This window comes from Bubalus bubalis, chromosome 4 (assembly GCF_019923935.1).
Source record: "Bubalus bubalis isolate 160015118507 breed Murrah chromosome 4, NDDB_SH_1, whole genome shotgun sequence".
Taxonomy (NCBI): Eukaryota; Metazoa; Chordata; class Mammalia; order Artiodactyla; family Bovidae; genus Bubalus; species Bubalus bubalis.
In genome coordinates, this window is record NC_059160.1 from 161,820,098 (window position 1) to 161,944,324 (window position 124,227).

At 39.3% G+C, this 124,227-nt stretch overlaps 1 protein-coding gene across 7 annotated transcripts; it reads left to right on the top strand.

Moving 5' to 3' along the window:
* The first annotated feature begins 21,611 nt into the window (after positions 1 to 21,611).
* MAPK8 (mitogen-activated protein kinase 8) lies at positions 21,612 to 121,405 on the top strand. Of its 7 annotated transcripts, none has more exons than XM_044942405.2 (13): positions 21,620 to 21,757; positions 84,982 to 85,084; positions 87,046 to 87,216; positions 93,612 to 93,741; positions 96,782 to 96,840; positions 96,930 to 97,068; positions 101,509 to 101,674; positions 105,402 to 105,473; positions 106,795 to 106,977; positions 107,281 to 107,405; positions 107,957 to 108,020; positions 110,201 to 110,278; positions 116,886 to 121,405. In XM_044942405.2, exons 3-13 carry the CDS (start codon positions 87,095 to 87,097, stop codon positions 117,029 to 117,031), a joined length of 1,284 nt encoding a protein of 427 aa, XP_044798340.1. In that variant the 5' UTR covers positions 21,620 to 21,757; positions 84,982 to 85,084; positions 87,046 to 87,094; the 3' UTR covers positions 117,032 to 121,405. The 7 variants fall into 7 exon arrangements, with proteins under 7 accessions (XP_025140689.1, XP_025140687.1, XP_025140691.1 ...); XM_025284903.3 differs by lacking the exon at positions 84,982 to 85,084 and adding an exon at positions 38,754 to 38,854 and having other exon boundaries at positions 21,622 to 21,757; XM_025284904.3 differs by lacking the exons at positions 84,982 to 85,084; positions 105,402 to 105,473 and adding an exon at positions 104,982 to 105,053 and having other exon boundaries at positions 21,612 to 21,757.
* Positions 121,406 to 124,227: the final 2,822 nt, after the last annotated feature.

The following is a 124,227-nucleotide window of genomic DNA, read 5'->3' on the forward strand; positions in this document are numbered from 1 at the left end:
ATCTTTAAAAATTCAATTGTTTCACTTTTAAGAACCATGTTAATCCATATTTATCTACCGTTCTTCAGAGCAAGGTATACAATCAAGTAGAATTCAATACTAAAACCGATCCCCAGTTATGCTTTTTATGCTTTTTATCAAGGCTATGTCCAAAGTTTAAATTAATTAAATATAAAATAATAAAGTTGTATTATTCTGAACAGAATCCAGGACCTCACATACATTGCTACTGAGAATATAAAAATGGCACGGCCACCCAGAAAAACAGTTTGGCAGTTTCTTTTTTTGAAAAAAAAAAAAAAAAACAAAAAACTAAACATATCTTTGCCAGTAACTAAACTGTTAGGCATTTATCCTAGAGAAATTATAACTTCTATCCACATAGAAACATGCAAATGATTGTCAGCTTTATTTACAACAGTCAGAAACTGTTAACAGCCGAAATGTCCTACAGTACGTGAACAGTTAACAAACTGTGGTCCACGGAGTCCCGTGTGCCCGGCAGTCATGTCCCATTCTGCAGCCCCGTGGACTGTATGCAGCCCGCCAGGCTCCTATGTCCATGAACTTTTCCAGGCAAGAATACTGAAGTGGCTGCGCCGTGGAATCTTACTCAGCAGTAAAAATGAATGAATCACTGGTAGGAGCAACATGCAAATGAATCTCAAAGGCATTATGCTGAGTGGGAAAAGCCAATTTCAAACAGTCACATACAGTATGATTCTACATATATGACATTCCTGAAATGACAGAATTATAGAGGTGGCAGTCAAGTTAGTGGTGGCTAAAGGTCAGGGATAGGGTGAGAGGTTATAAAGGGATGGCATGAGGGAGATCTTTGTAGTGATGGACTAGTTCTGCATCTTGCTTAAGGCAGTGGTTCTGCAAAGGATGTGCAGCTCTGCTCATCCTGAACCCCTAGCTGGGATCTATCTCTGTAGCCTTGACTCACCCGACTGCCTCCAAAGGGTCCAGGAGGCATCTTGCTTGCTTCTCCAACCACTTGTCTTAGCTCTTCCTTCCAAAACCTGAGTATCTTTGAGATACATGGCAAAATGTCCTGTCACCCTTCCTGCCACCATCTATCTACTCCTAAGAAGTCTCCCACTCAGACTTAGACAAGAAGACCCACTCCACCCTTCTCTGAAGACACCTCTCCCCAGTAAGTGAGAAGTTCATGGGCCAAGGGTTCATATGGATCAGCCCCTGAGATGAAGGAAAAAAGGAGTATGTGTCTCTTGGGTGAAAACCGAAGAATTTCTGCCACAATGCTGCACCTCCAGCACCCAGATCAAGACTGTGTCTCATAACAGATGGTCACTAAATACATACTGATTGGATGAATATTTGGAATATTTGTGCCCTTAAAGACTAACGTGACAGACACAGGACCCAGACAGTACTCATGATGACACCGTAGAGATATGCTCTCCTTGGTTTAGTTTCACTACCCTGTGAGGTCAATGCTTTTTTGCTGTTTTTCCAAAAGATGATTAAATCTCAGAGAGACTAAATGAATTGGGTAAGGTCACCTAGCCGGGAAACGGATAAAGTGATCAAATGCGTGGAGAATTCCTAAAGTGGCAGAAGCTGCATTCAAAGGCATGGGAATGACTGATGACGAGAGGTCTTACAGAGGCGCAGGACCAGAAACCACTTGCTTTAACGAAAGTCAGCTGTGTGTCAAGGCTTTTTATCACATACACATCCTGTATGATTCCATATGCACACACGTTAGGATGTGAGGAGTGTTCTCTCCATTTCACAGATTAGGAAACTGAGGCTCTGAGAATTAAAATAGTTTGCCCAAGGACACATAACTATAAATGATGAATTAGAATTTGAACCCAAAATAGACTTCAAAACCTGTGTACCTCCCACTGGAAGCACCCACACAAGGGAAAGCCTTGGAGAGGTGGAGAGGTCGTTGTTTCTTTAAGGAAGAAGAGATGAGTAGATGAGATGAGGGGAGAGATGAGAGGAAGAAGAGATGAGATGAGAAAGGATGAGTGAAAGGGCATAGAAATGTTGAGGCCAACGGGGAGAATTTGAAAAATCTCGTGTCAGATGGCCTCAGTCCTTCCAGGAAAGCACCTTCCATGTTCTTTCTCCTCATGGCAACGCATTCCAGTTGTTGACAAAGTGCCAGGAAGAGACAAATAAGCCCTTGAGAGCCCAAGTGGAAAAGGAAATACCAAATCAGAAAAGGGCCCATTCTTTGGTAGTCTCTCTGCACTCAGTAGGTGAGGAGCAGAAGTTCCCCTAGGTTCGTTCATCAAGAAAGGGGCCAGGCACACTCTTCCCACCATTTCTTGCTTGAATATTTTCGTTGATAGATGAGACAGCTGTAATCCATAAATGGCCCGCCCACTCAAATATGGGGAGGAGGCCATAAAGAAAAAAAGAGTAGGGGATATTTTCTGAGGTGCTTTTCTTTGTCTCTGTCAAGTTGCTAAAAAGAAAGTTTTTCCAAGAGTAGTGACAAGGCAGTCCCACATTGAACAAGACAGACCCAGCAGGCAGTATCCCACCTGTGACCACGACACCTACTGGTCATCACTGGAACTACAACTGCCTCAGTCATGAAATGCCAGCTGACCTTAATGACACACTCTAATTAATGCAATTATATTTTAGAATTAAAGAACCTCCCTCCATCTGCCCAAGGACTGATAATGAATTTGATAGGGCCAGGGACTGGAAAGGTCACGGTGGTCAGAGAGATGGCAATGAGGTAGCAGATGTGAGGGGTGCTGGAGAGGAGAGGAATCTCCTTTGTGAAAAGGAGGTGGTACTTTAAAGGTATTTAAGATGCTTTGTTTGAAAACAGTGTTGGAGAGAGAGTAACAGAAGAATGGAAGGATTCTTTCCAAGGCCAAGTCAAAATATGGGGCTCTAGAGAAGGCAATGGCACCCCACTCCAGTACTTTTGCCTGGAAAATCCCATGGACGGAGGAGCCTGGTAGGCTGCAGTCCATGGGGTCGCTAGAGTCGGACACGACTGAGCGACTTCACTTTCACTTTTCACTTTCATGCACTGGAGAAGGAAATGGCAACCCACTCCAGTGTTCTTGCCTGGAGAATCCCAGGGACGGGGGAGCCTGGTGGGCTGCCCTCTCTGGGGTCACACAGAGTCGGACATGACTGAAGCGACTCAGCAGCAGCAGCAGTCCTATTTAAGAATTTGATAATGACTGCATTAAATCTTTAGGTATATCTAGGGAGAATTGGGAGAAGGCAGTGGCAACCCACTCCAGTACTCTTGCCTGGAGAATCCCATGGACCGAGGAGCCTGGTAGGCTGCAGTCCATGAGGTCACTAAGAGTCAGACACGACTGAACAACTTCACTTTCACTTTTCACTTTCATGCATTGGAGAAGGAAATGGCAACCCACTCCAGTGTTCTTGCCTGGAGAATCCCAGGGACAGAGGAGCCTGGTGGGCTGCTGTCTATGGGGTTGCACAGAGTCGGACATGACTGAAGCAATGCAGCAGCAGCAGCAGGGAGAATTGGCAACTTTGCAACAGAGTCTTCCAATTCACAAACACAGTGTATCTCTCCACATATTTATAGGTCTTTTTTAATGCCTTTAGTTAAGTTTTATAATTTTTTTATAGAGGTCTTGCATAATTTGTTAGATTTATATCTGTGTACTCCATATTTTTTATACAAATTTAAAGTATCTTTTAACTCATTTAGTATTTATTTTATTATGTTTGTTGTTGGCATGTAGAAAAACATAATTAATTTTTAAATGTTGATTACTTTGCCAAACTTGTCTATTAATCATAATAATTAATCTGTAGAGTCTCTTGAATTATCTATATATATATATTATACTTCCTTAACAATAACAGTTTGAATTATTCATTACCAATTCTTTTACCTTTTACTTCTTATCTTGCTTTATTATATTAGAACATACATTCCAAATAGGAAAAGGAGTATGTCAAGGCTGTATATTGTCACTCTGTTTATTTAACTTATATGCAGAGTACATCATGAGAAATGGTAGGCTGGAAGAAGCACAAGCTGGAATCAAGATTGCCGGGAGAAATATCAATAACCTCAGCTGCAGATGACACCACCCTTCTGGGAGAAAGTGAAGAAGAACTAAAGAGTCTCTTGATGAAAGTCAAAGAGTGCCGGGATCCAGCCGCGGTGGATCCAGGGAATTCGAAGCGGGGACGGCGTCGGCAAGGATCGGGAAACAACTGCTTAATTAAACGTTAATTAAGGATATAAAGAGTGGTGAAATAAGAATAGCTCAGCGAAGAAATTCAGTGAAGAAAAGAGGCTGAATAAAATTCCAAAGCAGGGAATTTACATCACCTACGAAGGCCGCAGGTGTCCTCCCGTTCTCCCGAAGGAGAGGAGACACTAAGGCCTCCCTGGTCAGATCTTAGAAGCCCAGGCAAAATTAGTAGGCTTGACAAGCTTCCCCGCCTCAGAGGAAAAAATCCAGCCAGAAGGAGAAAGAAAGAACGACATGGGGAGACTAAGTTTCGATGAACAAGGCCCGCACTTTATTTTCCAAAGTAGTTTTTATACCTTAAGTTATGCATAGAGGATAATGGGGGAAGGGGTAGAGTCATGCAGCAAGCCAGGCTTTCTTCCTGCAAACTTATCATATGCAAAAGTTTAGGTGATTTGCATCATCTTCTGGCCCGGAGGCCTGTTAACATTTTAAGACCCTTTCTTCAGAAAACTTATTTTTCTCTAAAGGTGATTAGTCAAGCGCCACCCTCCAAAAGCATTACATAAAGTTGCATTCCTACAGAGCAAAGGTGTGGTGGGCTATAACAAGAAAAAGAATTAACTCAAGGGTCCAAGGTTACAAACATTAAAGCTACTACTTACACCAATTATATTAATCAATACACTGCCAGGGACACAGCAGGTAAGGGATATGGAGACTTAGCAGCAAACATTGGCCCAACAAGTGAAAAACCCCTCACCAATACAATTTCTAATCAATCTTTTAACTGCTCAAAGGAATCTGTATTCAGACAGTTTAGAACATCTCCTGCCTCTCACAGTTGGGAGGCTCTGAGCAATCACAAGTGGCCGGAAAAACCTATTCAGGCAGGCTAGAGGACTTCCAAAGGAGTTTGTAGGTTGAAACACTATCACACCCAGGAACTTTATTAACTGGAGCTGTAAGCCAACTCTTTTTTCAGAGAGAGGTAGTGGGGGACAGCCCCCCGTAAAGTCAGAGGTGTAGGTGAAAGCACAAAGCAGAAAGTAGGCAGACTCTGGTTTTGGGGGTAGTTGCTCGAGAATTTCCAGGGGGACTCCTGAGGCTCGATCCCACCTTTGCGCATGCCGAGCCTCCTTCCTCATGACCTTTGCCACAGGCGGAGCTTGCTCCCGGCAAAAGAGGAGAGTGAAAAAGTTGGCTTAAAGCTCAACATTCGGAAAACTAAAATCATGGCATCCGGTCCAATCACTTCATGGGAAATAGATGGGGAAACAGTGGCTGACTTTAATTTTCTGGGCTCCAAAATCACTACAGGTGGTGACTGCAGCCATGAAATTAAAAGACGCTTACTCCTTGGAAGGAAAGTTATGACCAACCTAGACAGCATATTCAAAAGCAGAGACATTACTTTGCCAACAAAGGTCCATCTAGTCAAGGCTATGGTTTTTCCAGTGGTCATGTATGGATGTGAGAGCTGGATTATAAAGAAAGCTGAACGCCAAAGAATTGATGCTTTTGAACTGTGGTGTTGGAGAAGACTCTTGAGAGTCCCCTGGACTGCAATGAGATCCAACCAGTCCATCCTAAAGGAGATCAGTCCTGGATGTTTATTGGAAGGACTGATGTTGAAGCTGAAACTCTAATACTTTGGCCACTTGATGTGAAGAGCTGACTCATTTGAAAAGATCCTGATGCTGGGAAAGATTGAGGGCAGGAGGAGAAGGGGACAACAGAGGATGAGATGGTTGGATGGCATCACCAACTCGATGGACATGGGTTTGGGTGGACTCCGGGAGTTGGTGATGGACAGGAAGGCCTGGTGTGCTGCGGTTCATGGGTTTGCAAAGAGTTGGACACAACTGAGCGACTGAACTGAACTGAATGGTACAATATTGATTAAAAATGGAACAGTGCTTCATCATTTGATCTCTGAATTCAGAGGGAAAGTTTTCAGCATTTTGCCATTAAGGATGATGTTTGTTGTTTTGAGTAAACACACACAATAATAACTAAGGAAATTATTTTCTGTTTAGTTTGCTTACAATTTTTACTATGAATGGGTTTTGAAAAACCAGCACTTTTTAAGAATCCATTAGGATGATCATATGATATTTTCCCTTTCTTCTGCTACTGTCATCAATTATTTTAATTGATTTTCTAAGGTTAAATCAGTATTCCTGAAATAAGCTGAACTTGGTCATGATAGTTATCCTTTTTATGTATCACTGGATTCAGATTGTTAATATTTTGCTTAGAAACTCTACATTTACATTTGTGTGATTTTTAGCTTATAATTTTCTTTTCTTTATTGACCTTCTAAATTATAAAGCTTATGCTAAATAAAATGAGTATAGCTCATTTATTTAAAATTATAAATAAAATTTTATAGCTCCATAAAATGAGTAATATAATAAGAGGATTATCTGTTCCTTGAATTTTAGATAGGACTTGCTGATAAAGCTTGTACGGTCAAAAGTGGGGTGGGTAGCCCACTGCACAAGCCTCCACTTCTTCTTGGAGCTATGAAAACTAGAAAACAACTTGACTTTGTATTATCTTTTTTTTTTAACGTGTCTTGGTCATCCAGTGCAACCATCACCGGGAAATTCTTCTTTAAGTGTGCCATGAATTCCATTGTTTTACTTGTCCTGGTTTTGGAAGATCACCCCTCCATATATCCCTCTACTATTCCACTCAGTGTTCTGTAAGACCCTATTTTTGCAATTCTAAGTAGCCTGCATTCTCTAGAAGATAGGCAACAAATGCTCATTACAATGAAGTTTTCGTTACCAATGGAAAATTCCTAAAACGCAAGGATACTTGCACACAAGCACACTCATTTTGGAGGTCTTCAAAATTTGTGTTTAATTGGGAGCTAGTTGTTCTCCATGTGCCATCAGGGTGGAGAAGAGACTGCAGCATGGCTGCCTGGAGGCCATTCCCAGTGTGATCTGGCCCATCTCTATACTTGTACGTGTATCACATTTGGGGCAGGCACTGACAAAAACCCTTTGCAGAGCAATCCTGTGTCTCTTGGATTCTAGTGAGCATAAATTTGGATTGGATGTTTCCATTTTCTCACCCTTCCAACTCTAACGTAGAAGAACTAGTAAGTTCAACGAGGGTAAGTGCTCTGTGATCTCCAAGGCCCGCCATCCTTGGCAAGCGTTGGGGGAAATGATGGACTGCAGAGTTCAGCAACTCATAAGCAGGCCAAAGAGATATTCTGGGATCCCCGGAGGCTGGAGGAATTTGACCAAATACTAAGGTCTTGGGCCTCAGTATTTTCTTGATGTGAACTTTCTCCTGGTACATCCAGTGAGTTCTAACGGAGGAACTCTGTTTAGAAATACTGGAAAATTTCCTTTTAAAGATTCATCTCTTAAAACCAGAGTGTCTTGGGGCAGGACACAGGAATGACAAGATCTGTCTGTGACTGACATCAGAGCCCCCTTAGGAGTCTTCAGTTGGTTTGGGGGAGCAGAGAAAAGAAAGACGAGGTAGAAGATTTGAAGGGCACAGGGTGTGGAGGGAAGATGAGATTCCTGGCATTTTATATGTGGGGGGAGAGAATCAGGTTGAAGAGAATGACTAGGAGCTGGAGAATGAATGGTTTCCTGACAAATCCAACCAAAGACATCAAGACCCTGGAACAACGGAAGTGTCCTATTTCAACCTCAGGCTACGCAGTTTCTAGACGTTTTCTTTGCTGCTATCTGCACTGCACCACCACCCTACTTTAGTCCTTGCAGGGGGCAGGTGGACTGGTCCACACCTTTTATACCTGGCTCTAGGCCAGTGAGGATCGTGTTCAAACATGGATACATTTAAACAGAGCAAGAAGGAAATTACACTATCAGCCTCCACCCTAAAGACCTGGTATCTGACCCAGGTCTCTGCCCTGTACCTCCACCCTAAACAAACACACACACACACACACACACTTACACACACAACCAGAAGCTGCCTCCTCTTCTCCATGGAACTCAGGTCCTTGGTTGCTCCTGCCTGCCCCAGGGGAAGTGTAGCCAAGAAAATTAGAAAGCACTCTTCTTTCTGGCTAGCTTTATATTCATAGAGTTTTGAAAGAATCAGAAATATGTGAGCAATTATTAGCAAGTGATAAATTTTTGTTATAATTTTTCTATACTTCCCAAGTTCTAATTTGGCTATGTTTCTTCTATAATATGTATGTATTGACAGGTAATTAATTATGTATATATATTGGAGAAAGTCATGACAACCCATTTCAGTATTCTTGCCTGGAGAATTCCATGGACAGAGGAGCCTGGCAGGCTACAGTCCATGGGGTTGCAAAGAGTCAGACACGACTGAGTGACTAACACATATTGTGTGTGTGTGTGTGTGTGTGTGTGTGTGTGTATGTTGATCTCTAGTTCCCTCTATCCTTGACAAGATTATAATATATAAAATATGATGTGATAGTATATAGATGATAGATATCATATGTAATACATATGGAATATATATAATGGATGGGCTTCCATGGTGGTTCAGTGGTAAAGAATCCACCTGCCAATTCAGGAGACGTGAGTTCAATCCCTGGGTCAGGAAGATCCCCTGGAGAAGGAAATGGCAACCCACTCCAGTATTCTTGCCTGGGAGATCCCATGGACAGAGGAGCCTGGCAGACTCCATGGGGTTGCAAAAGAGTTGGACATGACTTAGCGACTAAACAACAATGACAAATACATATACCATGTACACATATCCCGTGCAGGATATCTTGTCCCTGCAGCTCTAGTCTCCACCCTCTCACCTGCTCTATGCTTTGAGCGGGGCGGGAGGGGCTCCTCTGTATAGACTGTTCAGTGGGCTCCCTGGCCTTCTGCCTGTGGCTCTGTTTGGCCGATGGGAGGCAACGCGCAATGGCAGGAGATAGAAGACGAGAAGTCAGGGTACTCATTCCCTCTCTACTCGTGTGTTGAGGGTTGTCTATATCCTTCTACCACAGACCACAGCTCCTGGCAAGTGGCTCTTTCTCTCACTGCCCCGGCGTGGTGCTGAAACCACTGCTTCTCCTCGCCCCTCGAGACCAGGTGTGTTTCAGGCTCCCAGGTTGTTGGCAGCCCCGAGACGCTGCATCGCCCCGTGGTGGTTGCCTTTAACCCTTCCCACACCTCTGGAGATGGCCCGTATAAAACTCTCCTTAATTACCCGACTTGAGTGAGGCTATTTCCTGTGGGGATATCGACTGGCACAAGCAAACAATGCAAATACTTTGTGCGAATCTTAACAGAATTAAAAGTTAACCTCCTTGAAGGGTAACCCAGCCCCCACTTACAACCTCATCCGTGAGAAGAATTCCTTGCCCCTGACTCTACCTTCTCTTGAACCTTGCTGAGGGGAAACACACCAATCAACAACTGCCCCCGCCCCCACCAAGGGATTCCATAGAGACATTGCTTTAACCTCCTTACCTTGAGTGCCCCTGACCTCCCTGAAGACACTGCTGCCTTTTCAGTCCTCATGGCAAGTGCAAGCTCTTATTCCTCATGGCCCAAGCCCTCCTGTTTTGAGAGGTCTACTATTTCTTTGCCAAGCCTTCCTTCTGCTCTTTCCATATTTCCTGACATTCACGAGGTATTTGGAAATGTTTCTATGCCATATAATACAATCAGTCTGGGTAAATTCAATGCCCAAGTCAGGGCCAACTATATAATTGCCAGTACAAAATGAGAACAGGAGGCCCCTTTTTCAAAAAGCAGGAAAAAAATACATCATTAAAGGTGGTGGTGATAGTTTAGCTGCTAAGTCGTGTCCGACGCTTGTGACCCCATGGACTGTAGCCCACCCGGTCTACTGCACTGCAGGCAGAATCTCTATGGACTGAGCCACCAGGGAAGCCCATCATTAAAGGTGCTGCTGCTGCTGCTGCTAAGTTGCTTCAGTCGAGTCCGACTCTGTGCGACCCCGTAGACGGCAGCCCACCACGCTCCGCCGTCCCTGGGATTCTCCAGGCAAGAACATTGAAGTGGGTTGCCATTTCCTTCTCCAGTGCACGAAAGTGAAAAGTGAAAGTGAAGTCGCTCAGTCATGGCCGACTCTAGCGACCCCATGGACTGCAGCCCATCAGGCTCCTCGGTCCATGGGGTTTCCCAGGCAAGAGTACTGGAGTGGGGTGCCATCGCCTTCTCTGATTAAAGGTACTAAAATACAAAATTTTTCCCTTTAAAGTATTTTACTACTTACCAAATTGTGATGCCGTAGAAGACTCTTGAGAGTCCCTTGGACTTCAAGGACATCAAGGTAGTCGATCCTAAAGGAAATCAATCCTGAATATTCACTTGGAGGACTGTTGTTGAAGTTGAAGTTCCAATACTTTGGCCACCTGTTGGGAAGAGCAGACTCCTTGGAAAAGATCCTGATGCTGGGAAAGACTGAAGGTGAGAGGAGAAGGGTGTGGCAGAGGGTGAGATGATTACATAGCATCACCAACTCAATGGACATGAATTTGAGCAAACTCCAAGAGTTAATGGAGGATAGAGGAGCCTGGCATGCTGCAGTCCACAGGGTCTCAAAGAGTTGGACACCACTTAGTGACTGCCCCACCACAACAATAATGATTCATGAGTAACAGCATAAACCTATAAATTACAAAAATGATTGCATTTTTGCTGTTGTATTTTGATATTATTTCATATTAATTACCTTTGGTGTCACAATTTTTATAATGAATATCAGATCAGATCAGATCAGTCGCTCAGTCGTGTCCGACTCTTTGCGACCCCATAAATCGCAGCACGCCAGGCCTCCCTGTCCATCACCAACTCCCGGAGTTCACCCAGACTCACATCCATCTAGTCAGTGATGCCATCCAGCCATCTCATCCTCTGTTGTCCCCTTCTCCTCCTGCCCCCAATCCCTCCCAGCATCAGGGTCTTTTCCAATGAGTCAACTCTACCCATGAGGTGGCCAAAGTACTGGAGTTTCAGTTTTAGCATCATTCCTTCCAAAGAAATCCCAGGGCTGATCTCCTTCAGAATGGACTGGTTGGATCTCCTTGCAGTCCAAGGGACTCTCAAGAGTCTTCTCTAACACCACAGTTCAAAAGCATCACTTCTTCGGCGCTCAGCCTTCTTCACAGTCCAACTCTCACATCCATACATGACCACAGGAAAAACCATAGCCTTGACTAGACGAAACTTTGTTGGCAAAGTAATGTCTCTGCTTTTGAATATGCTATCTAGGTTGGTCATAACTTTCCTTCCAAGGAGTAAGCATCTTTTAATTTCATGGCTGCAGTCACCATCTGTAGTGATTTTGGAGCCCAGAAAAATAAAGTCTGACCCTGTTTCCACTGTTTCCCCATCTATTTCCCATGAAGTGGTAGGACCGGATGCCATGATCTTCGTTTTCTGAATGTTGAGCTTTAAGCCAACTTTTTCACTCTCCACTTTCACTTTCATCAAGAGGCTTTTGAGTTCCTCTTCACTTTCTGCCATAAGGGTGGTGTCATCTGCATATCTGAGGTTATTGATATTTCTCCTGGCAATCTTGATTCCAGCTTGTGTTTCTTCCAGTCCAGCATTTCTCATGATGTACTCTGCATATGAGTTAAATAAACAGGGTGACAATATACAGCCTTGATGAACTCCTTTTCCTATTTAGAACCAGTCTGTTGTTCCATATCCAGTTCTAACTGTTGCTTCCTGACCTGCATACAAATTTCTCAAGAGGCAGATCAGGTGGTCTGGTATTCCCATCTCTTTCAGAATTTTCCACAGTTGATTGTGATCCACACAGTCAAAGGCTTTGGCATAGTCAATAAAGCAGAACTAGATGTTTTTCTGGAACTCTCTTGCTTTTTCCATGATCCAGCGGATGTTGGCAATTTGATCTCTGGTTCCTCTGCCTTTTCTAAAACCAGCTTGAACATCAGGAAGTTCATGGTTCACATATTGCTGAAGCCTGGCTTGGAGAATTTTGAGCATTACTTTACTAGCGTGTGAGATGAAAGCAATTGTGTGGTAGTTTGAGCATTCTTTGGCATTGCCTTTCTTTGGGATTGGAATGAAAACTGACCTTTTCCAGTCCTGTGGCCACTGCTGAGTTTTCCAAATTTGCTGGCATATTGAGTGCAGCACTTTCACAGCATCATCTTTCAGGATTTGGAAGAGCTCAACTGGAATTCCATCACCTCCACTAGCTTTGTTCGTAGTGATGCTTTCTAAGGCCCACTTGACTTCACATTCCAGGATGTCTGGCTCTAGGTCAGTGATCACACCATCATGATTATCTGGGTCGTGAAGATCTTTTTTGTACAGTTCTTCTGTGTATTCTTGCCATCTCTTCTTAATATCTTCTGCTTCTGTTAGGTCCATACCATTTCTGTCCTTTATCGAGCTCATCTTTGCATGAAATGTCCCCTTGGTATCTCTAATTTTCTTGAAGAGATCCCTAGTCTTTCCCATTCTGTTGTTTTCCTCTATTTCTTTGCATTGATTGCTGATGAAGGCTTTCTTATCTCTTCTTGCTATTCGTTGGAACTCTGAATTCAGATATTTATATCTTTCCTTTTCTCCTTTGCTTTCGCTTCTCTTCTTTTCACACTATTTGTAAGGCCTCCCCAGACAGCCATTTTGCTTTTTTGCATCTCTTTTCCAAGGGGATGGTCTTGATCCCTGTCTCCTGTACAATGTCATGAACCTCATTCCATAGCTCATCAGGCACTCTATCTATCAGATCTAGGCCCTTAAATCTATTTCTCACTTCCACTGTATAATCATAAGGGATGAGATTTAGGTCACACCTGAATGGTCTAGTGGTTTTCCCTACTTTCTTCAATTTAAGTCTGAATTTGGCAATAAGGAGTTCATGGTCTGAGCCACAGTCAGCTCCTGGTCTTGTTTTTGCTGACTGTATAGAGCTTCTCCATCTTTGGCTGCAAAGAATATAATCAATCTGATTTCAGTGTTGACCATCTGGTGATGTCCATGTATAGAGTCTTCTCTTGTGTTGTTGGAAGAGGGTGTTTGTTATGACCAGTGCATTTTCTTGGCAAAACTGTATCAGTCTTTGCCCTGCTTCATTCTGTATACCAAGGCCAAATTTGCCTGTCACTCCAGGTGTTTCTTGACTTCCTACTTTTGCATTCCAGTCCCCTAGAATGAAAAGGACATCTTTTTTGGATGTTAGTTCTAAAAGGTCTTGTAGGTCTTCATAGAACCGTTCAACTTCAGCTTCTTCAGCGTTACTGGTTGGGGTATAGACTTGGATTACTGTGATATTGAATGGTTTGCCTTGGAAACGAACAGAGATCATTCTGTCGTTTTTGAGATTGCATCCGAGTACTGCATTTCGCACTCTTTTGTTGACCATCATGGCCACTCCATTTCTTCTGAGGGATTCCTGCCCACAGTAGTAGATATAATGGTCATCTGAGTTAAATATACTTTGCTATTATGGTTCTTGATTGATCATAATAATTTTCTGACTCACTTTTCTGCAATTAACTTGCCAGGTAATCAAAATTTATAGTTTTAACAACTTTTAAAAAATTAACTTTCAATTGATATAATTAAAAATGACATCAGTCGCTCTTGGCAAGTGAAGATAACAAATAATTTTTTATAATTTTAAGTTTGAGGAAAGTTCCCTGGTGCTTAGTAGTTAGGATTCTGGACTTTCACCTCTATAGTCCGTGGTTCAATCCCTGGTCGGGGAACTAAGATCCTGCAAAGCACATGACGTAGCCAAAAATAAAAATAAATTTTTTGAGAAGGATCTTTCTATGGATGCAACAGCCATTGGTGCTGTGGTATTTTATAGGCTGTAATAACATCAGGATAAATTTCTGACAAATTATTTTAAAATAGACATTTTAGTACATTTGGAAATGATGATTATTAAAGAACATTTTTTCTAAAAGAAAATTTAACTCCATTTTATGTCTTACAGTTTTAAATGTAAATTTATGCAATGTTATTTTAATATTTCCTCTGATACCTTCTATAACTTGTGCAAAGTTGAACAAGAAACAAAAAGCTGCTTCATGATTTTTGTGTACTTTAAAACAGCTATTTGTGCATTATTGCTTTATTGCTGTATCATCAATTACAAGGAAAAATCAATTTTTAAATTGTCTTTGTCATTAATAATTGGTTCATCTGTAGCTTCACATGAAAATGGTATTCATTTTCATTGAATAAAACAATCCTTAACCTTAATTTCTAAGCTTGTAGATATTTGCTTTGCCATGTCACAGCAGTTTTCAAAACCAGGTATTCTAAACTTTTTGAAGAACTCTAATAATACCCTGATACAATTTACTGCAATGTCTATGTCGCATCTGTATTTTCTGAAAACATACAGTTTATAGCTAACAAAGTTATTTGAGGAGGAGCAGAGCCTGACACTGTGCGTGTGCACACGCCCTCAGTTGGGTCCAGCTGTTTGTGACCCCATGGACTGTAGCCAGCCAGACTCCTCTGTCCATGCGGATTCTCCAGGCAAGAATGCTGGAGTGGGTTGCCATTTCCTTCTCCATGCCATTTCCTACTTCAGGGTGTTTTCCTGACCCAGGGATTGAACCCGTGTCTCTTGTGTCTCCTGCATTGGCAGGTGGATTTTTTACTACTGAGCCCCCTGGGAAGCCCTTCTGTCCTTGAGTTCAAGTCGAAGAATTCATATGTGTGCAGATTCCCCAGGGAGGTGCCCTGGAGACTGATGGGAAGGGCGGCTCACTGAGGTCCCAGGCCTGCGCTCGTGCAGACCCCGCCTCACTCCTGGCCATGTTCATTGCTGCCACCACTGCGGCTGCTTCTACTACTGCCGCTGCCGTTGGAACTCATCATCATTCAAACTTAACAGAATATATTTGGAAGTATGGGAAGTGCTGTTAATAAATACACTAGGGAAACAGGTGTAAACTGGGCCCATCCTGGACAGTCTGGGACATCTAGTTCTACCTGTCCAACACAAAGACTAGCAGTTCCTTGACTACTCACTTTATGAGTGATTTTTAGTTCTGCTTCAGATCAACCATTCACAGTGGTGAACACGCCTAGGGACTGCTCCACGTCAGAAACTTAAACTACCTTGTCTCATCTAATTCCTCTCTGGCCAGCTCCCTCAGGCATGCCCTTACGTACACTGACAACCATTCTCAGTCCTAAAGTACTGAAAACCCTTGCTCCGTGTGTGAATTTTGCCCCAATCTATCTGTCCTCTACTGGCCTCACCATACTCCTTGCCTCACTGTACCTCTTGCCCAACCTGGACCCCACAGTCTTTATCCTGATCTTTCCAGGAATACTTTCAATTCCTTGCCCTCCACCCTTTCATTCAACATGCTCAGGAAAACCCCAGCTCCTGGACATTCCCTCCAAGTGTTATCTTTATTTCTCTGAGTTGAGAAAGATTCTACAGAAATATCCACATTATGCCATTTTGAGGGATTTCCCAGGTAAGTCAGTGGTTTAAAAAAAAAAAAATCACCTGCCAATGCAGGAGACACAAGAGATGCAGGCTCAATCCCTGGGTCAGGAAGATTCCCTGGAGTAGAAAATGGCAACCCACCCCAGTATTCTTTCCTGGAAAATTCCATGGACACAGGAGCCTGGTGGGCTCCAATCCACAGGATTGCAAAGAGTTGGACGCAACTGAGCACATGCACACACACTCACACACACACACACACACACACACACACCCCATTTTGAAACCTGACTTTCGATTGCAACTGAATACCACTCAAAAATCCTTGAACTTGCTATTTACTTGGCACTCTTGTACTTCTTCCGTCAGATCTATAAGCTTTATAGGACTGTTTGGGGTGAAGGGAAGTGTAGTGCCTTGGCTAGTCTCTTCAGGGGAATTTCGTTTCTGTGTAGTTTTTTTTTTTTTTTTTTTTTGTGGTTAAAATTTTTGTCCCACAAGCTAGCTCCTAATATTTGGTTTGCTCTTTGGCTTGCTTCTTCCAGCCCCATCCAGTCTCCCTCTCAGGGCTGCTGACCTCTGACACAATGGGGAATTCTACCTCCAAGATCCTGATGCCCACCCTTCTGTGAGGGTAGAATGAGCCATGTATTTAAATCTATCAGTTTGGTCCCATCTTCTCTAAGAATGTGCACAAGAGGATCCAGACAGGATGATCCTCATCTCTTTGTGGGCACAGCCTTGCTTGATTGCTTGGTGATAGAACCTCATGCCGTGGTCCTGCCTTTGGGAAGTTTACCCATGATATCCCTATTGTTCCTGCTGATTCCAAGGGAGGGGGAGTCCTGCTCTCTGCTCTGCATAGGCTGACATTTACCAACCACACTTTGGCTTTACAAGGACATAGAACACTGTGAGTGAGGGGTAGGAAAAGAGGGCTGGATTTGAGACATTATCCAGTTTTTGTGTGGTTTAGCACCTCCAGAAATAATTTTCTCCCCTATTTATGCTGGATTGTTTATCTGTCAAGCATCCATTGAAGCATAAACTGTCTTAGATTCAGGAAGGAATGCTCACTTTCTTCCCTGTGTAGTTGTCTTTCATTTAAATGGTCCATACCTTGAAGGGTTATGGCATTTCCCTCTGCCTTTCCCCCACACAGAAACTCTACTCTCCTCTGCCCTCTTCTTAGATCCACAGTAAGCCTCAAGCTGGAAGGCTGATGCAGCTGAGAATTAATCATGCTAGTTTCGGCATGAGGGGCAATGAAACCTACCCTAGAGAAGCAGAAATGTTTTTGTATGGGAATCTGCTTAGGAACAGGATAACAGAGCTGTTGACATTCCTTTACCAGATGGTCTCGTACCCTCTGCTTTCTAGAAACAAGAACATCGTTTCAGGACTACTGGAGGACTCCACATCACCCCTGGAGTCAGGGACAGGAGACAAATCCTGGCCAGAGGCCTCTGCCAAGGCGGTCACAGTAAACACCTCTGTTAGCAACACTTCTGCTTTGCAGGGGGCTCAAAATCCTGCCACCTGAAGAAAATGACTCTTAACTCTATAGGGATGCCAGAAGCTCCTTGCTAGCCAATAACACTACAAAAAGCCTTTCTAAATTTAGCTGGAAATGTGTAGAACTTTTGGCAGAATTTGGGAATTCATAGGGGACTCCATACTAAAAGGTCATTTTCTGAATGCAAGCCAATCTAACATGAATTCCAGGTTTACATCTGAGGGGCAAGGGAGGGAGCCATGAAGGTGGTGATGGAGATGAAGGCAGAAATGGATGTAGAGACAGAGATGGAGATGGAGGTGGGGATGAAGACAGAAATAGAGATGGAGATGGAGATGCAAGGATCATGTGTCCTCCCTATAACTGTCAAGGGAGAGGGACCAGTAGTGAATGGCTCTCTTCTCTCTACGACGGGACCTAAGATGAATTTTCTGCAGTACAAATGGCAAATTTCACTGGGCTGGAGGAAATGTAGGTGAAAGGATTTGCAAATGAGGCACAGAATCCTTGTTGAGACACCTGATGAAAAGTCTTCTTCCTGAATATGTGAAGTGAAGTTGCTCAGTCGTGTCCGACTCTGCGACCCCATGGACTGTAGCCTACCAGGCTTCTCGGTCCATGGGATTTTCCAGGCAAGAGTACGGGAGTGGGTTGCCATTTCCTTCTCTAGGGGCTCTTCCTGACCCAGGGATCGAATCCAGGTCTCCCGCACTGCAGGCAGATGCTTTACCTTCTGAGCTGCCAGGGAAGCTTCCTAAATATATATTTATTTAAAACAACAGCAAGGATTTTATTTATTGTTACAGGACTTCAATGATACATTCTTTCCCTCCCACTCAATTCCCTTTTTTCCCTCCAGGGGATAAATATTGAATACCTTCAAAGCTGGATGTGGATGGCAAGAGGGCAGTTTAGCACAGGTATGTCTAAGCTGTGGCAGGCAGGGCTAGAACTTTATTAAAGAGCCAGTAATGAAACAATTCCTCAGCTCTTCTTTTACTGAGTCAGCTCTCAATAGGTTCACAAGGAACTACAGCCAGTTAACAAGGAAGAATGCCATGAGAAGGAAGGAGGAGGCCCAGAGCCATGTCTGGGTTATGGAAAGGGTTTTGAATTTGCAGAATATCACAGATGATAACATTCGATCACAAATAGTGAAATGCCTTCTGAAATCACACACATGCACATATACGAATATAAACATGAAGGATGTCTTTTTCTAGATGTAGATAAGTGGAAGCTGACAGTGGAAGGCTGAGGCTTAGACAGAAGCTCTTCCTTGGAAAGAGAGGCTGTTAATAGCATTATAGAACTAGGTATGAAAACTGGGAGCTCTGTTCTGCAATACTCATTTCACAACTGCGCTGATTATTTTGTCTTTTGCTACCTCCAGGTGTTCAAATATTATCTGGTGGGGAGTAGGAGGTACCTGTCAATACTTCCGCCTGCCTGTCCAATCTTATATCCTCCACCCTTTCCTTCACCCTGCTCTCCCAGGAAACTTAGACTCATGCTTCTGCCCTCTGTTCCACCTTTCCCTCCTAACAGTCTCCCTACCGGATGTAAATATGCTTGTGTCTTCCTTCACTTCCTGACTCATCATTACCCATCATCTCCATTTTCAATCTCCCATTCATTCCTTAGCCCACTTCAAACTACTTCTGGATCTAAGTACTCCAGGATTTTAAGCTTCCTCTTATACTTGATATTACTGATCACTCCTTCCTGAATCCTTCTCCCCTGGTTTTCCTTCTTCCTCTTGGCAGCTCTTTCTCAGGCTCATCTTTTTTGTATTAATTCAGTGCTGAAGTTCCTCAAGCCTGGCTCCAAGCCATGTTTTCTTCTCATTCAGTACCTTTTCTCACTCAGGCCTTGGCTAACTGATCCACCCCCAAGGCTTTAAGTCATCACTGTCTATCAATGATTCTTCTCTTATCCACCTGATCCCAGCTCTGAATACCACCTTCCAACCTAGCATCTCTTTGGGGCAGATCAAAACCTTCAAACTATTTGCTCTCACAATCTTTCCATGCAACCCCTGTTCTCTTCCAAGATTCCCATCTCAGTGAACCAGTACACACATCCCATCTTTGGCCACATGCAAAAAAAACTTAATGACTTTTCCATAATAACTCCGTTTCCTTCACTGCCCACCTAAATCCATCACCAAGTTCTGTGTATTGGCTCTCCCAGAGGGTCCTTTAACTGTTTCCATGACCACCACCCTAGAGCAAACCTCCACCATCTGCCATCTAGACTACTTCTGTGTCTACCTGGCCTCTTTTCAACAAGTAATCTTTTCAAGATGCCATTCTGACCATGCCACACACTTTGCTACAGCATGCCAGGTGCTTCCCATTGCACTTGGGATGAAGACAAGCTTTTCAGCCTGTGTAGTATGGCTGTACTAGGCTTGGTTCCTTTATAATCTTTCAAACATCGTCTCATAGCTTCTTCTTCCTTGCTTTTCCAGCAGCACTGGTCTTTTCCTCGATTTATCAAACTCACCCTGCTCCCTGTCATCACATGACTCTTGCACACTAAATTACCTCTGTCTGGAACAAATATTTTTAGCCTGGTTGAATCTGTTCTCAGTTCAAGAGGCAGTTCCTCAAAGAAGACTTTCCTGACTTTATTAATTTCATCAACTGGTTCCATAATAATATGTATCCATATCGTTTTGTATTATAATGCAGTGATCATTTTGCATTTGCTTACTGTTATTATTTCTATATTTTAATGATTAAGTCTGTAAGCTCCATCCTATTTCCAGTGTTAGCAAAGTACTTGGCACAGAATGGGCATGCAATAAATATTTATTTGAGAAATAAAGCAAGGAAGGAAATAAAGAAGCCTGAGAGAGAGGGAGGAATTAGGGAGAGAATGAATAAATGAATTTATGTTTCATTTCAGAATCACTGGAAACAGGCCAGCCCAACATGACATGGAAGACAGTCTACCTGAATTCACTCCTTTATTCAATAAATATGTATTATTCATTACTAAAGTAATATACTTTTTTCTGATTATGAACACAATTTGGAAACCACTGGGAAATACTTAAAATATAAAAGAAAACCAATTCACAGTCCAATGATGAACTACTGTTAAAATCAATTCAGTTCAGTCACTCAGTCATGTCCAACTCTGCGATCCCATGGCCTGCAGCATGCCAGGGTTCCCTGTCCATCACCAACTCCCGGAGCTTGCTCAAACTCATGTCCATCATGTTGGAGATGCCATCCAACCATATCATCCTCTGTCATCCCCTTCTTCTCCTGCCTTCAATCTTTCCCAGCATCAGGGTCTTTTCAAATGAGTCAGTTCTTCGTATCAGGTGGCCAAAATATTGGAGTTTCAGCTTCAGCACCAGTCCTTCCAGTGAATATTCAGGACTGATTTCTTTTAGGATTGACTGGTTGGATCTCCTTGCAGTCCAAGGGACTCCCAAGAGTCTTCTCCAGGACCACAGTTCAAAAGCATCAAATCTTTGGCGCTCTGCTTTCTTTATGGTCCAACTCTCACATCCATACATGACTCCTGTAAAAACTATAGCTTTGACTAGACAGACTTTTGTCTGCAAAGTAATGTCTCTGCTTTTCAATATGCTGTCTAGGTTGTTAAAATAATTTGCCATGTTTCTTTTTTTTTCTATGTATGTGTAGTATATAAGTAGGACCATTCTCTCTATGTATAATAGATTTGCTTCTTTCTCTTAATGAAGTATGATGAACATTTTCCTGTGTCGTTAAGAATCCCTCGAACACACGGTATTTAAACTTCTAAAATGTATTCTATTGCAAACATGTATGTAATTTAGACATCTTTCCACTTGCCAGATATTTAGGGGCTTGCCAATTTGTCACTTCTCTAACTAACATATACATGCCTTGTGGGGCCCAGAGACAAACAGGATAATGCAGTGACTTCTGTAGGAAGTGGACTTAGGGAAAACAGGAGGCAGGTTTTTCCAAGTGGCTTAAGAGAATATTTGCTTGAAGGTTGCTGAGCCCGAAGCAGGTGTCCTCAGAGTGGAACGTATTGTCAGTCATGGTAAAGAGCTTTTTGTCTCTCAGGTGTGAGCCCTAGCCATAGTGCCAGATTCCCGGGCGGGTCTGGCTTAAGCGCACCTGACCTTCAAACTCGGGGGCAAGGAGCCCCAGAGGCCTTGGCTAGGACTAGCGGACCGCCCCCACACAGCTGCGGGGCACTCAGGCCACACGCCGCCACGTGCCAGGAGCAAATCCCCGCCCCGTTCAGCACTCCGCCACACCCCTCACTGGAGACGCTCACACGCTCCTCTCGTAGCTCCGCCTCCAGGCGACCTCCGCAAGCCCGCCCATCCCCCTGCAGTAGCCCCGCCCCCGGGCTGCGGACTCCGCCCCCGCAATCCGGGCCCCCGGGCTGCCCCGCCCCATGGGCCGCTCGCGAAGCGCGGAGGCGGGGTCCTGCGCGATGACGTGAGCGGGCGTGCGCGGTGACGGCCCGCGTCCCTGTTACTCAGCGGAGCGGCGGAGGCCGGACGACGCGGCCCGGATCGCGGAGCCGCGAGCAGCGCTGGGTAACGGCTGCGGAGACCGCCGAGACGGCGCCGGTTCCCGCCGCCGGGCTTTCCTGTCGCCATTCGCTGCGCTGCCGGGTGAGTGCGGCAAGTGCCTCAGGGCCAGGGCGGCCGGCGGCCCCGCCGTGTTTATGTTATTGTGCCGCCGCCACCGCCTTTGCTCAGCCGTGACCCCCTCCCGGGAATGAGGACGGGAGCGCGCGGCGGGCGGGGGGCGCGCGGCCGGCGGGGGCGGTGCGGGAACAATAGCGGCCGAGGAGGCGGGGGCCGGCCGGGGGGCGTGGGGCTGCGGGACCCAGGCGCGTCCCGGCCGCCCCCTCGGCCCCAGCTCCGTCCGTCGGTCCTCGCGCGCCCTCCTCGCGCGGGTCCACCGCCCACGTCGGGAGAGGAAAATGGAGCGGGAGGTGGGTGGCAAGTTCTAAAACACTTCGGCGAAGGTCTGGACGAAGGCGCCTAGTCGGCCCGCTCTCCCCGGCTACCTCTCCTGGCGGCAGGGACCCGCAAAGAGCGCTCCGGTGGCCGGGTCGCGACGCCTGCCCGGCGCCCACGGGGACAGTGTTTTGTGTCTCGGTGGTTTCTTTGTGCTAATGTTCTGAGCGAACGCAGGCAGCGGTGCCGAAAGAGGCTGGAGTGGCCTTCAGCTCCCGGTTTCGAGGAAGAGCTGGGGCTCGAGGCTTGGGCCGGAGGTGTCCGTCAAGCTCAGCGCGAGCTCCAGTGGTCAGCGCGCATTTCTCTTGAGGGTCAGTCCGTGGCGACCTTTTGACTTTTTCACCCCACCGTCCCTTCTCTTTGTCTTGCGCTTGTGTTCCCTGTCCTTCGATGGGAGCCAAGTCTGCTTTGAAGTACTGTGATGAACACTTTTCGTTTTAATTTCTGAAAGTTTCCCATCATATGTTTACTGAGAACTAACTTAATAACATGTTGACTACACGGTGTCAGACAATGTGCAGTGGTTACTATTTTTGCCCCTGAAACTCACTGATCTTTCTAGTAGAATTCTGGTCTGTCAGTCCATTGTGTTTTAAGAAAAGCATCTAGCAAGTACCTCCTTGGTAATTAGAACATCTGTTTGTTTGATTCATTCATTCAGGAACTGTTCAGTATTGTACCCAGATGGAGTTTGAGGGCAAAGAGAAATACCCTCTGATGGAAGAAAATACTTAGACTGAACTATAACAGATGTACCTTTAAATTAGACGATTGTATAAGTGATGTGTGTTAAAGAAGGTATAGTTATGCTTTGGGTCATTTTACTATTTTTTAGCAGTATATCTGGAATTTCTAGTGTAACATTTTACTTATTAAGAAGTAGGGTTATATTTGGTCTAAACGTACAACCGCTTTTATGTATTTCCTTACAGTCATTTGTAATATTTACTTCTGAAATCCCTTGCTGTGGGTTAAGCCTAGGAGGTCAGATGTGTGAGTGAACATGTTTAGTGTGTACCTGATGTAACAAGCAATCAAAATGTGACTTCCTTGAGGACAGGCCTGTCTTGCATCTGTGTCTCTAACACCTAGCCGGGAATATAGTAAGTGTTCGATGAAAATCAGATTGATGAAAAGCTCTTTAGAGCTGATAACATCAAGCCTTAACAAAAAACATTTTAATGTTCTCTGTATAGTTTTGGAAGCCTAAAGCAAACTCACTTCCAGATGGCTAAATGATCAATTCATATATATATTATCTGTCATGAAAATAGGGGCTTTTGAATCACTTCAGTATTAATTTTTTTCCTATCACTTCGAACCCATTGACTATCTTAAAATTAAACCTTGTCTAAAATATTTTTTTAAATATGTGAGTGTCTCTGTGTGTGATAAGTGCACACAGACAGACACACAGTGATATTTCAACAGGGTCTATATTGATTGTGAATATTACCTTTTGTGAATATTACCTGAAAAGTCTCTGAATACTCTTTTAGGCAGAAAAGTTAAAATAAAGGAAACAAATTGCATAAAAATTTTTGTTAGAAATGTTTAATTCTAAATTCTTCATTGTACTAATACTATTGGTGAGGCATATGGGCCTAAAACTGAAAATAATATTAATTTGTCCACATTACATCTCTTTTTTCCACTTAGTATATTTTAGCATTTGCTTTGGATATAAAAGAATTTGAGGTGAACTTATTCTCTGATTTAGAGAACAAATAAATAAAATGATACTTAATTAACATAAAGGATGAAAATCTTGAGATACTTAGCTTTATTGCTTTACCTAGTTAATATATCAGATTTCAGTAAGGGTTACTGATACGGATCCCAACAGTCATGCTATACATGCTATACTTGTCAAATCAGAGTTTTTTTGCTTGGTTTTCTAAATTCTGTTGGCTTTAAAAAATAACTTTTTCGAGACAGCCCATACTCAATAGCAGTTACTCCTTGTTCCACTCTACATTATCTTTAAAGGAAGAGAGAGCACTGATTCTGATAATAAGTATATTCCATTAATGAATTTGAAAAGGGCTCCCTTTAATTGTACTGGAAGAGCAAAAAACTATATCCTTTATATCCCAGGAGACAGGTCGCTTGGAAGGAAATTAGTTTAAGAGTAAATTCTATCAAAATTAATGAAGTTAGAATCTTAGCTGTTTGCCCAGTGCCTAATATTATGGAAATAACCTTGTGATGATTCTCAATGCTTAGTGAAACAACTTGAAGTAATTTATTAAGTGACTAGTCCCAAATTATCCTAGTTGCAATTAAAAGCTTGTTGAATAGAAGCCTGATTCTTAATGTCTTGACTTTGTCAGTGAGTTGAGTTTTGACATATTTGAGTCATCCAGATAATTGAGCTGCTTTGTTGCACGTGTGTAAAGTAATGTCTGATATTAAGATGCCAGCTCTCTAGAGATCTCTGCTCGAGTCAGTAGTATGGATAGTAGTCTTACTGATTCATGTAGTTCAAGGAAGTCATTATAGGCACATAGCTTTAGATAGAAGTCATTTGCCTATTTCTGTGAGCTATGATGCTAATTGTCTTAGTCATGGATTCTTTACATCAATATTTAGTAGCTTTGTCTTCTTGCTCTAATGCAGATTAACTTGAACTTTGATTTCACAAATGAGTTCTGAGTCAACAAACTTTGCTGCTGAAAAGGTGACAGGAGCTTTTTAAAGTAAGCTGCCCTTACTTCTGTCCATCAGGGCAATAGGTAGAAATAGACATTTCCAGGAATCAGATCTAGTTGACAGAACTTCTCAGTTCTTTGTCGTCAACAGGCCCTAGAGCTGTAGACAAGTGGCTTATCTTTTTGGTTAGAACTGTAAACTGAGGCTGTTGGAGCTTTTTTTTTTTTTTTTAATAGAAAGGTTATTCCCCAGATAGTTGGTTCTTTAGAAAACCTACTGGGACAAGAGAGTCTTTCTTGGGTGATACCAAAATCCTGTGTCAAGAACAACAATGAAAGTTAGACTTTGTAATGTACAGAAGCAGAGAAAATTATTGAAACAATATTTTCTGTACTATCTATACTTACATATCAACTGTAAAGCCTTACTGGGAGCCAGGAGTTCTTTTGTCCTCGTACTCAGTCATGTCCGACTCTTTGCGACCCCATAAAGTGTAGCCCGCCAGGCTCCTCTGTCCGTGGAATTTTCCAGGCAAGAATACTGGAGTGGGTTGCCATTTCCTACTCCAGGGAATCTTCCCAACCCAGGGATCGAACCGGTGTCTGCTTTGGCAGGCAGATTCTTTATCACTGCACACCTGGAAAGCCCCAGGAATTCTTTGGATGGTATATTTTATTCATTCTGTAGCACCAAGCTTACTAATGAGATTTTGTGCTTTCAGATACTTAGTGGAAAATGTAAAAAAGAAGAGTTTATTAGCCTCAAGCTTATGGTCATGAATAGAACTTAAGGCATATCTAAACAGTGAATTTATGTTCTGTTAAAAGATTATGAGGCTTCTGGGAACGAACACATCTGGGAAGGCCAAATTTTATTGAAATCTAGTTTTTAAAATTATATGTGAGTGTGTATACGTATAAGGCCTTTTAGAGTATTTATTAACTGCCATTCTTTTTCAGGGTGGTGGGTTGTATAACAAATACAGCACAAATATTGCTATATGTCTCCATTCCATATACCTTTGTAGTGCATTGGATTTGGTTAAAATGTAATCATTTTTTTAGAATGTTAAGGTGTTCAGACTTAGTTGTGGTTGCTAGCCTGAACTTTAGAGTCAGTCCTGAGTTCCAGTCCATACTCCAGATCTAACTAGCTATATGGTATAGGCTAGTTCAGTTTATGTAACAGTTCTGGATATGTAGCATTCAGTTCAGTTCAGTTCAGTCACTCAGTCGTGGCCGACTCTTTGTGACCCCATGAACCGAAGCACACCACGCCTCCCTGTCCATCACCAACTCCCGGAGTTCACCCAAACCCATGTCCATCGAGTCAGTGATGCCATCCAGCCATCTCATCCTCTGTTGTCCCCTTCTCCTCCTGCCCCCAGTCCCTCCCAGCATCAGAGTCTTTTCCAATGAGTCAACTCTTTGCATGAGGTGGCCAGAGTATTGGAGTTTCAGCTTTAGCATCAGTCTTTCCAAAGAACACCCAGGACTGATCTCCTTTAGAATAGACTGGTTGGATCTCCTTGCAGTCCAAGGGACTCTCAAGAGTCTTCTCCAACACCACAGTTCAAAAGCATCAATTCTTCGGAGCTCAGCTTTCTTCACAGTCCAACTCTCACATCCATACATGACCACCGGAAAAACCATAGCCTTGACTAGATGGACCTTTGTTGGCAAAGTAATGTCTCTGCTTTTGAATATGCTGTCTAGGTTGGTCATAACTTTCTTCCAAGAAGTAAGCGTCTTTTAATTTCATGGCTGCAGTCACCATCTGCAGTGATTTTGGAGCCCAAAAAAATAAAGTCTGACACTGTTTCCACTATTCCCCATCTATTTGCCATGAAGTGATGGGACCAGATGCCATGATCTTAGTTTTCTGAATGTTGAGCTTTAAGCCAACTTTTTCACTCCTCTTTCACTTTCATCAAGAGGCTTTTTAGTTCCTCTTCACTTTCTGCCATAAGGGTGGTGTCATGAGGTTATTGATATTTCTCCCGGCAATTTTGATTCCAGTTTGTGTTTCTTCCAGCCCAGCGTTTCTCATGATGTACTCTGCATATAAGTTAAATAAACAGGGTGACAATATACAGCCTTGACGTACTCCTTTTCCTGTTTGGAACCAGTGTGTTGTTCCATGTCCAGTTCTAACTGTTGCTTCCTGACCTGCATATATTATCTGTCAAATGAGAAGAGTAATAGCACATAATCTCATAGGTCTGTGAGATTTAAGTAAGGCACTGCGTGTACAGTACCTGGAAGACTAGATGTAAGTATTAAGGACATTTTAGCTAGCTATTGTTATCACCAATTATTAACTTGAAGCAAATTTAAAATGCCAAGTAAATTTAAAACCAGTTTGATGTACAGTATCCAGTCAGATTCTCCACAATACACCAGTTTTTTTCCCCTTCTCCTCTGAGTCTCTGGGATTTTATTTAAAGTTTTATCGTGTCCTCTGTTTTTTTTTTTTTAAGTTTTGCTTTTTTATTGGAGGTTAATTGCTCTACAATATTGTGTTGCTTTCTGCTGTGCGTCAGCATGAATCAGCCATAGGTGTACGTACGTCCCCTTCCTCTTGAACCTCCGCCCTGCCTCTCTAGGTTGTCGGGGAGCAGAGTTTGTCCCCCGCATCGCCCAGCAGGCCCCCGCTGGCCGTCTCTATCCACATGGTAACGCGTGTGTTTGCAGGTTGCTCTCTGAATCCTCCCTCCCTCTTTTTTCCCTGCTGCGTCCACAAGTCTGTTCCGTGTGTCTCCAATTGCGGCCCTGCCAGTAGGCTCATCACTGCCAAGGGCACCTAATCTGAATTCTGAAATGATTTCACAGTGGATCAGTAATCCTCTCTGCCTTAAAATTTGGAAATGTTCCCAAAGCAAATAATAAAGGAAAAGTTGCCACATTTACCTTTCCCGTGTAGAGAATTGCCAAAGCTTTCCTAGTTTTATTTTGACAGATATCTGAAGGAATGGGAATCCAGGAGCTGTGAATAACTTTATCGTGTACCCACATTTGAAGAAAATGGAATACTGTCACATCTTTTAAATTTAATCTTATTGAGATCTCTGATTCTGTGTGAAAAGTGCAAATTTGTTAGAGACTGGGTAACCACAATAGTTCATTAACCATTTTCTAGAGGTTGTTGGGTAGCATCTGGAAATACTGTTTTTCTTTTCTCTGTTTTGTTTGTGTGGTTATTTTGGTAGACCAAATTTCTTGTCCCTTCTTGCGGACAGCGGCTATGACGTGATGTGTTTTACACATGCAGTATCTATTGAGAAGGCACTCTGTACCAAATCAGGTATTAAGTGATTGTGGGGGCCACATGAAGTAGAAGTTAGTCTCTGCTTTCAATGAGTGCAACTTAATGGAAGATAAGAACAAACATAAGTGTGTTTAGGTCCTAATACCAATAATTAGGACCAAAACCAAGTATTGTTATGCATTTCATTGGGAATTTCTTTAAGCATCAGGCTTCAGAGCTGGCTGGATGTTGGGGCATTTGGGGCTTCTGAACCAAACATCTTTAGCCCTGCCTTTTAAAATATACTAACTAGATAAACCACAAAAAGCAAAACTTCTTCTCTCTTTTGCTATTGCTATTGCTAAGTCACTTCAGTCGTGTCCGACTCTGTGTGACCCCATAGACGGCAGCCCACCAGGCTTCCCCGTCCCTGGGATTCTCCAGGCAAGAACACTGGAGTGGGTTGCCATTTCCTTCTCCAGTGCATGAAAGTGAAAAGTGAAAGGGAAGTCACTCAGTCATGTCCGACTCTTCGCGACCCCATGGACTACAGCCCACCAGGCTTCTCCATCCATGGGATTTTCCTGGCAAAAGTGCTGTAGTGGGGTGCTTCTTTCCTAATTTCTGGTTAAAGTTGAGAGTGTGGTACAGATCAGTTAAAATCTAAATCAGAAGAAAAGGCATACCTTTATAGTCACCTGGAATCCACTTTGGAACATAACAGGACATCAAAAGAAGCATATGAAAAGGTGCAAGTTAAATTGTTACCTGGAATCCTCCAACTACTGTATTGAAGCTCTGAATACGGAGGGTTGGATTAATGCTTGCAGCACTTTCCTGAGCCTTTTTCTGTTATTGATAAGTGTGGCTTTACTACTTGTTGTTGCTCAGTAGCCTAAGCCACATCATATTGATGAGAACATTAGAAAAGAAAAACTGTCAGACTCACCTGCTTTGCTTGGCATGAAGCGTGAAAGACAACAGGAGATCGCTGTTTCCTAAAAGCTGTTAATGGGATGGAAACCCGCCATTCCCTGCCTTGCTTCTGAGAGGGTGGTTCTCTCTAAAATGCCATTTGGGCCAACCAAAAGTGAGATAAAGGAAAGCTACCCCTGTATAGATTTCCCTGTGACTAGGAGTCACTTTTCAGTCAAAAAACCAGTGTCTGGCTTTGTTACTGTTGAGAATTTAAGTCTTAGTGATTTTATTTACATTTTATTTATCTTTTGCCGAAGCAGTATAATCATTTGATTCAGAATTCCAGCGATTAGATAAATATACAGCAGAAAGCTTCCTTTTCACGCCTTGCAGCCCAGCCGCTCCATTCCTTACTGTGGAGGCGGTGTTGAGTTTCCCATGAATCCTTCCGAAGGTTGTTAATGTGTGTGCAGATAATATAGATACATAATTCCTTTCCAAAACTTTTGGTCTGGATGTGTTTCAGAATTAAAGTTTGGTTTTTTATGGGTGGGGAGGAAGGAAGGACTTGTGAAAAAGATACTGTAGCGCTTCTGTTGTGTTATCTAGAAGCGCGCGCAGGAGGTGGTGTGCCACTCTGTGATGAGGCACGTTAGTATTGCTGTATTGAAAGCATAAATAGATAGTCGGGATAAATAAAGACTGTAAGTAGTCTTGTGGAATTTTTGGTCAAATAGGTTTGATACCAAACAGATTCGTGCTGAACTTGAGAAACTTGTGTTTCTTGGAGCTTTACGGATTTCACAGCTGCCAGTGGGAGATTGTGTATCTTACGTATGTATGTCCTTTGCCTCCCCTATTTTTTTAAGTTGCAGACCGTGCACATAACCTTTACCTTTTGTTTTTAGCTTAACTGTCTAGCTTAGAGATGATTTCATATTAGTCTTATCAGTCCATAAACAGCAAGCTTATTCTTATTCTTTTTTTTTTTTAGCACCTTCATGGTATAGGACTTGTTTCAGCTTTGGCTGCTATAACAAAATACCATAAACTAGGTGGTTTAAAAAACTAACATTTATTTCTCACAGTTCTAGAGGCTGGGAAGTTTAAGGTCAAGGTGCTAAGAGATTTGGTTCGTAGTGAGAGCTGTTCCTGACTTTCAGATGCCACCTTCTAGCTGTGTCTTCATATGGAGAAAGAGTGCTCTGCTCTCTCTTGCTCTTTTTGCGACACTGATGCCATCATGAGGCCTCGTCTCATGACCTTGTGAATCTGACTGCCTGAGGGTATTATGCAGGGGTTGGCTAGGGCTTCAACACAAGACTTTTGGGAAGATTAAATAGTCAATGGCACTGTTACACAGGCATAGCATGTATTTAAGTAGCCCCTTTCTGAGGCACATTCAGGTTGTTTCCAACACTTTGCTATCAGGAGCCGTGGTGCAGTGGGTTCCTTTATGCATACATAATTTCACACTTGTATCGAAATGTGTAGGAGACACTTCAAAAATGGAATTGCTTGGTCAGAGTGTGTGTGTGCATATATAATTTTGATAGATACTGCTGCAGTGCCGTCTGTAGAGTCTGTTTCACCTCTACACATTTCACCAGCACTGTGTAAGGATGCCTGCTTCTTTCCTCATTGCCAGTATGAGTGGGATTAAACATCCTTCATTCTTTAAGGATTAGTGTATGGAGGTGAGAGTTGGACCGTAAAGAAGGCTGAGCTCCAAAGAAACAATGCTTTCGAATTCTTCTGCTGGAGAAGACTCGTGAGAGTCTCTTGGACAAGGAGATCAAACTGGTCAATCCTGAAGGAAACCAACCCTGAATATTCATTGGAAGGACTGATGCTGAAGCTCCAGTACTTTGGCCACCTGGCATGAAGAGCCAACTCATTAGAAAAGACCCTGGTGCTGGGAAGGAGTGAGCTGGAGGAGAAGGGGGCGACAGAGGACAAAATGGTTGAGTGGCATTACCAAATCAATAGACACGAGTTTGAGCAAACTCTGGGAGATAGTGAAGGACAGGGAATCCTGGCATGCTGCGGTCCATGGGGTTGCAAAGAGTCAGACACGACTTAGCAACTGAACAGCAATTGGTATTTTTATTGTGAACTATCCATAACCTTGCCTAAGTTTCTATTGCTTTGCTACTCATTTTCTTAGATTTGTAGGATTTATTTTTATAAGGAAATAGTTGAATGAAATTTCTTGGAAATATTTTTCCAGTTTACTGTTTGTCTTTTAAATTTGCTTATGATGGTTTTGTCATGCTGACTTTTTTTCTCTTTAAGCTTACTAGTCTTTACTGACCTCTAAATTATATGCCGTGGTTAGCAAGTCTTTCTCTAATTCCAGATTATATGAAAATTTGCAAATGCTGTTTCTCTAGTATGTCTATGAAATGGAACAGAGAAGTGAGTTGGTAAGAAAAATGTGGGGTTCAGTGGGTAAAGAGGAGAATGTACAGGGAAGGAGATGGCACAAGTAGAGAGACTGGCCTCTGCTGGACATTTCCTCCGTCAGACAGGGAATGGAGAAAAGCTGTGTGTTCTTCTGAGGGAGTTTGGAGGCTGCAGGATGAAGGCACGTTCTTTTGGTTTTATCTTCTCTCCTGGTTTCTGTTTTATCAGTGAGATTGGTATGGCCAGAGGCGGATGGGAGTGTTTAAAGCAATTTGGTAAGAAGTATTGATGGTTCATTTGAGAGTTAGAAGTCATGAATTTAAAGTGGTATCAGTCAGCCTGGTTTTGTGATAACTGCTGGCTACCCCAGCATTATTCTTCTAAATAGTTACAAGCACAGATAAGGCAGGTGGTTCACTTCCTCTGGAGTGAGGTTTTGCCAGGTGTATCAGTCGGAGTTCTCCTGAGAAGCAAATCAGCAGGAAATACATTTGTATGTATGTGTACAAAAAGAAATTTCAAGGCACTTGGTTACACAGTTATGGGGACTGACAAGTTAGAAATCTGTAGGGCAGGCTGGCCAGAATCTCTTGGACAGAAGCTGATGATGCAGTCTTGCAGCAGAATTTTGTCTTCCTTAGGAAAATTTCAGTTGTGTTCTTAAGGCCTTTCAACTGGTTGAAGGAGGCCCACCAGCTTTAATGAGGATAATCTTTATTCAGTTGTGGATGTTAAACGCATCTACAAACCTTCACAATGACACTTAGATTACTGTTTGATTAAATAACAGAACTGTAGTCCAGCCAAGTTGACACATAAAACTAGGTCAGTATAAAGGAATGAAATTCTGCCATATGCACTTATATGTGGAACCTAAAACAGAAAATAAAGGAATGTCTATAGCAAAACACAAAGAGGCTTGTAGATATAGAAAACAAACTGTGGTTCCCCGTTGGAGGAGGAGAAGGAGGAAGGGCATGGCGGGTATGGAATTTAAGAGGCTGACTACTACGCATTAAGTAGATAAGCAACAGGATATATTATGTATTACAGGGAATTATAACCACTATCTTATAATAACCTTTAATGAAATATAATATGTAAAAATAGTGAATCACTATGTGGTACACCTGAAAGCAACACAATTATAAAAAATTTTTAATTAAAACGTTTTTTTAATGAAAGGAAGAGAGAAATGAGGGCATTTTAGAAGGAGCGTTTAGAGGAATGGTGATGAATCATGCAGTCTAGTGTGGACAAGAAAGGAGCTACAGTCAGGATGAATAGTAAGGAGGTGGTGGTATCTGGGTATTGGACAGTCTGGCTCAAGCTGTTGCTGGTATGGTCACAGGAAGTAAGAGAACTGGGAGTTGGACTTGATGGTCAGAGTGAGATGCTTGAAGTAGTGATTTGACAGATGTAATAGTTTCTGGCAATGACAATGTCCAGCGTGGCCTTGGGATGGGTTGCTGAGGTGGACCAGATGGAAGAGAGGGGGCCGAAGAGTTAAAGGGGCTGCAGTATTAAAGGGGTCAGTCAGTCTGCATGAATGGTGAGAGCAGTGAGGGTACAGACTGTGAATCAGTTGCTGACATCTCTAATCAACGAGCGAGCAATGGAGGGAAGGTAGTTAATGAGCAGGAATAGTAAAGGTAGTATAAATTTTCTGTTTGCTGGTCACAGTTAGAAATCTCAGAAGTTCTGGTAAAGGATTTGGGGGGTAGCAGATGAGAAATTGAGTGAAACGGAGGATATACAAGCAGTGTTGCAGTGACAGTTTGGGAAATCATAGAGGATCAGGAAGAGTGGGACTCAGGGATGTAAGGTGTGGTGAGATTAATCTTGCTAGTAGCTAGGAGAAGGTGGCCATCAGTTCAGCTGTTAGAGGACATAGAATGGCAGTGTTTTTGGCAAGACATAGGATTGCTAGCCTTGACCTGTTTGTGGATTGTAGAAGGAATTTGAGATATCATGACTAGTGTTGTAAATAAGGGGCTAAGATAAGGATTTTTTTAGCAGCTTTATTGAGATTTCATTCACGTATCATTACAGTTCACCTATTTGAAGTATACATACAAAGTCTTTCTCATATATTCATGAAGTATTGCAATCATCACAACTAATTTTAGAACATTTTTGTTACTCCTGAAAGAAACTCCATGCTTATTAGCTAGCAGTCGTTTCCTGTTCCTGCCTGTGCACATACACAACCACACCTCCTGCCCCAGCCCCAAGAGGCTACTTACCTTCTATTCCTGTCTCTATAATAAGTGTGCCTATTCTGGACATTATGTACATGTAGTCTTTTGTGATGGCTGCTTATTTCACTTAGCATAATGTTTTCAAGGTTCGTTCATCTTGCAGTATGTGTCAGTATGTCATTATTTTCTGTGGTCTAATAATATTCGTTTGTACAAATATACCACATTTTCTTTACCCACTCTTCAGTCGATGGGCATTTGGCTGTAATAAGTAATGCCGTCATGAGCATTCATGCACAAGTTTCTATTTTTTCTTTGTTGCTTGTGCTTTTGGTGTTTTTATCTTAGAAATCACTGCCTAATTCAAGGTCATGAAGATCACTCCTGTGTCTCTTCCAAAGAGTTCTATAGTTTTAGCTCTTACATGTAGCATTTAGCATTGTGATTCTTTTTGAGTTACTTTGTGTGTGATGTGAGGAGGGGATCTGATTTCATTCTTTTCATATGGATATATAGTTGCCCCAGCACTGTTTGTTGAAAAACAGTTGACCCGTGAACGACATGGGTTTGAACTGCACTGGTCCACTTTTATGCAGATTTTTTTCAATAGATACATAATTATAATGCTGCATACAAGATGCAGGGTTGAATGAATCCAAGGATGTGGATAAGAAGGGCCGACTGTAAAGTTATATGTAGACTTTCAACTGCATGGTGGGGGCTTCAAGGGTCAACTACATTGTACTTTCTTGTTCAATGTCTTACTGTTGTTGTTTTTAAAAATCTTTTTTCCCAACTCACTTTTATTCCATTTATCCATATGTCTGTCCTTATGTCAGTCACCATGTCGTGCTTATTTTCTATAGTAAGAACTGTTTTATGAAATTGTGTTTCAATTGAGTGTTCTTACATACAGATACACACAGAGGTGTCTATGTAACTGGCTGTGATGTAAAATGCTTGCAGACATCTGATTTGAGCTGTGGTGGCGCCCGCTCTCTGGCGGCAGCTTAGCAGGCTGTGCCCCCCTCGGGGACTGTACCAATAGGGCGTGGGAGAGGGCCTGACTGTGGGCACGTGAATATATTTTAGATTGGAAGGCTGACTTTATTTTTTTTAATTTTAGTAGGTATCGTGTTCTTTTTGGATATAAGTGGACCAAAGTTTAGAACAACTATGAATTTCTAATGAATCAGTTAGATGAATTTAAGGATTAGGAAATGCATGATTTGATATTTTGATTGAGGTTAGTGGGCTTTTGTACAGGGCCAGCTCACAGTTAAAAAAATTTTTTTTGGGTACACTAAGCATTTCTGTATCAGATAACTTTCTTATCTTGATCCTCTGTGTTTTCCTATAGGCCATTGTCAGTTTCTTTCCTTTTTTTTTTTTTAATCATGTTGTCTTACTCTCTTCCTTTTTATTAAGATATTATATGTGAAAAATTATAGGCATAGTTTAACAAGGATCATCTTAATCCATTTAGAGACAAAAATGTTTCGAAGCTGGGCAGTGCCATGGCTGGTCTATTTTATTTTTTCTTTAATCCTAGGATATTACCCTGGGGGGGGTCCCAAGATAAAACCAAGTGTTTTATTACCCCCTATTTCTCTAACCCCATACTTCGTTGGTTCCTTACCTCTAATATTTAACACCCATTCTCCGCCAACCTTGTAAATCTGAAAAGTTCAGCTCGGCTTTCCAGCCACCTTTATGGAATTGGCAGATGCACCCTGAGAAAATGGCCCTCTCATGCCTGGCTTACCTCTGAAGATTTTCTTACTGTCCCAGATCTTTGCCTCCATACTGCTTTATTGCATTTTAGCAGTCTGATGCCTTTGAAGAAGTATTTATAATTTTTTTCTTTTTGCCTGTGAGATGTCCAGTTTTTCTCTTTGCTCTCAGTAAGAGTGAGTGAGTGAGTGAAGTCGCTCAGTCGTGTCTGACTCTTTGCGACCCCATGGACTGTAGCCTATCAGGCTTCTCCGTCCGTAGGATTCTCCAGGCAAGAATACTGGAGTGGGTTGCCATTTCCTTCTCGAGGAAATCTTCCCAACCCAGGAATCGAACCCAGGTCTCCCGCATTGCAGGCAGATGCTTTACTGTCTGAGCCACCAGGGAAGTTGAGTTAGTCTAAATTACCCACTTCTCTATTACAGTTGTTGTTGAGTTGCTAAGTCGTGTCTGACTCTTTGTGATCCCATGGACCACAGCACACCAAATTTCTCTGACCTACATTATCTCTTGGAGTTTGTTCAAGTTCATGTCCATTGAATCAGTGATGCCATCTAACCATGTCATCCTCTGTTGCTCCCTTCTGCTTTTGCCGTCAGTCTTTCCCAGCATCAGGGTCTTTTCCAGTGAATTGGCTTTTCACGCCAGACAATGGTGACAGACTACTGAAAGGGTTTTTTTTTTTTTTTGAAAATTTGGGGTGAAGGTATGGCAGAAAAAGATAAAGTCCCATTTACTAATGAAATCATAGCGTGACGAATCCAGGGACTGGCTAGTGATGCAGTTCAGTTCAGTTGCTCAGTCGTGTCTGATTCTTCGTGACTCCTGTGGACTGCAGCACGCCAGGCTTCCCTGTCCTTCACCAACTCCCGGAGCTTACCCAAACTCATGTCCATTAAGTCAGTGATGCCATCCGACCATCTCATCCTCTGTTGTCCCCTTCTCCTCCTGCCTTCCAGCTTTCCCAGCATCAGGGTCTTTTTTCCAGTGAGTCGCTCTTCACATCAGGGTGGCCAATAGCACTGGAGCTTCAGTGTCGGCATCAGTCCTTCCAGTGAATATTCAGGGTTGGTTTCCTTTAGGATTGACTGGTTTGATCTCCTTGTAATCCAAGGGACTTTCCAGAGTCTTTAGCACCACAATTCCAAAGCATCAGTTCTTTGGTGCTCAGCCTTATTTATGGTCCAACTCTCATGTATTATTTGGGAGTTCACTATTATAAGGGAAAGCAATTTGTTAGCTTAATGAAGGCTTATGTCATGAAATTCCTTATTTGAAATTCTATTATTGTATGTGATTTTAGGGTGAGAGTTTGAGTACCAGTATTCTTATATATATGGTATATATTCATCATATATCAGATCAGATCAGATCAGTCGCTCAGTTGTGTCCGACTCTTTGTGACCCCATGAATCGCAGCACGCCAGGCCGCCTTGTCCATCACCATCTCCCGGAGTTCACTCAGACTCATGTCCATCGAGTCAGTGATGCCATCCAGCCATCTCATCCCCTGCTGTCTCCTTCTCCTCCTGCCCCCAGTCCCTCCCAGCATCAGTCTTTTCCAGTGAGTCATCTCTTCGCATGAGGTGGCCAAAGTACTGGAGTTTCAGCTTTAGCATCAGCCCTTCCAAAGAACACCCAGGGCTGATCTCCTTCAGAATGGACTGGTTGGATCTCCTTGCAGTCCAAGGGACTCTCAAGAGTCTTCTCCAACACCACAGTTCAAAAGCATCAGTTCTTCATCATATATACATTATACCAATTATTAGAGAAAGGAAAATAGGATTAAGATTAGAAAAGGGAAGAAATACTTGTCAGAAAATGATGTTTTTGCAAGGTTTGGGAGAGATGAAGATAAGGTAACATTTTCATGTGTGTCAGGAATTACAAAGATCAGTCACATACAAAAGCAACTGACATACTTTTGACATGATATTATCTTAGTTATAAGGATGTAGAGTCCTAGGTAGTGTGGAGGAGGCAATGAGAAGTATCTGCATAGTTATGTTGAAGAAAATTTTAAAATTTGTTCTACAGAGAAACCCCAGGGTAGCGTCTAAGTCATTAAATGGAGGGATTGACGTTTGGGCTGGAGTTAATGATTGTGCCTTATAGCATTATGTACTAGCACAGCCACTAAGCCACTAATATAGTAAGGGATTGCAGGGAGAACTTAATTCTGAGACACTTGTTAATACCAGTTACATGAAATGCTGCTGGTTTTGATTTGGTGTGCCATCTTCTTATGTATTTATGTATGTAAATTAACTTATGGTCTTCATGAATCCATTTATGTTGCTGATCCTTCAGGGCAATCATATATTTCTGAAATTTCAGAATTACAAAAGTTTTTATCACTCATCAACCATTGCAGTTGAAAAGGGAAATAACGTCTTCTATAGTCTCTTTTTTTTTTTTTTCCTTCTGAAAAAATGAGAGATATTGGAGGTGTTCAGTCTTAGGTCATTTTATCAGTAGAGTTTTGGTTGATACTTTAAACTTTAGAAGATAGGAATTCTTTCTTAAACTGATTCTGTCTCTTTCATGTTCTTACTTTCCTAGTATTCACGCAGTGTATATGTCATAGGAGACTGACTTGAAATCTGTGTTTCTTTTTCACCCCTGCCCATAGAGCCTACTGTTACTGTCTTCTGGTGGTTTACAAATGGTCATTTAATCAGCTCTTTTTTTAATGACTCTCTTCTTCCACCCCTACCCTTGCCCCAGCTTTCGTTAAGAGTGTTCAAGCATACAGAGAGATTGGAAGAATAGGACAGTGAACACCTGTATACTGCCACTTGGATACAGTTGTTAACATTTTGTTATATTTGTTTATTTCTCTCCTAATAGAGACTTTTTTTATGGGGGGCTGCATTTGACCCCTAAAGCATCTCCTAAAATTAAACACATTGTTTTATAAATGTCATATTTGAGAGAAGACAGCCTTAATATTTAGTCTGTATTCAAGTTGTGCATTTGTAGTGGGGTTTCTTGAGCCAGAATTTTAAGTTCATGCGTTACATTTGATTTAGTCACTTTTAACTTGTTCCCACCTCCATTTTTCTCTCTGATACTGACTTCTTGAAGAGATCAGACCAATCATTTTATAGAATATTCTTGGCATTCTAGATTTGTCTGATTGTTTTCTTATGGTATTTGACTTTTATTTCTAACCTTTGGGTCTAAAGGCTGCATTATATTTAGATTTTTTGACTTAGGTGTTCCTGTGTACATTATATTGATTCATAGCATAAGACAGGTCATATCAGATTGTCTACCTGAAATGTGATCATTTGGTTAAGATGATATTGACTAAATCAGTTCATTATAAAGTTGACTTTCCTCCTTCCCTTTTGCAATTAGCAGTTGACCAGTGAGGTGATATTTTGATACCCTACAAATATTGTTTCCGAGAAGCATTTTACCTGATGTTGCTAGCATGTATTGATGAACCTTATCTAAACCAGTTATTTCATTTGGGCTTGCAGAGTGATGCAAGATCCTTCTGGATCTATTAGCCAGCTGTCCTCCATCAAAAAGACCCTTCCTACGTCAACTGAGATTGAACTGCAGTTCAAAAAGATGACGGGTATGCTTATTTTCCTTTGCTGTATCAACTCTGACTCTGAGAATTCTTTCAACTCTGAAACACTGAACTAGATTTCAACTCGGAAAATTGGTGACTAGTCTTCTCCAAAGGTGTCAAATAATTTTATTTCTCTCTTTTGGTTCACAGAAGTTTTTGCTTTGGAGGGATGGGGTGTGTAGTCGTTTAGTCACTGTTCCTTTTTTTACTAGGCTTTAGTTTTTAGGAATTTTAGATTTATAGAAAAAAGACAAGAGCATATTACAGAGAGTTCCCATAAACCCTGCACCCAGTTTCTTCTGTTACCAAGATCCTCCATTATGATGGCACATTTCTTACAATTAGTGATAATACTGATATATTAGTATTAGCTGAAGCCCATTATTTCTTCAGTTTTCCTTTGATCTGATATCCTTTTCTGTTCCAGGTGTGCCATCCAGGATACCACGACACATTTAGTTGTCATGTCTCCTTAGGATCTTCTTGGCTTTGAGTTTCTGAGACATTTCTTGAATTTTTTGGTGACCTTGGTAGTTTTGAGATGTTTTGTAGGATATCCCTTTATTGGAATTTGGTGTTTTTCTTATTTTTAGACTAGAGTTATAGGTTTTAGCTTCCCTGTGGCTTAGACGATAAAGAATCCGCCTGCAATGAGGGAGACCTGGATTTGATCCCTGGGTTGGAAAGATCTCCTGGAGAAGGAAATGGCAACCCACTCCAGTATTCTTGCCTGGAGAATCCCCATGGACAGAGGAGCCTGGCAGGCTACAGTGCATGTCGTAAAGAGTCAGACACAACTGAGCGACTAAGCCCAGCACACATGGGTTTTAGAGAGGAAGATCACAGAGGCTAAGTGCCATTTTCATCCATAATATCAAGGGAATATTCCATGAGCATGATTTACGACTGTTGATGTTGGCCTTGATGGCCTGGTTGAGGTAACGTTTGTCACATCTTCCACTCACCCCTTTCCTGGTTGTGTATACTGTTGGGAAGAAGTCACTGTGTGCAACCTTGAAGAATGAGGAGTTCCACCCTTTCTCCTTGAGGGTAGAGTATATTAGTTATTTAGCAGCCTTCTGCACAAGAGATGTGTCTCTTCTCCCATTTGTTAATTTATTCAGTCATTAATATCAGTGTAGATTTATAGGTATTTAAACTGTTTTGTTTAGATTTTTCTAGCTTTGGTTATTAAGACATGTTTCAGTTGGCTGCTGTGCCCCTCTGACTTACCTCTGTCAAAGTGGGTGATTTTGTTTTTGAGGCTATCTTTACTTTTTGGCACTGCAAGATGCTCCCATCTTGCGTATTTTCTGTCCCGGACCTAGAATCAGCCATTTCTTCAGGGAGTCCTCTTTCAGTTTATTGGAGAATGGTGCTAATTCTCCAGTAAAGATTATAAGATCTGGGTACTAAATGTGCTCCAATAAAGATAATAAAATCTTGGTGCTAAATGTGCTTGTTGCTTCTGGGATATGGTTTCTTTTAGGCACTCTGAGCGGACAGAGTAAAAAAAAAAATGAATGTGTATATATTAACACATGTGTATAAATGTGTCTATATACATGTCTATAAATATTTCTTTGTGTAACCATCTATGTCAGTAGTAAAGTTAATATGAGTTCTTACTGTCTTCCATTTTAATCCATTACCACATGAATCATTCTGGCATCCTGCTCTTATTGGTCATAAATTTCCTCCAACAGTGAGAAACCTGCCTCCTGCCATGTACCATCCATTTACTTGGCTGTTCAATTCCAGTATGTATATGTGTATAGCAGTATCAAAATTATTGATTTATACCCAAATAGAAACAACTGTATCAACTAGGAGGGTTTTTTTTTTTTTTTTTTTTTTTTTGTCCACTTGGTGGGAATTTATAAATCATCTCATTTGCAAACAAAAGCAGTTTTCTTCTTTTAACAATCTCTGTACTCTCTAATTTTGTTGTCTTACTGCAATAGCTAGAACTTCCAGTATGATACTGAATAGGAGTGGTAAGAAGACATGTTTATTACCTTGTCTCTGAACTTGGAAAGTATCCAGTTTTTTGGGCTTCCCTTGTAGCTTAGTTGGTAAAGAATCTGCCTCCAATACAGGAGATCCCAATTTGATTCCTGAGTTGGGGGGATCCCCTGGAGAAGGGAGTACTCCAGTATTCATGGACTTCCTTGGTGGCTCAGACAGTAAAGAATCCTCCATGTGGGAGACCTGGGATCGATCTCTGGGTTGGGAAGATCCCCTGGGGGAGGGCATGGCAACCCAATCCAGTGTTCTTGCCTGGAGAATCCCTGTGGACAGAGGAGCCTGGCGGGGTCCATGGGGTCATAAAGAGTCCTACATGAATGAGCAATTAAATTAAAAAAAGAAATCCAGTTTTTTACCTTTAAGTATAATGTTAACCGTAGACTTTTTTTATAAGGTGTTCTTGATCAGATTGAGGAATTCCTATTCTCAAATTCTATTTCTAGTTTTCTGAGTTTTTAAAATTTTTTAATCATGAATAGGTAATAGTGAAGTCGCTCAGTCGTATCTGACTTTTTGTGACCCCCATGGACTGTAGCCTGCCAGGCTCCTCTATTCATGGGATTTTCCAGGAAAGAATACTGGAGTGGGTTGCCATTTCCTTCTCCAGGGATCTTCCTGACCCAGGGATCGAACCTGGGTCTCCTGCATTGCAGGCAGACTCTTTACCATCTGAGCTACAAGGGAAGCTCATGAATAGGTATTAGATTTTGTCAAATGCTTTTTCTTCTGTTGGTATGATTATATGATTTTTCTTCTTTATTCTTTTGATGTGGTGGGTTACATTTATAAATTTTAGAACCAGCCTTGATTTCCTGGAATATACCCCTTCATTGTGGTATAGAATTCTTTTTATACATTGTTGAATTTAACCACAGATATTTTGTTTAGAATTTTTGCATCTGTGTTCAAAAGAGATACTGTTCTGTAGTTTTCTTGTAATGTGTTTGGTTTTGGTATTAGGATAATGCAGCACTCACAAAATGAGTTTGGTAATATTTCCTCTGCTTTTGTTTTCTGGTAAGAGAGTATAGAGATTTTATCTTTATTTTTTTGTTCCTTGTATGTTTGGTGAAATTCACCAGTGAAACCATTTGGACTTAGCACTTTCAGCTGAAGGTTAGTAACTATTGATTCAGTTTCTTCAGTAGATACAGACCTGTTCAGAGCATCTGTTTCTCTGTGTGAGTTTTGGTAGATTGTCTTTTCACGGATTTGATCTGTTTCATCTCCTTTATCATCTGTCCTTTGACATACTTGCAGTCAGTAGTGATGATCCCTCTTTTTGTTGGTAATTTGTGTCTTCACTCTCTCTTTTTTTTCCTTAGCCTAGCTATACATTTATTAATTTTATCCATATTTTCAAAAAACAGCTTTGGTGTTTTTTTCCCCTCTATTTTCCTGTCTTCAGTTTTATTGATGTTTGCTTTAATTCTTTTTTTTTTTTCCCTGCTTGCTTTACGTGTCATTATTATTATTATTGATGTTCAAATTGTCTCAGACGGGGTCAGTGGGAATTTCTTAGGGTGACTCTTCTGTCATTTTGACCTAACCTGGTTGGTCACCGAGTGCTTCCTGCCAGTGGAAGATGTATGTCTGTGCTTCAACGTGTACATCCTCTGCCTCAATCTGGAACACTTCATTTTTGTAGAAAATTAGTTTCAGTCTAAATTTTATGTAATTGTTCATTTCTTGCATTCACATTTTGAACAGATTTGCCACACAGGATCATCCTTTTTGCTTTTTTTGGTAGTCTACAGAACAACTGAGGTCTCTCCTGTCCATGCTAGTATTCAGTATAATCTTACTTATTTCACATAGAGAACATTTTTTCTGTTCAGTTTATGTGGATATAAAGACTGTTTTTTTACATAAAGCCACATTTTTGTGAAGTCCCTCAAAGTGATTTGTACTTCAGCAGTTTGAACTCCTGCTATATTAAGAGATAATTGAACACCACATTACTGTACCATTTTAAGAAGCTACAGTATTCTAAATGATCTGATTTGGCTTTTCTGCTTTTCTACAATTATGTCATCATTTATTTTTTAAAGTGTTTGAACTTTAACTTCTGGGCTTTGTTACTTTTTCTTTTAAAAATATTTACTGTGCCAGCATCTTACAAATATTAACACTCATTTAATCCTTTTAACAACCTTGTAGATAGAGATTATTTATTATTCTGTGAAAATCACATGGACAGAGGAGCCTGGCGGGCTATAGTCCATGGGTCGCAAAGAGTCAGACATAGTTGAGTGACTCAGCACTCCTTCATTTTACAGATGGGGTAACTGAGGCAGATAAAATTAATTCCCCAGGATGGTGGGGCCAGAATCTGAATCCACACAGTCTGCCTTAAAGTCTGAGTTTTAATTACGGCTTCGTGCTGCTTCTCTTCTGCTGGTTAAGTAAAAGAGTTGTTTGTGATGCAACATCATGTTCTCCCTTCTCTTCATATTAATTATGGCATAGTGGGTGCGGCAGTGCAAACCAGTTGTATAAGTAATATAGTTTTGAGAGTTCTAACCAGAAGACGTTAGAGCCTTGTATTTCATTGCTCTGAGTTATTGGCCCTTTACTGAAATTACTTTTGGCCAAGACACAGACATTGAACAGTGATAATCTTCAGAAAGACTGAGGTCTCTTTTTAAAAAATTTTATTAAATCTGTTTAGAGTATGAATTTAAAGTGCTGTATGATGATATAAGATCAAAGGAGAGTATAGAGTAAGTGAGAATACTTAATAAACTGCAGAGCTAAATATTTATAATGTTTATTGGTGTACATAGTTCTTGCTGACACTATATAAGATGTATTATTTTATGAGAAGAACATATTTTACTGGAAATCCTAGGTTTTGGGATCAGAATTCTAGATTCTAGTTCTTTGATATGTTGATGTAGGGTACACTGCATCCTATTTCCTGGTGAAATTTTCTTCTTATTCTTTCCCTCCTTATAGTTATTAAGGCCTGCTGGTTTCCTAAGGTCAGGGCAAATTTTCTTTTTGAAAGAAAATTATCCAGTGCCAAAGAGAGGAAGAGAGTAGTGAGGAGCATTTTCCCATTTTCTAAAAAATCAAATGCAAATACATAGAAAATTGAGGGGAAAAGAAAGATAAAAAGATAAACTATCCATAATCTTGCTAATAATGTTTTGGTGTATTTATTTTCATATATTCCATGCATGTGTAAGAAATTACATATATTTATGTACATGGACTCACGTGTATGTGTTTATTATGAGAGATCTAAACGTCATATTAGTTTATATTAATTGGGGACTAGAGTAGTGATAATTGCTTTGATTTGATTAGGGATTAAAGTCTAAAAAATATATTTTGCTTTAAAGAAATGTGTCCTTAATAAAGGAAGGATTTTTATAAAAGAAGAGATTTACAACATTGGTTTCTATACCTTAGTTTACTAGTTTGCTAAGATTTATTATCATCTCTTTAACAGTAGAAAACATAGGAAGGAATTGCCAGAACTCCATGAAGTTCAGCAGTTTTCACAGAAATACTAAGATGCTATTTGCCTTTTTCATGTTTATTCTCAAGAGTTTTTTAGTGGCCATATGGCCTGACCTGTGATGTGGCAACAGAGTGAGTGCAGAACCACATAAGAGAATCCAGCTGTCTGAAATTAAACCAGACAGGAAAAGGATTTGAAAAACTGTGACACAGTGGGACGCTTCTCACCAGCTTTCAAAAAATGGTTGTTTTCTATCCAAATGGTAGTTATATTAGCATGCAGTAAGTTTATTTTATTTTTAAATAAGTTTTAAACATTTAAATGTTCAACTTTAATGTCTAATATAGTAAATATTGATAGGTACAATCCACATAAATACAAATTCTTTGGTATTTTCAATAATTTTAAAGGGCTTAAGGGATCCTGAAAGCAAAAAGCTTGAGCTGCCACATTCTATAAAATTAAAAAATCATTTGTTACTTTCACTACCGGTCTTACCAGAAGAATCTTGGGAAGCTGCCAAGACTCCCAGGGACAGATATAAATTTTGCAAAATTTTAATTTTAAGTTGAAAGTTAGAGTTTTATCATTGGTAGTAAATACTGTCGTTTGTTTTCCTTGAAGTGCTGAGCTGACTGCCATTTTTGAGAAAATGTCTTCTGGAGACTCTAGTCCAAGTGATAGTTTGTCCATTTCTTTCCAGTGTTTTATGAAAAAATGGCTCACAACTCAAAAAGTTGCATGGTGCTTTTTTTTTTTTTTCCATTCAACAGTTATTTTCCAGTATACAAAAGAAGTTCTTGTGTGTACTTCTCGTTTCATCATACAGATAATTTAGATCTTTATCTTTTTTATTGGGCCAAAATTTAACAGTTTAATTGCAATGTGAAATCTGGAACCATATAAATAAAATTTTATTGCTCTATTAAAACCCATTGGTCTGTCTTGAATTTAAATAATTCATTTGACTGTGCATTGGTAATTTGGAAAATACTGGTTGAGTTAGATCTGCAAATCTTTTAAACGTTTATGTATTTGATCACACCACCATTGCCATCACCAAAACCCAAATGTTTCAAGTATTGGGAGAGCTGAAATTGATACAATTAATATTTTGGGGGGGAAATCAGTAAAATTGTTACCTTTAATCAAACTGATGATTTTGAGAAGCCACAAAGAGTGAAAGAAGGAAATGGCAACCCACTCCAGTGTTCTTGCCTGGAGAATCCCAGGGATGGCGGAGCCTGGTGGGCTGCCGTCTGTGGGGTTGCACAGAGTTGGACACGACTGAAGCGACTTAGCAGCAGCAGCAGCAGAGTAAAAGAAGGATGTCATAATATATCCTAGATTAAGGGAATACTGTAAACAATTTTCTGCTAATAATAAAAGTGGATGAAATGGACAGATTCTTTTCAAAGATAATGCATTACCTATACTGAAAAAACAAAACTGTGTATTTATTAGAGAAATTGAATTTGTAATGAAAATCTTTCCCAGGAGCTCAGTGGCATCACAACAGAACACTAATTAGATGAATCCACCGTGCCTAAACTGTGCATTTGTACTTTCTTCAGTCATGTCTGACCCTCTGTGAGCCAGTGGGCCATAAGCCTCCAGGCTCCTCTGTTCATGAAATTGTCCAAACAGGAATACTGGAGTGGGTTGCCATGCCCTCTTCCAGGGGATCTTCCCGACCCAGGGATCAAACCAGCATCTCTTATGTCTCCGCATTGACAGTTCGGTTCGGTTCAGTTGCTCAGTCATCTCCGACTCTTTGCGACCCCAGGAACCACAGCACGCCAGGCCTCCCTGTCTATCACCAACTCCCGGAGTCCACCCAAACTCATGTCCATTGAGTCGGTGATGCCATCCAACCATCTCATTCCCTGTTGTCCCCTTCTCCTCCTGCCCTCAATCTTTCCCAGCATCAGGGTCTTTTCAAATGAGTCAGCTCTTCACATCAGGTGGCCGAAGTATTGGAGTTTCAGCTTCAACATCTGTCCTTCCAGTGAACACCCAGGACTGATCTCTTTTAGGATGGACTGGTTGGATCTCCTTGCAGTCCAGGGGACTCTCAAGAGTCTTCTCCAACACCATAGTTCAAAACATCAATTCTTTCGCACTCATCTTTATAGTCCAACTCTCACATCCATACATGACCACTGGAAAAACCATAGCCTTGACTAGACGAACCTTTGTTGACAAAGTAATGTCTTTGCTTTTTAATATGTTGTGTAGATTGGTCATAACTTTCCTTCCAAGGAGTAAGTTTCTTTTAATTTCATGGCTGCAGTCACCATCTGCAGTGATTTTGGAGCCCAGAAAAATAAAGTCAGCCACTGTTTCCACTGTTTCCCCATCTATTTGCCATGAAGTGATGGGATCAGATGCCATGATCTTCGTTTTCTGAATGTTGAGCTTTAAGCCTACTTTTTCACTCTCCTCTTTGACTTTCATCAAAAGGCTCTTTAGTTCTTCTTCACTTTCTGCCATAAGGGTGGTGTCATCTGCATATCTGAGGTTATTGATATTTCTCCCGGCAGTCTTGATTCCAGCTTGTGCTTCTTCCAGTCCAGTGTTTCTCATGATGTACTCTGCATATAAGTTAAATAAGCAGGGTGACAATATACAGCCTTGACGTACTCCTTTTCCTATTTGGAACCAGTCTGTTGTTCCATGTCCAGTTCGAACTGTTGCTTCCTGACCTGAATGCAGGTTTCTCAAGGGGCAGGTCAAGTGGTCTGGTACTCCCATCTCTTTCAGAATTTTCCACAGTTTATTATGATCCACACAGTCAAAGGCTTTGGCATAGTCAATAAAGCAGAAATAGATGTTTTTCTGGAACTCTCTTGCTTTTTCGATGATCCAGCGGATGTTGGCAAGTTGATCTCTGGTTCTGCATTGACTGGCAGGTTCTTTATCACTAGTACCACCTGGGAAGCCCATGCCTGAAGCAGTCATTTTCAAACTTTTTAGTCTCAGAATATCTACATGAAAATTATTGAGGCTGTCAAATAGGTTTTCTTTTTGCAGGCTATAGCAATCAAAATTTACCTATTAGTAATTAAAATTAGAACTTCAAAACTTTAAAGAACTTAAAGAACTTTATCAGTTCATTTACAAAATAATAAACCAGTTGCAGGTTAATGTAAGTTAACTTTTTAATGAAAAATAAACTATTATACAAAAGCAAAAACAGTATAATCTGTTGTGGATTCTCAAATTTCTTAGACTCTGGAAAACTCTTGTACATCTGTGAGAGAATGAGAATGAAAAAGACGAATTATATACATTTCTGGATTTAACACTTTTATCTTTCAGCAGTTTAAAGTTATAGTCTCCTGTAGTTTCTGACTTGCATAGTTTCAGGGGAAAAGGTGATGGTAATTTTTGTCCTTGTTTCTGAAAAAGTTTTGGAAACTGTACATCTATAGCTCCCTGGCAGTTGTCCTTTTCCAGCTTACGGAGTTTTGCCTTATGCATGTGTAGATTAGTATTTGGCTAAAGACAGAAGAGAGGACTCCTATGCTGATTTCTGGAGCTCTTTTTCCTCTGAGTGGCTCTCTTCTCTCTACTCTGTCCTCAAGATTTCAGTCACTTTCGCTTTCCTTATCTGGCTTCTCAGCTCTGTGAGGCTGCTGTGCTCCTTTCATTGTGGCTGTTTCTGCACAGTGGTCTGGAAAGGGCCCCTAGACAGAAGAGGAGGGAAATTGCAAGACAGCTCATTAGTTTCCCTTTTCTTCCCCCTGGGGGTTGAAGGCCTGATTTCTCTGTTACCTTGTGTCCGATAACAGTATCCCATTTTCTCCTCTGCCTCCTTACTGAAAGAGGGTAAATGTGATCCTAGTACTCCACCATGCCAGAAGCCGAAGTCAGCTTTGTTAATTTTTATTTTTAGAGTTGCTTCAAGAACTATTGTTTTAAAGGAATTGAACTCCATTTAATATATCCATGTAATGGGTAATATTGAACAATTGACATATTTTTTCTGTAGGTAATCTAACTGTGGATCTGAGTTAAAATGTAATAACAGCATTGGTAACAAAATATAAAAATAGTTCCAGGTCTCTCTGTGGATACCAACATCTGTGGATGCTCAAGTCCCTTATATAAAAAGGCATAGAACAATCAGCCCTCTGTATCCAGAGGTTCTGTATTTGCATATATGAAGAGCCGACACGGAGGGTAGAAAGCTTAGGTGGCAGTGGGGAGTAAGAAAGATACCTACCTTTACCACCATCTGAGAGAACAGCGTAAGAAGTGGTGCGTTGAAAGACAAGATTTCGTTTAAAGCAAGTGTGTTAGTCGCTCAATCGTGTCCGACCCTTTGTGATTCCATGGACAGTAGCCTACCAGGCTCCTCTGTCCATGGAATTCTCCAGGCAGGCATACTGGAGTGGGTTGCCATGCCCTTCCCCTGTTTAAAGCCAGGAATGGAATAAATAGGTAGATAAGGTTGTAGGGGAGTTTGTAGCTACAGTTGCAGTGGCTGCGTACAGTGGTGGGGCGCTGAGGAGAGAGGTCTTGGTCAAGGTCAGAGAAGCATAGAGAACTCCTGTGGGGATGCGGATGAACATTTGGTTGGGCATTATTTTTTTTAATGAGGAGTGAGAACCATGATAAATTTTGTCTTACCCTTTTCTGTGAGATGATGGGCACTTGGCCCAGTTCCCAAAATAATTAACCAACTTGACCTGAAGTGAAAGGTTCAGTTGACAGTAGTCTTAACTTGCCTGAAAGTTAAGGCAGCTCTGAAACGTGGATGGTTTTTTTGTTCTACTATCTTCAAGAGAAGGCATTTGAGGATAGAAAGCCAGAGTGAAGGAGGCAGAGAAAAGAGGGTAGTACCATACAGAAAAGTACATGGAAAATTTGTGCTATAAATGTATTAATTAAAAACCTGAGTTATTTGATACGTGGATTTGTAGTAGTTAAATTCTATCTCGATGGATTACCCTTTGAACATAGCACATTTCTGATATATCCCCAGTCTTTCCCCCATTTAGGATGCATTTAAGGAATGCAAATTCAATATTTGCTAAAATAGAGCAATATCAGAATAAATAAAGATCACATGCTATTTTGACTCTATTAAATGGATTTCCTCAGTGACCATAGATAATTTGGAAATAGCTGTAGTTGGTCATCTCTTAAAATTATTGTAAGTAAATATGGTCCAGGTGAAGCCTAGTAAGTTTAGGGTAACAGATTTGCTTCTCTATATACATTTTTAAAGCTGCACAGATTTTGTGAGCTCCTTTTTTTGAGCTACTTTTGAGTTTACATATTTTGGAACTATTTATACCTCCCTGTTGTCTGTATTCCTAAAGAGCTGCCCCTGTTAAGATTGTCGCCAGATCGGCCATCTGCTGTTGTCTCCTACTAGTCATTAGTTTTTATCATGGCTTAAGCAAAGCAGTTCTGCTCATTCCTGCTTTGGGAGGTTTCACATCAGGCCTCTCTACCGAAACTGATTGAATATCTTGTTGGTAGTCATTCTGAACGTACGTTTCTAAACTGGCAGACTGCTTACTAGGATTTAATTGTTGATGTATTCTCTAGCCACACAATGCTTAGTGCAGAGATTAATCTTCCTGATTAATTCAAAATATATTTGTTGGATATCTTTTATAAGTAGGGCAATGTATAAGTACTTTGGGAAGCTTTTCAAAAAGTAATAAAAGATTTTTACTATCCTCCCAATGCCTATAGTTTATGGACAGATAATATATATATGTTTGCCAAAATCATGCCGTTATAATTGCTAAGACAAAGTTAAAATGCTGTAGGAGTTCAGGAAGTCCAGGTAAGATTGTGGTATGGTCGTGCATGTCTCTCATTCTTCTTTTCCTACTGAAATCCAGAGAGAGGCAGAAAACGAAATCTAAATCGATACTTTCTAAAAGAAAATCATCTAAAACAAAGTGATGCAGAAAGATTAAAAGTTAAAAAACAAATTCATGAACTTTAAAAAAAGATTAGGAAATTGTAAAGGAAACCAAGTACAATGGTAATATATGATATGGTAGAATTCAAGGTGTGAAACATTAAACAGAATAGAAAGGGTCTTTTTTTATTGATAAATCCTGTTGGGAGACTTTAACATACTTACCTCAGAGAGTAAAGTATGCAGAGAATAAATAAGGCCATAGGAAATGTTACAGATTTCCACAAGCTTGTCAGGAAACCGGTTTCATGGCTTAATCCAGTATTTTTGTGAATTCCCCACTTTATTTCTCTACGATCCGTTCTCTCCTAACTGCTGTGAGTCAGCCAGTATACAAGCTTTGGGTTCTTTGTTAGTTTCTGTTAGAAAGCCAATCCTAAATATTTTGTGAATTTAGTAAAGTTAACTATTATTTGTCGAGAATAAAATGAAATAGGAACACTTATTTTGAGTCTAAGATCTGATTTTTCACATGTACACACCTATCTCCCTATCCAACCCTAACCCTGAAGAAAATATGAAAGTAAACTTAAAAGTGATGCAGTGTAGACTTCTTCCATAAAGGTAGAATACACATTTCTCTATTCCTCCTGCTATGTGCAGGTAAAACCCATGGACATTATGAATAAAACACATGTAAGACTCTGAAAAATGAAGAGGAAAAGGTAGGTGGGCTTAGGCCCTCAGAACCCAAATAATAGTATGACTGTGAAAGTACTGAGTTTCTTACCTCGTGTGTTCTGGTGTGGGTATGGGGAAGCTGGCAACCCAGAAAGGTCTGGCACCAAAGGCCTCAAGAAAAGTCCGTCCTCTTTAGTCAGGAATTAGGAATGGGATAGCCTAGTGAGACAGAAAACTTTTAGGCAGTAACCATCACATTCCAGCCAGATATACAGAAAAAAATCACCCTGATTAGCAGAGGCCAAGTGAGGACCTAGACTTTCATTCTTCTCAGTCATAACAAGGCAACCCCTCCTTCCTATGGTGTTGGTAGAGACGATAGATGGGTCCGGGGGACAGTGGGGATGGAGTAATAATGTACTCTTCCAGCCACGGCAGTATTACTGGTGATCTGGAATTCCCACCTTCACCCAGTATAACAAGTTTCCTTTCCCTTCCCCTCCCATCATCCGTCAGCAGAATCTAGGGAGGAACCTGACTTCACCCTTGCCAGGCAGTAATGAGACCGTATCCTTCTTCCCCTACCAGAGCAGAGGCAGAAGAAGCCTACTATAACAAGATTTTAAATAAGATCCATAGTGTCATAACAATACCCCAAATATGCAGGTTTCAATCGAAAGCATCATATCAAGAACCAGGAATGTTTCAACTCAAGTTAGAAAAGAGAGTTAATACACACCAATGGCAAGATAACACAGGTGTCAGAATATCTGACAAGGATTTTCAAGCAGCCACCGAGAAAATTTTTCAGCATACAATTATAAACACACTTGTAACAAATGAAAAAAATGTAAATTCTCAACAGCTTTGATAAAATGAACCAATTACTTGGAAAGTACAAGCTATCACAACTCACACATCATGGTATATAGGTAATTTTAAATAGCCCTAAACTATTGAGGAAATTAAATTTGAAATTTCAAAATGAAAACCAGACCTGATTGTTTTCATTAGAGCATTCTACCAAATTCTTAAAGAATTCACACTATTTCTGCACAGTGTATGTAAAATGAAGAAATCCTTATTAATTTCATTTTATGAAGCTAGTAATAACCTTGCTAACAAAGTCAGACAGAGACAATAACAGAAAAATAAAAAACTGCAGACCAATATCCCTCTTAAGTATAGATGCAAAAATTTCTTAAATTATAAGTAGAATATAATTCAGAAATATATTTAAAAAAATACACTATGACCAAGTGGACTTAATTCCAGGAATGCAAAGTTGGCTCTGTATTTGAAAATTAGTCAGTATAATCAACCATAGTAACAGGATAGTGAAGAAAAAAAATCACGATTGTATCAGTTATTGTAGAAAAGGTTTTGACAAAGTTGAACACCATTCATGACTAAAGCTCTCAGAAAACTAGAAAAAGAGGAGAATTTCCTCAATTTGATAAAGAACATATGCAGAAAAGATACAGTTTAAGTTATACTTGATGAAAAGATGAATACTTTCCCCCCATGATTAGGAATAAGGTGGCAAGGATGTCCATTCTCACAACTCATTCAAGATGAAGTTCTAGTCAGCACAGTAAGATGAGACAAAGTGTTCAGAATGGAAAGAGAAATTAAACTCTTCCTGCTTGCCTATGCAATGGTCATATGTGTAGAAAATCCCAAGAAAGCTGTAAAAAGACCTGTAGAACTAATAAGTGAGTTAATCAATATCACAGATACAAGACTGGCAAACAAAAATCTGTTTCGATACTAAAACAATGCACATGTAGAAACCAAAATAAAAATTCACTATCATTTACAATTGCTCAAAAGAAGAAATACTTAGATATGAATTTAATAAAACATTTATAGAACTTGTATACTGAAAATTGTAAAATGCTGCTGAAAGAAATGTACGAGCTAGATAAATGCAGAGGTATACTTTGTTTATAGGTTGGAAGACTCAGCAGAGGATAGAAATCTGTTTCCCCAAAATGGGTACACAAGTTTAAAAAAAAGCTCCTATCAAAATCTCAGGAAGATTTTTTTTTCTGTTGGGAAGGTTATAAGTGTTTGATTTTTAAAATTTTTATTGTAAGTATATTTGATTTACAGTGTTTGACAGCATAACGTCTAGGTCCATCCAGGTTGCTGCAGATGAAATCATTTTATTCTTTTTTATGGCTGAGTAATACCCTGGTGCATGTGTGTGTGTGTATTGCATCTTCTTTATCCATTTATCTGTTGATGGACATTTAGACTGCTTCCATGTCTTGACTGTTGTACACAGTGCTGCTGTGAACGTTGGGGTACATGTGTCTTTTTGAGTTAGAGTTTTCTCTGAATGTATGTCCAGGAATGAAATTGCTGATCATATAGTGATTCTATTTTTAGTTTTTTAAGGAATGTCCATACTTTTCTTTGTAATAACTGCACCAACTTACATTGCCATCAACTGTGTGGGATGGGGAGGAAGATTTTTTTGGTTTAGCAAAATTATTCTAAAATTTATATGGAAAGCAAAAGAACTAGAGTGGCTACAACACTTTTGAGAAAAGAAGAATAAAGTTGCCCATTTCACTCCACTCAATGTCAAGACTTATTAAACAGCTAGAATAATCAAAACAGTGCAGATTGGCACATAGATAGACCTGTAGGTTAATGGAACAGACTAGAGAGAAAACTGGAAACAGCTCCACACAAATAAGGCCAATTGATTTGATAAGAGATGCAAAAGACAGTGGAGGCCGGATAGTCTATACAACAAATGATGGACACCCACACTTGGATATCCATAGACAACCACGTGAGCGTCAATCTAAACCTCACACCTTATACAAAAATTAACTCACAGTAGATTCATAGATTGAAATGTAAATGCTGCAACCTTAAAACTTTTAAAAGAAGATACAGAGGAAAATCTCTGGGACCTAGAGCTTGATGTAGAGTTCTTGGACATGATCCCCAAAGCACAATATAAGAAAAAAAAAATGTTCTTCACCAAAATGAAACACACTTGCTCTGTGAAGGACCCTATCAAAAGAATGAAAAGACAAGCTACATACAAAGAGAAAATATTACCAAACCACATATCTGACAAAGGACTCATAACTAAAATATGTAAAGAACTCTTAAAACTCATCATGAAAAAAGCAGTCCAGTTAGAAAATGGGCTAGAGACCTAGAGACCCATCTTATTAAAGAGGATGGGCTTCCCTGGCGGCTCAGACAGTTAAGAAGCTTCCTGCAATGCAGGAGACCTGAGTTCGATCCCTGGGTTGGGAACATCCCTGAAGAAGGGAATGTTCCATAGACAGAGGAGCCTGGTAAGCTACAGTCCGTGGGGTCAAAAAGCATCGGTCGTGACTGAGCAGTTAACACACGCACATACAGGATATATGGACGGCAATAAGCACATAAAAAGATGTCAGCATCACTGACACTAGGAAATGCAAATTAAGATTACAATGAGATACCTCTACACGCCTTTCGAGACGATTACATTTGAAAAATGACAGTACCAGGCTCCCCCAGTAGCTCAGTGATAAAGAATCCACTGGCCAGTGCAGGAGACATGGGTTCAGTCCCTGGTTTGGGAAGATCCCATATGCTGCAGAGCATGTAAGTCCATGTACCACAACTACTGAGCCTATGCTCTGGAGACCTTGGGCACAGCTACTGAGTCCCAGACACCCTTGAGCTCATGCTCAGAGACGAGACAAGCCCTGCAAGGAGAAGTTGGAGCGCCACAACTAGAGCGGCCCCTGCTTGCTGCAGCTAGTGAAAACCCCGTGCAGCAACGAAGATCCAGCACGGCCAATAAATGCATAGATACAATTTTTAAAATGACAGTACCACATGTTAGCATGGATGAAGATACCTGAATCTCTTAAACATTGCTAGTAGGAATGTAATATGGTACAGCCACTCTGGAAAACAATTTGTCAGTCGCTTAAAAACTAAACGTACTCTTATCATATGACCCACTAGTGACACTCCTGGGCATCTATCCCAGAAAAAGGAAAACTGTCTATGTGAAAACATGTACATGATTTTTCATAGCAACTTTATTTGTTACAACCAGAAATTGTTAACTAAAATGTCCTGCAATAGATGGATGATTAAACTTATCTGTGGTGTGTCCATACTGTGGAATCTTAATCTATAAAAAAGGAATGTAATATATGCAACGACTTGGATAGACCTTAAAGTCTACTCTGCTGAGTTAAAAAAACTGTGTCAAAAAATAGCTGTATGGTTCCATTTATATAAACATTCTTGAAACGACAGAATTATAGAAATGGAGAACAGATAACTCACTGCTTGGCTGTTGCCTGAGACGAGGGGCAGAGGGTGGGGAGGGAGGCAGATCGACTGAAGGGTAGTCTTTGTGATAATGGGATAGTTCTGTACGCTGATCATGGTGGTGATCGTTACACAGATCTACACGTGATAACGTGGTATAGAAATCCACATATTGTACCAAAGTCAGTTTCCTAGTTTTGATTTTATATTTGTAGTTCAGTAAGATGTAATCTTTGGAAGAACTGGGTGTAGAGTATGTGGGACCTCTTTGTATTACTACCTTTGCAATTTCCTGTGAATTCAAAATTATTTCAAAATAAAAAGTTAAAAAGAAATCCTAGCTAAAACATCAGGTGAAAAATTCTCATAGAAAATAAAAAACCTTAAAGGCACAGAATCTCTGAGAAGTTAATTGTGTGACACAAATTGGCTTTCATCCAGAGGGTGATTTTGAAACTTGGTAAACTTAAGTTTCCTTTCCTCAGCCTCAGGAAGCACTGAGAAACTTTGAGGAATAATAAGGTCTTTCTGAGATGATAAATTTAATAAGTCGTCCTCTTATCCTAAAAGCTCAGCCTCAGAGGATTGAACTGCAAACCACCCCACCAATCCCACCATTCTTCAATACTGCAAAGAAAATTGATTTTTCTCTATGCTTCTTGGTTTTAATATGCATTAGAATCACCTGGCTGCTGCTAAGTCGCTTTAGTCGTGTCCGACTCTGTGCGACCCCATAGACGGCAGCCCACCAGGCTCCCCCGTCCCTGAGGTTCTCCAGGCAAGAACACTGGAGTAGGTTGCCATTTCCTTCTCCAATAGAATCACCTGGAGGGTTGCTCAAACACGGATTCGCAGTAGACATCTACAAGGCTTGTAGGTCATGGGTATGGGATAAGGCCTGAAAGTTTATAGTTCTAACAAGTTCCCTGGTCACAATGATTTTGCTGTTTGGAAACCACACTGTGAAAATTATTAGTGTAGATATGTGGGGGCAAGATCATTGCTGAGAATTTTGAACAAACGGTGGTTGCTCATGTGGTGTGCAATTTGATTTCAATACCGCCTTGGTGGTCTAATAAAATTTCCCTGAGATAATTTAATTTGGTACCCCTCTAATGGTAGTGATCATATATTTGCACTGAGTCTCAGTAGCTCTTGGTAGAAGCAAATATGGGTTCTCATAAGAGAAGCTCATCTCTATCCCAGGGCTGAAAGCTTTCCCAGATACAAAATTCCAGGCTAGTAGAGCAACCGACAGCTGAAAGTTCAAGTGCAAGAAAACTGAGTACCATGAGCAGGAGTCAGCAGGAGACCAGCGAGGAAGTAAGAATAATCAGACATAGAATATAAAATAACTGCTTAGTAAGTTTATAGACACGTTAAAATATATTCCAAGTTTAAGAAACTATAAAACTAACCCAAAAGATTTTTTAAAGCAGCTAGAATTTAACAGAATTTAAAATTCTAATTGAATCTAACTAATTGAAACTTTTAGAAAATCCTCAGTAGTTGGATATAACCATACATGTAAATTTGAAGAAGAGAATAATGGACTGAAAGAAACATAAGGAATTATCCTGCATGTTTCGGGAGAAACAGATGAAAACTATGAAAGAGAAGTCGAGAGCCATCCAACAATATCTAAATAATTACTTGAATGGCCTTCTGTAAAAGAGACTGGAAACAAACAACAGTTGAAAAGATAATGGTTAAGAATTTTGTACAACTTTTGGGCAGTGCTGACCTGTGCATTCAAGAACCACAGGAGCCCAAACTGGGTAAATAAAAGGAAATTCTCAGCTTTGTTTCAGTGGAACAGCAGAAGATCAAAGACAAAGAAAAGACCTTAAAATTATCTAGAGAGGGAAGAGAGGTTTACCTTCAAGGGTGTTACACTCAGAAGTCATTGAAACATAAATAAAAAGAAAAAAATCTAGAATTCTACACCAAGGGAAAAGGGGAAATTCAGACACTTCAAATAGATGGCAGTTCTTCACTAAAGGACATTTTGAAGAATGTACTTTAGGCAGGAGAAGTGATTCTCAGATGAAAGTCCTGAAATGTAAGAAGGAATGAAAGACACATGAGGTAGTAAGTGGCTTAATAAGTCTAAACAGGTAATGATTTGTAGAAAACAGTAGTCATGTCTCATGGGCTTTTAAAAATGGAATTAATATATACGCTAATAATAATATATAAGCCAGAGAAGGGTGAATAGCATTACGCATTCTAAGGTGCTTGTTGGTAAGAGGAGTAAAGATATACAACTTTTCAGAGTCTAAATTACTCAGCATGCATGTTATATGAAGATTAGCAACTGAAAAAAACTGAAGGAATGACTTCTGAAATAGTATAGAAAATGGGATAAGGGAGAACTGAAATCCAGAAGAAGAAATGCAACAAGCAAAAACATAAATAGTTCACAGAATAAGTAGAAAATATAAAGTGGTGGATGTAAATCCAAACATATCAGTAACTACACTAAATACAAAATGTAGTAAGCCATTAATTTCAAATATCGGGCTAAATTTAAAAAATTAAACTATGCAGTTTATCAACCCCCCCCCCCCCCACCCCCCAGAAAGGAGAGAGTATCAGATCAGATCAGATCAGTCGCTCAGTCGTGTCCGACTCTTTGCGACCCCATGAATCGCAGCACGCCAGGCCTCCCTGTCCATCACCAACTCCCGGAGTTCACTCAGACTCACGTCCATGGAGTCAGTGATGCCATCCAACCATCTCATCCTCTGTCGTCCCCTTCTCCTCCTGCCCCCAATCCCTCCCAGCATCAGAGTCTTTTCCAATGAGTCAACTCTTCGCATGAGGTGGCCAAAGTACTGGAGTTTCAGCTTTAGCATCATTCCTTCCAAAGAAATCCCAGGGCTGATCTCCTTCAGAATGGACTGGTTGGATCTCCTTGCAGTCCAAGGGACTCTCAAGAGTCTTCTCCAACACCACAGTTCAAAAGCATCAATTCTTCGGTGCTCAGCCTTCTTCACAGTCCAACTCTCACATCCATACATGACCACTGGAAAAACCATAGCCTTGACTAGACGAACCTTTGTTGGCAAAGTAATGTCTCTGCTTTTGAACATGCTATCTAGGTTGGTCATAGCTTTCCTTCCAAGGAGTAAGCGTCTTTTAATTTCATGGCTGCAGTCACCATCTGCAGTGATTTTGGAGCCCAGAAAAATAAAGTCTAACACTGTTTCCCCATCTATTTCCCATGAAGTGGTGGGACCGGATGCCATGATCTTCATTTTCTGAATGTTGAGCTTTAAGCCAACTTTTTCACTCTCCACTTTCACTTTCATCAAGAGGCATTTGAGTTCCTCTTCACTTTCTGCCATAAGGGTGGTGTCATCTGCATATCTGAGGTTATTGATATTTCTCCCGGCAATCTTGATTCCAGTTTGTGTTTCTTCCAGTCCAGCGTTTCTCATGATGTACTCTGCATATAAGTTAAATAAACAGGGTGACAATATACAGCCTTGACGAACTCCTTTTCCTATTTGGAACCAGTCTGTTGTTCCATGTCCAGTTCTAACTGTTGCTTCCTGACCTGCATACAGATTTCTCAAGAGGCAGGTCAGGTGTTCTGGTATTCCCATCTCTTTCAGAATTTTCCACAGTTTATTGTGATCCACACAGTCAAAGGCTTTGGCATAGTCAATAAAGCAAAAATAGATGTTTTTCTCTAACTCTCTCGCTTTTTCCATGATCCAGCGGATGTTGGCAATTTGATCTCTGGTTCCTCTGCCTTTTCTAAAACCAGCTTGAACATCAGGAAGTTCACGGTTCACATATTGCTGAAGCCTGGCTTGGAGAATTTTGAGCATTACTTTACTAGCGTGTGAGATGAGTGCAGTTGTGCAGTAGTTTGAGCATTCTTTGGCATTAAGTTTTCAGCTTTCTCATTAACTGATAAACAAGTACACAAAACACTGACTTAAGACCTGTTTATAGTATCCTTTGTATCTGTCCCATGTCTGTAGCATCTGCTGTCGCGTCCATGTTTTCACCACTGATGTTGAGGGGGTTGTGCTTTCTTTCTTACACTTTTGCTTAGTCTCACCAGAGGTTTATCACATTTACTTGTCTTTTTTGGTCATTTTTCAATAATTTAAAGTGCATATAACATGGAATTTACTATTGGTCACATTTAGTACATTCACAGTGTTGTGTAACCATCATGAGTATATTGTTCAGAACATTTGATCTCCCCAAAAGGAAGCCTTATGCCCATTAAGTAGTCACTCCTCAGTCTCCCAACTGCAGCTCCTGGCACCCATTAATCTACTTTTTCTCTGTATGGATTTGCCTGTTTTGGATATTTCACATAAATGCAACCATTCAGTAACTTACTTTACTTTACATAAAATCGCCCTTTTATGACTGGCTTTGTTCACTTGCCTGTGTGTTTTCAGTTCAGGTCATTCATGTGGTATCAGTAATATCAGTACATTGTTCTCTTTATGTCAGAACAGTACTTCATTTTATATGTATATTATATAAACATTTTTGTTTATTCTTTAAGCAGTTGATGGATATTTGGATTCTTTCCAGCTTTTGGCTACTGTGAGTTAGTGCTGCTATGAACGTACGAGATTTTGTTTGAGTGCCTGTTTGCAGTCCTTTTGGATATATTCCCAGGACTGGCTGGAATTGCTAGGTCATATGAATATTCTGTTTAATTTATTTAGGCAGTAGCCAGACTTTTTCACAGTAGTCGCACCATTGTATATTCCTTCCAGCAGTACACAGGTGTTGTGATTTCTCCACATCTGTGCAGTGACCCCTTGTTGCTGTCTGTCTGGTTGATAAAGCTAGCCATCCTAGTGGATCTCATCACTTTGATTTGCATTTGCCTGATTGTTAATGATGTTTATGATTGTTAATGATGCTGAACATCTTTTCAAGTGCTTACTGGCCATTTGAGTGTCTTATTTGGAGAATGTTTTTGCCCATTTTTTGATTAGGTTGTTTATTTTTATGTTGTATGAGTTCTTTATACATTCTGAATCCTGGACCTTTGTCAGATATGAGTTGCAAATATTTTCTCCTGTTTTATAAGTTGTCTTTTTAACTGTCTTGATACTATCCTTGGATGTTTTTAATTTTGGTGAATTTCAACTCATTCTTTCCCCTTTTGTTTCTTGTGCTTTTGGTGTCATATCTAAAAGCTCATCGCTAAGTCCAGAGTCAAGAAGACAAAATTTAAAATATCTGCATGCAGCAGTAATTATAAACAAAAACTACTAAAAGTGATATGTGTGATTAATGAAAAAAGATTTTAAAACTTGTGGGATAAAGTTATACTGTATATTGATGGAAAGCTATATCCTTAAAATGCACTTTCTTAACAGAATTAATATTACTTTTTCTTTTATCCACTAGGTGGCTCAAGCGCACTACTTTGGCAACTCATAGACATTTGTGTGTTTGGCCTGTGATTTCTGCTTTCTTATTCAGTTCAGTTCAGTTCAGTTGTTCAGTTGTGTCCGACTCTTTGCAATCCCATGGAGTGCAGCATGCCAGGCTTCCCTGTCCATTGCCAGATCCCAGAGCTTGCTCAAACTCATGTCCATCAAGTCATTGTTGCCATCCAACCATCCCGTTCTCTGTCCTCTGTCATCCCCTTCTCCTCCTGCTTTCAGTCTTTCCCAGCATCAGGGTCTTTTCCAGTGAGTCAGTTCTTCTCATCAGGTGGCCGAAGTATTGAAGCTTCAGCATCAGTCCTCCCAATGAAAATTCAGGACTGATTTCCTTTAGGACTGACTGGTTTGATCTTGCAGTCCAAGGGACTCTCAACAAGGGACTCTGAAGAGTCTTCTCCAGCACCACAGTTCAAAAGCATCAATTCTTCGACACTCAACTTTCTTTATGGTCCAACTGTCACATCCAAACATGACTACTGGAAAAACCATAGCTTTGACTAGATGGACCTTTGTTAGCAAAATAATGTCTCTGCTTTTTAATATGCTGTCTAGGTTTGTCATACTTTTCTTCCAAGGATCAAGTGTCTTTTTAATTTCATGGCTGCAGTCACCATCTGCGGTAATTTTGTGAAAGTCACTCAGTTGTGTCCGGCTCCTTGAGACCCCGTGGACTATATATAGTCCATGGAATTCTCCAGGCCATAATACTGGAGTGGGTGGCCGTTCCCTTCTCCAGGGGATCTTCCTAACCCAGGGATCAAACCCAGGTCTCCTGCATTGCAGGTGGATGGATCCTTTACCATCTGAGCCACCAGGGAAGCCCAAGGATACTGAAGTGGATAGCCTATCCCTTCTCCTGTGAATCTTCCCAACCCAGGAATCGAACTGGGGTATCCTGCATTGCAGGCAGATTCTTTACTAGCTGAGCTATCAGGGAAGCCCCTACAGTAATTTTGGAGCCCAAGAAAATAAAGTCTGTCACTGTTTCCATTGTTTCCCCATCTGTTTGCCGTGGAGTAATGGGACCGAATACCATGGTGTTTGTGTTTTGAATGTTGAGTTTTGAGCCAGCTTTTTCACTCTCCTCTTTCACTTTCATCAAGAGGCTCTTCAGTTCCTCTTTGCTTTCTGCCATAAGGGTGGTGTCATCTGCATATCTGAGTTATTGATAGTTCTTCCTGCAATCTTAATTCCAGCTTATCCTTCATCCAGCCAGGCATTTCACATTATGCACTCTGCATATAAGTTAAATAAGCACGGTGACAATATACAGCTTTGATGTACTTCCTAGAGTTTGAATACTCATTGAATACCCGTACTGATACGATTAAGAGGCAGTTGAAAATATAGGAGGGAGGTCAGGGCTGAAAACAGAATTGAGAATCATAGCTGAAGGTATGGATTTACCAAGGAAAGGTAATATATAGGGTGATATGGTCGTCTTTGGTACTGTGTATGTTTAAGGAGTGGGAATTAGGAGCAGAGAAACGGTACTTGCAACATTTGAGCAGTTTGCAGGGAAACTTAGGTTAAAAAGGAGTTGATGAACGGGCCAGTGGATTTGGGAAGTCTTGAGTGGCTCTCCAGAGGGGCCAAGAAATAGTGGAACGTGAAAGGAGGTTGTAAAGATGTGAGGGTTAACTGTGACTTTTTGGCAGCCGTGGCAGTTGTGACTTGCTGCCAATGAATGATGCATACTATATGCGATTTTTAAAATCTCTCCAGTATAATGACATTTAAAAAACGTGACTTTGCTTTAAAGTTTTTTATTAGCCGGGTTCTGGCTTTCTGAAATGGAGTACACTGATCATTTACTTTTCTAAGGCCTCAGGAGTGTCATAATTAGTGATTGTTACACGTCACTACTGTGCTGGGCCTTTTGAGCTCTGTTAGGACTTGTTCTTAATACTGAGTGCTTGCAATGTGCCTTGTTTTTTGAGGCCTTCTTCTCTAGGTCATTTGACATAATTACTCAATAATTTTTTTCTTTCAAAGTACTTCACTGTGTTATAGTTTAAAACTGTTAAGAGAGAGAGCTGTTTAGGAACAAATAAATATACTTAAAGTAGTTAACACTGTTAACATTTATGAATCAGAAAATTCCAAACACCCAAAAGCAAATTATTTTATCACTCTGCCATTTGGTGTGTTGGACAACACATGTTATGTTTAAATGTCTTCAAAGTGACTTAATGAGATTTTTCTGTATGTAGATTATTGTACTACTCCAGAAAGTCATGTATCTCTTTAGGGAATTTGAGAGGGAAGATTAGAGGAGAAACATTTGATATCTACTGTAGATTTATGTGGGGAAAAACATTTGTTTTTAGTCTCTGGCTTTTGTTGCTGTTACTGTGTTAGTGAGAAAAGGAGATTTTTATGGCCTAAGCTATAGGTCTTATCCAGTGAAGGGCAACTTGAAAATGAGATAGAACTCAAACCTTGAATGTTTCTGAGTGATTGATTATAGTTTTGTAGCTGAACAGTTAAACCTTTTAACTAAGGTTGCATAACTTCAACTTAGATCTGTCATACCTGGTTAATACGATCAAATGGAAGTGTTGTTTTTCTCCCCATCTGAAACATGGTGTAATTTACTCTGAAATTCAGGGTTTTGTTTTGTTTTGTCGTGCTGGGAACATGCATATTTAATTACTGAAAGCTCTTTGTCATGGGATCATTTTCTTCTAACACCTACCTAGCACTTAAAAAAAAATCTGATTATAATTTCATTGCTGGCAAGATAAACCTCGTGGTAATTATATGTGGAATTAATTAACATGAATAAAATTCCCTGTAAGATGCTTCTGGGATACTTCTCGTTTGCTGTTCCCAATTTGTGGTTTTAGAAAGTATCTCTGGTGGTGGTTGAATGTGATCAACATTTTCTTCTGTTGTGAACCTGAGAATCTTATTACTAAAAGACCTGACAAAAGTTATTAGAAAATGTCAGGCATTTGACTCTTTCTCAAGGAGTATTTTGTATGCTCAGTTTTTTGGATAGTGGAAGAATTTGCCCAGGTACTGCATTGTACATAGGTGCCCTTAAAACTGGGTTTTCTTTTTTGTATAAGAACTCATAAAAATGTTATAAGAATTTACATGTATGAATTTTTTAACATTAAAATGAAAATACCTTTTGAAAACCTTGGGAAATAGTATATTCTTACAAGTTAGGTTACCTGTTTTTATTTAATTGAATGTCATTGACAATATTGGTTGCATTTTAGCCACTAACAATAATCTAGGTACAGTTGAGAACTCCAGAACCAGTGGCCTGATATTCTGAGGTTTTTGCCATTTTGCAAACAAAGTGATTTTAAAATTTTGGATACCATCTAACTGAAATGTCGATAACCGTTTCATAACCATATTGGATTCCATTACATAAAATTGCCATCATTTGTTTAAAAAGTAACCAGATGCATATTACTTTATTGATGAGGACAGTGCTATAAAGTCTTTCTTAAAAAATTATTTATTTTTAATTGGAGGATAATTGCTTTACAATATTGTGTTGGTTTCTGTCATTTATCAACATGCTATAAAGTCTTGAGGTCTTTCAGAAGTTACTTGAAGGTGTAAAATCTTGGAAACTAATTATGAGGTTTCCATATAGCTGCCTCTGTTTAGCTAGTCTTCCTCAAAATATAAACATTGTGGAGGGACACCTGTCTTAGCATTATTTGGAATGAAATACACCTACTCGAGTAAACTCATCTAAGATGTGTGTATACAGTGAAATATCACTCAGCCATTAAAAAGAATGAGATAATGCCATTTGCAGCAACATGGACCTAGAGCTGATCATATTAAGTGAAGTGAGCCAGAGAAAGACAAGTATCACATGGTATCATTTATATATGCCATCTAAAAAAATAAAAGTTACAAATTGAAGTAATTTACAAAACAGAAATAGACTGAATATATCTGAATCACTTTGCTGTACACCTGAAACTTATACAACATTGTAAATCAACTATACTTCAATTTTTAAAAATTACACATACAAAAAAGAATTAGATGGGATAGGTCTTAGAAAATCCAATTGCAAAAGTACAAACCATGGAGGGTATAAGGGAGGTTCAAGAGGGAGGGGATATATGTATACTTATGACTGATTCACACTGCTCTACAGCAGAAACCAACATAACATTGTAAAACAGTTATCCTGGATTTAAAAATAAATTAAAAAAAAAATGTACAAACCAGGCCTCTTTGTGGGTAGGGGTCAGATTCTCCTAATAGAAGGAATTGGTTGTGGCCTGGTCACAAAAGTTATCTCTTGGCTGGAATGATTTCTCTCTGCGATCAAGGGTAGCTTAAAGAATGATAACTATACTGATGATTAAACGATTTACTCTCTACTTTTTTACAAAGGATCTCTGAGAGTAGATCCTAACGTCTTCTTTGTAAGAAAGCAGTGCCTACAGAGAACAAAGGAAAAGTAAGAGACTCAAATTTAGAGGGGCATTATTTCAGCCCTCACTTAAGCTCTTACTTTAATAAAGTCTGAGTCAGATGAATTAGTTTTATGATTCTAACTTCTTCATGGAAGCTTCATTATTTTAATGCTTATGGTAGTGACATTTCATCATACATGAATTTAGTTTTAACTTTGGAATATCCAGCTATGCATATCTTGCAGATAGATGACAATTTGAATTGTACAAACAATTAATATTTAAACAATTTAAATTCTGTCCATCTCAGTAAACTTATTAGGCTCTTGGATGCCGGGGTCCAGCCCCAGTGGATCCAGGGAATTCGGAGCAGGACGGCGTCGGCGAGGATCAGGAAACAATTGCTTAATTAAACGTTAATTAAGGATATAAAGAGTGGTTAAATAAGGATAGCTCAGTGAGGAAATTCAGTGGAGAAAAGAGGCTGAATAATTCAGCCAGAAGGTGAGAGAAAGAACGACACGGGGAGACCAAGCTTCCGTGAACAAGGCCCGTACCTTATTTTCCAAAGTAGTTTTTATACCTTAAGTTATGCATAGAGGATAATGGGGGAAGGGGTAGAGTCATGCAGTAAGTCAGGCTTTCTTCCTGCAGACTTATCATATGCAAAAGTTTAGGTGATCTGCATCATCTTCTGGCCCAGAGGCCTGTTAACATTTTAAGACCCTTTCTTCAGAAAACTTATTTTTCTCTAAAGGTGATTAGTCAGGCGCCACCCTCCAAAAGCATTAGATTAAGTTGCATTCCTACAGGGCAAAGGTGTGGTGGGCTATAACAAGAAAAAGAATTAACTCAAGGGTCCCAGGTTACAAACATTAAAGCTACTACTTACACCAATTATATTAGTACACTGCCAGGGACACAGCAGGTAAGGAATATGGAGACTTAGCAGCAAACATTGGCCCAACAAGTGAAAAACCCCTCACCAATACAATTTCTAATCAATCTTTTAACTGCTCAAAGGAATCTGTATTTAGACAGTTTAGAACGTCTCATGCCTCTCACAGTTGGGAGGCTCTGAGCAATCACTTGTGGCCGGAAAAACCTATTCAGGCAGGCTAGAGGACTTCCAAAGGAGTTTGTAGGTTGAAACACTATCACACCCAGGAATTATTAACTGGAGCTGTAAGTTAACTCTTTTTTCAGAGAGAGGTAATGGGGGACAGCCCCTCGTAAAGTCAGAGGTGTAGGTGAGAGCACAAAGCAGAAAGTAGGCAGAGTCTGGTTTTGGGGGTAGATGCTCGAGAATTTCCAGGGGGACTCCTGAGGCTCGATCCCGCCTTGCGTATGCCGAGCCTCCTTCCTCATGACCTTTGCCACGGGCGGAGCTCCTCACGCTGGCTCCAGGCACTTGGAGGCAGGTATCTACTGATCTGTTTTAGTAGTTCCTTTATGTCTCCCGTAGGGTGAGCATCTTGTGTTTAGTGTGGCCTTAAATGTCATTGTTCTAAAAGTTATCATCATGTTAAGATTTAAGGAATTTTCTGAAAGAGATCTCTTGTCTTTCCCATTGTATTGTTTTCCTCTATTTCTTTGCATTGTTCACTTAGGAAGGCGTTCTAACCTCTTCTTGCTGTTCTTTGAAACTCTGCATTCAGGTGGGTATATCTTTCCTTTTCTCCTTTGCCTTTCACTTCTCTTCTTTTCACAGCTATTTGTAAGTCCTCCACAGATAACCATTTTACCTTTTTGCATTTTTTTCTCTTGGGTATGGTTTTCATCACCGCCTCCTGTACAGTGTTAACCTCGGTCGATAGTTCTTCAGGCATTCTGTCTATCAGATCTAATCCCTTGAATCTATTTGTCACTTGACTGTGTAATCATAAGGGATTTGATTTAGGTCATACTTGAATGGCCTAGTGGTTTTCCCTACTTTCTTCAATTTAAGTCTGAATTTTGCAGTAAGTAGTTCATGATCTGAGCCAGAATCAGCTCCCAGTCTTGTTTTTGCTGACTGTATAGAGCTTCTCCATCTTTGGCTGCAAAGAATATAATCAATCTGATTTCAGTATTGATCATTTGGTGATGTCCATGTGTAGAGTCGTCTCTTGTGTTGTTGGAAGAGGGTGTTTGCTATGACCAGTGCATTCTCTGGCAAAACTCTTGTTAGCCTTTGCCCTGCTTCATTTTGTACTCCAAGGCCAAACTTGCCTGTTACTCCAGGTATCTCTTGACTTCCTACTTTTGCATTCCAGTCCCCTATGATGAAAAGGACATCTTTTTTTGATGTTAGTTCTTAAAGGTCTTGTAGGTCTTCATAGAACCATTCAACTTCAGCTTCTTAGTGGTTCAGCTTCGGCATTAGTGGTTGGGGCATAGACTTGGATTACTGTGATATTGAAGGACCCCAGGCAAGGAAGCCGTCTAAGTGCCTGAATGGGCAGAGCTATGGAGAAAAATTGGCCAAGGAGGCCTTCTGATCACCAGCTACAAGAGGCTTGAAAAAAGACTCTGATAGGGGCATAACTCCTGGGGTGGAGGCAGTCCGTTTCCCTGCACACTTGGGGCTGCCAGGGTCCCTGCAAGCCAAGCAGCTGAACCACCTTCACACTAAAGTCTCACTGAGTAGAGTGAGAGTTGTTCTGGTAGACATAATTTTTGGTTTCCTTTGTTTGCCGGGTCAATTTTTCTCACTGGGCAGAGCTTCCACAAGCAAAAAATGTTTTGTGCCTGTGCATGTAGGGTCGCTTCAGGAGTGTCTGACTCTTTGCGACCCTGTAGACTGTGGCCTGCCAGGCTTCTCTATCAGGGAGGGGGGTTCTCCAGGCAGGAATACTGGAGCGTATTGGCCAATACTGGTTGCCATACCCTTCTGGAGCACTATATTTCCAGCTGCCCTAGCCTCCAACCCCCTTGAGTACCTGATGCTGCCAGAACCCCTGTGACCCAAGCAGCTGCACCACCTCCACACCTGACCCTCACAGGGGCAAACCCAAGTCCTCCAGGGCAGCCTCAGGAGCAAACCCCAGTGAACAACCCACATGCAGAGGTGGAAATAAAACCACAATTGAAACCCAGGGGCGGTGTGACTAAGGAAGAAGACTCAAAACCCTCCCACCAGCTGTACAAGCTGCAGATAAAATCCACACGATCAACTAGGCAGACTCTGTGTCCATGCAATATATAAAAGGTCATTGAGAGGTCCCACAAAGAAAACGCACTAGTTCTGATAGCCATGGACATTGGCAGCAAGAACACAGAGGCATAGGACCAGATTAGAATCTGAGCTGCCCGCCCCCAGCAGGCCCAGAGATCAGCAGAGTGTTGGAGGGCATCCCAGGGAGATGAGGGGGACTGTGACTCCCAGCGAGGGGAAGGACTCTGACAGCAGTGACTCATGAAGAACATTTATCATTCTTGTGTTTTGACTTGTTCTGTAGATTCTTTTGGATTTTCTCCCCCGGTTTTCCCCCCTCTGTTGTAGTTGTCAATTTTATTGTCACTATGAAATCTAATTAAGCTTTTGAGCTTTTTTTTTCTCAGTCACATTTTTATTGTTGCTATAAATGTCTGCCTCTGTGTTGCGCTTTTGCAGTTCTGGGCAGTTTTGTTTTGCTTTTTCTTTTCTCTTTAAAAATTTTTTTTAAACCTATTATTATTTTTTCTACATTTATTCTTTTGTTTGCTTTTCCTACTGTTTTTCCCCTTACAGTTAATCTTTAATATGTATGAATCTTCTTTATCTACTTCTATTTAACTTTGCATATCTATTCTTTCTTTCTTTTCTTTGCTTCCTTTAGTCTCAACATATTTGTTAGTTTTATTTTCATTGCTTTATTCCCCAATTAACACCTTGGTTTAGTTTTGTTTTCCAGTCCGTGCTTTGGTTAGTTTTGTTCTGGTAGACATAATTTTTGGTTTCCTTTGTTCGCCGGGTCAATCTTTCTTTTCTTTCCTCTCAAAATATTTGTTAGTTTCATTTTCGTTGCTTTATTACCCAATTGGCACCTTGCTTAAATTTTGTTTTCCAATTTGTGCTTTAGCTAGTTTTGTTATGGTAGATATAAGTTTTGGTTTCCTTTGTTCGCCGGGTCAATCTATTGTACTTTATTTTTGTTTGGACTTTTGCTTTGTTTTGATTTTGTTTATGGGTGTATATGTATATTCAGCCACACTTTTTATTGTTATAAACCTCTGCATCTACATTGGGCTTTTGCAGTTCTGTGGAGTTTTCCTTTTTTTCCCTTTTTTCTCTTCTTCCATTTTTTTTTTCTTTTTTATAATTTTAACTTAAAATTTTTTTAAACCTATTATATATTTTCTACATTGATTCCTTTCTTTGCCTTTTCTACTATATTTCCCCCTTGCAGTTAATGTTTAATATATATAAATCTTCATCTACCTCTGTTTAACTTTGCATATCTATTCTTTCTTTCTTTCCTTTCCTCTCAACATATTTGTTAGTTTTGTTCTCATTGCTTTATTCTGCACCTGGCACCTTGCTTTAGTTTTGTTTTCTAGTTTGTGCTTTAGTTAGTTTTGTTCTTCACTAGTAAATATAATTTTTGATTTCCTTTGTTTGCTGGGTCAGTTTGTTGTACTTTATTTTTGTTGGACTGTTTTGACTTTGCTCATGGGTCTATATTTATATGTGTATATTCCATTATTTTAATTATTATTTGCCTGATTTTGTAACTGCCATCTGTCTGGGGTTCATCTTTGATTTCTCGTTTTGGGGTATCTCACTTAATGCCATAACAAACCATTTGTGGAATCTTTGTTCCTAACCAAAGATCAAGCCCTGAGCCTTTGGAGTGGGAGCACTGACTCCAAGACCCTAGACTACAAGAGAACTAACCCTAGGGAGTATCAGATAGTGAGAACTCACACAAAGGAAACCACTGGAATACAAGACCCAGCATCACCCAGCCACCAATAGCACCCTGTGCAGGACAAGTCATCTAAACAACAAACAAAACAAAAATACAAACACAGTCATCAGCAGAGAGGATTACCACCTCACTCAGCCTTGCCCATCAGAGGAAAAGCAAACAAAAACTCAGCACAATCTTACTCTATAAGAAGCTTATACAAACCACTGGACCAACCTTAGAGGGCAGAAACCAAAAGAAAGAAAGAAAATTCAACCAGGAAGCCTGGGAAAAAGAGACCTCAAACACAATAAGTTAAAAAAAATAATAAAAAGCAGATAAATACTACATAAATGAAGGAACAAACTAGAAACACAGAAGTACAAATAAATGAAGAGGAAATAGGCAATGAAAAAGAATTCAGAATAATAGTAGTAAAGATGATCAAAAACCTTGAAAACAAAATGGAGAAAATGCAAGAATCAGTTAACAAAGACCTATAAGAATTAAAGAATAAACATGCAGAGACAAACAACACAATTACTGAAATTAAAAATACCCTAGAAGGAATCAAGAGCAGAATATCTGAAGCAGAAGAATGAATCTGTGAGCTGGAAGATAAAATGGTGGAAATAACTTCTGAAGAGCAGAATAAAGTAAAAAGAATGAAAAGAACTGAGGATAGCCTCAGAGACCTCTGGAACAATATCAAATGCACTAAAATTCGAATTATAGGGGTCCCAGAAGAAGAAGAGAAAAAGAAAGGGTATGAGAAAATTTTTGAAGAGATAGTTGAAAATTTCCCCAACATGAAAAAGGAAACGGTCAATCACGTCCAAAAGGCACAGAGTCCCATAACAGGATAAACCCAAGGAGAAACACGCCAAGACACATACTAATCAAACTAACAAAGACTAAACACAAAGAAAGAATATTAAAAGCAGCAAGGGAGAAGCAATAAATAACATATAAGGGAAACTCCATACGTTTAACAGCTGATCTTTCAGCAGAAACTCTGCAGGCCAGAAGGGAATGGCAGGATATATTTAAAGTACTGAAAGGGGGAAATCTATAACCAAGATTACTGTACCTGGCAAGGATCTCATTCAGAATTGATGGAGAAGTCAAAAGCTTTTCAGAAAGCAAAAGTTAAAAGAATTCGATACCTCCAAACCAGCTTTACAACAAATGTTAAAGGGACTTATATAGTCAAGAAATACAAGAGAAGAAAAAAGATCTACAAAATCAACCCCAAACAATTAAGAAAATGGCAATAGGAACATATATATCAATAATTACTTTAAATGTAAATGAAATAAATGTCCCCACCAAAAGACGCAGACTGGCTGAATGGATACAAAAACAGACTGATATATATATGCTGTCTACAAGAAATCCACTTCAGACCTAAAGACACATAGATTGAAAGTGAGAGGATAGAAAAATATATTCCATGCAAATGGTAAGCAAAAGAAAGCTGGAGTACCAATCCTCATATCAGAAAAATAGACTTTAAATAAAGACGATTACAAGAGATAAGGAAGAACACTACATAATGATCAAGGGATCAATCCAAGAGGAAGACATAACAGTTGTAAATATCTGTGTACCCAAAATAGGAGAAGCTCAATACATAAGACAAACACTAACAGACCTAAAAGGAGAAATTGACAGTAAAACAAAAATAGTAGGAGATTTTAACACTCCCACTCATGCCAATGGACAGATCATCAAAACAGAAAATTAATAAGGAAATACAAGTCTTAAATGATACATTAGATGAGATGGATTTCATTGATATCTTCAGGACATTCCATCCAAATGTAGAAAAATACACCTTCTTCTCAAGTGCTCATGGAACATTCTCCAGGATAGACCACATCTTGGGTCACAAATCAAACCTCAGTAAATTTAAGAAAATGGAAATTGTTCAAGCATCTTTTCAACCACAATGCTATGAGACTAGATAGCAATTACAAGGAAAAAACTGTAAGAAACAAACACATGGAAATTAAACAACACATTTCCAAATAACCAACAGGTTATTGAAGAAATCAAAAGGGAAATAAAAAAATTTTTAGAAGCAAATGGCAATGAAGACACAACTCAAAACCTATGGGATGCAGCAAAAGCATTCCTAAGAGGAAAGTTTATAGCAATACAATCCTACCTCAAGAAAAAGAAAAACATCGGATAGACAACCTAACTTTACACCTAAACAACTGGAAAAAGAAGAACAAAAAAAAACCCCAAATTAGTAGAAGGAAGTAAATCATAAAGATCTGAGCAGAAAGAAATGAAAAAGAAATGAAAGAAATAATAGTAAAGATTAATAAAACTAAAAGTTGGTTCTTTGAGAAGATAAACAAAATTGACAAACCTTTAGCCAGACTCATCAAGAAAAAAAGAAGAATCAAATCAACAAAATTAGAAATGAAAAAGAAGAGGTTACAACAGACTGCAGAAATACAAAGGATTATAAGAGACTATTATGAAAAATTATATGGCAATAAAGTGGCTAACCTGGAAGAAATGGACAGGTTTTTACAAAAGTTCAATTTTCTATGACTGAACTAGGAAGAAATAGAAATTATGAATGACAATTACAAGCACTGAAATTGAAGCTGTGATCAAAAATCTCCCAAAATACAAAAGCCCAGGACCAGATGACCTCACGGGACAGTTCTAGCAAACATTTAGAGAAGAGCTAATGTCTACCCTTCTAAAACCCGTTCAAAAAATTGCAGAGGAAAGAACACTTCCAAACATATTTTACGAGGCCACCATCACCCTGATACCAAAACCAGACAAAGACAACACACAAAAAAGAAAACTACAGGCTAACATCACTGATGAACATAGATGTAAAAGTCCTCAACAGAATTTTTGCAGACAGAATTCAGCAACACATCAAAAAGCTCATACACCATGATCAAGTTGGGTTTATCCAGGAATGCAGTATATGCAAATATGCCAATATGTGCAAATCAATCATACACCATGTCATACACCATATTAACAAATTGAAAGATAAAAACTATACGATCATCTCAATGGATGCAGAAAAAGCCTTTGGCAAAAGTCAGCATCCATTTATGACTAAAACTCTTCAAAAAATGGGCATAGAAGGAACCTCCTTCAACATAGTAAAGGCCATATATGATAAGCCTACAGCAAACATTGTTCTCAGTGGTGAAAAACTGAAAGCATTCCCCCTAAGATCAGTAACAAGACAAAGACATCCACTTTCACCACTGTTAATTCAACATAGTTCGGAAAATCCTAATTACAGCAATCAGAGAAGGAAAAGAAATAAAAGGAATCCAGATCAGAAGGAAGTAAAGCTCTCACTCTCTGCACATGACATGATACTGTACATAGAAAACCCTAAAGATCATATGAGAAAATTACTAGAACTCATCAGTGAATTTATTAGCAAAGTTGCAGGATACAAAATCAATACACAGAAATCACTTGCATTTCTATATACTAACTAAGATGAACTGGAATGGGTGAATTTAACTCAGATGACCATTATATCTACTACTGCAGGTGGGAATCCCTTAGAAGAAATGGAGTAGCCATCATAGTCAACAAAAGAGTCTGAAATTGCAGTACTTGGATGCAGTCTCAGAAACAACAGAATGATCTCTGTTCGTTTCGAAGACAGACCATTCAGTATCACAGTAATCCAAGTCTATGCCCTGACCAGTAACACTGAAGAAACTGAAGTTGAACAGTTCTGTGAAGACCTACAAGACCTTCTAGATCTAACACCGAAAAAAGATGTCCTTTTCATTATAGGGGACTGGAATGCAAAAGTAGGAAGCCAAGAAACACCTGGAGTGACAGGCAAATTTGGCTTTAGAGTACAGAATGAAGCAGGGCAAAGGCTAATAGACGTCTGCTAAGAAAATGCACTGGTCATAGCAAACACCCTCTTCCAACAACACAACAGAAGATTCTACACATGGACATCACCAAATGGTCGACACCAAAATCAGGTTGATTATATTCTTTGCAGCCAGAGATGAAGAAGCTCAATACAGTCAGCAAAAACAAGACCAGGAGCTGACTGTGGCTCGGATCATGAACTTCCTTATTGCCAAATTCAGACTGAAATTGAAGAAAGTGGAGAAAACCACTAGACCATTCAGGTGTGACCTAAATCAAATCCCTTATGACTATACAGTGGAAGTGAGAAATAGACTTAAGGGACTAGATCTGATAGACAGAGTGCTTGATGAACTATGGATAGAGGTTCGTGACACTGAACAGGAGACAGAAATCAAGACCATGCCCAAGAAAAAGAAATGCAAAAAAGCAAAATGCCTGTCTGAGAAGGCCTTACAAATAGCTGTGAGAAGAAGGGAAGCAAAAAGCAAAGGAGAAAAGGAAAGATACCCCTTTTGAATGCAAAGTTCTAAAGAATAACAAGGAGAGATAAGAAAGCCTTCCTCAGCAATCAGTGCAAAGAAATAGAGGAAAACAATAGAATGGGAAAGACTAGAGATCTTTTCAAGAAAATTAGCGATACAAGGGAACATTTCATGCAGAGATGGGCACAATAAAGGACAGAAATGGTATGGACCTAACAGAAGCAGAAGATATTAAGAAGAGGTGGCAAGAATTCACAGAAGAACTGTACAAAAAAGATCTTCATGAGCCAGATAATCACAATGGTGTGGTCACTCACACTCACCTAGAGCCAGACATCCTGGAATGTGAAGTCAAGTGGGCCTTAGGAAGCATCACTACGAACAAAGCTAGTGGAGGTGATGGAATTCCACTTGAGCTATTTAAAATCCTGAAAAATGACACTGTGAGAGTGCTGCACTCAATATGCCAGCAAATTTGGAAAACTCAGCAGTGGCCACAGGACTGGAAAAGGTCAGTTTTCATTCCAATCCCAAAGAAAGGCAATGCCAAAGAATGCTCAAACTACTGCACAATTGCACTCATCTCACATGCTAGTAAAGTAATGCTCAAAATTCTCCAAGCCAGGCTTCAGCAATACGTGAACCGTGAACTTTCTGATGTTCAAGCTGGTTTTAGAAAAGGCAGAGGAACCAGAGACCCAATTGCCAACATCTGCTTGCTTGAAAAAGCAAGAGAGTTCCAGAAAAACATCTATTTCTGCTTTATTGACTATGCCAAAGCCTTTGACTGTGTGGATCACAATAAACTGTGGAAAATTCTGAAAGAGTTGGGAATACCAGACCACCTGACCTGCCTCTTGAGAAACTTACATGCAGGTCAGGAAGCAACAGTTCGAACTGGACATGGAACAACAGACTGGTTCCAAATAGGAAAAGGAGTACGTCAAGGCTGTATATTGTCACCCTGGTTATTTAACTTCTCTGCAGAGCACATCGTGAGAAACGCTGGGCTCTGGAGGAAGCACAAGCTGGAGTCAAGACTGCCGGGAAAAATATCAATAACCTCAGATATGCAGATGACACCACCCTTATGGCAGAAAGTGAAGAAGAACTAAAGAGCCTCTTGATGAAAGTGAAAGAGGAGAGTGAAAAAGTTGGCTTAAAGCTCAACATTCAGAAAACTAAGATCATGGCATCCAGTCCCATCACTACATGGCAAATAGATGGGGAAACAGTGGAAACAGTGTCAGACTTTAATTTTTTGGGCTCCAAAATCACTGCAGATGGTGACTGCAGCCATGAAATTAAAAGACGCTTACTCCTTGGAAGGAAAGGTATGTCCAACCTAGATAGCATATTCAAAAGCAGAGACATTACTTTAAAGCCAACAAAGGTCCGTCTAGTCAAGGCTATGGTTTTTCCAGTGGTCATGTATGGATGTGAGAGTTGCACTATAAAGAAAGCTGAGCACCGAAGAATTGATGCTTTTGCACTGTGGTGTTGGAGAAGACTCTTGAGAGTCCCTTGGACTGCAAGGTGATCCAACCAGTCCATCCTAGAGGAGACCAGTCCTGGGTGTTCGTGGGAAGGACTGATGTTGAAGCTGAAACTCCAATACTTTGGCCACGTGATGTGAAGAGCTGACTCATATGAAAAGACCCTGATGCTGGGAAAGATTGAGGGCAGGAGGAGAAGGGGACGACAGAGGATGAGATGGTTGGATGGCATCACCGACTCGATGGACATGGGTTTGGGAGGACTCCAGGAGTTGGTGATGGACAGGGAGGCCTGGCGTGCTGTGGTTCATCCAGTTGCAAAGAGTTGGACATGACTGAGCAACTGAACTGAACTGAACAATGAAAGATCAGAGAGGGAAAGTAAGGAATCAATCCCATTCACTATTGCAACAAAAAGAATTAAATATCTAGGATTAAGCTTACCTAAGGCGACAAAAGAACTGTACACAGAAAATTATGAGACACTGATGAAAGAAATCAAAGACGACATAAACAGATGTAGAGATATTCCATGTTCCTGGGTAGGAAGAATCAACATTGTTACAATGACTGACTATACTACCAAATGCAATCTGCAGATTCAATGTGATCCCTATCAAATTACCAATGGCATTTTTCACAGAACTAGAAGAAAAATTTCACAATTCATATGGAAATACAAAAGACCCCGAATAGCCAAAGCATTCTTGAAAAAGAATGAAGCTGGAAGAATCCACCTTCCTGACTTCAGATTATATTATAAAGCTATAGTCATTAAGACAGTATGGTACTGGCACAGACAGAACTATAGACCCATGGAACCTGATAGAAAGCCCAGAAATAAACCCATGCACCTGTGGATACCTTATTTTTGGCAAAGGAGCCAAGAATATACAATAGGGTAAAGACAGCCTCATTGTAAATGTTGCTGGGAAAATTGGACAGCTACATGTAAAAGAATAAAATTAGAACACTTCCTAACATCATACACAAAGATAAACTCAAAATGGATTAAAGATCTAAATGTAAAACCAGAAACTATAAAACTCTTAGAGGAAACCATAGGCAGAACACTCTATGACATAAAGCAAGATCCTCTATGATCCACTTCCTAGAGTAATGGAAATAAAAACAAAACTAAACAAGTGGGACCTGATTAAACTTAAAAGCTTTTGCACAGCAAAGGAAACGATAAGCCAGGTGAAAAGACAACCCTCAGAATGGGAGAAAATAATAGCAAATGAAACTGACAAAGGATTTCCAAAATATACAAGCAGCTCATACAACTCAGTGCTAGAAAAACAAACAACCCAATCAAAAAGTGGGAAAAAGACCTAAAGAGACATTTCTCCAAAGGAGACATACAGATGGCTAACAAACATGAAAAGATGCTCAGCATGGCTCATTATTAGAGAAATGCAAATCAGAACTATAATGAGATATCACCTCACACCAGTCAGAATGGCCATCATCAAAAAGTCTACAAACAATAAATGCTGGAGAGGGTGTGGAGAAAAGGGAACACTCTTACACTGTTGATGGGAATGTAAATTGATACAGCCACTGTGGAAGACAGTATGCTGCTGCTGCTGCTGCTAAGTCGCTTCAGTCGTGTCCGACTCTGTGCGACCCCATAGACGGCAGCCCACCAGGCTCCCCTGTCCCTGGGATTCTCCAGGCAAGAACACTGGAGTGGCTTGCCATTTCTTTCTCCAATGCATGAAAGTGAAAAGTGAAAGTGAAGTCGCTCAGTCGTGTCTGACTCTTAGCAACCCCATGGACTGCAGCCTACCAGGCTCCTCCGTCCATGGCATTTTCCACGCAAGAGTACCAGAGTGGGTTGCCATTGCCTTCTCCGGAAGACAGTATGGAGGTTCCTTAAAAACTAGAAATAAAACCACCATACACCCAGCAATCCCACTCCTAGGCATATACCCTGAAGAAACCAAAATGGAAAAAGACACATGTGTCCCATTGTTCATTGCAGCACCATTTACAATAGCTAGAACATGGAAGCCACCTAGATGTTCATTGATAGATGAATGGGTAAAGAAGTTGTACATATACACAATGGAATATCACTCAGCCATAAAAAGGAAGGCATTTGAGTCAGTTCTGATGAAGTGGGTGAACCTAGAACCTGTTCTACAGAGTAAAGGGAGTCAGAAAGAGAAAGATAAATATTGTAACACACATATATGGAATCTAGAAAAATCATACTGAAGAATTTATTTTCAGGGCAGCAGTGGAGAAACAGAATAGACTTATGGACATGGGGAGAGGGCAGGAGAGGGTGAGATGCATGGAGAGAGTAACATGGAAACTTACATTACCATATGTAAAATAGATAGCCAACCGGAATTTGCTGTGTGGCTCAGGAAACTCAGACAGTGGCTCTGTATCAACATAGAGAGGTGGGATGGGGAGGGAGATGGGAGGGAGGTTCAAAAGGAACCAGACATATGTATACCTGTGGCCGATTCATATTGAGGTCTGACAAAACAACAAAATTCTGCAAAGCTATTATCCTTCAATAAAAAAAATAAATTTAAAAAAGTGATATAAAATGTAAGTTTATTAAATTTAATAGGATTTTTGAAACATTGGCTTCAGTGTTAGGCCAGGAAATCTCTTATTATACTCTGAAAGTAGTCAGACTTCATTAGTTAGACCTGATATCACAGAGACTAACATGCATAGGGCTGTCGTATGAAAGGCTATTATCTACTTGCTGAGAAAGCAGGGCTAAGCAATTCCTTAGCATAGATGGATACTGTAGATTGTGGTTCTGCCACCTTGGCCATAACTAATAAGCCCAGGGCAGACCTTTGACCTAAGGCTAGTGGTCTGTGAAATAGCCTGGTATGAAAACTGCACAAAAAGCAGTAATGGGGATTCAGCTAGTCAGTCACATACCTCTTTTTTCCTGTAAGCTACTCCTTGAGAGGAAGCGAATGAGGGCAGTTTGTAATGGGAACTTAACAGTTACAGTTTGTTCGTTTGTCGTTCATTCACCTATTTGAATGACCAGTATCTGCCAGTTACTATTCTAGGCTCTAATGATTTAATCATAAACAGACCAGTGTTTATGCTTTCTTGAAACTCATGTTTGAGGGGACAGATAATTAGCATCTAATAGATGTCAGTAGTGGTAAGTGCTTTGAAGAACAATGAAACAGGCTGAGGAAGAGGGTATGATTAGAAGGTGCTAGTTTAGATAGGCTAATCATGTAAGACAGGGCTTCCCAGGTGATGCTTGTGGCAAAGAGCCTGCCTGCCTGTGCAGAAGACGTGAGAGATGTGGGTTCAGTCCCTGGGTTGGGAAGGTCCCCTGGAGTAGGAATTGGCAACCCATTCCAGTACTCTTGTTTGGAAAATTCCATGGACAGAGGAGCCTTGTGGGCTACAGTCCACGGGACAACAGAGAGTCAGACACGACTGAGTGACTGAGCACACACACAGTCACGTAAGGCATTTCTGAGAAGCTGAGGTTTGAGCAGAGTCAGATGAAGAGAGAAAAGGCAGCATGCAGCCACCATGAGAAGCCAGGAGTTACACAGAAGAAACCTTCCGAGTAGAATGAGATGTTATGTGAGTTAAGGTTCTCCAGAGAAACAGAACCTAGATGATGGGTGAGTGGCTGGATAGATGGATAGGAAGGGAGGGAGAGAGAGATTATGAATGGATGCTGACAAGTTCCAGGATCTGAGTTGGCGTGCTGGAGACCCAGGAAAGCTGATGTAACACAAGTGTAAAGGCCTAACACCCAGAAGAGCTGATGATGTAAATTCTAGCCTGAAGGCCAGCAGGCTCGAGACTCAGAAAGAATCACTATTTCAGTTCTGGGCTGAAAGCATGAAAAAAAAAACGATATCCCATCCTGAAGACAGTCAAGCAGGAGGAATTCCCTTCTACTTGCAGTATAATAAACTTTTTTGTTTTTATTCAGGCCTTCAGCAGACTGGATGTGGCCTGCCAACTTGAAGGAGAGCAGTTTGCTCTACTCAGTCTGTTGACTTAAATGTTAAAGTCATCCAAACACCCTCGCAGAATCAGCTCGAGTAATGTTTCACAAGTATCTGTGTGCCTGTGGCCTAGTCAGAGTTAACATGACTTTGACATGCAGTTAACCATCACTGTTGGCCTCTGTTGGTAGCCATAAAAACAAAATGAGTAAAGATGGATAAGCTCCACTTCAACCCCAGAGACTTCTTATCAAGATTATGTGATGATTAAAGCTGTCTTGAATTCTGAACTTCATTGCATTGCCTGAATTATTTCCCTTTGTCTGTGAGGCCTGGCTTTATGGCTCTATTGAACTCACTCTTTTTTCCCTAAGTACTTTTTATAAAAGTACTAAGTTTAATTTGTTTGTCTCTACATTCAGGCTCACCAGACCAACCATTTCATGGATGACTGGCCTGATAGCAGCAGTTGAGTCTTGTTTGTTGTATAGACATTACAGAAGTAAACCTTCGGTCATAAAAACCTAATTCAGTCTTTTTTTCCCCCTACTTATGAAGGAAAACAGTGGTAAAGATAAACAGAACACTTTAATTTGTTACTTTAAAAAGGTTCATGTTCTTGGTTAACATTTTTAGCAGTTATTAAATTTTACCTCTTTTGAAGAGCTGACATGTTTTGTAAATCTGAAGGTGTAGGAGACGCAGTCCTTACCCTCAGAAAGCCCACACAGTCTGGTAGTAAAATCTGCGTATCCAAGTATACAGCAAGGTAGTTTTGATGAGAAATTAGGTTCAGGCTGGAAAAGGCCTCATTAATATTATTTTTAAACTAGTCTTTGGTAGATAGAAGGCTTCCCTGGTGGCTCAGATGGTAAAACGTCTGCCTGCAATGTGGGAGACCTGGGTTCAGTCCCTGAGTCGGGAAGATCCGCTGGAGAAGGAAATGGCAACCCATTCCAGTACTGTTGCCTGGAAAACCCCATGGATGAAGGAGCCTGGTAGGCTACAGTCCATGGGGTCACAAAGAGCTGGACACGACTGAGCAACTTTCTCTCTCTCTCTCTCTCTCTCTGTAGATATAATTTACACAGATACAAAAAAAAGAGGTGAGAAATATTTCCCCAAAAAAGAAAGGGAAATTAGTATATCAGAGCATGGGAGTTTGGGAGTGCTAGTTTAGCCACGTTGACATGAGTGTAGTGTTCTTGCAGAGGAATATTTTGAAAGCTAAAGCTGAAATTCATTATGTCTACAACATTCTGTTGCATGTTAATCACTTTTAGCCTAAGTTATGGAGAAGGCAGTGGCAACCCACTCCAGTACTCTTGCCTGAAAAATCCCATGGGCGGAGGAGCCTGGTAGGCTGCAATCCATGGGGTTGCGAAGAGTCGGACACAACTGACTGACTTCACTTTCACTTTTCACTTTCATGCATTGGAGAAGGAAGTGGCAACCCACTCTAGTGTTCTTGCCTGGAGAATCCCAGGGACAGGGGAGCCTGGTAGGCTGCCGCCTATGGGGTCGCACAGAGTGGGACACGACTGAAGTGACTTAGCAGTAGCCTAAGTTACTCATCTATTAAATGGCATAATAAATGCCTGTTTTTTCTCTGTTTCCTATGAGCCACGTAAGCAGTCACATCTAAATTCTCTACCTATACTTTTGTTGTTTTTAATCCACAAAGAGGCCTTTTTGAGAAGGGGAATGAGTTACCAGACTCCGTATCATTGCCTCCTAACACTCTTCCTGCTTCAGCTTCATCATGGAGCGAATAGTATGCCAAACGCATCCTGTCTAAGTCTCACCGGTATCCTTAATACCCTTCCCTTGGAAATCGTTCCTTCTGTCTTAGTCTTCTGAAGGTCTTTTCTGGTGGCAGTGCTACTTTCATATCTTTATCCGTATGGCCACACATATGCTGTGGAGCCCATTTCTTTCTGTGTTTTCAGAGAGATTATTCTAACTGAAACCTTAGTTTTCTTTTTCATTCTCCTCGTCTCACTCTTTCCACCTTTTGCAGTCCTTTCTGTTAACAGATAAATATGTTCAGGTTGTCTTTGTATTACATATGTTATGCATGCTATGCTGTAGAATGTTACATATTGTATCTAATCTGATCATCCTTTCTTGACCATATATCACTCTCCATCAATTTCCTCTCATCTTTGCTAAAGTTCTCTAAAGAAATAGTTACACCCACTTTTTAATTCACACCTAAGCTCATCCAATCTAGTTTCTACTCCCATCACTCGAGTACCCTTCTACTCCCATCACTCCGCTTATTTGACATTTCTATAGCATTCAACACTTTTGGCCACTCTGTTCTTTAAAACACTCTTCCTTTGGCTTCTTCAATGTATTCTCCTCATTTTCTATCTCTGTCTCTGGCTACATCTTCACTGACTTCTTTGTTGGCTTATCTTTCTCTAATTGCTCATTAAATTGTGGGTATCCACAAAGCTGACTCAAGCCTCTTGCTACAGCATCCTCTTGAGTAATACCATTCTTTCTCATTGCATTAATAACAATACCAACTCTTAAATTTGTATCTTTCACCCAGACATCTCCTTGAGGTTCAGTTCTGTATCTAGCTAACAAATTGATAGTTCCGTTTGGATGTCTCAGGGATCCATCTCAACATGCGTAACGTGCGTAACATGTTTATAACTTCTCCTCTTCCTTTATATCTTCTTCAGCACCAAGACTGGCTTATTTTGGACTCAGTATATATAGTGCATGGATGAAGGACTCAAAACAAACAGCACACAAAAACCCCTCACTTTACTCCTTACTACCTTTGTAACCATAGTTGACCTTTTGAAGACTCAGCTTCATCATCTGTAAAATGAAAAGACAATAGGTCCTTTCTTATTGTGATGCAGCATCAGACAGAAGCGGCGTGTGGGGCTTCCGATAAGACGCGGTAACAGGGACTGGGTTTACTCTCTAGCAGAAGCAGTTATTAATAGAAAACCCTCGTAGGACTGTTGTGAGGGTAAAAGAGTATTTATTAAACACTTGAAATAGGACATAGCATAAAGTAAGCTCTATATAAAATTTTACTTTTTTATAATTAAATATAGATATGGTAAAAATTGTGGAATGAAGCTATAAAGTGCTGCTTTAAGGGTAAATTAATAGTATTAAGTGTGCATATTATAAAAAGCAGTTCTCAAATCATCACTCTTAAGCTTCTGTTTAAAGAAACTAAAGAATAAGAGTAATGCCAAAACAAAAGGAGGAGTAAAGGCAAAAGCAGAAACCAAAGAAAGAAAAGTACAAAATAAAATCAGAAATTAAAACCTGGCTTTTTAAAAAGGTTGATAGTAGTGATAAAATTCTAGCCAGTTCAGTTCAGTCACTCAGTCATGTCCGACTCTTTGCGACCCCACGGACTGCAGTGCGCCAGGCGTCCCTGTTCATCATCAACTCCTGGGGTTCACCCAAACTCGTGTCCATGGAGTCAGTAATGCCATCCAACCTTCTCATCCTCTGTCATCCCCTTTGCCTCCTGCCTTCAATCTTTCCCAATATCAGGGTCCTTCTTTTCAAATGAGTCAGCTCTTCACATCAGGTGGCTGAAGTATTGGAGTTTCAGCATCAGTCCTTCCAATGAACACTCAGGACTGATCTCCTTTAGGAAGGACTGGTTGAATCTCCTTGCAGTCCAAGGGACTTTCCAGAGTCTTCTCCAACACCACAGTTCAAAAGCATGAATTCTTTGGTGCTCAGCTTTCTTTATAGTCCAACTCTCACATCCATACATGACCACTGGAAAAACCATAGCTTTGACTAGATGGACCTTTATTGGCAAAGTAATATCTCTGCTTTTTAATATGCTGTCTAGGTTGGTCATAACTTTCCTTCCAAGAAATGAGTGTCTTTTAATTTCATGGCTGCAATCACCATCTGCAGTGATTTTGGAGCCCCCAAAAATAAAGACAGCCAATGTTTCCACTGTTTCCCCATCTATTTGCCATGAAGTGATGGGACCAAATGCCATGATCTTCATTTTCTGAATGTTGAGCTTTAAGCCAACTTTTTCACTCTCCACTTTCACCTTCATCAAGAGGCTTTTTAGTTCCTCTTCACTTTCTGCCATAAGGGTGGTGTCATCTGCATATCTGAGGTTATTGGTATTTCTCCCGGCAATCTTGATTCCAGCTTGTGCTTCTTCCAGCCAAGCATTTCTCATGATGTACTCTGCATATAAGTTAAATAAGCAGGGTGACAATATACAGCCTTGACGTGCTCCTTTTCCTGTTTGGAACCAGTCTGTTGTTCCATGTCCAGTTCTAACTGTTGCTTCCTGACCTGCATGCCGGTTTCTCAAGAGGCAGGTCAGGTGGTCTGGTATTCCCATCTCTTTTAGAATTTTCTAGTTTATTGTGCTCCACCCAGTCAAAGACTTTGGCATAGTCAATAAAGCAGAAATAGATGTTTTTCTGGAACTCTCTTGCTTTTTTGATGATCCAGCGGATGTTGGTAATTTGATCTCTGGTTCCTCTGCCTGTTCTAAAACCAACTTGAACATCTGGAAGTTCACAGTTCATGTATTGCTGAAGCCTGGCTTGGAGAAGTTTGAGCATTACTTTGCTAGCGTGTGAGATGAGAGCAATTGTGTGGTAGTTTGAGCATTCTTTGGCATTGCCTTTCTTTGGGATTGGAATGAAAACTGACCTTTTCCAGTCCTGTGGCTACTGCTAAGTTTAGCAAGCGTCTGTTAATTTCATGGTTGCAGTTACCATTTGCAGTGATTTTGGAGCCCAAGAAATTAAAGTCTATCAGTGTTTTTCCATTGTTTCTCCATCTATTTGCCATGATGCGATGGGACTGAATCAGTAGTTATTAAAAAAAAAAAAAGGATAACACTTCGACCAAGTAAGATTCGTTACAGGAATATAAGTTTGGTTTAACATTTCAAAATCAGTTAGTGTAATTCACTATATGAACCTACTAAGTAAGAAAGAAAAACTATGATTATTGGAATAGATTCAGGAAAAGCATTTGACAAAATTGAATGTTCTATAGTGATAAAAACTCAGTCAACTAGGACTTGGAAGGGAACTTTCTCAGCCTGTTAAAGGCATCTAGTAAAATCCAATAATTTGTATCACACTTTACATCACATTCAGTGGTATAAGACTGAATGCTTTTCCCCTGATAGGGAATGGGGGACTGATGTTTGGTCATACCACTTCTTTTCAGGATTATAGTCATTGTAGTGAGGAAAGAAAAGGAAGTCAAAGCCATCCCAACTGGAAATGAAGAAGGAACTGCTTGTGTATGTAGAACAAAAAAAGTCTACTAAGTAAGTAACAAGTGAGCTTAGTATGAAGTTATTATACAAATTGTATTTCTTTGTACTAGCAATGAACAACTGAAGTTTAAGTAAAAATAAAAACATTCACAATAGCATCTAAAAGTTGTTAATACTATGGAGAAGTTGAACAGAATTTTGCAAGATCTGTATATTGGAACCTATAAAACGTTGCTGAGGGAACTTAAAGAAGAACCAAATGAATACCATGAATATGGATCAGAAAACTGAAATGAATATCAGAAAACTCAAAATTGTTATAGTATCATTTCTCCCCAAATTGATGTTTGTTACTCAGTGCCGTTCCAATCAGTATATCCACAGGCTTTTTTGTAGAAATTGACAAGTGTAGGGTCTTTCAACCTAGGCAAAGTTAATGAGACTTTTGGTTTCAGACAGTATTCTCTGCAGTATTACATGAATAGTTTAGTTATTGATTTTGGAGATGTTCCTCTGGGCTTTTCTTTTATCTAATTAGTTTCTTTACGTTCTCAATTGCTTTCAATTAATTTATTTCTCCTTTAAAGCCTATACTGTTTGTACTTTTTGTTTAACTTTTATTTTTAACTCCACATATCTAAAACATTAATTTTATTTCTTTCATTTGTATTCAGTAGCTCACTAGTTTTCTTCTTCCAGCTCTTGCTCCCTCTTCTCTAACAGTGTAACCTCCAAGTAGCAGCTGGTCAAGGCACTCTCTTACTCTGTACTTTAACTTTCTGGTGGTTTCTATCCTACTTTTACGAATTAAGCTATTAGTATCCAGTCCTTAAACCCCTACATGATCTGGCCCCAGGGTACATCATAGTGCCTGACACATAGTAAGCATTTAATACACTTCAGATTAAATCTTTGCATTATAAGTCTCATCAGAATTTGGTTGTTTGTTGTTTCTGTTGTTAGCATTGTCTTAAGACCATACGCATGAAAAGTTCTTTAGATCTCATTGGTTTCTCATCTTATCCTGGGATACGGAAAGTAGGTTGGAACTGTATGGCATGCATTTTAAGGCTCATTTTATTTTGTTTTGGCTGTAGTTCATGCCATGTAGGATCCTAGTTCCCTGTGACCAGGGATCAAACCTGCACCCCTGCATTGAAAGCTGAGAGTCTCAACTGTTGGACCACCAGGGACATCCTTTGCATGCATTTAAGAATAGGCTAGTTTTGTCTAGTAAGGATAGGTAATAAGGTTTGTCAGTAACCAGTACTCAAATGGGTAGAAAAAGACTGCTTTGGCTTTAATCAGACAAATGGTTAAAAAAAAAAAAGACTGTGGTCAGAACTTAGGTTATGCTTTAGGTGACCTAAGCAATTTAAAGGAGTACTGTTTTGTTTCCTATCTCAGTATACCAAATGCTTCTCTCACTTGTATTTTCTTATTTTTAAAGCAATTTTACCTTATCTCTTTTTTTAATCTTATATTTTCTATCCTAATTCTCATTTTTCAGCCATGACAGCCTCAGCACAGACAGCACACCCAGCTGTTGCTGCTGGCGTCAGGGGCTGGCACAGTGGCACAGGGGCTGCTCTGCTTGTTTGGCAGGAGGATGTGAGATGACTGGCCTGCCGGTTTGTTCTTCCTTCCACATGCACTTAGTGGGATGGTGGACTGTTTTTGAATGAAAGTTTATCAGTTACAAAAATTAAGATTTTAACACTGTAATCAACACATGAAAAGGACTAGTTTTAATTTTTAAACTGTAAGTGACCTTAAAAACATGTTTAGTTATAATATTTGCCTTTTTTGTTTTTGTCTTTTTTAAACTATCAGTTATTTCTTAAGTGTAACAGATGCTAACTAGGCTCTGTGGTATTTTTTCTTTCTAACTGTGATTTGTAATGAAGCAGCTCTTTTAACATGATCTAGCAATCTGTGAACAGAGTAATGACTTGAATTTTAAGATTAAGCAAATTCATTTTGTTAACATCACATTTTGTTCCATTTTGCAGCTTTGTGGTGAATTTTTGGATGAAGCCATTAAATTAATTGCTTGCCACCATGAGCAGAAGCAAGCGTGACAGCAATTTTTATAGTGTAGAGATTGGAGATTCTACATTCACAGTCCTGAAACGGTATCAGAATTTAAAACCTATAGGTTCAGGAGCCCAAGGAATAGTATGGTAAGTTTTTACTTGCAAAGTTAGGCAAAAAAATCATTAACTGCTTTGTTTTCTCCTCTCATAAATTCCATGGTAAATGTTTAGCTTGCCTCAAAAAATTAAAACTATAAAATTAAAGCTGTAATAATAAGTTGTTTTCTTCTGACATTAAGGTTTTTTATCATTATTCAGAAAACATAACTTTATAAATCAGCTCTGTCATCTCTAAGTGTAAATTATGATTAAATACTTGGTCTTAAGCCACATAAAGACAAATACCTATTTCAGGAATGAATAAGTGGCATGCTTATTAATCCTGTGTCTATTCCCATAACTAACTGTTCAGTAAGACGCTTCACTTAATCATCACTTTTACACCGTAATGAAATTCTGGAATTTCATAAATCTTATTTTACACTGGGGAATAAAGTCTGCTAACATCTCATCGTATGTATTTCAAAACTATATATATCTTTAAAATTGATTTACAAGCTAATTTCTACAAAAGACCTAGGCTTTATAGATCATTATAATTCCTTATAAACTGAAAATCAAAACCCTCTTTGGGACAGTTCTGTTAATGATAAGTTAGCATAATAAGCTAGTGTTGGGGAGTCTAAGCCTCACTCAAGCATAATTATATCTGTATTACCTCTTCTTGGACCAGATTTGTTTTTGAATCTATTAAAAATCCTCAGTGTTTACAATCCTGCAGTTCTTCCAGGTTCAAGAAAAACTCTTGCAAACAGCTCTTGCATATGTCCAGAAAGAGACATATATAGCACAGTTCTTTGCAATACCATTTACAATAGCAAAAATTGATAATAGCATCAATCTATCAGTAGGAGAATAGAAGTACAGTGAAATGCTGTATACCATTTAAAATGAACGAGCTATATGTATCAACAAGGATAATCAGAAATGTAATGTTGATTTTAAAAGCAAGATGTAGAATATACATATATACGTAGTTTAGAATATATAAAGCAATATCATGTATAATTTATGAATGCAAAGATGTAAAAACATTCATAAACACCAACCTCAGAGTAGTACTTACCTCTGAGAATAAGGGAAAAGGAAGGGGCTTTACCTATAATAATATATTTCTTTTAAAAAACTTCAGCAGAATAATGGTGAAATATTAGAATCAGTAAATTTGTGTAATGGGAACAGTAACACCACCAACTTTTAACAGGCATGAATTTGAGTAAATTCCGGGGGATAGTGGAGGATAGAGGAGCCTGGTATACTGCAGTCCATGGGTCCACAAAGAGTCAGACACGATCTAGTGACTGAACAGCAACAACAAAAATATCTATTCTCTTTTCTGTATTCTTAATTTATGGGCTGTAATTTATACTGTCGCAAATTACAGAAGCTGGGTCATTTTACAAAGCATTATTGGCTGACTGGTTATCATTTTAACTAATCACATTTAACCAACCACAAGTTAAATTTGAAGAAAATAATGTGGTAATTATCAATATTGTAAGAATTTTGGAAGCAAACTCTTGATTCAGATTCTAGCTCTTTGATTTATTAACTTTGTGACGCATGGCAAATTTACTCTTCTATAGCCTATTTTCCCACCTAATACATGCATGGTTGTTGTGAGGAATATATTATTTATAAAATGGTTAATGGCATTTGAAAAATGTAGTTCCTGTACTGCTGAGCCGTGCCCCAAGGCCGCAGGTGCAAGCCTTGCACCAAGGCCACAGGAGCAGGACCCAGAACCAGGGTCGTCTCCAAAGCTAATTGAGCCCCTTTGTAACTGTTGCCAAGAGCCCCCTGATCATCACCAACAAGCTTCCTGACTCCAAATTAGGCAAAGATGCCCACTCCAGTAAACACCTATAGCGCCCCAGCCAATCACCTAACAACAGCCTACCCGTAGGAATTTCCTTTATCTTCAGGCTATAAAAATGGGCTGTTAGCTCACGAAAACTGTTGACTCTCCCTAGTCCGTTAGGAGGTCAGTCCACTGCGCTTGCAGTGCCCATATTATCTCTGCTCTTTGTTCTTAATAAACTCACTCCCTTCTGAAATGCTCTGTGTCTGGAAATTCTTTTCCAACCTGCACTTGGACTGCCTCAACAGGTACCTTCACTTAACCCTCAGGTAAGTGCTTTTTGAAATTTGTGTACCAGAATTTTTTTTAAATTGCTTTGGAAGGTAACACCAGTCCTAAGGAATAAATGCTTTCAAATTTTTGATTATTCCTTCCAAAACATTACTATGAAATAGACAAATAATAACTTTTTTAAGTCACTGTTGTATTATTGTCAGAATCAACTGAAGAACTTAATTTTTTTTAAAAGACATTATTTTGGGCCTCAGTTTTAGATAGTAAGATTCATTGGGTCTGGATTGGGGCCTCTGAATACCCAGGTGTTCTAATTTGTGCACATTTAAGAATCAATTATTAGAAATCTAATTTCCTTGGATACAAAATAGTTCAATAAGATACTTGTATTTTTCAATTTTAGAGTTTGAAAGATTACTTTGATATAGTAGATAAAAAATTAATAGGAATGAACTTAATGGTTAAAAATAAAACATGCTTTATCTGAAACAATCAAAACTTCTAAACATTTGCATCACCTGTTTTTTTTTTGTTTTGCCTTTTTTTTTTTTTTTCCTTAATTTGGGAAGAACATATCTGTAAATAATGGCACCTTCTAATAAAAATAATATGTTTTGGTATGTGTATGTATATATCTATGTATATAGGCAATAGTTACAGTCTATAGAATGTACAGATGTATCCTTTTATGCAGTGCCAATTTCTTAATACATAATTTCTTCACTATATTTAATATAGTAAAATAACCACCAAAAACCCTCAAGTTTCCAATTAGTCCAGTCCCTCATTCATGTCTGACTCTTTGCAAACGCATGAACCACAGCACGCCAGGCCTTCCTGTCCATCACCAACTCCTGGAGTTCACCCAAATGCATGTCCATTGAGTTGGTGATGTCATCCAACCATCTCATCCTCTGTTGCCCCCTTCTCCTCCTGCCCTCAATCTTTCCCAGCATCAGGGTCTTTTCAAATCAGTCAGCAGTTCACATGAGGTGGCCAGAGTATTGGAGTTTGAGCTTCAACATCAGTCCTTCCAATGAATACCCAGGACTGATCTCCTTTATGATGAACTGGATGGATCTCCTTGCAGTCCAAGGGACTTTCAAGAGTCTTCTCTAACACCACAGTTAAAAAGCATCAATTCTTCGGCGCTCAGCTTTCTTCACAGTCCAACTCACATCCATACATGACCACAGGAAAAACCATAGCCTTGACTAGACGGACCTTTGTTGACAAAGTAATGTCCCTGCTTTTTAATATGCTGTCTAGGTTGGTCATAACTTTCCTTCCAAGGAGTAAGCGTCTTAGGTTTCATGGCTGCAATCACCATCTGCAGTGATTTTGGAGCCTAAAAAAATACTCAGCCACTGTTTCCACTGTTTCCCCATCTTTTTGCTATGAAGTGATGGGACCAGATGCCATGATCTTAGTTTTCTGAATGTTGAGCTTTAAGCCAACTTTTTCACTCTCCTCTCTCACTGTCATCAAGGAGCTCTTTAGTTCTTCTTCACTCTCTGCCATAAGGGTGGTGTCATCTGCATATCTGAGGTTATTGATATTTCTCCCGGCAGTCTTGATTCCAGCTTGTGCTTCTTCCAGCCAAGCGTTTCTCATGATGTACTCTGCATATAAGTTAAATAAGCAGGGTGACAATATACAGCCTTGACGTGCTCCTTTTCCTATTTGGAACCAGTCTGTTGTTCCATGTCCAGTTCTAACTGTTGCTTCCTGACCTGCATGAAAGTTTCTCAAGAGGCAGGAGAGGTAGTCTGGTATTCGCATCTCTTTCAGAATTTTCCACAGTTTATTGTGATCCACACAGTCAAGCTGTGAGGGCTTCCCTCATAGCTCAGTTGGTAAAGAATCCACCTGCCATGCCGGAGACCCCGGTTTGATTCCTGGGTCAGGAAGATCCCCTGGAGAAGGGAAAGGCTACCCACTCCAGTATTCTTGGGCTTCCCTGGTGGCTCAGCTGATAAAGAATCTGCCTGCAGTGCAGGAGACCTGGGTTCGATCCCTGGGTTGGGAAGATCCCTGGAGAAGGGAAAGGCTAGCCACTCCAGTATTCTGGCCTGGAGAATTCCATGGACTGTATAGTCCATGGGGTCGCAAAGAGTCGGGCACAACTGAGCGACTTTCACTTTTCACACAAAGGCTTTGGCATAGTCAATAAAGCAGAAATAGATGTTTTTCTGGAACTCTCTTGCTTTTTCAGTGATCCAGCAGATGTTGGCAATTGGATCTCTGGTTCCTCTGCCTTTTCTAAAACCAGCTTGAACATCTGGAAGTTCACGGTTCACGTATTGCTGAAGCCTGGCTTGGAGAATTTTGAGTATTTACTAGCGTGTGAGTGCAATTGTGCGGTAGTTTGAGCATTCTTTGGCGTTGCCTTTCTTTGGGATTGAAATGAAAACTGACCTTTTCCAGTCCTGTGGCCACTGCTGAGTTTTCCAAATTTGCTGGCATATTGAGTGCAGCACTTTCACAGCATCATCTTTCAGGATTTGAAATAGGTCAACTGGAATTCCATCACCTCCACTAGCTTTGTTCGTAGTGATACTTCCTAAGGCCCACTCGACTTCACATTCCAGGATGTCTGGTTCTAGGTGAGTGATCACACCATCCTGATTATCTGGGTTGTGAAGGTCTTTTTTTGTACAGTTCTTCTGTGTATTCTTGCCACCTCTTCTTAATATCTTCTGCTTCTGTTAAGTCCATACCATTTCTGTCCTTCATTGAGCCCATCTTTGCATAAAATGTTCCCTTGGCATTTCTAATTTTCTTGAAGAGATCTCTATTTTCCCATTCTGTTGTTTTCCTCTATTAGGAATAGGTTAGAGAATAATTTAGGTTGGAGAATAGGTTCCAGTTAGGTTAGAGAATAATTTTAATCAGTATTATGCTACCTTTGGGCTTCCCTGGTGGCTCATTGGTAAAGAATCCCCCTGCTAGTATAGGAGATGTGAGTTCTATCCCTGAATCAGAAAGATCACCTGGAGAAGAAAATGGCAACGCACTCCAGTATTCTTGTCTGGGAAATCCCATGGACAGAGGAGCATGGCGGGCTACCGTCCATAGGGCTGCAAAGAGTTGGATACAACTTAGCAACTAAACAACAACAAATGCTGATTTTCCAAGTATTACATAAAGAGAAATCGTCTTTTATAATGGTCCAGGATGAAAAGCTGGAGAAGGCAATGGCGCCCCACTCCAGTACTCTTGCCTGGAAAATCCCATGGACAGAGGAGCCTGGTGGGCTGCAGTCCATGGAGTTGTGAAGAGTTGGACACGACTGAGCGACTTCACTTTCACTTTTCACTTTCATGCATTGGAAAAGGAAATGGCAACCCACTCCAGTGTTCTTGCCTGGAGAATCCCAGGGACGGGGGAGCCTTGTGGGCTGCCATCTGTGGGGTCGCACAGAGTTGGACACGACTGAAGTGACTTAGCAGCAGCAGCAGGAAAAGCATGACCTTATGTCTCAGTCTTCTAGACTCAGCTTTGCCTTCAACCTTCTGGCTGACTTTGAACAAATTAGTTAGCCTCTCTGGCCCTATATCAGGCAGTGATTAATCCAAATGAGTTTTAAAATCTCTTCAGTCATACTATTCTATAATTTTTAGGCACTGTACCTTACTTGTGCTTTACTTTCTTTGACCTGTCATTTGTGAAGTGTACCATTTGTCAGTGTCATATGGTAGAGAGATGAAGAGTTAATGAATATAGTGTTATATTTCCCAGAATTATAGGTGTTTCATTAATAGTTATGAGGTGGCTTCTGGTGTCCTGAAATCTAGCATTTATAAATACTTTGATTTTTAATTTCGCCTCCAAAACAAATTTTGTATTTACTTTTATAGTCTTTTATATAGATGCCTTTTTATGTACTTTGCTCTTTCTGTGTTCATTTTGTTGTGTCTGAAGAGGAGGAGGTGATGTAGAATTCATCAAGTGTTTTGAGTAGAATTTATGACCACATGTACTTTTTATCCTGTCTTTTCTTAATGTCGATTTGGGGTGAGGACTTCGTTTTAGGCTCTAAGGTGTATCTCTTGGACTTGAGCACTCATTAGAGACTTGTGTATTACGTGCCCACTGTGTGCTAGGTGGATCTGGGATGACCCCCAGTGAACACAGTTTCTTTCTTCACAGTTCATTTTTGCTTTTAATCCATTAATATTTTAAGAAACATGTTGAATACTAAGGGCTGGAAATTGATTCAGTTGCATTTATCTTTGGAGAAAGTGAGAAATCTACATGAATGTTTCATAATTAAGTTTGCAGATTTTTGATTAAATTTTTGTTGTTTTGAAATTTTTTATTACAGTGCAGCTTATGATGCCATTCTTGAAAGAAACGTTGCAATCAAGAAGTTAAGTCGGCCATTTCAGAATCAAACTCATGCTAAGCGTGCTTACAGAGAGCTAGTTCTTATGAAATGTGTAAATCACAAAAATGTAAGTGAACATTCAGAAAATTCCTTAAGTATAAAATCAAGACCTCTTCATGAATACCTGAATATCAAAATCTTTTAAAATAGTAGGTGTTTTAAACTGTTCTTTTGGGCTGAAACATTGCTTAAAAGTGTATCTGCATTGTGAAATTTTTCTCAACTTTATTAAATATTAGATGAAAAATACTTTATGAAATGAAGAATCTGTACTTTTCTGACATCTACTTTTCAAGAGGAATTTTAAACAGGTAGATGTTTTAGAACTTTATGTAGGGTTTATCTCATCTGCTTTTTGTTTTATGTTAAGCTGACATTTCAGAAAACTGGAATCTTTGCACATAGATGAATTAGTTCCCATTATTCTTTGACATTGGAACTTTATTTAGTAATATTGGATAAAGCAGTTTAGCAGAAACTTTAAAAAATATCTAAATGAAATTAGTAAAACATTCCTAGTTCTATTTTCTAGTGGTTATAAAAACTTAGACATATGACTTTCACCCTTTTATATTTTTTCATTCAAAAATGCCTTTCTGAAATCCATATATTATATGTCTGGTTGCATTTCTCCAATCTGTTGCTGTTCTGTGTTATTATTGCTGCTGTTGTTTCTGTTCACAGAAGTAAAGTTTCTCAGTGAATTTTTACATGTTTCTAGTAATGTTTACTTCTTTCAAAGTGCTCCTCTGCCACCCCTTGACTTTTGTTTGTCCAGTGCACAACTGATGTGATTTTCTTCATTTCTCTTTTGGAAAAGAAGACAGCTATCCATTTTAATCTTTTTTATGTAACAGCTTTATTATGATACAATTCACATACAGCTAATCCATTTAATTCATTGGTTTTCAGTTAATTCACTGATACATGTGACTATCATCACAGTAGGTTCTAGAGCGTCTTCATCACCTTACAAAGAAACCCTCTTCCTTTGGCTCACATTCCCCCATCTCCATCCTCCTCAGTTCTGAGAAACCCCTGATACCCTTTGATACCAGACTTCTACTCTGGGATTGACTGGATATTAATGAGAATGGTTTTACTATTTCTCCAAGTCTCCAAGTGTGTAGTTCATCTCGTTAGACATGTTAGGAGGCATTCATTTAAAACAATTGGATACTTATTCCTCTGTCTTAAATTTGTTTTACCCTCTCCTATCTGAAAATTATTTTTCAGAATTTTAACACTGAACATGCACTGAACATGTATTTGGATGTCTTCTGTAAGCAAAGCTTCATGCTTAAATGACTAACATGGGTTCTGCCCTCATGAAGTTTACGTCTAGAAAAACATTCTAAGTATAATTGTCAACACATTTCAAAAATATGTGTCAGGTATTTTCTTATATGTCAGAATTGTAAAAAGGAGTAAGAGGCTGTTGTGAAAGCACAACAGTGTATTAAATGCCATAATAACATCGCTGTTGTGGGGCCGAAGTAGACTACTCCACTCTGTCAAGAACTAGGCATTGTCAGACCCTACGAAAAAAGCCTATCTTGAAGATTTAGTAGCATTTAGTAAGAAAGTGACAAACACAGGGAATAGAATGTGTAAAGGCCTTGGCAGTTTTTTAGAAACAGCCTTCTTGCTCAAGTATCAAGTTTAATAGAAGGCTTAGCAAGAGATGAAGTGGGTTGCTGTCCTGTCATGGAGGGCTTTGAATGTACTGCAAGGGAGTTTTAGAAATTTTTTTGGTGGCTTTAGATTTCTGAAAAGGTGAGTAATCCTATCTTTTTATTACCATATATTATAGACAGTAAAATGGTAGCTGGATTTGCAGAAAACCATTGTTAGGGAACCAAGTGTTAGAAGTTATTGCAGCATGAACAGCCTAGATGAGATGTTAGATACCTCAACATGCGTAACAGCACAGGGGGGAAAAGAGGTTGGAATTTACCCTGACGATAGTGAATAGATAGCATTCTTTTATTTATTATGGTGCAAATGGGGTCCATGGGGTCACAAAGAGTTGGACACAACTGAGCGACTGCACTTTCACTTTTCAGATATTGAGAAAAAGAGTAAAAAATCACTGTGCTTTCTGTTGTAAAAAAGAAGATACTCTGGAAAAGTAAGAGGTTTGGGTTGGAAGGATAATGAATTCAATTTTATATTATTTTGAGAGACCTCATGTGAAGTAGCAATGAAAATCTGAGACTCATAAACCTAAAGAACCTTTAATGAATATTTAGAATTATCTATATAGATTTGGAGGAAAAAAACATACATAGTATCACCCAGGAAAAGGGTACAAATAGAGAAGGGAGGAGGATTGGAAAAAGAATAGTGGAAAAGATTGCATGCCTATGGATAAACTGTTGAACTAGATGGGAAATGAGGAAATCTGGGAAAGTGCAGTTTTATGAAAAACCAGGAGTCAAAAGGGCTGAGGTTATATAAAAGTATTGAGTTGTATAAAAGCTGGCAGAAAGTACTTAAGATTTGCTTACAGATTATGTAGAGGACTGTATAATATAGGTCCATAATAGTTGAATGTTCATAAATGGAATGGATTTTCTGGAGCTCTTCTGTTGGTATAGTTTGTGTGTGTGTGTATAAGACTGTGTTTTTAGAGCAGTTTTAGGTTCACAGCAAATCTAAAGAAAAGTACAGAGATGTCCCATATATCCCCTGCCTGCATACATGCATAGCTTCCTGCATTATTAACATCCCCCGCCAGAGTGGTACATTTTTTTTATAATCAGTGAACCTACATTGACATATACTTATCACCCAGAGTCCAGAGTTTGCTTTAGGGTTCACTCTTGGTGGTGTACATTCTGTGGGTTTGGACAACTGTGTAATGATGCATATATCTACCATTATAGTCTCATTCAGAGTCTTGTCTCTGCCCTTAATATCCTCTGTGCTCTGCTTCTCTCCCTGCCCCCAGCCCTGGCCATGAAGGTTTAATATATAAGATAAGGCGATTACTTAAGCTTAGAACATTAGACTTGAAAAACTTCATACAGAGGGTGGCTTTTTTTTAATCCATGTATTTGCAGTTTCCAAATGAAAAATTTTCTATTTCTCTGCTTTTACCACAGATAATTGGCCTTTTGAATGTTTTTACACCACAGAAATCCCTAGAAGAATTTCAAGATGTGTAAGTGTAATAATTAAAATTTTGTTAATACATATTATTCTTTGATTGTTACTGCATACTTTAGCTGTTACCTTTTTTCGCCCATAAAGTTACATAGTCATGGAGCTCATGGATGCAAATCTTTGTCAAGTGATTCAGATGGAGCTAGATCATGAAAGAATGTCCTACCTGCTCTATCAGATGCTGTGTGGGATCAAGCACCTTCACTCTGCTGGAATTATTCACCGGGTTAGTAGAAAAAACGGTCATATCTTTTTTTAATCGTTGAGGTTAAATTGATGTAACATAGAATTCGCAGTGTTTCAGAGTGTGCAGTTCAGTGATATTTAGTGCGTTCACAACATTGTGCAACCACGACCGATAGCAAATTTCAAAACAGTTTCATTGCTCCAAACGGAAGCTACCTACCCCTGGTGGTCATCCCATCCCTTCTCTCCCCAACCCTGACATATATCAGTCTCCTCTCGGTGTCCATGGATCTACCTCTCTGGATGTTTCAAATAAGTAGAGTCATACAGTAGATGAGCTTTTTGTCTGGCTTCTTTAACTTGGCATAATGTTTTCAGTTCCACCCGTATTAAGGTGTGTATCAGTAGTTCGTTCCTTTTTATGACTGGTGAATATTCTCTTATATATATTTACCACATTTTATCTGTTCATCCATTAATGGACATCTGGGTTATTTCCACCTGTTAGCTTTTAGTGCTGTTAAAAACATTAAGGTAGAAGTATTTGAGTTCCTGTTTTTAGTTCTTTTGGGTATCTACCTAGGAGTTTTATTGCTGGGTCTTATTTAACTTTCCGAAGAACCAGCAAATTGTTTCCCACAGTGGGTACACCATCTTAAATTTCCAGCAATGGTACACAAAAATTCCAGTTTCCCCAAGTCTTTGCTGATTCCTAATGACTTTTTCATTCTAGCCATCCTAGTGAGTATGAAGTGGTATCTCATTGTGGTTTTAATTTGCATTTCTCTAATGACATTAAGCATCTTTTCATGATTGTTTTGTATTTGTATATCTTCTTGGAAGAAATATCTATTTAAGCCCTTTGCCCATTTTTTAATTGAGTTGTTTGTCTTTTTGTTGTTATCAGGGTTCTTTATATATTCTGAATACTAGATCCTTATCAGATGAGTAATTTGTAAATCTTTTCTCCTATTTTGTATATTGTCTTTTCACTTTCTTGATCTCTCTTGATGTGCAAACATTTTAATTTTCATTAAAATCAGTTTATGTTTTCTTTGGTTGTTTGTACTTTTAGTGTCTTATGTAAGAATCCATTGTCGAATTCAAGATCATAAAGATTTACTCTTAGTCTTTCATTGATAGTTTTAGCTCTTACATTTAGGTCGTTGACCCATTTTGAGTTAATTTTCGTATATGGTATGAGATAAGGTGCTAATAACTTCATTCTTTTGCTTGTGGAAATCCAGCTATCCTAGCACCATTTATTAAAAGAGACTGTTGTTTTCTCATTGAATGATTTTGGCATCCTTACTGAAATTCAGTTGGCTGTAGACATATGGTTTTATTTCTGGACTCTCAGTTCTCACTTCCATTGGTCTTTGTGTCTGTGCTTTTATCAGAACCGCTGTATTTTGAGCACTGTAGCTTAGTAGTAAATTTTGAAATGGGGTAGTACGAGTCCATCACCTTCATTCTTTCTCAATATCATTTTGACTGTTGAGGGCTCCTTGTGATTCCATAGGAATTTTGAGTATCAGCTTTTCCATTTCCGCTGAAAAGGCCATTGGAATTGTAATAATAATAAGGATTTCATTGACTCTGTAGATTGCTTGGGTAGTTTTGCTGTCTTAACTGTATTTAGTATTCCAATTCACAAATATAGGATGTCTTTCCACTTAGGTTGTATTAGTCTATTTTGTGTACCATAACAAAACAGCACAGACTAGGTGGCCTAAACAAGAGAAATTTATTTTCTCACAGTTTTTGGAGATTAGAAGTCCAGGACCAACATGCAAGTAAATTCCGTTTCTAGTGCGATCTCTCTTCCTGATGTGGAGGTAGCCGCCTTCTTGCCGTGTTCTCATATGCTTCCTTCCTTCCGTGCTTGTAAAAAGAGAGACAAACTCGGGTGTCTCTTTCTCTTTTCTTATAAGGACACCAGTTCTTTTGCATTGAGCCCAACCCTTATGACCTCATTTAACCTTAATTGCCTCTATAAGGGTCCTGTCTCCAGATATAGTCACATTAAGGGTAGGACTTCAATGTTTGCACTTGATGGGGGGCGCGGCGGGGAATGCAATGTAGTCTGTGACAAATCTGTTTTACAGCTTTCAGTGTGCAAGTCTTTTCACGACCTTAGTTAAAATTTTTTCCTAGGTATTTTATTCTTTTGGAAACTATTATAAATGGAGTTATTTTCTTAATTTCTCTTTCAGATTGTCCACTGCTAGTGTATAAGAAACTGGCCCTTCTATTCTTAGTTCCCACTCACATCCCATTGACTAGAATTAATCACAGGCTGGAAAAATGTGGTAGAGAGGATGGAATATTAAGTTAGTCCACTGCTCCTGTCACACATTCATACGAGTTCAGCAGCCCTTCAGAGATATAGAGAGCAGTGCTGCTAAACGCCTCTGGGAGGGTGCACGCTGGTGTGTGTGTCCTCAGGTGCTGACTCGCATCCGGCTCCTCCCCACCTCATGGACTGCAGCCCGCCAGGCTCCTCTATCCATGGGATTTTCCAGGCAAGAACACTGAAGTAGATTGCCATTTCCTACTCCAGGGGATCTTCCTGACCCGGGGATTGAACCTGCATCTCCTGCATTGGCAGGCATGTTCTTTACTACTGTGCCACTAGGAAGCCCGTACATACTGATAAACAAGGATGAATTTCAGATGATATTCTTTTTTGAAAGTTTCTTTCCCTTAACAAAAAATGACTATTTAAAAAATTTTTTATTTTGTTCTTCTTCCAAAGTAAAGTGTTTAAAGTTGAAATCTTATTCCTAGACTAGAATGCAGTACTACAATGAGCCATTAAATCATTAACCAACATGATAGACATTGAAATAGCATCAGAGCTCATATTTATTTTTGAACATGCAGTGTTTCTTTGCTGAGGTATTGCATTTTGGAAATAATGACCACATATTTATAGGATAGCAATAATAAAAATGTTCATCTTCTGTTCCATAAGCCTGTTGATATTTATTTTTAATTTGATAAAACCTATCGATGACATGACAAACCTAGACAACGTATTAAAAAAGCAGAGACATTACTTTGCTGACAAAGGTCCATCTAGTCAAAGCTGTGATTTTTCCCGTAGTCATGTACAGATGTGACAGTTGGTCCATAAAGAAGGCTGATCCCTGGACTGCAGGGAGATCAGACCAGTCAGTCATAAAGGAGATCAGCCCTGAATATTTATTGAAAGGACTGTTGCTGAAGCTGTGACTCCAGTACTTTGGCCATCTGATGCGAAGAGCCAGCTCATTGGAAAAGACCCTGGTGCTGGGAAAGATTGAAGGCAAAGGAGATGGGAGCAGCAGAGGATGAGATAGATAGCATCACCAACTCAATGGACATCAATTTGAGCAAACTCTGGGAGATAGTGGAGGACAGAGGAACCTGGCATGCCATCCATAGTCCATAGGGTTGCAAAGAGTCAGACACAACTTAGCAACTGAGCAGCAACAGCAAACAGGTGGCACATCTTCTAACTCCACCCATGCTTGCCTATCAAAATAGGCGAAGACAGTATACACGCTTGCTGGGTATAGACATTGCAAGAGTGATTAATGCTTATTTTTCAGGCCACTTTTCTGTATTGTTAATCATTGATATTCAATATATGTGAATTATAGGCCTGCTTTTTTTGGTCTCTCCGTTCATAATAGGATTCATGGTAGCTAAAAGGCAAGATGGGTTGAACTTGAAGCCTTGAGTATTTATGCTGCTGCCTTTTTATGCTTGTAACATAGAATTCCTTGAGGTTGGGTTCACATGGGTAGCTTTTCACGGACGTTACTTAGCAGCATCAGCAGCAGGTGATTTTATGGGTTAGTGGCACCAGGACAGTGGTATCCTACCTCTGTGGGCAAAAATTGTATGAACAAGTTTGTATGATTTTGGGTGAGAGATCAGTGATGGGAAAACTGATGATGATTACTTTGGTCCTTCAGAGTTAAACATCTGCCTATTTGAAAAGTCAAATGCCATGTGGTTGGGTTGACATAGAATGGCCTGTTGTTGGTATATAATATCTATATAAAGCTTACTGTGATTTTAAAATGAGAATTTTAAAAGCTAGTAATTTAGTGTACAAGTGAATATAAATGCTAACTTATGATTCTCTCTCTTTATTTAACCATAAAAGTTCTTACATGAGCTCTGAGATGCCATTCCAAATCCTTTTACACCCCTTGATTGAAAGTGTCTAGCTAATCATATTTTCTAGCAAATAAAACATTACTAACTTCTAATAACTACTGTATGTATTTGTAAATTAAAAATGCCATCAAGCTAATTTCTCACATTTGCCTATTTATGATGAATCTGTGCAGTGGTAACAATTATAGTTTGAGAAAAATGAACAATTAGCATGAATTGTTTTATAAGAGATCTCATTCATAACGTGTAGACTGCAAAATATTTGTTTATATCATAGCAGTCATTTTTTTTATTTTTATTTTTGAAGGACTTAAAGCCCAGTAATATAGTAGTAAAATCAGACTGCACTTTGAAGATTCTTGACTTTGGACTGGCCAGGACCGCAGGAACTAGTTTTATGATGACACCTTACGTAGTGACTCGCTACTACAGAGCACCTGAGGTCATCCTAGGCATGGGCTACAAAGAAAACGGTGAGCAAACACTCTTTACTTGAAATTCTGTTCAGATTTATTTGCTTTTGTTTATCAGATTTCTTATGTAAATACTTAAATTGAAATGCATAAAGAAAATTATCGCTGTTTGAAATGTTTATCAAGACTTTGGAAGTAACTACAAATTTTGTCATAAAAGTTTGGAAAAACTTGGGGCCCCTGTTTATTTAAATACAAATACATAATCATTAGTACAACCATCGGATAAAGAATTTGTTACCATGGCCCCCGTAACAGAATACGCATATAGGATACATGCCATTTTCTTGCCTGTAGCGTGAAAATGAGCATTCTGACATGGGCACGAGGAAGTGTGTACTGGACCCGTATCTTTAGGGGTGATCTTAGTTTGCATGAATGGTATTTGCACACATTTCCTGTCCCGTGACATTAAGGTTAGTAGCAGTAGCACCTAGTGCAGACTTGAAGAGCTACAGTAAGGCTGTTCTGCAAAGCTGACGGATAATTAATTGAAGGTGACCTTTCAGAGGAAATGGTGTTTCATCAAAGCCCTTGTGTCCAGCCTTAAAGAAATGGCATTACTATGTGCGAATATAGCCAGTTACATAAATTAACACTAGAATTAGGTTGAAGAAAATGATCAGGCATGTAGTTCATGAATTTTAAAAAAATGTTATACATACACACATTTCTACCTAAGAAAGTTTGCTGAATCTCAGTCATTTGGAAGATGAATAAGTCTACACATGATTTTATTGACTTTAACTTTTAAAATGTGATAATTGAAAATACTTTATAAAGTAGGACCTAGACATTTTTTCTAGCAAAAGACTCTGAAACAGCAGTTTACTCTGAATCAGGAAACTGTATCAAATCAGTTTTGAGGATTCTTTTTTTCTAAAAAAGGTAACTTTGAAGTGAGGATTTTAGCTTAATATTCTTATCTGAGCTAGTTAAAAACACTTTAAACATTTACTATCAGTATTATTCTTTTGTTCTTAAATAAACATGCTGTTCTCTTGTCTTACTCTTGACCTAAATTGTCTTACACCCTGTAAAATCCAGTGAGTTAGATTTAGTATTAGACTCTCTCTTTTTTTTTTTTTTTGGAGAATTGCTGTTTCAAGTGACAACATGATCATCGTCTTTGTATTTGCTGTAAAACCATTGACTGTCATGAATACTGTGCGGCGTGTCACTTCATCTTGGCATTGTGATCTTAGGCGCTCCCTAGTAGAAATCAGCACCAAGAAAAACTGTCATGTAAAGAATTGACATACTTTCCTTTCTTAGATAAGAATTATATAGATTCACTTTATTGCGTTCTTTCTTTTGTCTCCAGGAAACTGAGTTAAATATAATGCTTAATATTGATAACTACATTAGCTAGCAAGGTCAAATATAAGAACTTCCACCTTTTAGTGACACCTCTCACCCATCCTACACCTGTTTTTAACAACTTTGTTTATATATATATGTCTTTTATTGCAAGCTACCCTCAAAGCTTTTTGGAAAGTGAGATAACGGGATATATTTAAACTGCCAAATAAACTAAGCAGTTAGACCTGTAAAGCTCTTTTTATGTTTGAATCAGGCTTGTCATATTCTGTGGAAAGCCTTCATTAGCCCAGACAATGCTTGCAATAGCCTCTCATGCTTGTAGCTTTTGAAGTGTTTTAAAATATGTTTTTCTCAAGATTATGTACATAAATTGTGTCCTAGATATTTAACTAAAGCTTGCTATTCTCTATAAAATCCACAAGGAAAAATTGTTGTAATAGATTTTTGCCAGAAATGAAAACCCTGGAAAAAAATTTTCTCTAACTGATAGGTGAATATTAACTTTCCCTCTAAAATTTTATCCTTGGAAGTTGAATTATGCCATAGATAAAAAAAGATTTGTATGTATTCTAATGTGAAATTTTAGAGAAACTTTAGTTCCACAGGATTTCCAAAATTTATTCCTAAATATAGCTCCTGAAATTCTGTAATGAACTAATAGTCTCCTTATGAGTGTATTAGAAAGTACAGATTTTAAGTTCCCAAGTCATCCTGCATGGTTAAAGGTACATCTCTAACATCTATTCCTGCTCTTTTATTCTTTTGCTATTAAAAGATTTGAAGTCTCCAGACTTCAAAAACAAATGCATGTTTCTAAAAGTTTCCCTTCAAATTGCTTATTCTTCCCCTTCTTGTATTAAACTGTAAGCACCTTCTCTTTTTATCTGCTTTCAAACCCAAAGATATAAAGTGTCAGGGTATGTGGTTAGTTTTAATGAAATAGGTAGAGATCCTCAAATTGCTCATTTCTGTGTCTGGCGCATTCTTTTCAACATTGGTTGGAACTCTCATTTAAAATTAACAAGCGTCACAGGATTTCCATTGTGGTCCAGTGGTTAAGACTCATACTTCCACCACAGGGGATGCAGGTTCGATCCCTGCTCATCCCGTGTGGCCAAAATAAATAAATAAAGTCGGCAAGGGTCAGTAAGTCTAGTAGGAGACTCTGTAGATAATAAATTTGCGGGAGCTTTCATGCTGTGTTCAGCCGAAACCAGCTTCTTAAACCAAAAGTGGTTTAGTTCTACAAGCTTAAAACACTTTAGGTGGAAAACATGAAATATACTTTCTTGGCTGTGTTTTCTTGATTATTTGTTCATTCTCTATGTACTTGTTCCCTTTGGGGTAGTAGAGTAAATGCAACATGGTGTTGCCAAGAAAACAAATGATTTCTATTCAGAGTAAACATAGCACTTCTCAGAACAAATTTATGAACTCCAGCTTGAAAATTTCTGAAGACCTTTAGGTTAACTTTTTAACTGTAATTATTCATAGAAACATTATTTCTGTTAAATATTTTAATATGCTAGACTATTTCTGCTCATGCTTTTTTCTGTTATTTTACTTAAAGAGAGAGTATAATGCACAGTTGACTCTCCAATTAGTATCAAGATTTTATTTTTTAAATTTTGGTACCTCCTGTACATTTTCAGCCTTATTTATAAATTTGTGTTGGTTCCTTTTCATATTTTATAAGTAAATTTTCAGGGGCAAACTACAGGTTTTAAAATCATGTGATTTCTGTGCATAGCTCTCCCTTTAAATTAGATATGTAGCTAAAAGGCTACACTTCACATTTGCTTTTGTGAATCAAAGCCTTTTGAAAAATATTTTATGTTTTAAATTATTCCATTAGCTAAAATTAAAGTCACTTTTTTCTTTCTGTGATGGTTTGCAATTTTTATATAATGCAGTCATATTATGCTTCTTTGATTTTAACGACCTTTTGCTTTGCTTTTCCTTCTTCTGTGCTGCAAACATGTAGTGGATTTATGGTCTGTGGGGTGCATTATGGGAGAAATGGTTTGCCACAAAATCCTCTTTCCAGGAAGGGACTGTATCCTTGTGCTGCTGCAGCAGTTTGATGAGCTAGGTGATGAACTTCCTTATGTTCTCTAGTGAAGATGAATGTAGTGCACATTCATACATGTGGGTTTTTTAAACGGACGTAAAGTTTGTGGCTGTTATAGTTCAAAAATTTCTGTGATGTTTGTAGGCTGCATTTGGCAGTAGGACATACAGTCTCTGCTGGTAGTTAGAGCACATTCACTGTCACTCATTTTTATTTTATACTGCTTTCTTTAATTTTGAAGTATACATGGTGTGCGTGATTTTTTTTAATGTTTATATATTTTTTTATTTTAACCAAAATCTTTATGTTAATGTCATTGCATTTTGTTTTCAGTTGACATTTGGTCAGTTGGGTGCATCATGGGAGAAATGATCAAAGGTGGTGTTTTGTTCCCAGGTACAGATCGTATCCTTATCTTTGGCCTAAAGTGTAGTTTCTAAAGGTCAAAATGTATGACAGCACTTGAGCTTGATCAGGCACAATGTATTTTGTCTCTCCCTAATGACGTATTGTTAAATTCCTCTTTCAAAATACCACCTGCTATTTCACATAGACTTTCCTTTCCCTCACTGGTTGTCTCATTTCTTAATTCTGAAAACTACTCAAGTTAATTATCCACAATTACTTGTTGGCTTTGAGTTGATTTATTTAACCTAAATCAGAAATCATGGCTTGCATTAAATTTTTCTAATAATTATACACTTGAGTAAGTCTAAAAGTACTTAGGACATACTATGAATTTTGAAATTGTTGTTTCTGGTCATCCTTTTGTTTTGCTCCCCCCCGCCACCTTCTTTTTTGTTAATGTTCTGTGTGTTCTGTGTCTTTCCGTTGTTGTCTCGTTTCTCAACATAACATACTGATCTTTCCATCTGAGACTTTCAGCAGTAATAGTTGAATATGGTGATGAGTAGGTTTGGGTTCATGATTTTTGTTCATCTGACTGCTTCTGATATTTATAGTAACAGTGGTCTGTTATGTGTTTCTCAGCTAGTGACACTTAGTTTGAAGAAGATGAATGGGAGAAACCGTATTCACTGGGTTACAGTAGGAAAGTTTTAGGTCTTAATCCATGGGGAGCACTTGAAGTATAAAGACTAAAGACTAGAAGGAAAGAAACCAGGGAATTCTAGCCTTATTCCTTAACCAAAATAGTAAGTCATTTTCTCAGATTTCAGAGCTTTAAACTTAATTTTAGTTAACATAAGCTAAACAAATGGCAAAAAGAAATGCCGTCATTTTTATTGCTACTGGTTATTTTCTGTTAGTTTAGAAAACTTGGAAAAGCAGGACAGATGATAAATATTTCTTATCTTCTCAAAAATGCAGTCACATTTTCTGATAAGCTAGAAGAAAAGGCAAAGGCAAATTCTATGTTCAAAATTGTGTCATTTATATTTAGAGTCTATATGGGTAGTAATTACCATTTTTCTTTGAGCCACTCATTATTTGTATTTAGAATTTGTGAGTTTAAGCTTCCATTTTTATGATAAAATCAGTATTAGTAGACACACACATACACATAATAAATAAGGTTAACAAAGCTTGTTATTGATTCTTTTTGTCCACCTACAGTCATTGCCTTTTGCAAGGTGGCTATAAGATTTATAACTGCCACATTCTTTCTTAGAATTTTAAATTGCTATTTTCATGTTATTTTAATATGGATATGACTAATATGTTGAACATTAGATGCACAGTATTTTTCTTAGCTACTTGATACTAGATATTGATCAGTGGAATAAAGTTATTGAACAGCTTGGAACACCATGTCCTGAATTCATGAAGAAACTACAACCAACAGTAAGGACTTATGTTGAAAACAGACCTAAATATGCTGGATATAGCTTTGAGAAACTCTTCCCTGATGTACTTTTCCCAGCTGACTCGGAACACAACAAACTTAAAGGTACTTTTTAAAATATTATCTTTAATTCCATTGTGGTTAGGTGGCTGTTTGTGGAGGAGGTTTATGGGGGTGTATTTATATTGTTATGGGACGTAACTCAGCATTATTTCTGAGTAATGGAACACTGTGAGGTTTTAGTTACTTTTAGTTATATTTTTAATCATATGTATGATCTAATTTTATAGTAAATCTATTCTTTTTAAAGCATTTTTTAGTAAATGATAATTTCAGGTTTCTGAAATTGATTGATAATTTTAAAACCTTATGAGATACGTGTACATAAACATCTCATTACTTTTGCAGCCAGTCAGGCAAGGGATTTGTTATCCAGAATGCTGGTAATCGACGCATCTAAAAGGATTTCTGTAGACGAAGCTCTCCAGCACCCGTATATCAATGTCTGGTATGACCCTTCTGAAGCAGAAGCTGTAAGTTCTTTTCTGAATGTTTGAAGAATATATTGTACTCTTAGAGTTGAAGTTAGGTTTGGAATATATTTTTTAATTTTAAATAAAAATATAAATAAATGATGATGGTGTTTTCTGTTTTTGCATGAAAAATTCCTTTAGAGAATGAACATATCCAAGTACCTCCTACACAAAATAAACTTCCCTCCCATTGTTTCTTGCCTTTTTGCCTTATTACCTTGTAAGTTGAGCTATTATGTCGAGCACTTTGAGAAAACATCTTAACTTTGTTGTAAACAAATTACTGTGCCCAAAGCATAGCACAATTCTGTGATGTAAATAAAATATAATAGCTGCAAAAACAAGAAAAAAAAGACTGTTAAGCATCTTTTTTCCTGTCGTGGAGTTTTCCCAAATTAGTCTGTCTACACAAAATCAGCATTGATCATTTATCAGTCTTGGTATAATGGTGTGTTTTTCCAAGGCTTCTGCATGATTAATATTTCAAGTAATTGTAAGGAATTTATATACTTTGAATAAACTGACTCAATTTTTGTTACCTTGTTTTTCAGCCACCACCAAAGATACCTGACAAGCAGTTAGATGAAAGGGAACACACAATAGAAGAGTGGAAAGGTAACATTCACCAGATTCCTTAAGATGGAGCTGAGAGCGCTCTGGCTTTCTATGCTGTTTATTCATCATTTTAGGGAGATGAAAGATATTTTCTGTTATTCATAGCTGATATTTGATAATATGATTTAAAATATTCTGCAGAAGTAGAAACGAAACCTCCTTCCTTCACTAACTTAATGCCTCATGTTCCGCACCCCAGGCAGAGGCACGTTTGTACTTTGAGGAACTTTACTGTTCTTGCATACTCTGCAGATATGCAAACCTGTGTGTGCTGTCTCCCCTCTCCCACCCTGTTTTAATCACATACAGTTGTATACAACTCACAGTTGCTTTGTTGATATTATCGTGTATTTTAGAGATTATTCCCTCTTGCTCCATATACCTGGCTCATCTGCTTTAATAGCTGGTTAGTGATCTGCTGTGCGGCTGTGTCCCAGGGTTGTTCTGACAACCATGTGAAGAGCGTTTAAGCTGGGTCTAGTCTGTTGTTACAGTCAGCTCTGTAGTATTCTTGTGCACATCTGAGAGTATGCCTGTGAGAAAAATCTTAAAAGGAGATTTGCTGGGCCAAAGGATATTTTCAGCTGTTTCTAATTACTCTCTGAAGAGTTACATAACTGTATTAGTTTTGCCAAATATCAAAATGAATCCGCCACAGGTATACATGTGCTCCCCATCCTGAACCCTCCTCCCTCTGGGTCGTCCCAGTGCACCAGCCCCAAGCATCCAGTATCGTGCTTTGAACCTGGACTGGCAACTCATTTCATACATGATATTTTACATGTTTCAATGCCATTCTCCCTAATCTTCCCACCCTCTCCCTCTCTCACAGAGTGAAGTAAGCCAGAAAGAAAAACACCAATACAGTATACTAACGCATATATATGGAAATTAGAAAGATGGTAACAATAACCCTGTGTACGAGACAGCAAAAGAGACACTGATGTATAGAACAGTCTTATGGACTATGTCTCTGCTTTTTAATATGCTATCTAGGTTGCTTTTTACAAAGAGATATTGTTTTATCTCTCTCTCTTTTTAATCCTCCTATCTGGAATGCTTATCATTCCTTTTTGTTTCTTAAAGACATCTCCCATTCTTGCCTCTATCAAAAGACTTCCTATTTTTCTTCTTCCTAGCTCAAGTAGGTTACCATCACAAGCAGACTTCGGTGTCTCCAGCTCTTGTTCATCCCAACATATCCACTTATTTTACCTTATTATCAACATGAATATTGCCATACCCTGTGATCAGAAATCATTTATCAAATGTTTAATTTAATGAATTACAGACTCCTTGAAATTCTGTGCAACGTTTTTTGTGTATACATTTTTCTCAGAAGAGCATTCATTGCTTTTATGCAGTCCTCAAAGAACTTTATGACCTGAGAAGAATAATGGCAATATTAGCATACTCTAGAAAGGTCTTAAGTTGACAGGCAGACTCATAAGGCACATCACACTTGACATCAGATTGTGTCGAAGAACACAGGGCAGGGGGCAGATACAGCGTCTGCTGTTTCTCTTTGGTTGGAGTGGCCCTGCCAGCCGTATACCCACCGTCCAGAAACCTAGCTAAGGAACGAGATGCTCGTGAAGAAATCTGTATAGTAATAATAGGCCATGCTTCAACTCAGAAGATGTTGAAGGATAGCTACCTGATTCTTTTCCTTTAATGAAAATGTATTTGTATTCTCTTCTGATTAAAGAAGGTTCCATATACTCTTGCATTTATATCTTTTAACAGGTATCTGGGTAAGTACCTACAGTGTACCATGCTCTATGCCAGGCTCTATGCTCTATTGGGAAATAGAAGTTAGTAAGACAAATTTGATTCAAGCCCTCATTGAGAGAATTAAATGAGTATTTGTAGTACAGAATGATATAGTATAAAGTCCTGGTGGAGTATAGAAGATAAAACGTCTAACCTCAGATCTATCTTAATCTGACTTTTGGAATATTACAACAGAGACTTTTTTTCTTTCCATATAATTCATGGTTGAGGATCGATAAATTGTTATTAACACCTTTGAACCTTTGGTTGACACTTTTCAACCTTCTACCATTGCAAGGACACCATTCGAAGTACTTAATGTGTGTGAATATTTTTTACTTAACATACACATATCTTGGGAGATTGTCTCCCAGACTTTGAAAAGTTTTTATTTACCTCTTTTTCAGAATTGATATACAAAGAAGTTATGGACTTGGAGGAAAGAACCAAGAATGGAGTTATACGGGGGCAGCCCTCTCCTTTAGGTTGGTTACAATATAAGCTTAGTTATGATTGCAGTTTACTTCTTGTGTTGTAATCTTCAGTGGCCTGAAACTTTCAGTTCTTTCTGTATTTACTACCATTAGTATCCAGGTTTAGTAAATATAAGGAGTACAGTTTCTGTGGTTAAATTGGAAAGCACTGGCACACCGTTCTATCAGTACATTGTACTAATATAGCAGTAACTGACTTCATAAAATGCGCATCTTTTTCTATGATACTGACATCCCATTGAAGACCTGAAATTTATTTATTTATTTATTTATTTATTTATTTTAAGAACTGAAATTTAAAACCTTTTTTATTGTTGGCATTGTTGTGTTAAAACTGCTGTCAGAAGGTATTCTATCTCTTAAGAATGTTGGCTTTGTATGAGTTAAACATTTTCTTTTATCATAAGCTCATGTTAACTTTTAGTGCTTGTAAAAGCATGAAGACTTTAAGGGAAGAGTCAGATGACAACATGTACATAGTAAGTACATACCACAGGATAGACATAGGTGGTTTTTGTACTTCATTTCATTCAGCCCTGGAAAACCCCAAGGAAGGGATTTGTATGCACATTTTACAGATGAGGAAATCGTTTAGAAAAGTTAAATGATATAAGACTACAAATCTTTTGTGTAGAAAAGTGAATACTTGAAGCCATGTTTATCAGTAACTTCAAGAAGGCATGGTTTTTCCAGTATCCAATTTGGTCTGTGGCTGGCAGCAGAGACTTCTGGCTACAAAGATTAGGGAGAGATTAAATGTGAGCTGAGTCTTGAAGAATACTGTTTGAACTGATAGGTCTTGAATTAGAGTAAAACTGTGTCATTTTAATCATCCTTCTAAAACTCATATACAATAATTCTAAGAAAAAAATGGGATATCATATCTAGCATCTTGTTTATGAAGTAATATTTATTTTTTTTTTATTTTATTTTACTTTTAAACTGTACATAACTGTATTAGTTTTGCCAAACATCAAAACGAATCCGCCACAGGCATACATGTGTTCCCCATCCTGAACCCTCCTCCCTCCTCCCTCCCCATTCCATCCCTCTGGGTCGTCCCAGTGCACCAGCCCCAAGCATCCAGTATCGTGCTTTGAACCTGGACTGGCAACTCATTTCATACATGATATTTTACATGTTTCAATGCCATTCTCCCTAATCTTCCCACCCTCTCCCTCTCTCACAGAGTGAAGTAAGCCAGAAAGAAAAACACCAATACAGTATACTAATGCATATATATGGAAATTAGAAAGATGGTAACAATAACCCTGTGTACGAGACAGCAAAAGAGACACTGATGTATAGAACAGTCTTATGGACTCTGTGGGAGAGGGAGAGGGTGGGAAGATTTTGAAGAAATATTTATAACTGCAGTTTCAGGTGCCCAGTTTTTTGTACTGTAAACATACATTTAAATACTTTTTGTAGCTTTCTATGACATTTTTGCTTATATTTTAATTCTTTGTTTTTTAAATCCTTGATCAGAAATGCAGTCTTCCAAATTATAATATAGATTCTCTTGAAAATATAAATTGGTTTCAACAGCTTATACCTACAATTAGTTGTAATGAAGGGTCTATTATAAATGCTTTAATAACTGAGTTTTTTTGGTGGCTTCCCTGGTGGCTCAGACAGTAAAGCGTCTGCCTGCAATGCGGGAGACCTGGGTTCAATCTCTGGGTTGGGAAGATCCCCTGGAGAAGGAAATGGCAACCCACTCCAGTACTCTTGCCTGGAAAATTCCACAGACTGAGGAGCCTAGTAGGCTACAGTCCATGGAGTCACAAAGAGTTGGACACGATTGAGTGACTTCACATAATAACTGAGTTAATTAATTGGCTTTGTAATTGATATGCAGTAGTCATGTAAGTGAATTGTTCATGATGGAGGCTCAAATCGAATTTGAAAAATCCATTATTTAGGAGACTTTTATACTTTAGCATAATATCCTAGTCAGTGGCACATCATGTCAAATGTTTGAGTAAACTTAATCATCTCATGAGATAGATACAGCAGTTGTATTTGTTCTTAATTTATAAGTGAAAAATTTGAATCCTAGACAACCTTTAATTTTAGTGACAAAGTAAGTCAGTGAAAGGACAGGACTACAAGTTTCTAGACATTTTCTGGATTCTGAGTTACAGCTTGCAAAGAAGAGTGTTAGTAAATTAATGCTGTAAAAATATTCAGTTCTTGATTATATGCAAAAACAAGAAACAATATTTAATTACTCAAAATATCAGGAATTCATAATACCATTTTGTCTTGATTTTAAAAAGTAAATATATAATTTAGCCCCCTGGATTTCCTCTTGTCTTTATTTTGGTTTAGGTAATATTAAAATGAGTTTGCATGCCTTTGAGTATGTAGAGAGTAACGGAGAGGGAAATGATAGATACCTGAAATAAAAGATATCAGATCCAGAAATTTAAGACTTTCAGATACAGATAAATTAAAGATTTTTCCATATTGTTGCCATTCAGAGACTTTACTGAGAATTTACTATATTGCTTGAAAGGTCAGAAGTAAACAAGTTGTTTTGCCTTAGGTATTTGATTTTCAGATTAAAAAGTTAACTGTAATTTATGATGCATTTAAATTTTAATTTTTATTAGATTAAGAAATTTGGATAAAATAAAATTTGGATTAAAAATAGAGGCATGAGAAAGAATATGTGATAAAACACTCTTATGATTTGAATGTTTCAGTACAGGTCTTTGAAGCCATGGGTAGGATTGTATGCTCTAGTCAGAAAAGGTGCATCCTGTCGTGCTGTACGAACTGAACTTTTTTTTTCTGAAGTGATTTTACTCTGTAGATGAAAGACTAAATGATACTCAGAATTGAACTTCTAAGAGTTTAGTGTCATCATTTCACTGTGACTGGGCGCCTAGTAGGCTCTTGGGTCTAGAATCCTAGGTTGTCACACCCCTCCTTCTCCTCTCTCCTGTCAGCCCTGAGGCATCCCGCCCACCTCCTTTGCCAGTGCACCTTCCATCCCCTGCTCCATCCCTTGAGGTTTCATTCTTCTCTGTCTCCCAGTCCCTGCCAGCGCCCTAAAGATTTGCCTATTCCAAGTCCCCTAGTTAATTCATTGTTGGACTTGAAGACAAGCTGTCAGAGGCCCCTTCATATTTAAATGTTTTATTTCTTGTCATTGGACAGAAAGGAGGGATAATTTCAAACACTGAGGTACTGGGTTCTGGAGCAGTGGTTTTCAACTCGCTAAGTTGTAACATTGTTGGGTCCCTGAAACTCACCCCTAAAAATTTTTATTACTCAGTTTGAAAACTGTTGCTTTTTATTCCATAAATCTGTTCTTAAGAACTTCTGTATAACATGCATTATTTAATATACTCAAATTTGGAATGATTCTTATTTAGTGATTCTTATTTAGTAGTTCAAAAGCTGTTATCTATTGAATGAGTCATATTCCCCGCCCCATAATGTCGTTTCTTCTTCTTGACCCAGTTGCTCTGTGAGAATTTCTCTGTAGGTTAAGTATTCCTATTACTTTTTAAAATCTAGGAAATGCTTGTTTGGCTATACTTTTGGTAAAGGAAAAGAGTCTCCCCTACTCTTATCTCTTTATTAAGCCCATATGTACATTTATCAAGTACTTGTTAGAACTGAAATAACAAGACCCGAGTTTACCTATCTAGAGCACTTGTGTGGCTCTGGCAAGTCATGTAACCAAATGGGGCAGTTGGACCAAGGATCCTTTGAATTAAAATGATTTTAATCTTTGTCCTGGCTTTTGCTTTAAAACAGGATATATCAGAAGGATGGTTTGTACTTTACAGTGGGAAGATGTCATGAAGCATTATTTATTAGGGCAGTAGTTTTATTTAAAAAAATTTATTGTATTGAAGTATAATTGATTTACAGTGCTGTGTTTCTGGAGTACAGCAAAGTGCTTCAGTTATCCATATGCACAGTAGCACAGATTTGCTCTTGCTCATCTCACACTCCCAGTCCAGCCGCCCTCACCCCTCCTGTTTGGCCAGCCACCAGCCTGTTCTCTATGTGAGTCTTTTTCTGTTTCATAGATAAATTCATTTGTCGTATTTTCGAGTCCACATATAAGTGATATCATATGGTAGTTGTTTTTCTGACTTAGAATGATAATTTCTAGGCCATCCATATTGCTGCAGATCGCTTTGTTTTGTTCTTTTTTATGGCTGAGTAGTATTCCAAGGTGTGTGTTTGTGTGTGTGTGTGTGTGTGTGTGTGTGTGTGTGTGTGTACCACATCTTCTTTATCCAGTGATCTGTTATATTGTACATACAGGCTGCTTCTGTGTCTTGGCTGTTGTGAATAGTGCTGCGGTGAGGGCTGGTGTGCATGTATCTTTTCAGATTATAGTTTTGTCTGGATATATGCCTAGGAGTGGGGTTGATGGATCATATGGCAGTTTTCTTTTTAGTTTTTTGAAGAACCTCAAAACTTTTCATGCAAAGATGGGCACAATAAAGGACAGAAATGGTATGGACCTAACAGAAGCAGAAGATACTAAGAAGAGGTGGCAAGAATACACAGAAGAACTGCACAAAAAAGATCTTCACGACCCAGATAATCACGATGGTGTGATCACTCACCTAGAGCCAGACATCCTGGAATGTGAAGTCAAGTGGGCCTTAGGAAGCATCACTATGAACAAAGCTAGTGGAGGTGATGGAATTCCAGTTGAGCTATTTCAAATCCTGTAAGATGATGCTGTGAAAGTGCTGCACTCAATGTGCCAGCAAATTTGGAAAAGTTATCAGTAGCCACAGGACTGGAAAAGGTCAGTTTTCATTCCAATCCCAAAGAAAGGCAATGCCAAAGAATGCTCCAACTACCACACAATTGCACTCATCTCACACGCTAGCAAAGTAATGCTCAAAATTCTCCAAGCCAGACTTCCACAGTATGTGAACCATTGGATTTTAAAAAGGCAGAGGAACCAGAGATCAAATGGCCAATATCCGTTGGATCATTGAAAAAGCAAGAGAGTTCCAGAAAAACATCTACTTCTGCTTTATTGACTATCCCAAAGCCTTTGACTGTGTGGACCACAACAAACCGGGAATTCTGAAAGAGATGGGAATACCAGACCACCTGACCTGCCTCCTGAGAAATCTGTATACAGGTCAGGAAACAACAGTTAGAACTGGATGTGGAACAGCAGACTTGTTGCAAATAGGAAAAGGAGTACATCAAGGCTGTATATTGTCACCCTGCTTATTTAACTTATATGCAGAGTACATTACATCATGAGAAATGCTGGGCTAGATGAAGCAAAGCTGGAATCAGGATTGCTGGGAGAAATATCAATAATCTCAGATATGCAGATGACACCACCCTTAAGCAGAAAGTAAAGAACTAAAGATCCCCTTGATGAAAGTGAAAGAGGAGAATGAAAAAGTGGCTTAAAACTCAACATTCAGAAAACGAAGATCATGGCATCCGGGCCCATCACTTCATGACGAATAGATGGGGAAACAATGACGGACTTTTTTTCCTGGGCTCCAAAATCACTGCACATGGTGACTGTAGCCATGAAATTAAAAGACGCTTACTCCTTGGAAGAAAAGTTATGGCCAACCTAGACAGCTAATTAAAAGGCAGAGACATTACTTTGCCAATAAAGGTCCGTCTAGTCAAAGCTATGGTTTTTCCAGTAGTCATGTATGGATGTGAGAGTTGAACTTTATAGTTCAACTGAGTGGCAAAGAATTGATGCTTTTGAACTGTGGTGTTGGAGAAGACTCTTGAGAGTCCCATGGACTGCAAGGAGATTCAACCAGTCCATCTTAAAGGAAATCAGTCCTGAATATTCACTGGAAGAACTGATGCTGAAGCTGAAACTTCAAATACTTTGGCCACCTCAAGTGAAGAACTGACTGATTGGAAAAGACCCTGATGCTGAGAAAGATTGTAGGTGGGAGGAGAAGGGGATGACAGAGGATGAGATGGTTGGATGGCATCACCAACTCAATGGACATGAGTTTGAGTAAACTCTGGGAGTTGGTGATGGACAGGGAAGCCTAGCATGCTGCAGTCCATGGGGTCACAAAGAGTCTGACAGGACTGAGCCACTGAACTGAACTGAGTGGCAGTTCTCTTTTTAATTTTTGAGGAACCTTCCTACTCTTTTCCATAGTCGCTGCACCAGTTTACATTTATTAGGGCTGTAGTTTTTTAACTGTTTGAGTCATACATCCCTTGAGATCCTCTTTACAACAAAAGGCAATACAGACAGTTTTGCATGTATTATCAGTATTATTCACACACAATCTGAAGCCAGTTCATGAATCTTGCTATAGGACTGTTTCTAAATATTGCTTGGCATTGACAGTTCTTGTCTGAAATTGAAAAATTAGTAGAAAGGGCAGGGGCTCCAGGTTTCCAGACGTTTTCCACATTCTTACCACGTAGCTTGCGGTGACGTGTTTGTAAGTTGGTGCTGTGTTGCGTGTCACTCATTATTTTTAATGAGCCTTTTAAACCGAAAGAACAATTATTGACCACTGGAAGTAGTCAGTACAGTACCAGTAGCTCGATCTGCGACTCTGTCTGCAACTGATTTGCTGTTTTGTTTCTCATAGCACAGGTGCAGCAGTGATCAATGGCTCTCAGCATCCATCGTCATCGTCGTCTGTCAATGATGTGTCCTCAATGTCAACAGATCCGACTTTGGCCTCGGATACAGACAGCAGTCTAGAAGCATCAGCTGGGCCTCTGGGCTGCTGTAGATGACTACTTGGGCCTTGGGGGGTGGGAGGGATGGGCAGTTGTTTAGTCATTGATAGAACTACTTTGAAAACAATTCAGTGGTCTTATTTTTGAGTGATTTTTCAAAAATGTTGAATTCATTTTGTAGTAAAGTAGTTTATTTTTTTTAATTTCAAGTGATGTAATTTAAAACTTAAGTTGTGTTTTAAAACAGCAACAGAACTGTGTATTTTTGCTGTAATTAACTGTATAATGTAAACCTAATTATTTTATCATGGTTTAAAACTTTTGCATATTTGCTTTATCTTATGCTGCTGATTTTTTTTTTTTTTACTGAATTTGTAAGATTTTGTTTATCAAAGCAACTATTATGTGGTGACTTGCCTATATCCTGAATTATTTAAGATTTTATAGTTTTTTTTATTAGATTTTATTTCAAATGTTTTGTTCATGATGCTATATCCTTTAGGGTTATGTGCTTATCAATGAAATAACCCCAGAGGAGTGAGGGAAAATAACCTGTAGCCAGTTATATTCAGGAATAACTACTGTAAATGATGAACGTGTTTTAAAAAAGAAAAAAACCTCCAATATTTGCTACTTGCCAATTCTAATTTAGTTACATACAATTGATAGGTAATCCTATGTGAGTTTTGGCAAAAGCCCCATCATCTAAATGGCAGAATAACTCAGAGCATGTCTTTGAAAGTGTTGGGCATCTACCACCACCTTCCTATCCCCATATCCCACCCACCAACAGTACAGTAAGAGAATATGGTGTTTTCTGCACATCTGTGGCATGCTCAAAGCTTATGATCACTAAAGTCAAGAGGATACTTCATGAATAATACATTTCAATGCAAATAAACAGATGGTTCACCTTTACTAGCTATGAGCCTGTTTTTGTATACACTGAGTTGATCTACTCAGGCTGTAGGTCCTAGCAATGACCTGGAGTCTGGTCTTTCTCTTTCCTACAGCCTCGGGCCCTTAGACCTATTCAGTTTCCTGTTAGAGTGTCAGTCAGTCGAGCACCAGTTCTCAGGGTGTTTCTGGCCATTTGATTCTACCTGTGGCATAATCATATTTATACGAGCTGTTGGGAGGTCCCAAAGCCTACTTAGACTTCTGTAGGTGATGTATAAAGTGAGCAATACACCGTTCATCTGAGAATAGTAGCGCACAGCCATATGTAGGCACCATTTTCTAAGGACTTTTCTTCATATTGAGCAGAGCAGGCATGAGTGGTAGTCATTTAGTCTGAGTCTTTCATTTTTTTTAATACCTGATTTTCAATAAAACACACCATGTGGATGTTGAATAGTGTAAGAATGGTGCTGCTCCTGACAGTTGTATGTTAATTGTTTACATTTTATATCTGCAAAATTATTTCTCTATAACAGAATTTTTCTTAAGTAAAATGTCATTGAAGTCTCATCTCTGAAATATGTTGTCTGTAATGCCCCAGGCACTTTTTCTTATTTTTGGAACAAGAGGGATTTCTTGTAATGAACTGGGAAATGCATACTTAAATAAGCAAAAAGTTCTAGGCAGAAAGTCCAATGGAATTAATTAATGACCAGCGGGAGTAGGAACTGGTGCGATTCAGCGTGTGGCATATGAAAGTCCACTTGGCATGGTGTTCATGTATTCAGTGAAAAATTCCTTTTGAATAAGGTATTTTAGGTCATTGTTAATGTGCAATATTTAGGATCAAAATACATCAACAGCCATTTTATATGCTTTGAAATAGTAAGATTGTTTTTGATTGTTTAAGCCATGATTTCCAGCCTCTTTTGAAGTAGCAGTCTTTTTATTAATTCCTTTTCTACTCGTATGACAGGGTGCATTAATTTTATTAGGCAAAATAAAGTTTTGAGACTATAACACCTCTTGAATTGTAGAAATAGGATTGGATTTGCAGTTTCAGGAGAATTTGAGCACGACTGTGTTAAGTTTTGATTAGCTTGACAGTTAAGCAGCTTTATTTCTGTAGAGTAGATTATTTCACTACTGCACTTTAACAGCTGCCATGCTCCCAGAAGACTCCCTTCGTCTCCTGTCTCCTTGCTGATAAGCCATCTCTTGGTACAGGTGTTGGTTCAGCAAGGAAAACCAGGTGTTTCAACAGTATCATTTGTTGTAAATGCCAGCTCCACTTGCCAGCCAGCATGTTTCAGTTGATTCAGAGAAAACAAAACTCTTAATAGTCATGTACACTTAAGATACGTCCTGAAAACAGTCTAAGTGTTGTGTGCTCTGGGTTTTTAAAATGCAGTATCTCAATACAACTTTCCCTCTAACTGTGTTAAATAAACTAAAGATGGGCTAGTTCTTTTTATTTTTAGAAGTTTTTGAACCTTTAAAACATCTTAAACACTTTTTAAAGAAATGGAAATAAGATTTCTGTCAAGCAGTACTTATGTAAAACCACCTTGCTTGTCTTATAACTTTGGATTTTCAACTTTATATACTTAATATACCCATGGTCTTACTGTCAGAAAATTATTTAGACCAAGATTTATTATTCAGCGTTATAGGTTAGGAAAGTAATTCTTTCTGTGTATTTCTTCCTGGTTACTATTCTGTTACCCTCTAATATAAACTGACCATTTGTTAAATGATTGTATTGTTGGGATTGCTTAATTATAATAGACATAAACAGAGCATCTCAACGCTTTCATACTATTTGCTGAACAGTTCTCATTTTGTTATACAGCCTCAGCCGCTGATTGTTCCTGGTATGCACGCCCTATGTTGGTGAAAGCACAGTGTATTCACACCAGACTTCCTAAGAGAAACACCAGCCTCTTAAGTGAGAAGGCTGTCACACAACCCCCTTAACAATAGCAAGACGCTTGACTGCATGTAAAATGGCAGACTTTCCCACAAGCCCTTTTGTTATTTTTTTCCACGCTGATCCTACTGTGCTGTCTAAAAAGGTGAAGGTGAAGAGGATGTGGATATCTGATAGTGCGATCAGCAGCAGGCGAGTGAAGCCCTTTGAGTTACAGATAAGACTTGGTGCACACCACCGGCCAGTATGTGCCACGCTATGAAGATGTAACTAGTTGTTGCCTAGACATAAGCCTGTACAACATTTTGAGGTAAAAACATAGTCTGTTTTCAAAAATCCTGTTGTAGTTTGTTTGTGAGTGTTGTTCACTAGTCACACATTAGCTGTAGAGTGAATGCATGATGCCCCGTGACCCCAGGAGACTCGCCAGTAGGAAAGCAGACACCATTGTTCTCTCATTAGCAGCCCTCTTAAGTGTTGCCTCTGGATCCTGTACATTTCGGTATACATTGTGTTTCTACTGATCTCTCTTAGGTTTTTCCTGAATGAGAGGAAACTAATTTTTCCTGAGTAGCATGAAAGATGGAGGGGTAAAGGGCATTGAAGCAGAAATGTATAGTTTGGGGTATGATTAAAAACTGGTAAGGAAAAAAGGTCCTAATTAGTTTCAAACTAATTTGCTCTTAGTTAAGTGCTCTTAAGGAGAGTCTAGTAAGAGTAACACTTCCTGGCCATTTCTGATTTAGATTCTCTTCGTTACTGAAACTTCTGAGAAATATTACCTGTGGATTACTTTTGCACAATGTTCTATTCTCACAGTAACTTACGAATTAAACTAGGTTTTTATTGAACTACCTCACACTAATTTTCTATGCTTTCCCAAGTAAGCAGTTGCCCTTACTGTTAGATCTTCACTGAGTGTGAATTATGTGTGTTAAGTACTTTATAGCCAATGTCAACACTATACCAATAAGTATGTAAAATATATACCTTGCATCAGTAAGAGAGACTCACCTGTAAAATCTTTCACTATGTATCTTCGAAAATTGTGTTAGATGTGCTCGTTGGACATTATTACTGTCTGTTTTTGTAAGTAGAAACCTGCTCGTGATATCAGTCCATTCTTTACATTTTACAAAAGGAATAAATCTTAGTAAATTTTACGAAGAAATAAATTACTTTTGTAGGCCCGATATTTGGTATATTTTTGAGAAGCTCTTAATCTTTTAGCCGAATGATGAAGTTAAAACTGAACTAGCTGTCTACCTGGACTGTGACATCTATTTTCTCATAGTTTATCCTGTTCAACAGGTTTTGAAACCTGAAACCTAAGTATGATAATTGACATTTGCTTTTCTCCCTGTGTGATGCCATTCCTTCTTCATTCCTCTCCCTTCCCTGTGTTCCATTCCCTCTCCTCTCCCCTCCTCTAGACAAAACAAAATGGGGCACTTTGTAGGGAATGCTGAGATAATAATTGTGGTTTTTAATCATTCATGCCCTAGTCATTAAACATGCACCACTGGAATGTAAACAATGTTATCTTAGTATGTTAATTGGTTATAATATTTTAAATAAAAAAGAAAAAAGTGATATGAAAATTACGAAATTAAGAGTTTTTCATTGAAAACAAGATACCAATTTTTGGTAAAAAGTTTTTCTGGGCAGGTATCAGATTTCCTATGGATTTGGGATTAAAGGGATACTAGGGCAAGTCTCTTAGATTTGTATTTTATATAAATTGTGAAAAGGCTAAACTATCACCCTGGTTTTCTGACTTATCTATACTTTTCTGGTGTTTGAACTTGCTAGAGAAACATTATCTTAAGAAAGGAATTTGCTTCAATGCCCTTAACCTAGTTCTTAGTAACTATGTGAGACAGCAGTCACATGGACAGCAGACCACTTGGCAAGAAGTGTTTTAAAAGGATCTGTTTCAAAGCCAACCAGGGGTTTCAGCTCAACGCATTTCCAGCTTCGCCATGCAGGTGTTCTCTTCGCCTGTACTAGGCAGGCTAGCAGGCTCGTTCATTGCATATGTCCAGTCTGTTGACTCTCCTCTGTCTTGCTCGACTCTTCCTCCAGATAACCCTCATATCTGGAGCTCACACCCCTCCTCACGGGCACTCACACTCGCCTGGTTCTGAGGAAAGGACAGGCAAGGCCAGGTATCCACCTGACTATTACTGCTCCATTAGCTGACATGGTTGCCAGCCTCATCTCTTGGTCTCATCACAGTCATTGGAGAGACCTCTGGTGATAGACTGGATGGCAAGAGCAGCCAACCTTGTTGAGTGTTAGTTTCCACTCAATCATAATACCCTAGTGACACCAAATAAAATGAAGCAATTCATGTTAATTGAGGCATTACATTTATTTTAGTACTGTTCCTTAAAAGATCCATTGACTATGTTATTGAAAATTGATTTGTACTGATTTTGTGGATTGAGGTTTTTTTTTTCTTAGCTTTTATAGCAGTATGGACTTCATTTGAAAGTAAAAGATAACTTCAACTATGTTCTGTGAAGTTAGACTTCTGTCTGACATTCATTTACCGTATCCTGTTGTCTCTCTCTCTGCTTTCATGATTGGTGATGTATTTCATTTAATTCCATCAGTGTGTGCATATATGTCTGAGACCCTGTGTTAGAAGCTGGACATGAGAGATCTAAAAGTGATGACTCTCGAGTCTAGTAAGCCTGATCAGAATAAGTTTTGTATGGAGGAGCAAAGACCATGCTGAAGGAACACAGGGAAGGACTGATTAGAGGAAATGAGGGTTTTTGCAGAAGCATTTTTAAGGAAGGTTTGGAGAAAGGGGCATTCCCACGTAAAGGGAATGAGAAGTGAAGTGGCCTAGTGGGGTATATCTGTAAAGAGAGAGTGTGATAGCAAGTAAGACTGAAAAGTTGAAGATCAGAAGTGAAACATTTTGAAGAACTTGTCATCATTTTAAAGGCAGTAGGAATGGAGTTACTATGAATAGACTTAGAATACCTGACCGTGGGTGCGGGTCTGATAAGAGTGGAGGTGTGGAAATTGGGAAGCCAGAGATACTCGGTTGGGAGAACTAAAGTCCTCTGCACATATTGAGAATGGAAAATTGGGGATTTAGATTGCCATCACATGAGTGAAGTTGCCAGGATTAGCATTTGGGGCTGACTGGTCAGCACACGAGGTTGTTCAGGGAGAGTACACTGGATGTATTTTACAGTTTGTACATCACAGCTCATGACCAAACACCCTTCGGGTACGGCATCAGCTTGCCATTTAGTGTTCCGGGAGTGGAAGGAGAGGAGCGATCGCTACCCAATAGCTGTCGGCCTCTGTCCTCACAGTCTGCTCCCTAATGAAGTCTGCGTCGCTGGCTCGTGTGGCCTGCGCACCGTTTTCACTCGTGTCGTTTTGTAGACAGAGGGAAAAGATGGGGATTCCTGCTGGATGTAACATAAAATAAGACTTGGAGTTACCCGAACAGGTAGGGGCATAGTCTGATTGCTGAGGATTGAGTGAGTGGTAAAGCAGCCATAAAAAGTACTTTCAAAAAGTTGGCAGGAAATACAAAGAATTATGACAATGTCTTGAGACACAAAAGGTAGACTGAGGGGTCAGAACAAGTTAAAAGGGAGAATTCAAAAGCGCATGTGCCTTGAGGAAACACGGTCCTGGAGAGGGTGGGATCTACTGAGTCTTAGGGATCCAGACTAGCCTGAGCTCCAGATGGAGAGTTAGGTAATCTTGGACAAATTTCAGCTTTGCCGAGCCCGGGGCTGCTTCATCTGTCACAGGATGGGAGATAAGTCTTTCATAGGGCTGCGGAAACGATCGACTGTGTGTACTTCTATCAGGATAATCCATGTAAAGCAAATATAATTGTTGACTTTAGCCATGGAAAGGAATAGAAATGGTTTAAGGTAATGGGGAAATATTGAAATGAAAGGGAGGAATTTTGTGTGGCCTCCCATTTGAGAGCTTAAATACATGCTGATCCCCAAGTCATTCTGTTCATCCCCAGCAGTCTCAATCTTCATGTGGTTGGCAAGAATAATTCTCACTTGAGAGAAATGCTTCAACATCAGTATTGACTGAGGGTTGTTTTTTTTTTAACTTTCTGAGAAATAGGACAGTTAAACATTGTTTTGATTCTTTTGCTATTTTTGTGTATCATTCCTGCCATTCAGTTCCTTCCAACTGAAGCCCCTCCGTGACATACACTTCACATCTTTGTGTGCATTACTCCCGCCACTTGGTCATTTGAAATCTTCACGGCTGAAGGCCCTATCTGATTGTTCCTCCTCTGATAAAGCTTCTCTGCGAGGACTTTTTCTTTCTTGTCCCTGTTGCGTGTTTCCTTGCTCTGTCATCTGTTCATGCGCTCACCGTTCTGTTCTGTGAGACAGCAGTGTGGTTTATGTCTCTCCTG

Excerpts from the sequence above, each read along its gene's own strand:
- MAPK8 (XM_025284904.3), top strand. The coding sequence starts at position 87,095 with ATGAGCAGAAGCAAGCGTGACAGCAATTTTTATAGTGTAGAGATTGGA. Across the intron at positions 107,406-107,956 it reads ACCCTTCTGAAGCAGAAGCT|CCACCACCAAAGATACCTGA; the intron begins GTAAGTTCTTTT and ends CTTGTTTTTCAG. Across the intron at positions 110,279-116,885 it reads GGGGCAGCCCTCTCCTTTAG|GTGCAGCAGTGATCAATGGC; the intron begins GTTGGTTACAAT and ends CTCATAGCACAG.